At 45.1% G+C, this 109,905-nt stretch overlaps 3 protein-coding genes across 7 annotated transcripts; 1 reads left to right on the top strand and 2 right to left on the bottom strand.

Moving 5' to 3' along the window:
- Positions 1–6,864: 6,864 nt before the first annotated feature.
- Positions 6,865–21,456, top strand: RAB17 (RAB17, member RAS oncogene family). 2 transcript variants are annotated; one of them, XM_083475084.1, is made up of 6 exons: positions 6,865–7,018; positions 13,568–13,745; positions 16,653–16,804; positions 18,076–18,201; positions 18,959–19,052; positions 21,254–21,456. In XM_083475084.1, exons 2-6 carry the CDS (start codon positions 13,571–13,573, stop codon positions 21,376–21,378), a joined length of 672 nt encoding a protein of 223 aa, XP_083331210.1. In that variant the 5' UTR covers positions 6,865–7,018; positions 13,568–13,570; the 3' UTR covers positions 21,379–21,456. The 2 variants fall into 2 exon arrangements, with proteins under 2 accessions (XP_083331210.1, XP_083331211.1); XM_083475085.1 differs by lacking the exon at positions 6,865–7,018 and having other exon boundaries at positions 13,549–13,745.
- Positions 21,457–24,780: 3,324 nt separating this feature from the next.
- Positions 24,781–29,203, bottom strand: PRLH (prolactin releasing hormone). Its single transcript, XM_083475614.1, has 3 exons — positions 28,791–29,203; positions 25,843–26,012; positions 24,781–25,029 (listed from the first exon to the last, which is right to left on the bottom strand). The coding sequence occupies exons 2-3, from the start codon at positions 25,940–25,942 to the stop codon at positions 24,866–24,868; spliced, it is 264 nt and encodes an 87-aa protein (XP_083331740.1). The 5' UTR covers positions 25,943–26,012; positions 28,791–29,203; the 3' UTR covers positions 24,781–24,865.
- A 4,609-nt stretch (positions 29,204–33,812) lies between these two features.
- On the bottom strand, positions 33,813–109,611 carry MLPH (melanophilin). Of its 4 annotated transcripts, none has more exons than XM_083473352.1 (17): positions 109,346–109,611; positions 96,451–96,581; positions 86,756–86,977; positions 84,668–84,804; positions 80,626–80,664; positions 79,027–79,118; positions 77,971–78,090; positions 76,624–76,825; positions 72,803–72,966; positions 61,825–61,908; positions 59,807–60,010; positions 46,707–46,862; positions 46,092–46,184; positions 44,297–44,389; positions 42,980–43,037; positions 37,599–37,696; positions 33,813–36,374 (listed from the first exon to the last, which is right to left on the bottom strand). In XM_083473352.1, the coding sequence occupies exons 2-17, from the start codon at positions 96,561–96,563 to the stop codon at positions 36,348–36,350; spliced, it is 1,902 nt and encodes a 633-aa protein (XP_083329478.1). In that variant the 5' UTR covers positions 96,564–96,581; positions 109,346–109,611; the 3' UTR covers positions 33,813–36,347. The 4 variants fall into 4 exon arrangements, with proteins under 4 accessions (XP_083329478.1, XP_083329476.1, XP_083329479.1 ...); XM_083473350.1 differs by lacking the exon at positions 109,346–109,611 and adding an exon at positions 108,756–108,884; XM_083473353.1 differs by lacking the exon at positions 44,297–44,389.
- Positions 109,612–109,905: the final 294 nt, after the last annotated feature.

The following is a 109,905-nucleotide window of genomic DNA, read 5'->3' as shown; positions in this document are numbered from 1 at the left end:
AACGTATTTATCATTCCTGCAACCAATTTTGATGCTTGACAGTGTGTCTGTGTTGTGGTCTCTGCTCTAATTCTGTATTCTTTAGTCGCAGCTTGGCTGTGAAACACTATTTATGCATCAAGAAGATACTGGCCAGCAATTGAAATCCTATGTGCAATGAGGCTTTGAACTTTTGTTTCTTAAGCCCCACTGTTGTGCCTTGTGGCCAGTGAAAGCAAGGGCGGGCTGGTGTTGAAGGAAAAGGACTCCAAACCCCACTGGGCTTGCACCAGCCCTTGGGTGTTCCTAAAGGAACTCTTTGGATCCTTGTCACTGAATCCCCAAATACAAATAGTCCAATTTTGCCATAGTCTTTTAGCTCACTAGAAGGGGTGACATTGGAAGAGGCGGCACGCCGAGCTCTCTGTGTGACTTCCTATACCACAAAAGGAGGGCAAACAATCCTTTTCTGACCTGTGTTCCCATCCCTCTCCTTGCTGTGTATTTCACACAGACAGAGGCAATGATTTTAATGTCCCAGTGAACAAGCCATCAGAACACATCAGCCTCAAAGACCAGACTTCAATAATGTCACATCCCCTCCTAGGCACAGCTGAGGCAAGAAAAACCAATTCAACTGCTATGCGCTCATGTCATGAATGCATATTATTTGTTGTTTTTGTTTTTTTTTTAAAAAAAAGCATTCTTGGAGAACTAAGTAAATCTCTATACACAGCAAGCGAAAAACAAAAACAAAATACCCCTTTTATGTAGACATACCTACGGGAAGGCACAAAGAAAGGGTGCTCTCATTCTGAAAAGCAAAGAAGACATAATAGGAAATGAGAGAGCTGAAGTCATCACAGTCTCTGCAGAAATGAGCTGAGAAAAGCTCCGTGCCCACATGAGCAGATCTGACATCCCCCCTGGCAGGGAACCTAATAAACGGAGACACTGTCCACTTGGCAAAATGAGCTCAAGTTAAAAGACTTCCAAGCTGACAACTTTGGGTATCTAATAGTATGTTTGTTAAATTAATTATTTTTTATGCTGATGATTATTCCTGCCTCAGTTCTCCCTCTAGATCGTTCCACATGGAAATTAAGAAGATTGCTGGTTCACAATCATCCCGAGGACCAAACTAGATGTGACCCAGAAGACCCAGCAGAGGGGTCTCAGTTGTTGTTGTTTTTAAGAAAAAAACTGTAGTAGAAACGTGATTTGAATCAGGACTATGAAGCAGGGGAAGGAGTGTTTAACTCATTCTCATTTTCCTTGTTGAATTCACCCCAGGTTGCGATTTACCTAATGATGAAATTCTGAATCTGTAAGATTTCTTTGGTGAGGCAAATAATAGCTTTGGGGTTCAGTAAGTTTAATGGGGGAAATGGCATTTAGTGTGGCAGCATCTGCCCCTTGGAACTCCCTGCCTATTGAGATCAAGCAGGCAGCTACACAGTACTGTTTCTGGTGTCTGCCCCAAACACTCCTGTTTAGAGAAGTCTACCCAGATGCTTGGGGATGTGGGTGGTGCTGTGGTCTAAACGACAGAGCCTAGGGCTTGCCAATCAGAAGGTTGGCGGTTCGAATCCCCGCAACGGGGTGAGCTCCCATTGCTCGGTCCCTGCTCCTGCCAACCTAGCAGTTCGAAAGCACGTCAAAGTGCAAGTAGGTAAATAGGTAAATGGCGTTTCTGTTCGCTGCTCTGGTTCGCCAGAAGCGGCTGAGTCCTGCTGGCCACATGACCCGGAAGCTGTACGCCGGCTCCCTCGGCCAATAAAGTGAGATGAGTGCCGCAACCCCAGAGTCATTCACGACTGGACCTAACAGTCAGGGGTCCCTTTACCTTTACCTTTACCCAGGGGCGCCGACTTATAAAAAACATTGGGGGAGCCCGCGAAACCTCATGAATAATAAATAAGCTCATGAATATGCAGATAAAGTGGCGCCGCCTCCTCGTGAGCAAATAGGGGAGAGCGTGCTGCGCCTATTAATCAGCTCCGAAGGAAATTGGGTGGAGCTTTGGCTCGGGAGGGAGGGCAGGAGGCATGCAGCCCGACCCTGTGCATTTTGGGCTGGGGGAGGGGCGGCGGCGGCGCTCTGCTGGAGGGGCGCCCGAGATTATTGGGGGGGCAGAGCCCCCCCAAACGAATTTTTGAGGGGGCTCGGGCCCCCTCAGGCCCCATGGAGTCGGCGCCTATGCCTTTACCTTTACCCAGATGCTTAGAAAGTTGAAATAACTTTAATCTGTTTGAGTATTGTAACTTTGGTATGCTTTAAATTAGGTTTGGGTTGTGATTTTTTCTTGATTTTACAGCTTTAGCTTTGTAAACTGCTATGAGGTTTTAGAATCAAGCGATGTATATGTTTTTATGAAATAAAATAAATAATATGCCATTTCCATGAAACAGATTCACTGGAAAAACACCCAGATATATAAATGAACAAGTTTGTTATCTAACTGGCTGGTCTAAGCTCCACTTATATGTAGGGCTACATCTTCCAAAAATCACTCTGAGGACTCATCCAGGTTTCCTTTCATGCTTTTCCTTTCACAGGTTCAGGCTTTACAGCTCCATGTCTGAGTGCGGGTGGGCTTTTGCTTGGTTTGGTTTTTGCCCTGGTGCTTTCCTGCAAAAACCCTTTCTTCATTGCTGAAAACCTGGGTTGCCACGTGCCCCATTTCAGCATCAAAGAGCAGGTTTTCCTGGGGAAAGCAGCGAGGCAAAAAAAGAGAAAACAGTGCTTGGACAGGGACTGGAATTTCGCATGGAGCCCATGCCTAGAAAGCTGTGCCTCTGACAACCCACTGATGGGCAAGGCTGCACCTACTGATTTTCTGTGCCTGTTAAAGATACAGGAGATCATTTATTGAGAGAGAGAGAGAGAGAGAGAGAGAGAGAGAGAGAGAGAGAGAGAGAGAATCTCCCCCTTGCAGCTTGTTTTTTTTTAAATGATATTTATTGAAAAAAAGATTTTTTTTTAAATTACGAAGAAAAAAGACAAAAACAGAAAACAGAAAAAGAAAAAGAAAAGATAAAACCATCATTTTCAAATTCTCCACTTTCATTACCTTCTTTCCATGACCTCCTCCTCCTCCTCCCATCTCTTGTACAGTGGTGCCCCGCAAGACGAAATTAATTCGTTCCGCAAGTTTTGTCGTCTAGCGAATTTTTCGTCTTGCGAATCACGAAATCCCATAGGAATGCATTGAAAATCAATTAATGCGTTCCTATGGTCAAAAAAAGTCCAAACAAAGCCAAATTTGGTACAACAACAGTTTATTAACTGCTCTTTAAAGTCACACATACTGTAAAGAGCAGTTCAAAAATTGAAGGGAAAATAAATTAACTTTATAAACAAAACATGTCTTTGTTTTTAGACAAAGGAAACAAAGTCGCGAGACGTTTTCGTCTTGCGAAACAAGCCCATAGGGAAATTCGTCTTGCGAGGCAAATCGAAAACAGAAAAACCTTTCGTCTAGCGAGTTTTTTGTCTTACGAGGCATTCGTCTTGCGAGGTACCACTGTATCTTGATTAATAATTGTCACAGCAAATCCTTTCCACTCCCCCTTGCAGTTTGTCAGGTCTGAACATTTTTTTGAACTTTGAGAACAATGTGCTGACAGCCTTTAGAAACATCTGGGCCTGCTCTTTAGCCAGTTCTTCTTTTGTTTACTGGTGAACTCTTGTGTCTGGGAGTGCGTCACTCACTGTGCCAGGGCTCAGTGAACCTTTTGCCCTCCAGATGTTGCTGGCTGGGGCTGGTGGCATTGTTGAGTCTAACAACATCTGGAAGGCCAACAGTTCCCCAGATCTGCACTACATTGTAAAAAAATTAACCTCCAGCATAACTAGCTCCATATTCCAGGTGCAGGACCCAGGGGAGAGGGTTATCAGTCGAAATGAGCCAGAAGCAGATTTTCAGTCAAAGCCAGGCTGGGCCCGAGATCCAAAGAACCCACCAGGGAAAGGCCGGAGGCACTGAGTCAATGTCACCATCCAAGAGAGCACTTGTTAGATGGCAGAGCAACCACGGAGGCTAGGACTTTCTAGGGCCTAGTGGGTCAGGATTCGCCCGTGGGGTCCTTGATACTACAGCCTTGATAAAGCCCTTGAAATCCAGAGCTCAGTTTACCAGGCTTGCAGTAAAAACCAACTGGGTGGTCAAGAGGTGAGAATAATAATAATAATAATAATAATAATAATAATAATAATAATAATAATAATAATTTATTATTTATACCCCGTCCATCTGGCTGAGTTTCCCCAGCCACTCTGGGCGGCTCCCAGTCAGTTTTAAAAACAGTACAGCGTTACATATTAAAAACTTCCCTGAACAGGGCTGCCTTAAGATGTCTTCTGAATGTCAGGTAATTATTTATCTCTTTGACATCTGATGGGAGGGCGTTCCACAGGGCGGGCGCCACTACCGAGAAGGCCCTCTGCCTGGTTCCCTGTAGCCTCACTTCTCGCAATGAGGGAACCAGAACCTGACTGCTGGGAGCACAGTTGCCATGTGACTTGAATTGGCTTCCAGCTAATTTATAATCTGAGCATGGCCATTTCTGAAATTCATCATGCTTCACACTGTCGGCACAAAAGAAAGTACCCAGCGGACGAATGGTAGACACCCCATGCAAGATCTGCTGTAGCATTAAAAACAAACACGAGAAGCAGCTTCTGTAGATCTTCCCCTCATGGCATTGGTCATTTTGAAATGGGTAACAGTGGGGCACATGTTGCAACATCACAGCATGCCAGGATTGTGTGCATTGTGTCATTTCTCCAAGCTCTCCGTTGAAAGGAGAAGGAAATGCCACTTTTCTGCGATTCTTCCTTCTGCTCAGGCTGCAGTTGGCCCCAGAAGAGGACAAAAATTCAAAGCACCAAATATAGGTCATTCCTTCAGGGGAGGAGGGAGTGCAGCTGTGGTGTAGCTGGGAAAGGCAACTGCAGCTTGGCACAGACAGGCCGGGCTGCCTCCTAGCACCGCTCAATGTCATTTGTGTGACATCATGGGAATTAGTATTCAGCACAGAGGGAAGAAATTAAAATGCACACCACAGATTTCATTCCATAGACAAATCGCCCTCTCCCAACACTCAGCCGTGGGATGAGACATATGGCTTCTGATAAACAGAGGAATGGCACAAAAGGACAGGATCATAAGACACCACAAAAGAAAGCCACAGTGAAACTACACAAAACAAGATCCGGAGAATCCTTGCCTCTAACTTCAGGTGCTTTTTTTACCCAAGGCTGCAAATTGCATGCTCACAACAGAAAAGATTCTGGAGAAGGAGGCTGGGAAAACCACACATTCAGTGAGAAAGAAACAAGATTAGTGATAAGCCAAGTGTGGCTGGGCTGAGGAGATGGACCTGGGGCTTTTCTTTGCAATCCGAAAACAATCTGCCAGAGCTTTTGCTATTTGGCATTTTCTGTCGCTGTTTTTAAAAGATAGCAGCTTTTTCAAGCTAGCTTTCGAGCTTGTATTTGATTGGAAATGACCATTGTAGACAGGGGGGCCAACTTGACTAAAATATCGGGGGGGGGGCAGGTAAGGCCTGCCCCACATAATTGATGCACACACCTCAGTTGAATGACAATGCCCATCAACTTGGGGGGAGTGGCCCCCTCAAATATTTTATCGGGGAGAGGCTCTAGGAGTTGGTTCCTAGGATTGTAGAAATGCTTGCTACATTTTCCTTCCTGTTCTTCATGCAACAAGCGGCTAATGCAGAATGAGAGTGCAATACATGAGACTGTTGACCATTGGATGTTCACTGTCTTTCACTGAGACATAGAACTGGGGAGTTGGAAGGGACCCCCAAGGGTCATCTAGTCCCACCCCTGCAATGCAGGGATCACAGCTGAAACATCCATGACAGATGGACAGCCAACCTTTTTTTATATAAAAAACACCCAATGAAGAAGGTTTGCTGCTTTCCAAGGTAGTTTGTTCCACTGTTATCGTCAGAAAGCTCTTCCTAATGTTTAGTCGGAATGTTGTTTCTTGCATTTTTTTTTCTATCTGATGTGCATTATCAAAAGTTTTCTTGAAGACTTTTAGAACAAACTAGGTGGGTAAAAGTTTCGGCAAAACTTGGTTCCTAATCAATGAAGGGTCTCGTGCAGTCTTACAGTGGCCCTATCACAACTTGCACCATCACATTTGTTATTTCTGAAGATGCCGCAAGACTCTTTGTCACTCAGTGGACTGACACTGCTGCAGAAAGTGGCTCCTAACATAACGCTTTCAGCAGACGGCAAGAATGACTCATTCCTTGCAGGGAAGGGCGAGGAGGAGGAGGCCGTGGGGTGAATGGCTGGCTGTAGCCCAGGTAAGATCAGACAGCGAGGAGCTAGATAAAAGGCGCTCTGGTCTTGAATGGTACACAAAGTTAGGCTTAATCAAAAACACATGGAAGCCTTTTTGTGTGCTTATTCAGGGTCTGGGATCAACTCCCTTACAACGTCAGTGCAAAGACCCATAACACCACGTTGTGATATGATAATATGATGAGGGTACTCTCTTTGTTTTTAAAATAAATTAACAAATAAATAAGTAGTTCTGGTTTATCCCCTGGATTTCTAGTGTTTGCAGTTTTTTTTTTTAAAGGAAAACCTAAACAGGAGGTGGTCTATAAATCAGTTGTGGGAAATGGCTGGGAACAGGTATCAGGCAGAGGTTTTGCCTTGAGCTTCACTGAGTTGCGCAGGGCTCCACCCTGTGAGAAACACCCCCTGCCAACTGCAACTCACCTGGATCATCAGGTTTTATGGCTCTGCATTCTTTACAGCGCAATTCTGAAGGTGACTGTCCAAGAGGGAAATCAGTGGACCTTAAACTCTGGGTCAGCTTGCTGATAAAAGCAGCAGGCGGCTGGGAAAGTTGCAAGAGCCCTTCCCTGACTGGAGAAGTCTTGCTTTTGTTGTGCCACTGCCGGGGCTGCCCATTCTCCCACCTCAGCACCCCCAAGTAAATGAGCAGAAATCTTGAAAAGGAGAGAACACGGCAGGAACATTTGGAAAGGTAAGATCTTCAGAGAGAAGCACCCAGATGCTTAGTAGAAGAAACTCAGCAAAACGGTTACTCAGTGACCCATGAGAGGAACGGGACTTGCTAATATATAACTTGTGACATGCAGCTACCAGAAAGGTTGGTTTGCTTTGATATGGACAGCCTGGATGAGAGGTGGGTGAATGTTCAGCTAAAAGAGAAACTGGTTAGATTAGTCCTCACATAAAATGGGTCTCGTATCATTTAGAAAACTAGCAGGAATATACAAGGGATAATCAGGCTCCATACGGACTTGCACGGTGAATTTGCGAGAGGAACTATTTTGCTTTCAGTGTGGATAATTTGTGTCAGGCATTAGGACAGCATTTCCACAACCAAAGCTGTTCCAAACTACAAATCTCAACTAGGCTATTAGTATCTGGGGTAGCACTCCTAAGGACTGCCGTTCCACTGAATTCAATAACATTTCCTTTTGGGCAAATAAAAAGCCATAGGATCAAACAGCTAAAGACTGAGGGCCCTTCCTGGTAACCTGTTCACTGAGATTTGTTTGCAGGGAGATTAGATGATGTTGGCTGTGTACTGAGCATTCATTTGCATTTGTTGTGGGCAGGTTAGAGGACATGGCATCAAGGAAGTATCTTGCACTTTATTGTGCATTTTCCTGTCACTTTATCACAAAACTTTTTTGGGGGGGGCGGAGAGGGTCTGTTGTGCAAGGATCTCACTGGACAGCCCTCTCAGCTACAGTTCAGGAAGTTCTCACTTAAATCTCCCCGCTGACCTGAACTCAGTTAACCCAACTTCCTGTTTGCAATATGGGAGGCAATGCGACCACGGTTCTTTTTAAAGCTTGTAACAAGATATATGCTTCAAACATGTAATAAATGCTAAGCAGTATTGTTACTAAATAGGACAGTTTTACCACTTTGGGGATTGGCCCAGGGTTAGCCTGGGATAAATAATGCCTCTCACTCCCCTGTCATTGTTGCACGTTGGCAAGTTGTGTGGCTTGTGCAGGACTGCAATCCTGGCAGTGCAACAGGTTGTGCTCCTCCCAGGCTTCCCCAGCCGCCTCCTTGCAATGGGCCCAGAGCTACCTTTCCTTACTCTCTTGCTTTGCTTCTGGTGCTCTCTCCTCCAGTGCTGGGATGCCATTGAGGTGTCCCAGACTGCAGCTGTTTCTTGGGTCATGTTCTCCAGGCCTTCCCCTCCACCTTGCTTTCAGGCTAGCTCCTCTCTTCTCAGTTGTAGCTGAGGGGATTGCTGAAAGGGGAAGACCCAGCAGAAAAGTAGACTTGGTGGTCCTTCCTCTTGGGAGCTGGATGAGCAGAAGCAGGAGAAAGAGGACTCACGCTGGCACATCCAGCAAGGCTCTCCTTACCTTCTGACCGGGTGGATTTCCTCAGCCTCAGGAACTCTATTTCTTTTTTTTTTATAAAATTTTTATTGGTTTTTCACAATTTTTATAAACACAAACATTATGCCATACAAACAAACAAACACATAAACAAACATGTATAATTTCAAATCCTTTTTTCTTAAACCTTGCTTCACCGACTTCCCCATACCTCCCCTTTCTGCATCCCAATTTCCAAATTTGTTTCAGCAAATCCTACCCCTTGGTCTTATCAAATTTTCCCTTATTCTTTTCTTTTACTTAATCTTTTACAGCTGTAATCCCCCTTTTTTTCCCAAAACCTCAACATTTTAGCATTCCTTAATTTTACAATGTTTCTTAAGATAAACTTTAAATTTCTTCCAATCTTCTTCCGCCGTCTCTTTCCCCTGATCACGGATTCTGCCAGTCATTTCAGCCAATCCCATATAGTCTATCACCTTCATCTGCCATTCTTCCAAAGTGGGTAGATCTTGGGTCTTCCAATGCTTTGCGATAAGTACTCTTGCTGCTGTGGTAGCGTACATAAAAAAAATTCTGTCTTTCTTTGACACCAATTGGCCGACAATGCCCAGGAGAAAAGCCTCTGGTTTCTTAGGGAAGGTACATTTAAGCACCTTTTTCATTTCATTATATATCATTTCCCAGAAAGCCTTAATCTTCGGGCACGTCCACCAAAGGTGATAAAAAGTACCTTCAGTTTCTTTACATTTCCAACACTTGTTATCGGGCAAATGATAAATTTTTGCAAGCTTGACTGGGGTCATGTACCACCTATAAACCATTTTCATAATGTTTTCCTTTAAGGCATTACATGCCGTAAATTTCAAACCGGTGGTCCACAACCATTCCCAGTCAGCAAGCATAATATTATGACCAATGTCCTGTGCCCACTTAATCATAGCTGATTTCACTGTTTCATCTTGCGTATTCCATTTCAGCAACAAGTTATACATTCCCTTGCTTTGCTCTCCTCCTCCAGTGCTGGGATGCCACTGAGGTGTCCCAGACTGCAGCTGCTTCTTGGGTCATGTTCTCCAGGCCTTCCCCTCCATCTTGCTTTCAGGCTAGCTCCTCTCTTCTTAGTTTGTAGCTGAGGGGATTGCTGGAAGTGGAAGACCCAGCAGAAAAGTAGACTTGGTGGTCCTTCCTCTTGGGAGCTGGATGAGCAGAAGCAGGAGAAAGAGGACTCACGCTGGCACATCCAGCAAGGCTCTCCTTACCTTCTGAACGGGTGGATTTCCTGAGCCCCAAGACCTCTATTTCACTACCAGTCTCTTCACCTCAGACCTGCAGCAATAGCCTCAACTTTTTTGGCTCAACCTCTGCTGAGGTCCACTGCTGAGTTGTGTGGACTACGCAAAGTTCCCAGGAATTATATTTGCAGAATGTTTCTAAGAAATGTTTGAATATGTGGGCAGGAAGAGAAGGAACGGTTGCTTCATTTCGATGGAAAGAGAATGATGAGCTCACTATGATGTTTGTAAAAGATATTTATTGAAAGTTTTTAAAATATAGCAAAAGATGAAAAATAAACATACAAAATGAAAAACAATTAAAAACACACATTAGTTTTCAATCACATAACTTCCGTACACTTATTTCCTCAGACCTCCTCACACCTCCCCTCCCTGTATTCCAATTCAGTTTGTTAGTTCAGCAAATCCTTACCATTAAACTTTTACCCATTTGTAAATCTTTTTTTTTCATGTCTCCTAAAGCATTACAGCTGGAAACCACTTAGTTTCTATCCAACATCCTTCTAACATTCATTAATTTTACAATATTTCTTTAAATAGTCTTTAAATTTCTTCCAGTCTTCTTTCACCGACTCTTCTCCCTGGTCTCGGAGATGAGCTCACTATGATGTGCACATCCTAGCAGGATGGAAGTTGTTCATTCTCTGAGGGACCCCCTCCTTATATTGATGGGCCCCCTCAGTCACTTGGCAGTGACAACAGCACACCAGTCATATCAGGGAACTGCTATTTTAATTTCCCACAGCATAGTGCCACTCTGAGCATTGAGGAAATTAAAATAGCAGCTTGGAGGCACCGTGGGGGGTGGGGGTGGGCCCTCCTGGATCCCTGGGGTGCCAAGTGCTGGTGCTGGACCTGCTACTCCTCAGACTCAAATTTCAGCAAGATTACATCCTATTAAGTATGTGCTGTGTTAGAAACTTGGAGGCTAGCTTAAGCTCCAGGAGAGGTGACCCTCTGAAACATTCGGAATGAAGATTGAACAATTCCTAAAAAAAAAAAAAAAAAGTACTTTGTATGATAAAATTGACCTGTTATTTCTTCTGCATTATCCTGTAAAGGCATGTGTCCAACTGCTGAAGTGGAGTGGAGGTGGCCAAGTTCAGGTGCATTAAAAAGGGACGCAGGTAGCGCTGTGGTCTCATCTACTGAGCCTCTTGGGCTTGCTGATTGGAAAGTCGGTGATTTGAATCCCCGCGATGGGGTGAGCTCCCGTTGCTCTGTCCCAGCTCCTGCCAACCAAGCAGTTCGAAAGCACACCAGCGCGAGTAGATAAATAGGTACTGCTGTGGCAGGAAGGTAAACGGCTTCATGCTGAAGGTTTGATTACTTTCAGGTGTGGAATTAACATTATGTGGCTCTTGAAAAGAGACTATTTCTGCAGTCTGAAGCAGTGAGTGGGCATATGTGAGAAAAGTGATCCTTCAGGTGAACTTGTTGAAGCTGAAGAAAGAGACCCTTATTGTCACCTTCACTCAGCCACTCACAAAAGCGGGGGGGGGGGGGCACTGAGCAGTGTCCGGGCACAAGTGAAAAGAAGAACCTGTGCTGTTATCTGCAGCATTTGGGAATAAGTGTGATATCCCAAAAAAACATGATTCCCTTCAGTAGCAGCTGCCACCATCTGCCTCTCCATTGCAGCCCCTGAGATTTAGCAGCTTTTCAGAGCCATGTCAGTTTTTTGCTTCTTCTATTCTTGCCCCGTGATCTGTGGACATTCGCCCTCCCCAACCCATTCTCTAGTCCCTGGGTCCCCACTCAAGTCTCTCAGCTTCCGCAAGAGATGCTTCTCTCTGTCCAGGTCAGAGGTATTTTCTTCCACAAGGACAGCAAGGCAAGCGGTTGAGATAGTGGCACTGATGCTCTGGGCTCACCTGAGGTCATAGACCGTTGGCAGTGGAGGTACAAGGACACTAGCACCCCCTCAACTTGATGATGATGATGATGATGATGATGATGATAATAATAATAATAATAATAATAATAATAATAATAATAATAATAATTTATTATTTATACCCCGCCCATCTGGCTGGGCCTCCCCAGCCACTCTGGGCGGCTTCCATAAAAACCAAAAATACAGTAAAATATCACACGTTAAAAACTTCCCTGAACAGGGCTGCCTTAAGATGTCTTCTGGATGTCAGGTAGTTGTTTATCGCTTTGACATCTGCTGGAAGGGCGTTCCACAAGGCGTGCGCCACTACCGAGAAGGCCCTCTGCCTGGTTCCCTGTAGCTTTGCTTCTCACAATGAGGGAACCGCCAGAAGGCCCTCGGCGCTGGACCTCAGTGTCCGGGCAGAATGATGGGGGTGGAGACGCTCCTTCAGGTATACTGGACCGAGGCCGTTTAGGGTTTTAAAGGTCAGCACCAACACTTTGAATTCTGCTCGGAAACATACTGGGAGCCAATGTAGGTCTTTCAAGACCGGTGTTATATGGTCTCAGCGGCCGCCCCCAGTCACCAGTCTAGCTGCCGCATTCTGGATTAGCTGTAGTTTCCGAGTCACCTTCAAAGGCAGCCCCACGTAGAGTGCATTGCAGTAGTCCAAGCAGGAGATAACCAGAGCATGCACCACTCTGGCGAGGCAGTCCGCAGGCAGATAGGGTCTCTTACTTTAACACTTACTTTAGCAGCTGTCACTATCTAAGTGCTTTGAACAGGCAAGTAAATAGACACTCAATGAAAGAGTCCCCAAACCAAGCCGGAACATAACTGGTGTGTGTGTGTGTGTGTGTGTGTGTGTGTGTACTTTATTCAGCCAAGTAGGTATGAGAGGCAAGGAAGCTGTGCATGAACTCCAGGAAGAAAATCATATTGATCAAAAAGTAAGATAAAAATGTATGTAAGGAAATCATAGTTTACATGGCATTTTAAAAGTAACACCATACTTTGGATCATTATGTTATTTGATCAGGAGATACTTAATGTCATCGGTTGCATGAATAGGCCTTTTCTTTACTCCATCCTCATAGTGCCTCTCAGTGTTGGGATATTCCATTCCACCTTAAGAACAGACGTGTGGATTGTTGTGTCACATGTCTGTTTACACTCCAGCACAGCTTGCTGGGAATTTCCGTTTGTGTATAGCTTTTGCTTTTGCTGTCTTGCTTTGGACATGAAGGAGATCAGACATGTTCCCTTTTGTCCTGATGTATGCTGAATAAACTGCTTGTAAATATGCTCACACAGCCACTTCTGTTGCGTAGCATTTACTCTGCAGAGTAGCCACTTCTGTTGCGTAGCGTTTACTCTGCAGAGTAGCGTGCCCTAGGTTCTGAAGCTCAGGTTGCAGATGCTGGACCAAGGACTCGAGATTGCCCGGCACACCGTCCGGTGGGCTGAAGCCAGCTGGGGGTCTGCCAGTTGCCCCCATTTCCTTGGTTGCATGCCAACACTCAGAACAAAGAGGTGTGATGTGTGCCCACATGTGGAAAACTTAATTGTGGAATATAAAAAACTCCATGCATTTTGATAATGCATTCTTCAGAGGCAAAAAATACACCTGAAAGGAACTACAGCGGTACCTCAGGTTACAGACGCTTCAGGTTACAGATGCTTCAGGTTACAGACTCCGATAACCCAGAAATAGTTCCTCGGGTTAAGAACTTTGCTTCAGGATGAGAACAGAAATCGCACTGCGGCAGCGGGAGGCCCCATTAGCTAAAGTGGTACCTCAGGTTAAGAACAGTTTGAGGTTAAGAACAGACCTCCAGAACGAATTAAGTTCTTAACCCGGGGTACCACTGTACTTGGTGCAAAGGTTGAGAAATGTCATTATCCAACAGCAAAGTCTTCCATTTACTGCAGCCTAGTTGTGAGGCTTCGTCTCCTCTTTCTCTCAGTTCCAGAGCCTCTATTGCTGTCAAATCATTCCCTTTCCTTTCCCTTTTTCTCTCCAGGACATGGCTCAGAGAAGGGTGCAGAACAAGGAGGCCACACCCTACCTTTACGTCCCCTCCCTAAAAGATTCTTACATTTTCAAAGTGGTTCTTCTGGGAAGCACAGCTGTAGGAAAGTCAAGCCTAGCCTATCGTTATGTGAAGAAGGACTTCCGGGATTCTCTGCCTACGGTGGGCTGTAAGTGAATGGTGCTGAGTAGGACCCTAACGCTGGCTGAAGGGGCCCTGCCTTTTGCATCAACCGACATTACTCAGAATAAGGCCAAGGATGCAAGTCATGAACATTTGGCTGAGGAACTGCTTTGGCACAGCCTCAGCTATTTTTATTATGAAATATTGTCTCCATGGCAACCATGCACAGAACACCCTAGAGGGATGGAGCACTATCTCTTTCCTTGCAACTGTAGTGACAGAGTGACACCCAGTGATAAAAGCAACGCAGTGCACAACTTGAACATCATCATGTGATGGGGGGACATGGCTAATTGGCATCTATCCACCCCACACCCCAGCTGCTGAAGTGCAGCGGATGAGGAGGTGAAGAACGAGGCCAGAAGACACGGAAGAACCTCTTGGTGTGTCTGTGTATTTGTAGATGCTGTGGCGATCACACGGGGTCCCTGGACGTTTCACCGTCTATTGATCCCTGTGCCACCACTTTATTTCTCGCTGCCAGCACCCAGGCCCTACCTGGTACAATACTGAGTCCAGTCAGGGTTAAATTGGAACATAAACTTCTGTTTATTTATTGCAGTTTAAGAAGCGTGTGGTTTCATAAATGGTATCGGCCAATTACAATCATGGGGTGCCTATCCAGACCTATAACTTCTGCTACCTGCTCTCACTCACTAAACCACCTCTCAGATATTTATTTGTCTTCCTAGCTCCTAACTGTTCCTGAGTTGGCTTATTTGGCTACACTAACTCAACCTACCCACAGACCCTATCCCAATTCACTCCCACTCCAACCAGCCACCCAACTCCTAACGAACTCTCCCCTTCGCCCCTCCCAGAGCTGGTTTTATAGTCCCTCTGACTCCACCCCCTGGGTTCTGATTGGGTAACCTGTTTAACTATTTCACCTCCAGCACTCTCATATGTTAATGTCACATACACAAGCTATTTTGAAAGTGGGACCACGTGGGCCCCCTCCCTGCAAAGCGTCATGAGGACATTGAGAGCGGCCCAGAGTTGCCCTTCCCAGTATTTATCAGCCAATTGCTAGGAAATGAAGTGGACGTGGAAGTGATTGTGGCAGAGTTCCCATGCTTTCAAAATAGTCCAGGGTTAAAGAAGCAATAGACAGAGGCTGAGGGAAGCATTGCAGGAGGTTGAACTAGATGATACTCATGGTCACTTCCAACTTCACAACTCTGGCATTCTATGTGCAAGGAAGCAACAAACTAGGTAGGGCTGTTGAGGAAGGAGACTTGGGAAAGTGGCTTACGTGCAGGAATGGGAAACAGCAGTGCCAGAAGCATTGAACAGACTCATTCATTGAGAAGGGCAACATTAGAGTGACTTTGGTTCTCAGCTATATGATGGCTTGATATAGTGATAAAACAATTGATTTCTGCACTCTTGTGCACCTTGGGAATGCAGGCGACAGGTGGCCTGTTGTACAATTAAAGTCACCTGTAATCTGAATGGATGCATAGTCTATTACCACTTCATTTTTAACAGGGATGGCTTCCCCAACCTGTTGCCTTCCAGATGGACTACATGCAATTCCCATCATCCCTGGCGATTGGCCAGTGGACAGGGTCTTCTGCATCTGGCCGGCACCAGGAAGGCTCCCCAAGAAGCATGGCACACCTTGTTATTTTAAAAGAAAGCAATGCCTGGGCAGGTGCAGAACCTTACATGTCTGAACTTGCACATCAAAGTTCCATATTTTGACTTTTGAGTAGAAAAAGATGAATATAGAACATTACTGAAGCTGCTTTGTGAGTCTGGAAGTTGATAGAAGTGCAAATCAGTTGATCACATTTATTTGGATATGAGAAAAAATCCAATAGACCTGAGCATTGTTTTCCATTGATGTACACATGGCTGAAGCAGTTCTCATCCTGAAAGAGGCAATCCCTGCACTCTCTCTCACACTGATAGCGTTATGACTTTATTTATAGCTTTATTTATTAATTGGCTAAGCGGTTGACTCATAAAAATTCATATCTATATAGCCTGACCAAATGTTCCAAGAGGCTTGGTTAGCAAGCTGCCCTGAGCCAAGCCTTGGTCTAGGGCACTCGTGCCAGTGGGCAGGGTCCTGGCCCTTGCTGCCCTCCTCCCTCCTGCTGTGCTGCCACCATTAAGCCATGTTTTGGCTTAGCATGTCATTCAACCCTGGGCTTGCAGCTTGTCTCACTCCAGCCAAACAATAACTTGTCTAAATAAAAAAAAATCCTTCCAGTAGCACCTTAAAGACCAACTAAGTTAGTTCTTGGTATGAGCTTTCGTGTGCATGCACACTTCTTCAGATACACTGAAACAGAAGTTGCCAGATCCTTCTATATAATGAGAAGGTGGGGAGGGGTATTACTCAGAAGGGTGGTGGGAATGGGAGATTGGCAGATAGCTGAGTAATACCCCTCCCCACCTTCTCACTATATAGAAGGATCTGGCAACTTCTGTTTCAGTGTATCTGAAGAAGTGTGCATGCACACGAAAGCTCATACCAAGAACTAACTTAGTTGGTCTTTAAGGTGCTACTGGAAGGAATTTTTTTATTTTGACTATGGCAGACCAACACGGCTACCTATCTGTAACAATAACTTGTCTAGTAACTGAGGGTTGTTCTTAGGTTTACTCTGCACAGTTTGTCTGGAGCAAAACAAGCCAAGAGTCTGGGCTCAGACAACATCTCAAGCCAAGCAAGACTTTGCTCATGGCAGTTCAGCAACGGGAGGACCCGGGGAGGAACACAGGAGCTGTGTTCTCCTTTCTTAGAGCCCTCACACTTGTGCATTTGTGCAAAGCCATGGTTTGGTTTACGGCCAGTAAGGCCATCTAGTTAACTAAAATCTAATCCCCATTGTGTCTGCAGCTTCTACTGGAAAGCGATTCATTTCTCTTCTGCTTTTAGGTTCCTTCTTCACGCAGGTTCTAAGTTTGGATAACACCACAATTAAGCTTGAGATCTGGGACACTGCAGGCCAAGAGAAGTACCATAGTGTCTGCCATCTCTATTACAGAGCTGCGAATGCTGCTGTTCTGGTTTATGATATAACGAGGAAGGTAAGGCAGGAATGCTCTGCATAGGCCTTCCCTTCCCTTTTCCCATTTCACCATTTCCGAATGTGTAATTTGGCATAATTTCCAAATGGTGCTTTATTTTCCAAGGAGAAGTTGTCATATTTTTCTATATTTGTATGAAAAGGTTACTCTGGTGCATTTTTGTACCTTCAAGTCCTGGAAAACCTTTTAAAAAGTGGCTTAAACCAGGACAATTTGGGAGCATGTTGGAACAATCACAATATCAAAAGAGTAAATCAAAATCTAGAAAAGTTAACCAGGCTGATGTTGTCACACACAATAACGTAGGAATCAGACACGAAAGTGTTACTGACAAAGAAAACATCTTAAAATGAAAGATGCCAAACTTGCTGAATATGATGACATTGTGGAGAATTGTGAATTTTTATGCAAAGTAAGGCTGTGACCTCTGGTGGTCTTTGCCCTTCAGTTCTGTTCCAGGAGCCCTCTCTAAAGGAACAGCTTTCATTACCAATAATTTGTCTCAAGTAGCCCGTTAACTTGTGGAGATGTATGGAAGAGGCTGCTAGCAGTATGGAACTGTTCATAGAATCATAGCCTGGGGAGAGCATTCCACAAATGGGGAGCCACTGCAAAGAAGGCCCATTCCTGTGTTGCCATCTTCTGGACCTCTTATGGGGGAGGCACACGACGAAAGGCCCCAGATGATGATTGCAAAGTCCAGGTCAGTTTATATGGGGAGAGACTGCCCTTGAGGAATTGCAGCTGTGAGCTGCTTAAGGCTTTATAGGTCAAACCCAGCACTTTGAATTGGGCCCAGAAGCTAACTGGCAGCCAGTGCAGTTGAGCCAAACCTTCTTGCCCTGGTGAGCAACTTGGCCGTTGAATTCTGCACTTGCTGGAGTTTCTGAACAGTCTTCAAGGGCAGCCCTCCACATGATGCAGTAATCTAACCTTGAGGTTACCAGTGCATAGACAATAGTAGTTAGGCTATCCCTGTCCAGATAGGGGCATAGCTGGACCACCAGCTGAAGCTGATGGAAGGCACTCAGTGCCACCGAGGCCACCTGAGCCTCAAGCGACAGCAAAGGATCCAGGAGGACCCCCAAGCTACATAGCTGCTCCTTCAGAGGGAGTATAACCCCATCCTTCATTATTAAGCACATTTTTTAATGTTGTTTGGTTGCACATGACACATTTCGCACACTAATACAGAACCTAATTTCTCTTAAGAAATTATAGCTCCATTATTGCTTGTATATCTGTTATTTACATATAAGTTGTCTTTTCAGGAAAGTTTGGAGAAAGCAAAAGTGTGGCTGGCAGAACTGGAGAAGGAATTCCTTCCTGATGAAATAATTATAGCTTTGGTTGGCAATAAACTGGACCTTTCTGCTGAACGGGAGGTCACATTACAGGTAGATGTTATTCTTGTTATTTAGGCCAATGACTTTTACAAATGTAGGCCTTCTCCCCATCTCCCTCTCATACATATACAGTGGTACCTCGGGCTAAGAACTTAATTCATTCTGGAGGTCCATTCTTAACCTGAAACTGTTCTTAACCTGAAGCACCACTTTAGCTAATGAGGCCTCCTGCTGCCGCTGTGCTGCCACTGCACGATTTCTGTTCTCATCCTGAAGCAAAGTTCTTAACCTGAGGTAATATTTCTGGGTTAGCGGAGTCTGTAACCTGAAGCGTATGTAACCTGAAGCATATGTAACCCGAGGTACGACTGTATTCACATTCCTCTTCCGAAACACTCAATCTCATGCATGTGGCAGCCCATCACAGAATCGTAGAATTGCAAAGTTGGAAGGGTCACGAGGGTCATCTCATCCAACCTGCTGCAGTGCAGGAATCATAGATGGTTGGTGGGATTCATTTGGCTCTCCAGGTCAAATTTGTGCTTTTTAATAATAAACACATAAACCACCACTCTCACTTAACTCAAGAAGGCAAATAAATAAATAAATAAATAAATAAATAAATAAATAAATAAATAAATAAATAAATAAATAAATAAATGAAACCCACCTTGAGTTGCATAGAGGGTGTGTTATAGGATTATGTATGAATCTATATATCTGTACACACACACACACACACACACACACACACACACACAGAGAGAGAGTCTACTTCCTTGAAATCATAGATACGTTGTTTCTCCAGGAGGCAAAGGATTTTGCACAAACAAAGAACCTGCAGTACATGGAAACATCTGCAAAATCTAATTACCAAGTGACAGAACTCTTCGTGTCTCTGGGTAAGTTAATCTACACAGTTAACATTTAACAAAAGGTGCTCTCTTGTCTCTCAAAATTTTGCCTGCCTTCTGATTTATGCTCTTATGCTTCTCTCAAGATTGAATACTCAATGTAAAATCTACCGTATTTTTCACACTATAGGACGCACTTTCCCCCCTCCAAAAATGAAGGGGAAATGTGTGTGCGTCCTATGGGGCGAATGCAGGCTTTCGCTGAAGCCTGGAGAGCGAGAGGGGTCGGTGCGCACCGACCCCTCTCGCTCTCCAGGCTTCAGGAAGCTCTGTGCAACCCTTGGGAGACCGGCTCCGAGGGTTGCGCAGAGCTGCCTGCAGTCCCGGGATCAGCGCACTTCTCCCCATCACCAGCCCCACAAGCTCTGGGGACAGCGGGGAGGCAGAGCGCGCCTTCCCGCTGTTCCCCGACCTGGTTCTTCCAGCCCCGCACCTGGGGGGGAAATAATTTTTTTCCCTTTATTTCCCCCCAAAAAAACTAGGTGCATCCTATGGGCCGGAGCGTCCTATGGGGTGCAAAATACGGTATTTCATTTTCATGTACTAATCTTGTTTCGTTGTTGGCATCCATACGTCTCAAGAGACAATGGAATGCATCCTGGGGGGTGTTGTCAAAACTGCTGTGTTAGCAGCACTGAAGTGACCTCCTGGGGCACAAGTTTGGGCCGTGTGCCTAGAGGTCCTGGGCTGCCCAGATGACAAGACCCCCATCTTGGCCTCGCTGATGGGGTCCAAAGGAAAGCAGAGCAAGATGTTCGGGAGCAACTTGGCTGCAGGAGTTGCCAGAAGGAGGAGTACAAGGCACCATCCAACCATCTTAGTGACTCCAATCTGGATTTGTGTAGGGTTTCCTCTTTAGCCTTTTCTTCTCCTGAAGATATCCCACAAGGCAGCAGAGGTCTAAGGTTGGAGTTTTCCTTCTCCTAGATGGGCTACCTTCCCAGGTTGACAGGTCCCATCTACCCCTCACTTCCCTCTACAGATTGTGCAGAAACTACCCTCTTGACCATTAGACCCTCTCTTGGTCTCGTCCTCTCAATCCACCAGAGCCTGTCTTCGCATGCAGGGGATAGACAAGTCCCTAACTCAATAAGGGTTTGAGACCTATTGGCTGCCCTCACCTGGTTTAGCTGTCCTGTTGGAGCCATTTCCTGGGGTGTGGTCACTGTTGCCTGCTGACAGCTTCTAGGAGCCACAGGTGAGAACTGAGTGCAGGGTGTCAACGTAATAAAATGTCAGACATAAAAAAAACTTCCTGATACTGGGCTGCCTTCAGATGTCTTCTGAAAGTTGTGTAGTTGAGAATGGCGTTCAGCCTTGACTCTTCCATCCTTGGTTCCTGTTGCTGCTGCCCGCTAGATGAGGGAAAGACTAAAGGCCTTGAGCCCGTGCTCCGTTTGCTTGCATGCAAGACAGATTGCTTCTGAAGGTGATCTGAGAGCACAACTGTAGAAACTGTTCCACGTTCTCATTTTATCTTATGTCTGCTTCAGCCATCAAAGCAAATCACCTGCTTTCTCTTCAACATACAAGAGTGGTAAGAAACAATTGTAGCAGGTGGAGCTGGAGGCTGTAAAATGACTCTTGCATAGATGAGAAAAGCCACTTTCTATGTCCACACCATTTAACATCATTGCTCCAGAATAATAGCCGCGTTTGCAAAACAATCACCCAGTTCGTTTTAGGTGGTTGAGCAGCACGCTGATGCGCAGGGCTGAAACTGCAGTCACTCCCATCCTCTCAGGTCCTGCTGCTGCTGCCGCCTTGTTGGGAAATGCAATAGTCTGGCCTCTCATGCCATCCCCCGGGTTTGTTTCTCTCCCAAAAGGCCACCTATGGAAGCCAAGTTTTGTTCTTAACTATGGTTCACTGTGTCTTGCAAACTGGGCCAATGATCTATTATTTGGCCATCAACTCCATGACCATTCTAGCTGCCTCTTCCAGCCTTTAAAGGGCAGGGGGCATCTGAAGGCCACTGTTTGACCTTCAAGGGTCAGAGACGTCACATTACTCTTTCTGAAACCCAGAAACAGGTTCAGGCTCACCAACTGGTGATGTGGTGGAGGAAACAGCTGCACATAGACAATTGTTATTCCATGTAAGCAGATAAGTAAAAACTTGCACTTTTAATTAAGGCTGTAAATCTTATATTTCACAGAAAAATAACCATTTCTCCCTTCCTCCTAAAGCTCATGAATTGTTAAAACAAGAACAACAGAGAGAGAAGACATTTCAATCAACACAATGGAAGAAATCACGTGTTGATCTGCGAGAAACAAGTTTTCCCCAAACAAAATGCTGCCAAGCAATCTGAGATTAGTTGTTCCGTGTGGCTGGGGTTGCTGCTGCAGTAAAAAATGGAAGCCTCCTCCTCCTTCAAGCCGGAGGGTTTGCTCTGCTTTATGTGCCTACCTCATTCCTTTTCACTGTGAGAAGACATTAAAAAGTTTTAATAATAATAATACAGTGGTACCTCGTGTTAAGAACTTAATTTGTTCTGGAGGTCCGTTCTTAACCTGAAACTGTTCTTAACCTGAGGTACCACTTTAGTTAATTTCTGTTCTCATCCTGAAGCAAAGTTCTTAACCCGAGGTACTATTTCTGGGTTAGCGGAGTCTGCAACCTGAAGTGTCTGTAACCTGAGGTACCACTGTAATAAAATTTTATTTATATCCCGCCCTCCCTGGCCGAGGCCGGGCTCTGAGCAGCTAACATCATAAAAGCAACACACACTTCCAAATTATTTGTAAAAGCTTTCAATAGTATAGTTTTTCTTTGGTATCCAAATGTAATAAAGAGAATAAACAGAAGAGTAAAAAATAGCATTGTGTCATTTCATAAGAATATGAGAAGATCCCTGCCAGATCAGACCAAAGTAGCGGTCTATCCCGTCTAGCCACCTGCTTCCCACGGTGGCACAAGTGAAGTGGGCCAGAGTCACATTCCTGGTCAGCCACTGCCAGTTCACATCCCTTGAGCATATATGTCAAATTAGGATGGTTTGCCCCGATGCATATCACTCTAAACTTGATTACATCTCAAAGGGTTACTGCTTGGATCTAAGCTACTGGAGAGTTGGTGTTGGCGTGATCAGAGGGGCAACACGATGAGCTGGCAGGCATGAACAAGGCAAGGAAGGAAGGAAGGAAGGAAGGAAGGAAGGAAGGAAGGAAGGAAGGAAGAAAGAAAGAGAATTGAGCCATAAAACACAAGGTGCTGCTGCTGGGCAGCTGGGTGATTCGGTGCCCTGGTATCGCTTTCAACTGAGAGGCCTTATTCCAGCAGGATGGGTGCACATGTCTGGAGTGTGAAATGACTTACGGGTGGGAGGCTTAAGATCTTGGCTTCAGATGTGAGTGGTTTGGCAGTGAGCATTTGCTTGAGTGGTGGTTTAGGCATTGGATAGGCATACTCTTGGTTGGAGGAGAGGTTGTTGACTCTGCCTTCCCCTACAGAAAATGGCATATCCGGTTAAAGGGATCCAGGGCAGATGCTTCTGTCCAGATGCCCAGGGGGGGGCTAGGTCACAGCACTCCCCAGGTCCTACCAGCAGATGGGCTAGAAGGGGTGGGGTTCTACCCAGTGCCAGTGCCAAACCTCTTACATCTGTAGTCAGTAAAGGTGTGGCCTGATTTCACCCAAATACAACAGGTCTCATTATTTATGGGGGATGCCTGGGCACGCAAGAGATAAGATAGTTATTTTCCAATATCTAAAGGGCTGCCACATGGAAGATGGATCAAGCTTTTTTTCTCCTTCTCTGGACCTGAACCAGTGGCTTCATTATAAGAAAGGAGAGTCTGACTAAACATCAGGAAGAACATTATGACAGTAAGAGCTGCTCAGCAGTCGAACAGACTTTCATAAGAGGTGGTGGGCTCTCCTTTCTTGGAGGCTTTTAAGCAAAGGTTGGATGGCCACCTGTCACCCTTGGAGTCCCTTCAAATTCTACAATTCTATGGTTCTACAGTGGTACCTCTAGATGCGAACGGGATCCCTTCCGGAGCCCCGTTCTCATCCTGAGTAGAACATAACATGTGTCTGCACGTGACATCATTTTGAGCATCTGCACATGCATGAGCGGTGAAACCCAGAAGTAATGTGCTCCGTTACTTCCGGGTTGCTGCAGAGCGCAACCCGAAAATGCTTAACCTGAAGCTACTTCAACCCGAGTATGACTGTATTATTCTAATTTGTCATGTTTGTGAATAATTCTCTTCAGTGTTGGTGAAAAGTAAAACCATTGCCTTCTGCCACTTAATCCCAGATGAGGATGTCAGTTGGACTTGCATGACAGAGATGTGGCTTTGGGGGTGGGATTATCTTCTCTCAGCTTTGTTGATAGGCTTTCTCAGTGCAGCATCAACTTGATGGGTGGGAAGAATGGGTGCTGCCATGATTGGTCAAGATTAAACCTCCATGATCGGGGTCCCTGTCCAACAGTCCACTAAACTTGAGTGTTTGCCTGTAGTGTTGGGTTCTTGAGTTAGGAGAGGATTCTGCTAGGGGACCACCCACCCCAATGCTCGACAGTCTACCTTTCTGATTTTAGAGGTAGTGTTGAAGACTCCATGAAATTTGAAAGTGGGGAGCCTTGCAGCAGTGGAGGAAGCCTCTTGGGCACCTGGAGCGGTGCACCCAGGGGCGGGACAAGCCACACCCATAGGGATGGGGCACGCAGTGCCCATAGGGACGGGATGTGCCGCATGGGCCGGGGCCTCAGCTGCCCTACAGCTGGGGGGAGGCAGTGAGCGGACATTGTGGAGCCTGCAGGAGCCTGAGACACGTGGTTCGGGCGTGCTGTAGGCCCTGTGGTGAGTGCCACCAACCATTTTGTCACTCCCCTCACCTGGGGCAGTTACGCATTGAACATCCATACACAGACCTTCTTTCTATGAGCAAATTTGAGCTTTGTGGAAACTGTTTCTAATGATGCCCGGTTCAATGCTCAGTTTGGAATATATTAGATTTGGTGTCCTGTTAAGGTCAGGATGGTGTTGATATTGACTGGGTCTTAACTGGTCAAAGTCTGTATGTATTTAAAAGAAATTCATATTAATTCCTTATTTACAACTGACTCTCCTTCCCCATCCCTTACTCTGTTAACTCTGTTGTATTAAAGTTTGGGCTATAAGAGCCTGGGAAGAAGAAGAAGAAGAAGAGTTTGGATTTGATATCCCGCCTTTCACTCCCTTTAAGGAGTCTCAAAGCGGCTAACATTCTCCTTTCCCTTCCTCCCCCACAACAAACACTCTGTGAGGTGAGTGGGGCTGAGAGACTTCAAAGAAGTGTGACTGGCCCAAGGTCACCCAGCAGCTGCATGTGGAGGAGCGGAGACACGAACCCGGTTCCCCAGATTACGAGACTACCGCTCTTAACCACTACACCACACTGGAGCAGGGAACTGTTCTCTTACAGTTTTTAAGTCCCAAGAATGTACACCTCTGGTACTATAAAAGCAAATAAATGAAACAAAAACTTGTATCATCAACAAATGGGTGCTTTGGAGTGGAGTTTAAGGATAGTTGTTCTGCAACACATTAAAGTCGTTCACAAAAGGGACAGCCTTTACTGGTGCAAGAAATCTGAAAATGAATTTGACAGTAAAAGGAATACAATGTGAGGGCGTAGAGAGATATAGTCTAAGGAAATTCTTCAGCCAAACCCTGCTCTTGAACTCTACTCCTCTGGCATGAGACATAAAAGAGACAGGGCAAAAAGTCCAACATTTTTTATTTGGCCTCTGGAGAGATTGCGATGTTCTTTCTTGTCGGGATGGGAGATCGTTCACTTCCGAGGCATCATTCATCTTGCAGCTGCTCATCGCTGTCTCCTATGGGGAAACAGGCTTGCTGGGGCCGGTGGTCACTTTTCTGGGCATTCTCTCCAGCTGCTCTCCTTCTGCCAAACCGTCCCACAGGTCGGATCCCTCGCCCCGTGTACCAGGAAGGATCAATGTCTGGATCTGGAAGGCAAAGCCCAGGTGGTATTGAGAGGCTAGGAAAAAGATAAGTCCTTCCCACTCCTGCACCGGAATACCTGGCATTGCTCTGCCATATTCTAAAGCACTGGCACACTTGTTTGTGGGGAGGCAATGTGAGCTTTTCAGCACTAGCAAAGCTTTTTTGCAAGACTACCCTTGTTGAGCTGATGGCATTTTTTCTATCTGTCTAATTTTACACCTGCCTAATACGCCTGCGGGTTGTGTGCTAGGAGTGGCAGTGGCAGGAATAATGGAGTGAAAGAGAAGCACACAAAGAAGGACACCATGTAGCAAAGTGACTTTCTATGCATATGGAATGCTATCAGAAAAACCAACCAATAATTTCCACTTTTCCGGGGGGGGGGGGGACAGGACACAGGAAGGGGGAATGTTTTTCTTCCCTGGCTTCAAAACTTCCAAAAATGTTCCACCTCTAGTTGGAGGTCCAAAGGTTCCCTCCACCTTCTGTAGGCGCTCCCTCCTCTTGTCTCCCAAAGTCCCTCAAGACTCATCACAAGTGCATGTTACAGATCAGCAAACCCTATCCTGAGCTGAACTCCTTTATGAAAGTTCACATTCCACTTCATCTAGTTTGATGATTGTGCTGCACACCCATCACTCGGGTCTAGCTGCTCATCCAGTTATCAGTGGTTGTCATGTCCCTTAACTCACTGCAGGGGACACTGGCCATTTCCCAGTGCTACAGTGATAAACAGCTTCCTCAGAAAGGGTCTCTTCAGCACAGCTGCTTTTAAAAGTTTTGTCTTCTACCCCGTACAGTCCCCAAGAACTTACTTCTGACTTCCATGGATCGCTCAAGGATTCGGCATTCGGCGTCAGGCAGCAGCAGGCAGTCCATCAGCAAGCACAAGAGGCAGATGATGAAGAGCCTCATGTCTGTTTCCTTTTCCTTCTTCAAAGGTTCTGTGACTTGTAAGGGGAACCTGGTGAAGCTCAGGCCCCAACTGCAGTCACAAGGGAAAGGTCTATCAGTTTCAGGCAAGGGAAGTGCCCTTCAAAAGTGCGCTTCAGGATGAGGGACAGCAGTAACACAAAACTCTACAACATGCACAACAGGTTTGCAACTTTCATTTCAAGAACTATTAGTGGGGGATGTGAAAAGGGAAGGGAAGGGAAGGGAAGGGAAGGGAAGGGAAGGGAAGGGAAGGGAAGGGAAAGGTATTCAGCTGTATTCAGGTATTTGCCTGAACATGCAAAGGCTTAAAGTGAGCACATGCAAGTCCCGTCCTCAAGTCTTCATGAGCAGGTTGTCCTCAGTCCCTCACCATCCCTGAGCTTGAATCTGAGTAGCATTCCTCATGCAGTCTGGGTCTCTGACAATGCAGTTGCACACTGCTCATACAGAGTATTTTTTTAAAAGAAATTTTCTACTTTTTCCATGATTTGGTGCTTTTTATGCCTAAATCCTCTCTGTCTGAGGTTGGGGAGTGAGAATGTGAATGAAAATGAATATCCTTATCTATCCATACATATCTGATTGAGACAATACCTGATCGAGACATCCAGGAAGAATATGGGCTCGCTCTCTCTTTTAAAAAAGGCATCACCCAGAAGTCTGTCAATTCTCCAGCAGAAGCTGAAATCGACTCTACACATCCCAGCCCATCACATGTTTAAAGTGGGAAGCCCTATCCTACGTTCAAATCCCTCTCAGGCAAAGCTTTATCTTGAGCCAGTCCCTGGCTCTGCCTGGAGCTCTTTGGAGAGTAAGTACGATAAAATGAAAATAAGTAAATGATTTACTTGGTCCTATAAGGATCAGAAGCTCTCAAGTTGTTAGGTGGGAAGCCTCAGCAGAAGAAGAGAGTTACACACACACACACACACACACACACACACACACACACACAAAACATGGAGACAAATGCCTCCGCAAAGGACCTCAGCTTTCCAGAACATCTGGAGGGTGGGGAAGTAGTAGTTGAGGGGAGAAGACAACAACATACAGCACAAGCAAATCCCACCAAGCATCACCTTCTGGTGCCGACAGGTAACTTTGAGGAAGATTCGGGAGGCGTAACCATGAAAGGTCTCCTGTGTGAACGAAGTCCTCATGTACACATGTAACATCATAGTTGTGACGCAGGCAAAGGAGAGGGGCAGCTGCAGTGTGCACACGCCCATATTTGGATCGGGGTGCCCCTTGTTTACTTTCAATATTTCCTATTTAGTATTTCAAAATGTGGACATTTTAACCTTCACTCTACATTAGCCTGTTAGCTAATAAAAGTTGTTTTTCACCTATGGAAGAACAACTGCCATCATTCTCTTGCAGTCTTTAAGTAAAAGAACTTAAGGTAAATATGTGTTTCGAAAAGGAAGCAGAATTGTTTTAACTCTCAGGGTGTCTGCAATTTTTCTTGCTATGTCTCTCCCTGAATCCTTTGTTGGTGAGAGAAAGAAAACAGACGTGCCCTGGCTCATAGCTAGAGCTGCTGTCCCACAGCATGGCATGAAAGTGCCAGGGGAGAACTCTGTGCAGAGCTGGAGATGCTTCTGAAACTTCTACTGCAATGGCTCCAGCATCTCAATGTTTCAGTTTAAAGTTTGCTTGCCTGTTCAGCTGTGCAAAAAGCTGAGGCAGAAAGTTCAAAGGCACTTCCGGCTGGGGGTGTGAAGCTGTTCTCCCACATATACACATGTATATGCATTTGTTTTGCAGGACTGTAGTCAGGATAACTGTAGCCAAATTTTAAAAAAATGCCCAGCATTTATCATGCAAATTAAACTGGTAAGACATTTCAGCTAACATTTGATTGGAATTGTGAGCCACTGTGCAGATTTCAGTTGCAGGGAAGCACAGTGAGTTGGGTCTGTGACAACTGATCTGTGTGCAGCCTTGACCCAACAGAAAGCACAACGCTTTCTACCAGTTCTAAGCATCACACTTGTTGCGCAGGGGACCTCTCCTGGGTCTGGAAACTTCTTTCCTATGTGCTGACCACACCTGCTGAACTAGGGGCATCTCTCCCCAAGTCCTGATGCATTTTGGCACATTTCCTGTTCATCCTCACATAATAGCCTGACCTTTAAAGGCTTCTCGCCAAAAGCAACCATGTTGTTGTATTTATTGGCTGCAAAATACATTGCAAACTGTTCGTTCTGAAAACCAGCAAGCCTAAATGGAAATAAGGTTGAATCAAACCACAGCTTAGACATGGAACTCACACACGGGCTTTGGGTCACTTGTTGCTTCCCAGCCTCAGTTTCCCAACTGGAAAGCTGGCATAATAATTGCCTCCCAGGGGATTGTCATTTATGTCAATATCTTAGGCTATATACCTAAAATAATTGCAGTGACAATTTTATTCTTGAAAATCTTAAAAATCCTAAATTATTGAACAGCATCATCTACTGTTTCTTTTGTTTTACTGGGAGCAGCACTAGTTTATCTCAAAAAGGGGATCCCTGAGCTTTGGTTTCAGAAAATAAAAGTAAGTTGTTAGAAGATCTAGCTAGAAACCCCTTTGGTTTTTATTACCCTAGCAAGCCATTATCACTTTAAAATGAAATTACAAGCCCACATACACACAACAAAGCAGCAAAGTTAGAAAATGCTCACGGTGGGCATGGGATGGAAAGCCATTTTACTCAGACCGCTCCCCAAATTTATTTGATGAGGCTACAGGTGCCACACAAAGCATGCCTTCTATTTAGTCTCACTCATCCCGACTTTTTTCTGAAACAGGCAATGAAAAGCAGAACTGAAGAGGAATACTTACTTTTTTCCTAGAGTGACGGAGAGTGGCTCTGCTCTGCTCTCTTTTCAGTGAGTGACGCGGTGAGAGCCGGTGGTCGCTCTATTCCTTTTTATGCTGTCCCTTTGTCTATGTATGACTGCCTGTGACATCATCAAGACGGGAACAAGGCATCTCAGCATAATCCTCCCATCATCCCATAACAACTTATGTTATGGGCTGCAAAAGATGGGTCCTTCTTCATATTATATTGCACCTGAGAATTCAGCTTTTGTATAGTACTCTAATAACCCAAAATGCATATTTGGTTATTAACAAGGCAATCCTAAGCATGCCTACTCTGGTGTAAATCCCACCACGTTCAAGCAGACTTTCTCCCAGGTGAGAATGTGTATGTGCACTGCACTACATTACATTTTATATGGCTGCAGCCTAAAAACCAGTACTCCAAGATTATACTGCAGTGGCGTAGCGTGGGTTGTCAGCACCCGGGGCAAGGCAAGTAATTTGCGCCCCCTAACCCGTGGATTTGTGCCCCCTAACCCTAACCCCCAGATGTTGCGCCCGGTGCGGCCGCCCCCCCCTGCACCCCCACGCTACGCCACTGACTGCAAATGTTCAAAGCTCCCCCCCGTTCCTTCCTTCTGTCCACATGGAGACCATTGCCAATGAATTGCCTTTGTGTACTATGTCATCTTCCATATATTGTGTGACCACTTAGTTTGCATTGATTAACTAGAATAAGTTGGGCAAAATTGCATGAATACATTTGTACATCTTGTTTGTTTTCATGGAATCATAGACTTGTAGAGCTGGAAGGGACCGCAAGGATTATTCAGTCCAACGCCTTGCAAGGCAGGAATCAAATGTGTAATTATTTTGTTCCAGTTTGTCTTGATGTTGATGATGGTGATGATGAAATTTCTATCTCAGCCTTCATTCCAAAGGAGCCAAGGATGGCAAACAGCAAAGCAGCAAAAGTAAAGAAATTAACCATAAAGCAAAACATTTCAACAGTGATTAAAAACACCCACATCTAAAATGGTTTAAAATTGTTTTGTACTCCACTGAGAAACAGGCAATAGGAGTGTATTGGCAGATGGGATATGGGAGGTATAGCCAGAGACCCTCATTCTCAGGAACTCGGAATACATGACTGTGGCCTGCAGAACTCCCTACATTGAACTGTGAGGATTCCTATCAAGAGGGGAGAGGAATTATACAACAAAATCTATCGTGGCGTTTCTGGGCTCCTCTCTGCATGGTAGGGTTCGCTTCCCATGTCACTGTAAATACAATGGAAACCATGAGCATGATCCATTACATTTCAATGCATGCACTGAAAGAGATCAGAAGAGGGGAAGGCCATCTTTTCTCCATTCTTCTTCTGGGCTGATCTTCAGCCATGGGGTGCACAGCACAGCAAACCACACACTGCTTGCATCCTGCCTGTCTTTGCCTCTTATATAAAGATGCAAGCAGCCATTCGTCTCTGGCCTGGCAGTTGCTTGTGCACCTACAGGGTGTGTGTGTGTGTGTGTGTGTGTGTGTGTTCACTATGGAATCATGGGTTTCCAGAGTTTTGGTGCCACACAATGGATTTATTCCTGGTTCTGCAAAAACTTACTGGAGTGGAAGCACAAATTTACCCTATCCCTGTTTAATTCTGGCCCAGAGGGGAAAACATTCTTGGGAGTGGATAATTCTCCACCTCAGGCTGTACGTTTTTGTGCTGTAAGAGTGAAAAGTGTATTTATATTGCATCTTTTATTCTGATGGCTGACAGATGATGAGAACAACACGTAGTTTAAATGGTTAAGGAACACTAGTCTGTAATATAAACCTGCGGCTGCTATGATACCTAGGACAGGAGGAGAGCTGGGATGGCCTGATCTCTGGTACCAGAATTGTCTCAGTGAAAACTGAGAGACCTGAGGGGGTCTCCAAATCCAAGTTTTGCACAGGGATGTCTGGGAGCTTGCTTCAGAGCCATAAATTATACTTCAGTGGCATTTTTGTTATAGTTGCATGATTGGGATTTATTTGGACAAACTCTCCACTATTTGCAAAGTTGTGTTTTGTGGTTTCAGGATACTTTAGATTTTGATTGCCAAGGTCTGCCATGTTTAGTTTTTAGTACTACATAAGACATGAAAGTTAGGTTTTTAGGATTTGTGGTGTTTGTGTTTTGTATTAGCTGTGTTGCAGTGGGGGCCTCTTTGGGCACAGAGAATTGCAGGGATGTTTACCATAACCATATGCTAATGCTTAGGTTGTTGTCTTGAGCAAACAGTACATCAAGCTATTCTCTCTCTAGCGGGTTGCAGCTGCAACTAGGAAACATAATATTCCCTGCCCAGTAATGAAGGCCTTCTTCTGGACTTCAAGCAAATAGCGAGTTTCCCACATGGGACTTTTAGATAAAAGGCTAATGTGTCAAGGATTGGACAGGCAATGTATGTGTCAACATACCAGAATTAACTAACCAAGGCATTTCAAAATATACTATTTTATCCAAAAGCAGCACCTGATTTTCCAAAAATTGGTTTGAAAGGCACTAAAGGTACTTTTATTTATCCCTAACCAGAGCAGCTAGGAGCAAGACTGAGTTGGCGTGGAAAGCAATGGTATTGGGGGTCAGGCAAAGCAGCCACAAGAGCTGTCTATAGGGGTGGAGGAGAAATTGGATTCAGTTTGCACTTAAAAGTGAACCTGCCAGCTTTGGGGGGGGGGGTGAGGAAGTAAACCAAAAAACAGTTACCCTTCTCCAGATTTTGCAGTAGAATTCTCTAGCCAAGTTATGAGGGTAAAAATGTATATGCTGTGCACAAAAATCAGAGGCAGTTTTAGGGTAGTGCAGTTTTAGGGTAGTGTAACCAGCCACTTTGCAGAGGGAGCCCCTACAATGCTGTAGAATGGAGCCCAAGAGGCAGGGAAGCTGAATTCTACCATTGCACACGGCGGCGCCATTGAATTCCGGGAGCCCAGAGTCCACCACTGTAAAAATGCATATATCAGTGGAGGCAATATACAAAAATATGCTTGTGTGAGGAAACTGCTTTACAAAATGTGCACAATAGGGGAAATTGCATAAGAAAAATACAAAGCAATGTGCTGGAGGATAAATTTGTACAGAAATCCTGGTGAATTTTCTCAAGGTCTTTTTTTTAAAAAGAGGAAAAATCATGAATTGCTGTGGAAATGCGGAGAACTGAACTTAAGATTGCCAGCTCTAGCTGTCAATGACTCCAGGGGTGTCATCTTGGCGGAAATGACTGGCAGAATCCGAGACCAGGGAGAAGAGTCGGTGGAAGAAGATTGGAGGAAATTTAAAGACTATTTACAGAAATATTGCAAAATTAAGGAATGTTGGAATGATGTTGGATTGAAGTTAAGTGGTTTCTAGCTGTAATGGTTTAAAAGAATATGGAAAAATTGGATTTTTAATAGGTAAAAAATTAATGTTATAATATATTAAGATTAAAGATCAGGATAATAAGGAGGGAAAGAAATTGCTGAACTAAATAAATTGAACTGGAATACAAAAAAGGGAGGTATGAGGAGGTCCGGGAAACAAGTAAATGAAAGATAAGTGATGTAAAGATGGAATTATTTTTAACTGTTTTTTATTTCCTATTTTTTCTTTTTTCTTTTTCATTATGTAATATTGTGAAAACTTTAATAAATATTTATAAAAAAGGGGTGTCAACTTGAATAATATATTGGGGGGGTGCAGGTAAGCCCTTTCCCACATAATGGATCACAAGATACGGCACATGCACACCATCTTAATGGCAATGCCCAGTGCTTTTTTAAAAAAAGAAGATAAAAAGGATTCTTGGGAGGATTTTCTAGTGGCATTCCAGCAAATAAAACTTTTGTGCAGAAACTTAGACAAGTCCTGAAATGACTGGATATGATTCACTTCCAGGAGATAAGGCCGAATCTCAATTTTATCCCACTGCACCAATCTTCTCTGAGACATCCTTGGAATGTCAGATCATCCAAACACAAGCAAAGATTGTAATGAAGCAGCAACTCTTTTAAAGGCACAGCCCTTGCAGCCTTGGTTTTTCAGGAAGTCCCTAGCCTCTTCCACTATTAGGTTTACACCATCCCATTTTGAAATGCTAGGAATTACATAGCATTGTAGGCTGGCCTGAAAACCTATGACAAAATGCCTCTTTTGTTTTGTGCAATGATAAACTATCAAGCCTTTCCATTCAAGAACATAAAGTATATTACCTTGCTTAAAAGACCTGTGTTTGACAACAAACCTTCTGTGGTTCACAATCTCACAAATCAGATTTGGACAGTATTCGGTCTGCTACCTGAAATAATTTCCTCCCGTGTGGTAAGCAAGATGGAAATATAAAGGGATGGTGTGCTATATTTCTCACTACCTGATTTCTTCATTTTCCACTTTGGCGTCAAAACTTTGTTTCATATATATATATATGTCAGGGAACTGACATCAGAGCGAGAGGCGAAGGGGAGGCTCCCAGATTCTGCAGGCGAAGGACCCAGGACCAGGGGGAGAAGCAGCTCGGTAGAGGAGGAAGGAAATCAGTGCAACACCAGGGATAAAGGGGGGCAAATGGGGGAAGTGGAGGGAGAGCTCCGGGATTCTTCTCTGGACATCAGTGAGGAGAGCACAGGTCCTCCACTACCCACGCCCTCCCTGCGCAGAAGACTCCCGCGCTGTGAGAGGAGGAGGCGACTGGGAGTCAGACAGCTTCTATGCTGGAAAAGGTTTAAGAAACGCCCACAGACAGATTCTGCTAGCGACTGAGGCAGCCACGCTGAGATGGGCTGTGCAGTCAGAACGGTTTAACCAAGGCAATTAAGCCTAGAAAGGCGGCAGTTTACGCACGAGTAACTCATACTCATTACAATACACACACACACACACACACACACACACTAATAAGACATTATTAGCACTAGCTGGTTAAGGCGTAAGTGTGAGCTGGTAGGCATGAAGTGCCCTCCCCTCCCCATCTCCCTCCAGAAATCAGGAAGGAAAAAAAGATACTGCAGGAAACATTTCTTAATAGGAACACAATGCCAGTGTTTATTGTATGATTTAGCATATACATATGATAGATACATGGACAGAGGCCAATGGCTTAGATGAGCAGAATGACTATGTTTTATCTTAGGCCAAAAGGAGACATGAGGCGATGTTCTTTACATCTTCTGTCCCGAGGGCTTCTCTTTAAATGGGTAAAGCAGCTGTGAGGAGCCTTTGGTTGGGGGTGGTCATTGCTGCCCCCGCCTTCCACTGGTCCTTTGCGCAACAGCTACGTTATCTGATAAAAATAGCCCTGGGATAAAGAACCGTGGAACTGAAGGCAGCACGCACTTCTGCCTTTGATTGCATCATGAAACTAATGGACATCACTGGAGGGGATGTGGGACACTTAAAAGGCTGATGGCAAATGAGACACGTTTCAGGGTGCTGCTGCAAGGGGGAAATGCTTCCTAGCATAAGAGGGTTCCTGCCAGCGATGCAGTGAGCTGTCTTAGCAGGAGCCTTTGGCACTTTCTGTGCTTTGTTCGTAGGGCAAAGCTTTACAAGCAAAGGAGGCAGGAGCACACATTTTAAGGGTCCTTTGTATACCCCTCAGTGTGGTAAAAATTGCATTCCTGTATCTCCATGTGTCTGAGTGCCAGTCATATAGGAGTGGTGCCATATGAATCCTGGACATTCAGGATGACACTGTATGGTTGTGTAAAAAAAAAAAAGGGTTTGGATTTTAGTAAAAGAAAAGAAATAAAAATGGAAATGAATCGAATGTGGAATTTGATGCCCTTTAACAGAAACTCCAGATGGACTACGTGAGGGCGAAATGTAATTGTGTCATTTGGCTCACGGTACCAATTTCTTTGGGGATAAATTTGCAAGTTTGTCATAACATTTGATTCATCCTGAGGAGGATTCAAAGGATACCTGAAGAAGACAGTACAATTCTATACAACGCAGAAGTAAGTTGAAATCAGGCTTGAAAGCTAACTATCCTATCACTTATTTATCATGACAACTTGCAGAGGGAAGAAGTCAGGTCTGCAACTGTGAGCGTATCTGCCTATTGTAATGTTTGGCCTTCAACAGCAATTCAGATGTGCTTCCTTGAGCCTCTACTTAATGTCCTTATCAGAAACAGGAGAAAGAATTTTGCATTCCTCTGCTAGAGCCTATGGAATAGGGGATTCTTTTCATATCTCATTTAAGCTCTGTTACTCATAAGCCTGCTCTTCATCCACCTAAAGCTCTGCAAAGACACATGCTACTATAACATGGAAGGAATGGCATGATCATACAAGCATCTCTGCCTCTGGTCTGCCCAGTATTGTCTACGAGGTACCAGGGACCAGACCTTGAAAAGTCCTGACCTTCCACTCTGCCATGGTTGCTCCACTGTTTCTGCCATTTTACTTCCTGCCATTTTAGTTTCTCATCTCTCTCTCCCCCACCCCATAACTTTTTTAAAATGCACAGACCATTTCTGCAACTCTGAAGAGGCAGATGCCTTGCATGGAGAAATTTGAGCAGAAAGCCTCTCTGATTAATGCCTGTGCAACCACGGCCTGCACTCCTGGCTAAGCACCAGAGCCCTAATATATTCCAGAACGAGGCAGAGCAGCAAGACGTTGGCATGCCAAAACCAACAGAGAGTTCTGTGAACCTTGAAGGCTGACAAAAACCTATGTATTTGTGGTGTAAGTCACTGGGGAGGAAGAGCGTCAGAGGACTGTGCTGCTCCTGCTCTCTTTGGTGGACTTTCCATGAGCATCTAGTTGGCCACTGTGGGAAATGGTCTGGTCTAGCAAGGCTCTCCTTGTGCCCTGCGTTGCCATGGGGCTCCAAAATGGGCTCTAGTTCATTTATGATGCCACAGTAAATTTGTTAGTCTTCAAGGAACCACAGGACACTTGGGGAAGAATCCCACGTTGCACTAAGGTGATCAAACGTTCCATCAGAGCAAGCACTTTGGCTTGCCAGACAGAATGTTCCCCCTCTCCTCTGCGTGCTGTTCTGGGGGTTCTGTATCATCTGATACTGAAAGGCAGCTAAGGTTGCAAGCCCAGCATTCTGCCTTCTGGTTCCATATTCCAGACCCTTGAAAAAACCCTCCTGATTACTGCAGGGCACTGTGAAGTGCTGAGCACTGAAACCTGCATGACATGACTTTAATTCACCAGCCCAAATGATCAGAATATGGACGCATACTTTAGCAGTGCATGAAGAAAAAACATTTTAGCTACATGTCCTGTTCAGTAGATGTGGGCAGGTAATTAAGTCAATCCTAGAACAGAAATTCCTTTTACTAAGTTGGGCTCTTAAGTATGAATGTAGGAACCAAATTTCAAAGGGATGTTGCCCAGAGAATTCTTTTCCAATCTGCTTCTTTCCTGTTTCCTGACTCAGGCAAAGGGTGGGAGCAGTGCAGGCTTTTGACCCCTGAAGGAAAATGTGTAGATCTAGCACTGCAGGTGAACAGATGGAAAGAAGAAAAGAAAGAAAATAGAATGAAGGGATGAAATCTTGAGTTGAGGTCTTAGAAGACTTCATTCTGTTCAAGAGCGATGGGTCATCACAGGCTTCTGTAAAGGATCAAAACATTGATGAGAACCCTTCTGGTATCCATGAGGATGGGCCAAAATTGCTCACCCACATTCCCCATTTCACTGTTTGCAGGGTGTGAAGGTGGTCGTTTCAGAGATACTCAGTGAGCAGGGACGAAACAGGGTGGTAAGCTGTTCTGGTTAGCTGTGCAGGCCCTGCTGTCCCTTTGGCTCACGTGAGTCCAGAGGGACAGAGGGGCTTGCACAGCTGACATGAGGGGAAACTTCCTCCCTGTGCGACTGCTGAGCTGATACAGGCGATTCCCCATTTTATGCAATTTCACTGATGTGCACAGGGATTTGAATGTAACCCCACCTAAATGGAGAGTCGCCTGTAGTGTACTCTTTTCACCGAACAGGGTTCTACCACTAATAAAGTTATAGCAAAAAAGATATCCACAATGCTATCTTTCTTGTCTTGGAATCACCCCAGGGCAAAGTAAGGAACCATACTAAGGCAGTTAAAGGGTTAAAGCAGAACCCAAAAATGCACAGATGTCGAGGACAAAATGTTTGGGCAATATGGCTGTCACCAAAAGGCATGGTACTTTCATTTTGTGAAATTTCTAATCAGCTGCTTTTCATTCTGTCTAATGTCTGATAAGGAAAAAGGTAAAGGTTCCCCTGCCCGTACGGGCCAGTCGTGTCCGACTCTAGGGTTGTGCGCCCATCTCACTTAAGAGGCCGGGGGCCAGCGCTGTCCGGAGACACTTCCGGGTCACGTGGCCAGCGTGACGAAGCTGCTCTGGCGAGCCAGCACCAGCGCAGCACACGGAAACGCCGTTTAGCTTCCCGCTATAAAGCGGTACCTATTTATCTACTTGCACTTAGGGGTGCTTTCGAACTGCTAGGTGGGCAGGAGCTGGGACCGAAAGACGGAAGCTCACCCTGCCACGGGGATTCGAACCGCCGACCATGCCATCGGCAAGTCCTAGGCGCTGAGGTTTTATGTCTGATAAGGAGTTTTGCATAATTCAAGGATATGCATGTTCTCGTATTAACAGGAGTTGGACTCATGAAAGATTGTACCTCTCCCATTTTGAATTGCCTACATACTTATAACCTCTGATCAAGAAACAAAACTCCGTTTTCCTTCTGCATCTCGATTTGGGGTGGCCTGCACTAACTCCTCTCTGCTGTCCCTGGCTAGTCTACTACCTTTCAGCTTACAGAAGGGCAATGAGCTGGATTCTGAATACTTGCCGCAAAGATGTGATCTGCTTTCCTGCTTCTTCCATTTGGATTTCGCTGTGTCAAAGATCCTCTGTAATTGGAGTTCCGGGCAAATGATTCAGCATTGTCTTGAAAAATGGAAGGCAGAGGCGTTTGTTAGGACATTGTGACTGACTGTTTTGCTTTAGAGAGCTTTTCTAGAACTATCTGCTTGGAGAGGAAGCCTTTGAGGTGTGTGAAAACAGGAGGCCTATCTGGGAGCCCATTTATCCATACAGGTCAGATGGCTTTCTCCACATCTCCATCATTCAGAAGATTTGCTGACTGAGTGATTCATAGTCTATTCAGTCACAGGGAGTTGGGGGGGGGGAGGGAGAAGTCCGATTCAGTCCACATTTAAAAGGGAAAGTACCAAATTTGCACTTTCCCCAAAACCAAGTGAATGGAATGGAATGGAACGGAAGCACAGCCATCTTCTGAAGTTTGCCCTTCTCTGAATCTTGCAGTTCTCCAGCCAAGTAATGTGAAAAAAAAGGTACCTACTGGGACATGGTGGTGTGTAATCATGCATATTTTAGAAAATAACATGCAAAATATTAGGGAAATTGCTTTGCAAAAAGTGTGTATGCTAGGTAAAGTGGCACACAAAAATATGTAATAGAAGGAGAAATCTGAAAATTAAAATACTGATGAATTTTCACGAGGTCTTAAAAATAAATAAACTGCAAACTGGTGTGGAAATGAGGAGAACTGAACTTAAGCCTGGAAAAACGAAAAACAGGAGGAAAGCGAGATGGGTAGATTTCCCCATCCCTAGTCACAGGACACTAAGCTGAACTAGTCTGTGACTTCCTACTCGTTTTCAGAAGCTTGCTCTTATCAACACTGGAATTCTTTTTGTAGCCCACCATTGCTGATACATACAAATATTTTAACATGGAGCCTGTGCACAGTGCTGCCAAGCGCTTCATAAGCATTATCTTGCTGTCATCTTTGGAACAGTTCTGTGATGTGAGAATGGGGGGGGGGGGAGCTGAGTGAGAGGAAGGTCTCTTTCCTGAGGCCACCTTGGTTCATGGCAGAGGTAAGATGTGAAGCAAGGACTCCCCAATTCGTAGCTCAATGCATCAGCTCTTAGTATTTTTTTGAGCACAGTGAGTTCAGGCACCAGCTAGAGAGGGACACAGATGACTTGGTTTCTGTAGCTTGGAGCTGGCTGGCATTTCAGGGTGTGGGGAATGACACGACATGGGCACAAAATGTATCTTGCTGGCAGCATTTCAGGACACATTTATATAGCAATTTATACCGCATGAAGTTATTTATACCAGGCCAAAGTACCACTCAATGTGGTTAACATTTTACATTCTCTTATGACCGGGTGTAAATGACTATGGATCAAATCTAATTGTCTGTGAAACCTAATGAAGGAAACAGCTGAACCCGTTTATAAGTGGCTGTTTCTAAGATTCAGAGGACATAGCAACACTTCAAACCTCAGACTAGTCCAGTGAGAAAAGACTTCATTCCCCTTTCATGGACAATGATGCTGAGACTTACCCATCCCCCACTTTGAGGGAGGTCTGGCTGAGAGAAGGTCTGTCATCTATTGGTGGCTTCATGGCTAAAGGTAAAGGTAAAGGGACCCCTGACCATTAAGTCCAGTCGTGGCCGACTCTGGGGTTGCAGCGCTCATCTCGCTTTATTGGCCAAGGGAGCTGGCGTACAGCTTCCAGGTCATGTGGCCAGCAGGACTAAGCCGCTTCTGGAGAACCAGAGCAGCGCATGGAAACGCCATTTACCTTCCCGCAGGAGCGGTACCTATTTATCTACTTGCACTTTGTGCTTTCGAACTGCAAGGTTGGCAGGAGCAGAGACCGAGCAACGGGAGCTCACCCCGTCGCGGGGATTCGAACCGCCAACCTTCTGATTGGCAAGTCCTAGGCTCTGTGGTTTACCCACAGCGCCACCCGCGTCCCTTCATGGCTAAGTGGGGATTTAATCCCAGATCGACTTGTTTTAAGCCCAACACTCTAGTTAACTACACTGAACCCACACTTTTCAAGACACTGCCCAGTAATAAATCCACTAGTCTGCGCTACACATGGGCAAAGATAGGACTTCAAAAACTGCACTGGCCAAATTTGCAAAGCCCCATCTTTTTTTAAAAAAAGTATGCCTATTTCTGCTGTAGGGTGAATCTGGCACATGTAAATAAAACAGCAGGACAATATTTCAGTGTACTATGGATGACTCAGAGTGAGTGGCCTAACATTTTTGCTTGCTAGCCCAGACTGGGCCTATGACATTATGTTATTACCATAAGAATCATTCAGGCAAAGACTATGCTTGCAAGAACACAACCCCACTTCTGAGCTCTAGTTGCAAACTCCTGAACCTTCATGGAACTACAAAGGTGAGAGAACATATGTTGTGTGATGATCAGGCAGTTTTCTGGTGAAATGGAACCACCTGCAGCCAAGTCCAGGCATTCCTTGAGGAGGACACTCCAAACTGCTCACAATGGAAAATGGGACTATGTTGGTAGACCAGTACAAGAACTGACAAACTGCACTCTTGTTGCAGATGTTGGGGGACTCTACCTGCTCGTCTGTCTATCTGCAGAAGTATTCCAAGTGACTTACAACATAAAACCACAAAAGTACAATTGAAACCCACATCAACATGTTAAACCATGAAACTCCTTAATACAGCCAATTATCCACCACTAAAAAAAAAATCACATACGGTACAATTCATAGCATAAAAGAGTACTGTAACGATGACCAAAACAAGAAACACCCAGTCATTTTAAAATGAGCTTTGACACACAAAAAAGTTTCCCCTTGTTCTGAAAGAGTTATACAGTGGTACCACAGGTTACAGACGCTTCAGGTTACAGACACTTCAGGGGCAGCGGGAGCGGCGGCAGCAGCAGGCCCCATTAGCTGAAGTGTTACCTCAGATTAAGAACAGTTTCAAGTACAGAGCGGACCTCCAGAATGAATTAAGTTCTTACCCCGAGGTACCACTGTACTTGGTTTTTAGCAAGTTGCAAAAGCCTAGCTGGCCAAAAACTAGCTGTGAGGTCACCCCTTCTGGTGGCACACGTCCACAGGGATCTACCATGCAGTCATGAACAAAAGCAACTCTGCCATAGAAGAACTCAAGTGGTCTGGGGATATATTCTGACAACACTTCTTGACCTTGGGCACATATGCCTCACCTTGGGCATCAATGGTGCCCAGATATAGAACTTGTGCCAGCATATTTGCACGGACAATGATTGGGACCTCGCTTCCATGGATTCTGCATGTATATTAAGAAGTAAACACCTGAACATGAAGTAGTTTGAAGTCATTGGGTCTGAAGTATTGAAACAGTTGAACTATTCTGCAAATGGAGGGGGAAAGATTTTGCTGCAGCTGTTTAAATCAGCAACTTGAAACGTGGTTCCAGAGGGCTGGTGCAAGTGCTCATTATTTAGCTACTTGGATTTCTACATTTATTCTTGCTGTGGCAGCAAATAAATGCTTTGGGTGACACTTAACTGGATCTGTCTAGGAGTGGAACAAACTTCCCCTCATGCTGTGGGATTTCCCCTTCCTCTGGAGCAGATTTGCACAACCTGGAAGGTTGAAAGAGGAGGAGAAAGAGGAGGTCCTGTTGCTGGAGGAGGAGTCAATTTTAACTATGCTGGAGATCAGCCTTCGGATGGAACTATTCTGCCAGAAACCTTTGCACAAAGTCATGAAGTCTGATTTCTAATCAGAAAAGTATTGCCAGCAAGACAAAATCAGGGGGGTGGGATGGGCCAAAGGGGAAAGCAGAGTCCTGCAACACACACACACACACACACACACACACACACACACACACACACACACTTTTCTGTCTGCGATTCAGTGTGGTTCCTTAGAAGCTTACGCATTTTTTCCAATAGGCCTCCCCGAAATAGGGGGTAAAGCAGCAACACCATCATATTGTGTTTGCAGATTCATGTCATGCAAAGGTAATAAATAGTGTTCACATTGGGGTGTTCTGTTGCTTTTAAAATCCCATCAGGACTCCCTCTGGGATGGGACTGTAGCACCATTAAAGACAAATGCATGAAGTCAGACATTTGAATCTCTTCCAAAATAATCTTCCAGTTTACTACTGTCTGTTTCCAATTTCTCCTGTCTGCATATTTCCCTCAGCTACTTGGTACATCATCGACCCCCGAGAGAGAGTGGCAGGAAGATATGGCTCCTCTCCCCTTCCAGTCTGAAAACTGTGAGTGATTAGGCTACTCTCCTTTGACTTTCCTTTAATTGTATTTTCACTCTATCTGCATAAGCAGAGTGAAAAGTCAGCCAGTTTATCTTTCTGCCCTTTAAGGGTGAGACTGGGTGACTCCTTCCAGAACAACACAGACGACATTGCACAGCCCAAATCAAGAAATATACTCCTTCACCATTCAAGTTTAATGGTAAGGATTTGGGACTCTGTGGGAGCATGACTGCTTTTTCCCATTCCCCACCAGCCTTTCTACAAAAGGGGTTTATCATTAGCATTTAATAATACTAAACACATGTACAGTGTGTTTCAAGTGTTCAACACACTGGCCTATGAAAACCACAGACAAAACATCTCTGCCCAATTCAGTGCTGTGACTGAGATGAGCTGAGAATAAGGAAGCAAGAGGCAACTTACCCAGCAACTGCCACAGGAAATTACTTTTGGAAAATTTGCAGCATTTTACCATTATGGAAAAAACATGGGGCAGCCAGGGGGGCAGGGGGGCAGCTGAACACAGTGGTCTGAACTTGGTTAGAATTTTTAAGAAGTCACTGTTGCCAAAAAAAATGGGGGGGGGAGTCACAGAAAACCTGGAGAAGAAATGGCTCATGGCATGGATAGACGTATCAACGTTTCATTCCTAGCCTACTCAAGACTTTAAATTTTACTTGGCTACAAGTCAGTATAAGCCCATTTTAGAATGAAATCTGAAAGGTAGAATGTTTGAAGTCAGGCCAAGGATTTTGTAAATCTGTCAATTTTATGTTTTTCTTTTTTTTCCTTAGTTCATTGTGAGCAATTCAAAATTTCTCAAGGAAATTGATTAATTTTTGAAAGTTATAATACTTTTAAAGCTGTCTTGTGTTTTATATTATCAGACAATCCTGTAAAAAGACTAACTTTCAGAGAGAGGTTTTGTGGTTTTCTTAGGTGCTCCAAACATTTCTTTGTATGCGGACAGATCAGGGTCCACAACTTCAGAGACCCCCAACAGACAATAACTGAACTCTAGCTATACTTTGGACAGCCGTTCCTAAGCAGCGGATTTCCAGGCTTACTGCAAAAACTCTCCCTCTCCAAACCACCAAGCATTTCCCTCTACTTCGTACATAAATAAGCACAAGTCTTACTTGCAGTTTCAAGTGAAGTGTTGAATTTTCTCCTCAACACATGCGGCATAGACATTACCTATAAGGAGTACAAACTTAATTAGAGTGCAAACAAGCCAAGGTGTGGATCAGCATTCGTCGCGGCTCTTCTACCTCAGCTTAAGCACAGCTTTTCTGAAACTTCATTCACACCTGATGGACTGCCTTGCCCATCCCACCTAACATTTATATTATGGTGTGTAAGCACAGTTAGAGACGTTAGTAATGTTAAGCAACCTATTCTTCTCCCCTCCCCACCCCCTCACCTCTATGGGATGGTGGGTCCCAACTACGTTCAGCCTAGTTCTGTTTGTAGTTTTATAATGTTGGGTGTCAAGAGACCAACAGAAGTACTGCTAAGACCTTGGGACTCACATTCCATAGTTAAGGAAAGGGCCGGTTTCTGCTTTGAGGTTCCTGGGGTACAGTTGGAGTGGTAGGAATGTCCAGCTCTTCTTTCATGGGGGGGGTATACACAAATACCCCCGCCCCATGCATAAGCACACCCACCCTTATATATAAGGCACTCCAAGGAGAAAGGGTCCAGTCCTGCCCCCTTTTAAGGCATTCGGCAGTCCTACATATTGTGTAGTTATACTATTATCTTGGTTCCGTATTTTTATCCTGTTTAATATTTATGTAAAGGATGTTGGGGACGGATGGGATGCTCTTAATATAGCCCCTTGCATATCCATTCCAGCAAACATCCATTGTGATATTTTAGGCAAGATGTGTTTTTTAAAAAAATAAATTCTAAAAAATATTTAAAAAATTAAATCTACACCCTTTTTTAAAAAATTCAAAAATTTGAAAGCGCTTATGATCTGAGGACTGTCCTGGCTCCTTTTTACTTTAAAAAAAATTCTGGCTGCTTGGGTCACAGCCACCTTTCCCTCCTTACAAGGCCATTGTAAGGGACACTCTACTGGGGGCAGCCATCTTTTTCGCCACACACAAACCCAGGAATGGGTGGCAGGCTGAAAGGCATGGCTGGTTCCAGGACTACATAGTCAAAGGATTTCAGTGACCAACAGCAAGCAGCTAGACATTGTTGCTGTTGTTTTTAAGAGAGCCAGGGAAGCCCTTGAACCACCCTACAAAAACACAAACAGAGAGAGGTTCAAAGCCACATGCCAATGTTCCGTTCCGAGCATAATCCCGTTTTGTCTCTTTTTCAGCTTTATTCAGTTTGCATTGTTTAATCCCCATGGGGGCCCCTAACACAGTTTTATCTCTTGGCCAGAAAATTGCTAACGGATTCTGGTCTTGCTTGCCTCTCCGCAAGGCACGTGCACTCACTTTGAAGTCACCGGCTGATGCTGCGACAGGAGTCTCTGGACTCTGACCTTCTAGAGAACTATAAGAGCTCCTGGGAGGCTGAAGGATAAACACCTTGGGGATGGAAGAAATGAAACATATTGCTCTGCTTTGCTGTAGAGCAGAAAACAGACCAGCAAGCACACCTCAACTAGAAACTGGCAGGTTACGTCAAGATGGCTCACCCCTCCCTTTTCTACTCCCTCAGCCCCACCCCCTGGCTGGTGTTCAGAGAGTACCTGGCTTCTGGCTTGTGCACCTGAACCTGCTATGTGCAAAGCCAAACTAAAATGAGACATCTATATAATGTTGCTTTTGAATTATGGTGCTGGAGGAGACTCTTGAGAGTCCCATGGACTGCAAGAAGATCAAATCTCTCCATTCTGAAGGAAATCAGCCCTGAGTGCTCACTGGAAGGACAGATCCTGAAGCTGAGGCTCCAATACTTTGGCCACCTCATGAGAAGAGAAGACTCCCTGGAAAAGACCCTGATGTTGGGAAAGATGGAGGGCACAAGGAGAAGGGGACGACAGAGGACGAGATGGTGGGACAGTGTTCTTGAAGCTAGCAACATGAGTTTGACCAAACTGCGGGAGGCAGTGGAAGACAGGAGTGCCTGGCGTGCTATGGTCCATGGAGTCATCAAGACTCAGACATGACTAGACGACCATACAACAACAATATAATGTCGCAGGAGTGAGTGAGACTGTTCCAAGAGTATGCCCTGGTGTGTGGCACTTGCAAGGAGAGTCTGGGGCTACTCTTGTAACCAAGGGGCTACTGGCCATGGTGGCTCTGCTCTGTCTCCAGTGTCAGAGGCAGCCTGCACTTGAATTCAGGGCTTGCAAGCAGGGAGAGGGGCTGGTGTCCGTCTTGCAAGCTTCCCATGGATATCTGGCTGGTCACTGTGAGAACAGGAGGCTGGACTACGTCCTTCGGTGATTAAACTTAGGCAAATCCTGATTCCTACATAATATTCACAGTACTGTGGATAAGAGCTGTAACCACCAAACAGTAGTACGTATTAGTATTATTAGTATTGTTGTTAATATTTGTTAATGTTTACTTCATAGCAATTGCTTTTACTTTTGTCCACAAACCTGCTTTCTCCACCCATTCTCTTTTGCTGCCTCTTATGCCTATAGCTTCCTCCCAGAACATCTCTCAGACGTTGCCTTTCTGCCTTCAAGCACCAATGCAAAATGCATCTTAACTAAGATATCCTTGACTTAACTCCTTGGTCCTTATCCCCAACGGAAACAAAGCCTAAGTCCACGTAATGGCATATGCTTCTCCTACTCTGCTCTTGCCTTCCTTCCCAAACCTCTCGAAAGCTGAAGTGTGAACTTCTCAGGGCAGGGATCCATTTTTTGCTTATGTTGCCCTATAAAGAGCCATATAAATGAAATGATTAAGTACTCAGGTGTGAAGCATAATACTGAACGTGCCTACTCTGAAACCCCACCAAGTGCAATCGGACCTACTGCCAGGAAGTATGCTTAGAATCACAACCCTAGAAAGCAACGAAGTGTTGTCCACAGGCAAAGTGTCTTCTTCACTGAAACCCAATTATGGAAAGCTCAGTCCCTGACCACTTCCACATTTAGCCGTGGGGAAATGCTAGTGTACCATTCCATTATTGCAGCTGAATTTTATTTATTACTGCAATACTAATGGCCTCCAACCTGTTTTAAACTGAGCTACATTTACCAAAAGGTCTCCTTCCAGAGTTCATGAATAAGTATTCCCATTCTTTGCAAAACTCTAGTTTACTCACCTGGGTGCTTGATTTCTTCTTAGACTTTTCCACTGGTTTAACAGTCAGGCCAGCAGCACTGAGAGCAGCTATTCGAGATTCTATATCGGATACCTTGAGAGCAAAGAGCCCATGTCATTTCCCAATGAAGGTAATTATGGTCCAGGTAAGCAGGACATAAAACACCAGACATTCTCAAAAGTATGCTTCAATCAATGCGTTTTATGGGTTTCACTCTGATTTCACATCAGTAACATGTGCTGGCAGTGGTAAGACATGACAGGAAGAGACTACATTTTTATTAGAACCAATTATTACTTTTCCACCACCCCTGTATCCTCATGAATCATCCCGTAAGGGGGTTTCAAGTGTCAAAGGGACTAGTTAAGTCTGATTTGGGCTAGGAACATATCACCGCTTGGAGACCCACTACAACAAAAGTAGGCTGACTGCCAACATTTTGGGGTCTATTGCTTCATATATTGTAACTTCTCACTGAATTGCGGATGTTTTATCAGTTTTTTTTAATGTTGTACGCAACTCTGAGCTCCTTCAGGAAGGAGGGTGATCTATATTTACAAATAATAATGATTAATTTTCTGCTTTTGTTTTTGACTTCCCAAAGCCAAGGATTACCTCGCTCTCTGTGTGCTGCACTTGCGCCACTGCAAAGGCCACTTTGTCTTCAAGTTCAGAGAGCTCCGAGTCGGTGGTTGTGCTGTGATAGGCACCATGGCCTCGGTCTCTTGGCCTCTTCTCTAGCCCAGATGCTTTCCCCGCAGAAACAAACACCTGGAGCCAACAATATTAAGTCACCTTCCAAATACAGATTTTTAAAATATTATCTCCCACATTTGGACTAATGTCTACACTCCCGTAAGCCCTATCTAGGCAAGGCTATAACGGAGCTGGAAACAGAGAAGCCCAAATGATCAAGGGGTCAACGTATCTTCCTTGTGACAAAAGGCTTAAGAATTTGGGGCTTTGGGGTTAGAAAAAGAAGATGACATGGGGAGGGAGAGGATAGAGGTTTATCAAAGTAGGCAGAATGTGGAAAAAGTGGACGGACAAATTATTTTCTTCCTCTCATACTGGAACTTAAAAAGGTAAAGGTAAAGGGACCCCTGACCGTTAAGTCCAGTCGCAAACGACTCTGGGGTTGTGGTGCTCATCTCACTTTATTGGCTGAGGGAGCGAGCGCACAGCTTCTGGGTCATGTGGCCAGCATGACTAAGCTGCTTCTGGTGAACCAGAGCAGCGCACGGAAACGCCGTTTATCTTCCCGCCGGAGTGGTACCTAGTTATCTACTTGCACTTTGACGTGCTTTCGAACTGCTAGGTTGGCAGGAGCAGGGACTAAGCAACCGGAGCTCACCCTGTCACGGGGATTCAAACCGCCAACCTTCTGATCAGCAAGTCCTAGGCTCTGTGGTTTAACCCACAGCGTTAGGATCGTCTAATTAATTTGATTAGGAGCAAATTCCGGCGAGACAAAATAAAGAGTCATTTCACGTAAGGCAGTGTCAATCCATGAAATTCATGGTTACAAGACACGGTCACTAGCTCAGAGAACTGGAGAAGGGAACTGAATAATAGGGAGGTTTATCAGTGGCTCTGGGCCATGGCAGTGACACTGAGCCTCCAAGCAGAGGGGCAGCCGGTGCCGGGGCAGCCACAGAAGGTGGCAACTGTGCCACATAGGCCCCTGTTTGCTTTGCAACTTCTGCTCTGGCATTTCAGACACCTGATGGGTCCCTTACCTGGAAGACCAACAATTTACTATATAAGGTTTTTTTCTCTTTTTGGTAGCTGCAAAGTCTTTAGCCTTGGCAGAGAGGGTGATAAAACAGTGGATAGTTTGAAGGTTTTCTTCTTAGCGAGATGGCAGTGTGACTGGGTGTGTGTGTGTGTGTGTGTGTGTGTGCCTTCATGCCAACTATTTTAAATGCTGTATTTTATTACACCCCATAATATTCTATTTACATGTCCTTATAGCTTTTTATCTACCGTATCTATTTATTTATTCCATGGGATTTATTTGTTGCTATCTACTTACTGCTTAAGATTTAAGTTGTATTTCTTTCTTTCCCCCTCAGTTTCAAGTCAATATCCTTACTGCTTGCAGCTCAAATTTATTGCTGGTTCTGGTCTATTGATCATAATAAAAATGAATGAATGGCACAGTCAAAGGTGTACTTTACAACCCACCAAATCCCTGGATTAGCTGTGCCTGACCAGTGAGCCCTGCTAATGACATGAAGATCCTTTGTTTCTGCTTCTCACAAAGATCCCATGGAAGATAGTTTCATATATAGTCGTACCTTGGTTCTTGAATTTAATCTGTTTCAGGAGTCCATTTGACTCCCAAAATGGTTCAAAAACCAAGACATGGCTTCCAATTGGCTGCAGGAGTTTCCTGCACTCTATCAGAAGCCATGTTGAACGTTCGGATTCTGAAAAACGTTCGCAAACTGGAACACCCACTTCCAGGTTTGTGGCGTGCGGGAGCCAAGGTATGACTGTACATGGTTTCCAATACCTTATGGGCCAGCAAACAGGTGCACTTTGGCCTCTCACTCGCTGGATCATCACCTTGTCGTGGTGAGTGGGCTTGCACGTTCCTATAACCCTTGTGAGTGAAGCCATCGGGAATCTCATACTCCCAGCAGGGTCACCCAAGGCAGTAAGGTCAGTAAGGGAGGAGCTAGACAAAGAATGATCCAAGAAGTCCTCAATGGCAGAGCAGGCAGATGATAACAAGCAGTATGTTACAATGGCTATGAAGGCGGAAGAAGGCTGCAGCAGATAAGAAACTACTGGTTGTTGTGATTTACTCAGGCCATCGGAATAGAGCCTTACTGCAAAGACTGTGCGTTGGTCAGTGTGCACTGATCTACACACACAAAACAAATTAACGCACAGGCGTCTTCTAAAAACCCATCCCAATCCCAAACCCAAAAAAGTCCCATGGTAATAGGCAAATGGTAATGGGGGCAGGACTGTGAAATCTGGAAGCCCATAGCCATGAACCAGCACATGGGTGGTGGATACAGATTCAGTCGCTCTGACTCAAGGAGCAAGGTAGTTGAGCAGTTTGGCAGCTGTATCCATGACTGAGCAGCCCTTTTTAGGATCCACTCTGCTCACCCCGAAAAGGTGCCCTAAACATAGTCCGCCTCCCTTTTTCCATGACTGGATTACCACACCCAGCGGGGTATCCACCTAGCGGTCATAAAACACAATTAAACTGGGAAACACTGGCCTGCGAGCGCTCCAATTGGAGAACAGTCATGGACTTTGAAGATGCTCAAACTCAAGACGAAAGAGAGGAAGGCACACTTGGCAAACCCTCACCGTGATCAACTCCCACACGGAAACCTATGTCCCCCTTGTGGAAGGACACGTGGATCCAGAACTGGCCTCCACAGTCACTTACGGACTCACTGTTAAGACCGTGTTCATGGAAGACAATCTTACTCGGCTGTGAGGGATCGCCAAAGCAGCAGCAACACTTTGGCCTGGTTGCTTTTAACTCAGTAGGATTTGTGTGTTTGTGGTGGGGAGGATTGTATGTGTGTTTTCTTTTTAACACAACAGCTGGGAGGGAGGCATTTAATACTGTTCTCTGCAGCTTGGTCCCAATGACCCCCTGCCCTTAAGCTTTGACAAGGAAGACGACATTGGTTAAATTGTAGCTACAAGACTGGTGATTTTTGGTGTGACCATGGTGTGTGTGTGTCAAACCCATCTCCCCAAAGCTGTTGTTTTGAAAGAAAAAAAAATCCAGTAGCCAAGCACCCATTTTCACATAATGTGCACTACAGCCCTAAATGTAGCCGTTTGCTTTTTGCAAGACTTGGCTGGCTTGATCATGGTGAGTGAGCAGTCAGGGAGCTGGCAAAACTTCTTAGTGTTTATTAGCGATCCTAGAAGATCTCTGACTGGGAAATTCATTTGCAGGAGTGGGGTCTGAGCAGATGACTCTGCAGGTTGTGTATGTGAAAAACAGCAGCCTGGGACTTTGAAAGGGCAGAGACAAAAAGAAAGTGAAAGATTGCTGAGTTTCTTGATGGAGCTGCTGGAAAGTGCAGAAGGGAGAGTGTGGGGAGCTGGGCTGCACAAGGAGTTCCCTGGGGACCTGCTGCCTGCTGAGCAAGTGGCTTCACTTGCCTCTACTTATACTCAGCTTTCCTATGTGTGAACGAACACAAATGCTACAGGCACCAGAGGCTTCAGAAGAAGCCCAGCCTCCGAGCCCAAAGCAGGCTGCTTTGGAAGTATTTGGACCTTCATCAAAGTAATGCAGGAAGAGCCGTTCAACAGCAGACAGTGGGAGCTTGTGGACCCTCCTTCCTTAGAGGCTTTTAAGCAGAGGTTAGATGGTCAGGGATGCTTTGGCTGAGATCTCTTCCAACTCTAAGATTCAATGATTCTATGAAAGCAGCCTTATCTGACGTGACCCTTCAGGCTACCTCTGAAGCTCCAGAACACGATGAGCTTTGAAAGCTCTTTTTATCTCCCCGCCAGGCCAACTTAGACATTCATTGCAAGCCCCCTATGGAAGGAAAATGTCACCGTGCAGGGTGAAGGTCGGGGAGAGTGAGGTGGCATATCTTTGTGACTGACAGGCTCTGTGTGGTTTCGGGTGGATTTAGCAGGGCTCTCCCTTCGCAAGGACACTGAAGCAACCCATCAGAAGTTGTTTCCAGCACTCTTCTGCATGTAGAGTCTCTTAGGGAAGCCAAAGGGTCAGCCCAAGCCATTTTGCTCCTAGAGGACCCAGGGCAGCCCAGGTGGCATGGCTTGTGAGCATGTGCAACTTTACATTTTGCACTCATCAGCATCATCCTGATTACATTTCTGTAAATCACTTAGAGAACCATAGAATTGTAGGGTCATCCAGTCCAACTCCCTGCAATGTTCTGCATGGACTCAGAACATCAGCCTTCTGATTAACAGCAGCTGCCTCACTCGCCTATGCAGGGCCACAGAAGTTGACCAGGCTGGGAGCTGAATCTTATTCCGGGACTGGTGATGGGCCAGGCATCTTCCACTGCACCTGGAGGCTAGCATAGAGGGGGGCCCGGCAGGAAGAATGGCTGGGGGAACTCTGAACGCTCCTCTCCCCTCAGTATCTGCCACACAAGAGGCCCCTTCACTCTGCTCAATAGTAGGTCTGGTGCTCGTCACACAGAAAATTCCTGGCTGAGGTGAGATTGAAATTTGGGGTGCAAAATATGGCACTACACTAGACAGCCACCTTTTCTGCTTGCATTACTCTATGGATAAGAATTCCCCACCAGTTTCATATTGCCACCAGTTTCAGCAGATATTAGTAGCCAGCAAACTGGTATGGCTATAACTCCTGGCACCTTCATGTGATCCTTTCCTAGTTTATAATCCCCATTTACATATTTATAAGGTGAAAGACAAAACTGTTGTCCATTATTTGTGCACAGACTAAACAGCCTTATTTCATTTATCCGCCTAAGACACACATCCGACTCACAGGTTTCTTTCAAGTCCTTGATAGGTTAGAGGCAACTCCTCCTACCTCTTTCTCAAGATCCAAGAACAGAGCCCTCTTCCTAATGCCTTTATCCCTCCAATGAATCATGCAGGGCTCTTTCTTGGGCGTTAATGGCTCTTAAGCGCTTGGGCTGTGATGCCACACAAAGCCTTAGCCAGTGACCTCTGCAACCTCTATGCTCAGCCAAAGAGAGGCATTTTAACCCCTGTGCTGTGCAGTGTGAATGGGGGAATGAGAGGCAAGAGCAGACAGGCAAGGAGAGGGAACGTACAGTATGTCGATCTTTAATTAAAGGGTCCTCATTGTCTCCGCAGGGCTCTTAGCTGCAAGAGGAACTGTCCACGTAATGCTTTGATTGGGATAATGCTTCACTCAAGGCAGCTGCGACAAAGGCAGCACCTCAGTATGCAAGTGAAGAGCTCCCATTAGAGACACGAGAACCTCTTCATGCTGGGGAGCATCTGTGCCCAATGGGAAGAATTTTTATGAGGGGCAACTTCTCTTTTCTGCTCAAGACAATGCCAGGTGGGCTGAGAGGAAACCAGATCATTATGGAGATGGAGGACTGCAGAGGGGTGGGGAAACAGGATTTATACCATGTGAATTCACACATTTGAAATACATATTCAGCATGTCGCCACAGCGTTCAAATCTTGACTTTCTACATGCGCCATCATCACCATCTGCATATTAAATGAACATTTCAGTGATTGCATTGCAAGCTTCATGCTGAACTGATTTTAGAACTGAGGAATATGAGCACCCCACCCCCAGTCAAAAAATATTCAAATTAAGATGATTTCAGATTTAGGAAGCCCAGGGCAAGGTAGTCATCTCTGCTGCCTTGAATTCAGTACTGAAGCCACCATCATATTCATGTTCAGAATGTCACTTCTGAATTTCAAGCAGCATTGTGAAGGATTACTTACTCATTGGAGGTCTCCACTGTGCTGTCCCCACCCCACCCCCAGGTAAAAAGTGGTCTCTTTCATTAAACAATGTTTCTGTAGCCATCTTGAGTTCCACAGGTCATTAGGCCATGAGACTCTGCCTATCTAATAAGGCTCATGTTTCCAGGGCCGGCTGGCCCATGAGGCAGATGGAAGCAGCCACCTTGGGCGGTGGAATCCCTTGGGGGAGCCACTCCACACGTGTCCCCCCCCCCCCGCTCCTGCTGCTACCAGCATTGCATGGTGGCAGCTTCGGGGAACAGCCACTGCCGGCTGTGTGACCCCAGGAAATGAAGCAGCAATAGTGGCACCTTCTCATGTCACCTCAGGTGGCGAAATAGAATGGGCTGCCCCTACTATTCCCCAAAGGTGGATGGCAGAGCTGTCACGGGGTGCTGCTCTCTCAGAAGAAAGGAACACAGGGACCTGCCCTGTGTCAGCCCATTGCTCTATCCACCTCAACACTGACTGCACCGACCAGCTGCAGCAGGGCTCTTCCCAGTCTTAGCTGAGCTGGAGCAGGCAGTGGAAGTGAAGGAGGCAGCACCCCACCCACTTGTCCCGATGTCAGAAAGCCTTGTGCCAGAATACCTCTGTCCTTGCTGACTTCAGCAACGGGGCATGGGAATGATGGGGCGAGGGGCAACACATTTCCGTTTTGCATCAGGCAGTAAAACGTGATTTTGCCTGACTTGGAGATACCGAAGATGGAACCCGGGACCTTCTGCCTGCAAAGCTTTTGCTCTGCCACTGAGAGACAGCTCTTCCGGCAGGGAAGGCACCTGGAGGGGCAGACATGCCCAGGGAGCGGGGCTCTTGCCCAGCCGCATGGCTCATGGCGGACAGTGCCTCCCCAAGTGAAGCCTATTTTATCAGTCCCTTTCCTTTCAAGCCCCTTTCCTCCCCAACCTCACCAACTTGGGCAGACACCAAGAGGAACACCAGAAAGTAGAGTTGCCACTTTTTAATCCGGCAGATTATAAACAATGCAGCCACCAAGCGTATCAGTTCAGCAAAATGACTATATCACAGAGCTCATCAAGTACAGTCAGATGCATCATATATGGCAGTGCTTAAGGATGAAGCTGGATGACGCGTTACTACTGCCCAGGGATCCTTGTCATTGTGCATAATGCAATTTTCACTGTCAGGGTAGCAAAACAATATAGATACCGTACATTGGACATGTCTCCTTAATTGTGTACTTTTGAAATTGACACATCACACAGTTCAGCCACACACAGAACATAGTCCAAATGTATCCATAAGCTTTCTGCTTGTCCTGGAGTGCTCCCAAGAGAAGACTGCAACCATTATGAAGGGGTGACTCTCTCACAGAGAGGGGGGTTGCCAAAGAGAAAGCTGGGCTGGCCGTGCAGATGCACCCGTACATTGCCTAGCACGGCAGGTGTTGGCATTTGCCCTCCTTGCAGTGGGGCTGCAGAGGGTTCAGGGCTGAGTGATGGGGGTGAAGGCCTGCAGGCACCCTGTGTGCAGTGGTAATGATGGGGCTCTGAAAGCAAACCCTTCGTCTACATTTCCCCCATCCTTTAGCATGGAGGCCACTGTGGGAAACGGAATGCCGGACCGGCCAGGCTCTTATTATCTTCACCCTTGGGAGGCAGACTGTCAATAATGTTACTCCCAAAACTTACCTTGGGTCAGGGAACAGGGAGTTGCTCCCCAGGCAGAGCATCATTTCCTGACAGGAATGGGGTTGGGGTTACCAGTCCAAGTATCCATTAACAGAAAACTTGACTCTGTGCAGAGGATTCTGGGACTGGCAGTCCTAGTCCCAAGCCCAGCGGGGAAAATGAGCCCAGTGGGAGTACCCACTCGCTGCCCAGATAAGTGACGGGGCCCTGGGGGATCCAGGTAAGCAGGAGTTTGCTTGCCTCAACCCTGCTCATAAGTATTTGAAGAGGAGTGTTCACTTTTATAAATGAAATGGAAAATCCCATCTCAGAGGCACTCTTAATTGCCTGGCACAAAGGGAAACAGAAGTTTATAACCTCAGTTTCAGGTTTAGGGAGATGTGATATGAAGATGAAACTTGAATCAGGGGTTGATTCCTTTTGCCTCTGTTTTCTGTTTGAGATACCTGTTGCTCCACAGGTGTCTTAGAAACCTGTGCCATTTACGGTACTACAAGGACTGTACATGCAGCTTCTGCTCTCGGATATTGCTGGGATCCCTAACACAGTTCGTGGCTGCTCTATTCACAAGTGCTCTTCATTCAGCTGGCTGGTGTTCAGACTCTGAGAAGGATTCTGAGAAGGATTCTGTCCACAAATGAGCAATTTGCTGGCTGAATTGAGTAGATGCTAATGTTTTAATTTAGACACATCTCTTCATGTGGTTTGGATGATGGGGATGTAAATGTTGTCAGGATTGTATGTGCATTATCACATGGCCCTGTACAAAGGATGTGCAACCTCAATTGTGCATGATTACATTGGCCCAAAGCCTCCCTAATTTAGGTCTGCACAGGGCTGCCATACATCCAGAACTTCCTGGACATAGCCAGGATTTGGCAGTGTCCAGGCAGAAATAGCTGATATGTCCAGGAAGTGTAGATTTAGGTGAGTTTTCTTTAAAATAGCTCAAAAACGTCTTCTTCATTGAGATATTCAAAAAAAAGCTCAATGAGTTTGGTGTCCGGATTTTCACTTTCTGAAATATGGCAATCCTAGGTCTGCATCATCTCTAAATGGGATGGTTGAAAAAAGGCCAAGTTGGGAGATGAGATTTCCCAAGGAACAACCCTGCTGATGCTTGTACATGGCAATTAGTGGGCACAAACTACATGGACCTGCCCCCATTTCTGAGGTCAACCTCAGGGTTGGGACCAAGGGCAAAAAGAGAAAGAGCATCTCAGCAGGCATGTCTGCGCTACATGATAAGTGCTAATTTGATATACAATTGCTGAACAACTAATGTATGCACAGAAAGCAATTAAAATTAGTGTAGGCAACACTGAATATTAGGACTTTTAATTGGTGTCCATTAAAAAATGATGAAGGTGGAAAGCAAGAGAACCCCCAAATAGATTACGGTGGGTTTGCCAAAATATGCTATCTTCGTTTTTCTGCTGGTTTGCAGATTTAAAAAATAATCTTATTTTTTAGATCTGATGCGTTCAACAGTGTATCGATGTGGCGTTTGCCTATGAAGTTTGCATGTATTCATTTGTAGTTTGTCAACAGTGATTCATGAGCACATTTCTTATTTGTACAACTGTTTTTATGTACTTTGCTTGACTAACGTTTCCTAAGCAGCTTTGCAATATTTCCACTTCGTAAGTCTGGATGAATATAAAAAGACTAGAGTGATCCGTCTTTAGAGCCATCTCAGTGAAACCCAGCTTTGAATGACAATGCTTCACATGGCATGCGCATTTCAGGATTGTGGCTGCTGCACATTCAAAAAAAGATGCCTTTGATGGTAATGAAGTCTGGAATGAATGCAATGAAACACTGATCCAGATCTTGAAGTCCAGCTTGTTACTGCAGTGTGCAGGGTCTCTGTAGGAGACGAATGGTCATGTATAACAATGGCTATATACATGTGAAACTCAGTGAAATCTGTACCTGATATTACAATGGCTGAGAAATTGTAAAGAGCAGGTTAATTGCTGCCAGCAAAGTCACTGCTTGCATTTGTCATTCACTATTGCAAAAATGTTGTCTTTTCACTTTCATTTGTGAAAGTGCAACAGAAACAAAACATGCAATGTAAGTAAACTAGTAGAAGTATAAATAAATTAAGAAAGCCTTCCAAGCTGATGATTTTTCAGAATTTATTTTGTATGCTACCCTGCTCAGCTCTCTGCAAGAATCTTCAGAGATCTCAATATGATGCTGCTGGGCCCTCTAGCAAGACGAAACTGCCTGGTACAGACTTCAGCATCATCCTGAACACTACCAAGGAAGCAGAGCATGAATGCTGCACCCACCTTGGCATGTTTAAGAAGGGGCACTCTAGGAACTACGTCCGCCATCTTCTGGAGGGGATTCTATGATTCCAACTAAAGATGTGCAAATTCGAGGTTGGTTGTACCTTGCGATTTTTTATGTTGAATTAATATTGAATAGAGTCACTGTCAAATGACAGAATATATTGGAATCTGCTGGCAGGTTTGGAATTATGGCTCCTGGGGATTCATCTGGATCAGATTTCCATTCCCCAGAGTCTTTTTTCTGGCCAGATTTGATCTGGGCTTGTTGGCAATGCTAGACCTGGGCAGAGACTTTGGAACTGGATGCCCAGGTCAGCTCAACTCCTGCTCCAGGTGTCTTTGAAATGCAGCAATGTGTGCCTGGGAGGGGGGATAATGAGGGATATTTCAGATGTTCAAAACACTAATTTTAATTTAAGTTCAGATACGAAGAAAAATTACTTCTGTTCATCTGAGCAATTTCTGAATTGGATGTTTGTGTGTTTGTAGGAGGCACTACCCTATCTAAAATATCTACTAATCACCCCTCTCATTAGCATCTCACCATTTTCTCTTCCGAGTATCTACATTTTTGAAGATCTTTTAGCCCAACCCCACAAGCTGCTGATGAACAACATGAAAGATCTCATGAGAGAAAAGCTCCTGCTCTTAGATGAAGATGAAAGTCGCCTTTCACAGAGTGATATAGGGAGTCTGGCTCAAGATCAGTGCTATGACTGTTCATTCAGAGGGGCAGAATGAGACTCGGAAACAATCAAACAGGGCAGGATTGACAAAGAAGCCATTAGGAACCCAAAGGAATGCAACTTTTTGCATTTTGTGTTAATGTAGCCCCTCAAAAGGAAAAGTGCTCACAAAGATGCCAGACACGCACTCCTCCATTTTAAAATTACACTTGAATCTTTCCTTGTCCTTCATGTGTTACAACCAGACACATATTGGCCAAAACTATCAATACGGGTCCATAGACTCTTGGAATCAGAGACGGAAATGCCTCATTAATCACTGCATGGAGATAGTAATGGCTTAGAGCAGTGTTTTAGCAATGGCAAAAACCATTTGTTTGGCAAAGGCTTTTCAGTTTAAGAAGAATAACATTCCTGCCTAGGCTAATGGATCTGGCAAAGCTGAAAATTTATAGAGTACATTTACTCAGAAGGAAGTCCTACAGAGTTTGATAGATTTATTAGATGTGTTTAAGATTAGATTCTTAGTTGTTTTACTCATATGTAGTCATGGGAAGTTGGAGAACCCTTGAGCTCCGACATGCAAATGCCTGAAAATAACAGGCTGACATTAAGTTTAACGGTTTGCTTGAAACACGATATATGTAACATGCATGGAGTGAGGCTCTGCATGAACCATTTTGTAAACATACTAAACAGCCAGTCACTCTTCAAAAGTCAGTCCTGCAGGTTTCAAATGGGGCTTCGCTCACAGTAAGTATTGTTAGGATTCCAGCTTTTAGGGTGCAACTAGATGCGGTATCAAGAGGCCAGCGATCAGAGATTCCACTTGGTATTTCAAAGTGGAGTAGCAGTTCTGGGGAGGCCCTGGATCCAAGTGGGGCTGCAACACAGGACAATGGATGTGATTCCGGAGTGCCAGGAACCACCAGCATGGTTTCTTTGCACTTAAGCCAGCCTCTTGGGTGAGAAAGGAAGTTTGAGGGATAGTGACCTGGCGAGAGCAGACTGAAGCAGCCGCCTCAGGTGGCCGAATCCCATGGTGCCCCACCAGCCCCTGCCACGGCCACCAGAGGATTGGTGGCAGCTAATGGCAAGATCTCATGGAACTGAGGCAGTGAAAATGGACACCCCTGGAGCATGGAACCCATTCATGGATACATCTGCCGGATGCTTGGTGGATGGTAATGCATTTTTGAGCTCTCTTGTTGCAGGACTGAGCAGGGGTCCTGGGGGAGAGAGGGGAACCAGTAACAGCACCATCTGCCTGGGTCAGAGGGAGTTCAGGGGACTGCTGTTATTAGGGTCTTCGGGACGGTGAGGTATAGAATGGGGGGTAGGCAATATTGCCATAGAAGAGTGGAGCCACTTGACACTTGCTGCCCCTGCTCAGCCCCCAACAGAGACTGGAGTAGCCATGTTGGTCTGCTCTCCCATCTGGTGGTACTGTTACTTAATGCCAGCTCAGTCTGCAATAGAACAGATCTGATCGTGGATGAAGTGGCTGATCTGGTGTGCATGACAGAGACCTAGCTGGGTGAGCTCAGGGTGGGTGGGTGACCTTACCCAGCTTTGCCCACCTGGATATTCAGTGCAGCACCAGTCAATTTTGGAGGAGCAAGGGGGGAGCATGGCAGTGATCCATAAAAACCCCACCATTGTCACCAGGAGACCAGTCCATCTGGGAGCTTGACATGAGGGTTTGTATTTGGATGTTGGGAAGCAGAGACAGAACAGGGATCTTGGTGTTCTGTCCACCCACCAGGCTGAGCTGGCAGAGGCAGTCTTCAGTGCAGTGTTGGAGAACCCCAGGGCATTTGTTCTGAGGGACATCCATGCTGATGCCTCGTCTGGGCCAACTCAAGACTTCATGGCCACCAGGACAACCATGGAGTTGTCTCAATGCATCACACACCCAAAACATACTGTGGGTCATACCCTAGATCTGTCTTTTTCCTACAGAGGGCATTGTACAGGATCCAGTGATCAGAGGAGTACCCCAAGGAGGAAGGGTGGGATATAAATTCAATGAATACATAAATAAAATTAAACAAACCCTCTTCCTTCATTCTGTTCTAATCATGAAACTAGGGCCCTCCCTCAAAGCTGCTGCCTCTGCCCCACATGGTACCTGCCTGGCTTGCCCCAATGGGACAAAAACTGGGGAAATTCAGTGGAGGGAAAGATTAAATGCAAATACCCCAGGGCCATAGACCCCCATGACTGCTATCCAAACACTATGAGATATGTTCATAAATCTCCCAGTGCCACATCTGGTGTGACCCTAAGTGTTATTTGTTAGTAGGACTTAAGGGTGGATTTGCAAAACCTTATTGCCCACATGGTGATTATGAATATCATCCACCACCCCCCTTGCAGAATCATCATCTCCATTCAATCATATGGACAATTTCAGCGGAGATTGCAATCATCACCTGCAAGATGCACAATGAGGCGGTTCGAATCCACCCCAAGACTTGCATTATAGCAACTAGTTAGATGAGTTAGGCTGATCATACCAGAAGGCAGGTTAGCTTAGATGCATGAAGACTACTTTCCATAAAATATAACAAGCAGAAGGAAAAGAAAGCCAAATACAAGGAAGACCATACCTTCTTGGCATCAGTAGGCGGGTCATCGCTAGACGAGCTTATTTCTGGTATGGACCCTTCCTGCTTCATTCTGCCCTCCTTCTCCTCCTCTTCTTCGTCAGAAGAAACAGCTTTGTCACTGATGTTTCTTGCCAGCTCTTCTAGTTTCTTCCTCAGTTCCTTCTCTTCTATGCTAGGATCAGTAGGGGACTCCGGAGCTGGAGGCTAGCAACAGACAGACAGACAGACAGACAGACAGACAGACAGACAGACCAGCAATACTCAGTTTACTTCAGCCATCCAGTTCATGCTTTAATGTGCCTCAGGACCAACCCAAGAGATTTTCCCACTTGAGCAGAACAAGAACATGGTGCCCTGCCTAGTGTTCAGAGGTAGACTGTTCCTGAACCTGGGGGTTCTATTGCTTTCCCTGCTGAGGCTATCTAGGCAGGCAAGTGAGCAGCTTGGCTGCCCAGCTGAGGGGGCCCCTAGGTGTCAGGCTGGCGCTTGCTCGCTTGTCCACCTGTCCACCTCCATGCATCCCTCCCCCAGCCAGTCTGCCTTGGAGAGCTTTCGCCCCTGTCCAAGCCCCATGCCTGATTTCCCATGGCAACCCACCTGATTTCCCATGGCAAGTTCTGAACTTACATTTCTTTGTTCTCACCCACCCTGCCACGGAGTCAGTGGCAGCCTCTTTAGTAAGCATCACAAGGTGAAAATGATGAGCTCTAAAGCCTGGAAACAAGGACTAAGCCACACTCATCATTTCAAACAGCATTCTCCCCCCCCCCCATATTTACAAGCTCCTATCTATGGAAAGTTTTGCAACCTGAGCCACGTTGGGAGAAAGTTTTCCTTTGTTGATAAATTATAATCTGCAGAGACCAAGGTCTTTTTCTGGCCTTCATAAATACATGACTATGTGGCATAGCCACCACAGAGTGAGCTCTCTTGTTACGTGAATGCAATGACAGCCAGTCTGAGCGTGCTCATTGGGCTCACACATTTCCCTTTTGCAGAAAAGAAAGAAAGAAAGAAAGAAAGAAAGAAAGAAAGAAAGAAAGAAAGAAAGTCCAGTTTTTTGCCATCACTGAACATTTAACTCGGTGGTGTGGAAATGAAGAACCACCACACCATGTCACCTCCCCATTAAGTAGTTTCAACGTGGAGACATAAAATAGGAGTTGTCTTCCACTTATGCATTAAATGGGCAGCATAGCTGCTGTTGAAAAAAATCACTAACAAAAAGCAGTGTCAAACACCTATTAAAAGCACAGAGAAAAGTTAAACTTGCAGCAGCTGCAGCCTTCTTGGGTGCTGGCTCTGTCACGCACAACATCTCCAAGGCAGTTCTCACTCCACATGACATGGCCAATGCATGCCTTTAATTGCTCACCTGTTCTAAAGGTTTGGAGCACCCAGCGCATGAGATTAGTGTTTGGCAGCAACCAACCTGTCTGTGTACCATACGCAGCAGGCCTAAGTGGGTGAGGAAATCTGTTACACCCAGGGCTTTTTTCCTAGCCACAACTCACTGGAACTGAGTTCCAGGCCCTTTGCCATTCTAAAAGAATAAGGGAGGTGTTCACGGTGAGTTCCAGCACCTCTTTTTCTAGAAAAATAGCACTGTTTGCAACAATATTCACATAGTTAGTGTTTTCAGCAGAATGCATTATTAGGTCAGTGCTGGTATTTGTTGTGTCAGGGCAGGTTCTTGGAAAGGAGAGTACTCCATGATGAATTCTGAACGAGGTGATCAGCTTCCAACAAGGTGCTTTCTCAGGATGGGAAACTAATGTTTTATGGGTTTTCTGATCTTCTTATTTTTCCATTTTGCCAATGGATGGTTGACATGGACCACATTGAGGTGTGTGAGGACCAGACAAGTGGAGGAAGAAGGAGATGAACTATTCACCCATTCTTTCCCAAAAGGAAGTGAATGCTAGTCTTCTCTGATGGCCACAATATCCAAAACACTCCCTTTATGATATAATAGGATGGACAACCTCTGGGGGGGGAGTCCTCTTTCCTGAGTTTACCTCATCTGGGTGAACTAGGATCTTCTCCTCAAGACGGTTCAGCATGCGCTCGACAGCTGACATGCGTTTGTTCAGGTCAAGAATCTAAGGGAAAGGAAAGACGACAGCATAGGATAGAGCCCACCACCACAGTTTTCTTAGCAGCTAAAGAGAAAGTGCAGAATAGCTTCCGCCACCTTTGCCCCTAGATGGAGAAATCAGGAGATCTGCAGTCCCAGCCACTGCAATAAAACAAAAGCAAAAACAGCAGCACAGCTAATTTTAATCTGTTAAAAAACAGCAAGACAAGCCTTGTAATATCACCAGAAAAACCCAAATGAGTTTGTTTTTTAAGATGATAAATGTTAGTTGTTTTTTCCTGTTTTTTTGCACTTGCAGACTGTCCGTGTGAACTGATACACCATGTACCGAGACTGGGAGGCCGTGATTTAAGTTCCAGATCAGTTATAAACTTGTATACTTTAACTTGCTACCCTTTTGGGAGCTAAATGGGAAAAAGGTTTTTGCGAAGATAAATGAAGTGAGTAATATAAATTTCTTCACACCGTAAATGTGCAGTGGAAATTACTGGACTCGACAACGCCAGATTATTTATAGGTAGTCTTTTTCAGGCTTTTCACACAAGGGTTCGACACTCAAGTTCCCAAAAACTACAAATCTGTTACCCCAATCAAGGCACATGTGGTAAAGGAGAAAACTGTTCTATGGTTTGTGGCTTCCATATGTTTTAGTTCATTTCTCAAAGTCCTCCCCACCCCCCTTTCCTTTCCCTAACACCCCTGCTACAGAGGAGCAATGTGGTGGATCAGGACATTAGTATTTTATTTAACAACAAAATTCTGGGACGGTGGCTTTAAGAGCAGGAGAGTAGTAGCATTTTTGGTGAAAATATACATTGCAGTTTGCTATATCAGATTACGACCATTTTGTGCTAACATATTCTTCCCAGGATCACCATGAAAACAATGCTTACGTAGCGCAAGTCCAGCTGTGGAAGAACTGCATCTTTCATTACTACAGACTTTCATGCATAATACCTAAAAGGGGGGCTTAAGGGGAGAATGAAGGAATAACAAGGACTTGGACTTGTTCCATTGGAAGGTGAACAATAAAGTTTTTTATTTGTTAAGTAGGAAGGGAGGAATGTCCAGATTGTGCAAGTTTAACTGTCTTTCCCAAGAACTTCCAAACTTTGAGTTTTATATGAAGTTTGAATGCAGGTCTCTCCTTCTCCAGATGGGGGGACAGGAGACAAAAGAGGGAACTGCCCCCTGTGAGGGCAATGTCCTCTGTTGGCCTGGGGCTCAAGCATACGGCAAATAACACCACGTTATTTCTTTCTGTGTTTTTATATTGTAAGCCGCTCTGGGATACTTGTATGAAGGGTGCTGTCAGGGAACTGACATCCGAGCGAGAGGCGAAGGGGAGGCTCTCTGATGATGCTGGCGAAGGACCCAGCAGCAGGGGGAGAAACAGCCCAGTAGAGGGGGAAGCAATTCAGCGCAACACCAGGGATAGAGGGGGGCTGGTGGGGGAATTGGAGAGAGGGCTCCAGGACTCTTCACTGGACATCAGTGAGGAGAGCCCAGGTCCTCCGCTACCCACGCCTTCCCTGCGCAGAAGACTCCCGCGCAGTGAGAGAAGGCGGAGACTGGGCGTCAAACAACTTGTATGTTGGAAGAGGTTCAAGAAACGCCCACTGACGGATTCTGCCAGCGACTGAGGCAGCCACTATGAGAAGGGGCTGCGCAGTCAGAAAGGTTTAACAAGGCAAATTAGCCTAGAGAGGCACCAGTTTACGCACGAGTAACTCATACCTACTACAGGTGCTTATTATTATTATTATTATTGGTGTCATCAATGTAATTGATAATTCATACTTATGTGCCAATGCCTTGTCTAACTTGTGAGGAAACATAATTCTCCTTCTCTTTCATTCTGTTTCTGTTGCTTTGCTTTTTTAAAATGAAATGAGGAAGGGGTGGCTTATTGTGGTTGCAGCCCAACTGTGAGCCTTCCTCCACCAAATCTGTTTGCCCAGGTGCCTCACTGCTCTCTTCGGCATCCGGCGTAGTAGTAGTAGTAGTAGTAGTAGTAATAATAATAATAATAATAATTTATTATTTATACCCCGCCCATCTGGCTGGGTTTCCCCAGCCACTCTGGGCGGCTTTCAACAGAATATTAAAATACAATAGTCTATTAAACATTAAAAGCTTCCCTAAACAGGGCTGCCTTCAGATGCCTTCTAAAAGTCTGCTAGTTGTTTTTCTCTTTGACATCTGGTGGGAGGGCGTTCCACAGGGCGGGAGCCACCACCAAGAAGGCCCTCTGCCTGGTTCCCTGTAACCTCACTTCTTGCCATGAGGGAGCCGCCAGAAGGCCCTCGGCGCTGGACCTCAGTGTCTGGACAGAATGATGGGGGTGGAGATGCTCCTTCAGGTATACTGGGCAGAGGCCGTTTCCCCTCTTTGCCCACACTTTGTGAAGTGATTCATTTGCATTGGTTAAAAATGCTTGAAGGGCACATTTACTGCTGCCTATGTATTTCTTGATTCTTTTTATTTATAACTAAAATAATGTTGTGGGTTGTAGGGCGGTATATAAATTTTAACAACAACAATAGGACAATAGACCCCCTGAGTGCTTTTACAGTAGGGCCTCTTATGCTTCTTATGCTTTTGTGATTAATTGCCTCATTTTTTATTAATTCCCTCATGGATAATTTTTACCATATGGGTCTGCATAGCAGATTAAAGCACACTGGGAAAGATGATTGTAAAATTGGCTAGGGTCAAAGTAATGCTGTAATCCATATCCTTAATTGAAAATATTTTCTAATGGATCTTAATATGCAGCCTGGCAATGTTTCATGAAGTGAGTTTTCAGCAACTGAGTCCAGCTAGAAGCAAGCACAACATTGATCAAATCTTTTGACAAATTAACCAGGTGAAGCTGGCAATCTCTCAGATGGAAAACCAGAGAAACAAATACTTTGTAAAGTCTAGCACAAGTGACTTTGTGGCAGATTAAAGGGCATCAGAAATATGAGTTCTCTCTGCCATGGTTCCAGTTTAGGATTTGCTGGCTCTAATTTCTCTAAGCCCTTTCCAGAGCTGAATGAAGACCAGAAACATCTCCCCTTGTGGGTTGGGAGAGGAGATGAGGGGAGGCAGAGGGAATGGGTGGTCCATGCTGGTGGGGATCTTTTGGGGTGGGCCGGTTCCTCCTCCATCTGCTGTGGGAAATGACAGTCATGGGGCTGAAACTCCTCTGTAGTTCAGCTTGTGTCAGAATATTCTATTCACCTAAGTTTAGCCACTAATTTTTAAAAGCTCTTTTTCAGTTTTCAATTAAAGCAAATGAGCTTATGAGAAGTGCTTCCCATCCTTCATTCCTATCCCAGCTTTCCTCCAAATACACGGTCCTTTTTCCGGTTCATATAAGGGTCATTCACACAGCCCTCCTCATGCGCACCGAGGCCGCATCCCCTGAGGTTCACGTGGTGCAAGAGGGAGCGTTGCGGGTTTGTGAGGGGTGTTGGCACACCCAGCTCCATCTCCCTGAATGCTGAATTGCTGAGAGGAAGGAAAATGGGAAACCAGTTGGGAGAGGAAAAGGAATGGCGTATCCTGGGAAAGGACAGAGGAAGAGACGCACAGGGATGCGAAGGAGAGATGAGACAAATGATGCGTTGTCTGGATAGGTCATTTCCTGACACATTACGCTAGTGGACTCCTGCTCCAAGAGCCCATTCTTAGGTAGCCGAAAGGGCCGCACCCACAAACAAGTGGCAGGTATAGGTAGTTTGGGGAAAACCCAAGGTTTGCGTAAGTTTAAAAATTTTCAGAAAGAAAGCTTGGGGGGGGGGACCCATCAAATAACTGAGGACAGAATGCTGTTTGACTGCTGGGGGGTGGGGGGTGGGGGGTGGGGGGGGGGTAAGGAACCAGGGAGAGCAGAAATGACACTGAGTATATCTGAAAAACAAATGACTGGTCAGCTGGACCGAAGCACCTGAGAACTCCATGCGGCAACATTTTGTCGGAAGCTCCTCATGCAGTTCTGAAGTGCAGAAGCCAACTTCTAGGGGCCAAGGTCCCTTTGCCCCCCAGTAAAATAGTTGAGAGGGACATGCACCATGTCTTGTGATCAATTATGTGGAGCGGGGCTTACCTGCCCCCCCATTTTAATCAAGTTGGCACCCCTGTAAGCATCTCCTAGCATCTTAATGACTAACAGATACCTAAACCTGCTTCCCTGTGCATTGAGATCCAGAGGAGAGGTGCCTCTTGTGGTTTGCTGTGATTACACAAGAGATAGCTGGCATCATCACTGCTTAGCTTTCATTACCAGCTACTCCTTCAAAGGATGGATGTGGCTGCTAAATGTTTTTTGCACGAATGTGTTGTGATTCAGGTAATGGCTGTTTGCATTATTAGATTGCATTGCAGTTTATTGTTTGCAAGTTGTTGCAAACCACTTCAAGGGCTATGCCAGGGAGCTGCGTAATAAGCGGGATAAAACTGTCAAATTCCAGAGTCTGCCATGTGAGTCTGTCGCAGCAAATATAGCAAAAGGTCTTCTGTTGCAAAGGCTAAGGTTGGTATCTGGTGGGTGTCCCTTCACAGAATCCTAGAATCTTTGAGTTGGAAGGGACCCTGAGGGTCCTGTAGTTGAACCCCTGCCAATGCAAGAATCTCAGCTAAAGCATCCAGGACAGGTGGCCAGCCAAGCTCTGCTTAAAAGCCTCCAGGGACAGAGAGCCCAGGTGGAAGGGGGGAGGCCATTTTGGGGGACTGTCCCTCCACCTGCACCCCAGTTTCCCATGAAATCTGCTGGGTTGGAGGGGCCCCCCCAGAGTAGACTGGGAGGAAGAGGCTGCAGGGGATTCAGTGTCATGTGGAGGTGGCTGTAACCACCCTAACAAATTTATTTAAAATTTCCTATTTTTAAGGACCTACCTGAGGGTTGTTTAAGCATTACCCGAGAAGGTTGGTTAGTTAAAATGTAAGTTTGGCAAATATTTGTTGAGGCAATCTAAAGTAAGGCTGTTTCTCCTATTGTTTAAATTTTAAAGTACATCAAAATTTTGCCAGGCAACAAAACAAAATGTACACCCCCTGTGAGCAATGACAGAAAATCAGATGAATTTTTGTTGTCTACACTGAAACACTTCAGAACTTTGAGTCTGATATTCTATTTTTCCCTTGGAGCAGAAACAAAATTTTAAACACGGTGGAATTTCCTGTAGGAATGAAATTCTATTCTGGAGTTGGCTCTAATTGAAACCATGCTTAGCCCCGCTCTTGTGCTCTGCTTCCACTTAAATCCTCCCATAGGTCAAAAGGACTGCACAACTCTCCAGAGCGCAGAATTTGCCCCCGACTGTGAACATGGCAGGAATAATAGGGTTACACTCACCTTATCTGTTCTATCATGGCCAATTCTAAGCCATTTAGGTAGCTAGGATAATTGGATTACCCCCTTAGCTCAGCACAATTCATTAGACCTCGGTATTTGAATCTCTGCAGCTAAAGAAAGCTTGGCTCTTTCCTAATAAATCCCAATTGTGAGGCTTAACGAGTTCATGACGAAAGCAGACTACAAACATTTGGAACTAAAGCACGGCACTTCTGACACATGTGCTATATCTGTATAAACGATGCCATATCCTCTCTGCTAAAACAATCTCAATGCTAAGAATCTTAATATCTCAGGGCAATGCTAATGCCAAAAACATTCCTCTTAAGATGTGTCCTGTCTAAAGGCTAACAATATATAGGACAAAAATAACACCAAGTTAAGTTCAGCCTGGATAGCTCAGTTGGTTAGAGGGTGGTGCTGATAACACCAAGGTTGCAGGTTCGATCCCTGCATGGGACCGCTGCTTATTCCTGCATTCCAATTCTATGATTCTGTGAAAATGAAATTTGTTTATGTGCCTTGCATTTGTTCATTGTGAATTCCTGCTGTAGTTCCTTGAAGAATTGTGTGTGTTTCTGTTGTGAAACCCAAACTAATAACAGCTTTGGTTATAATGCCAGTAATTCAGACCCAAATACCTCTTTTTAGGCACATCCAAGCACTGGGGCAAGCCTGGCTCAGGGCACAAGTCCCTTTCAAATGTTTCATCCTTTCCAAAAGGAGTTTTCCACATGGCATGGTGTGTGTGGCTTGAACAGGAAGAAATAACTGCCCGCTTTTCTGGGTCATGGCCAGAATTTGTATTTGAGGTGGTGCTGGTGGCGAGTATTCAAGAGAATACAAGAACCCTTTCCAGAATTCAAATCCAGGTCAACTGTGGGAGTCTAATCTAAAGCAGACAAGAAGCTGGCTAGCATCTGCTCTGGATTGAAAAATGTTTCGAGTTGTCATTGCTGGAAAGTGAAGTTGCGAGAAGGTACAGACATGAATCCTGGTATATGGGGAATGTCCGTTGTGAAAGACTATTTGCTCTTTTCATAGCTGTCACGGGAATTGGGGTTGCTTGTGTGTAAACCTCTAGCTGTTCCAAACTGCTTAGGGGTTGGTTGTGTCTTTCCCTGACTGAGCAGCCTGGGTGCTGCTGCTGCTCAGTCGCTCGACGAATCTGTGAGTGGGCGTCTCCTAAATTTCCTCCAGCATAAAAGCTCCTTGACGGACAACCTTCGCCTTGCCTCTCTGCGCGTAACCCTTCTGCGCAGAGTGGGCGTGCCCAGTGGTGCCCCTCCACTCTCCTCACTGCCTTCAGTGCCAGAGTCTCGGAGCCTATCCTCCGAGATGCTTTCTCCCTCTTCCTTCTTCCTGGTGTCACCTGGACATTCTTCCCCAGATGCCGTTCTCTCTCTACCCTTACTCGTTCCTTCTTCTGCAGAATCGGGAAGCACAGCCTCTCCCCTCTGCTCCGATGTCAGTTCCCTGACAATAGCGAAACATTCTAATTGAGATATACAAAAGTACAAAATGAGCTTTTCAGTAAATGAGATTACTGATTATAGAGGACCACCATATAGTAGCTACTTTGATAAAACAAATTCAGACAAGAGAAGATCAAAGAGTTAAGGAATAGAAGTAGCTTTAATCTGCTCATTTTCTTTGTTACAAACACTAAATGCTTACTGTATCTGACTTTAATTAACTTTTTGCAGAATCAACATGTGTTTCCCCAAGTAGCTCAAGGGTCTTGGGTAAAGAGATAATAAATCTCATTTTACAGAGAAAAATAACAACTCAGTTGCATCAGTCAGACTAGCAAGTGACAAGTCACTGTGACCGAGCTCTGCTGGGATTTGGACACTTGGAGGAAGCACTGAAGAGAGTTCTTGATGTTTAGATGCCCCACTCCAAGATTTGTCCCTGAGCCAAGAGCCCTGTTGAGATCAGTTTCAAGATGCCTGGTGTGGGGGAAGCCATTGGCAGCCAACAGAAAACCATAAAAGGTTGTGAAATTGATGGCTTTCAAAAGGTGGGAATGTCTGTAAAAATCAATGACACCAAAAGAAAAGAAGAGCCGAATTGTTAGAGGAAAGATAAAATGCAGTGTGTTTCTCAGTAAGAAATGTAACAAAGATGGAAGGGCCTGTTCCTCAGTATTAGTTACTTAGCATTCAGTGGTAGACTATGAGAACTAGTTCTGGTACAACATGTTGCTGCTTCAATTCGAGGAACGTAGAAGCAAAAGTGGGCCATAATATCTCTGCTTCACAGATGAAAATATAGCTGAACAGGGCAAAACACAGCCCCAACTTCTGTGAATCTCCCCATCCCAATACACTCTAAATCTGAGGTGGCTAAACCTGAGCCAAGGGTCTGGCCCAGCCAAGGACCTCACTGATTTTGCTGGAGGTGGCAAAAATGAAAAAAATAAAGTAGACGTGTCAGTATGGCGGGCAGAGAAAGCCCAGAGGCCAGATGGGGAACATCTCCCTCATCAGTTGAGTAGGGAGAGGGGATTGCTGCCAGAGCAGCTGAAGGTGGAGGGCTGGGCGGGGGGGGGGGGCGGAGAGAGTTGTGAGTAGGTGTAAGTATAATGATTTAATTGACTCTGAAATTGAGAATGTCTGAATGTATCTTGCTAATAGTGGCTGCATCTCTGAGCTCTAACTAGTTGATAATGAACTGAGGTTTAACTTTGATGAAGGCATTCAATTGCAAATTCGCCATCTTGGAAGAGTTTTTCTTTGTTTCCAAGCTCCTTGGGAGAAGGAAGTGTAACAGGAGCTCAGGCTAATGGAACCTATGTGTGTGAGAGAGAGCTATGTTTGTCAGCTCTGGTTATAAGTTATTTTATTTCTAAGAAGATGAACCTATGCCTTGGAAGGGCATATGTCTTATGGTATTATGTAGATGTATCTTCCATGTTTTTTGTACCTGTTTTGAAGAAGTTCTGGTTAGTAAAGCTTTGAACAATATTTGTGGGTCTGGACAATGTTTTGTTCCAAAAGGAGTCAGGTTTTTATGCACCCAGTTGCTTCAAGCTGTGCAATATTAATATCTGCAATAAGGTGACCACACCAAATGTCGCCCCTGAACCACCAGAGGGCTGTCCAATGATGAATGTGGCACTCAGGCCAAAAAAGGTAACCCACCAGCTCTAAATAGCAAAGGGAATCAGGATTGGGACCATGGCATATTGGCAGTGGATTAATCCCACCATAGTAAAGACAACTCCCACTGATATAATGTTAACTGTTGGAGATGTGAGGTACTTTCCCTCGTCCTTGGCCCCAGAATTCAGTTCACACTGGGCTTAAAGCCTCAGGTGTCTTCATGGCTTTTCTGAACTCCAGATTCCAGTTCAGAACTTGGAAGCAATTGTGGATAAGCATTAAGATGTACACATTTAATATGCAATCAAACAAATGAATAAGACGCTATGCTGGAACTGGTCTCAGGTTTCACAGTGTGAAACAGAACTGAGTCTTAAGTAAAACTTTATTGAGATTTGAATGTCTGAATGAATTGAATTGCTTGGTTGTAAACTTGAAAAACCAGTAGTGATGTATGGAAGTGAGAGCTGGACCATAAAGAAGACTGATCGCTGAAGAATTGATGCTTTTGAATTATGGTGCTGGAGGAGACTCTTGAGAGTCCCATGGACTGCAAGAAGATCAAACCTATCCATTCTGAAGGAAATCAGCCCTGAGTGCTCACTGGAAGGACAGATCCTGAAGCTGAGGCTCCAATACTTTGGCCACCTCATGAGAAGAGAAGACTCCCTGGAAAAGACCCTGATGTTGGGAAAGATGGAGGGCAGAAGGAGAAGGGGACGGCAGAGGACGAGATGGTTGGATAGTGTTCTCGAAGCTACTAATATGAGTTTGACCAAACTGCGGGAGGCAGTGGAAGACAGGAGTGCCTGGCGTGCTCTGGTCCATGGGGTCACGAAGAGTCGGACATAACTAAACGACTAAACAACAACAACAAAACTGGAAAAATAATTAACAATTTACGGCCTCCAAAAACTTCAGCTATAAACAGTTGGATTCAAGGGGAAATGTTCTTGGAGGAGAGAATCTGGCTTCTCATGTCACTTGCAGAGAAATAATTAAAGGACCTGGGTAGGCACTTTCAACGCTCTCAGTTGCAGGAGTGTAAATGAATTGGGGTTCTGCAGTTCACCCCATCCATCCAATAGGCCAGATCCTTACCATGAACTGCTTCGTGGGCCAAATTTGATAAATGGGAAGGGCCACTCACCTGTCAAAATCCCTGTTACTCAAAACTTAAAGGGGAACAGGTAGGAGGCTTGTAATTTTTTATTTTTATTTTTACAAAAGACCAATGAATCTACTGGTCTGGAAAACCAGTGAAAGTAATTCCTTTTTAATCTTACCAAGCTATTTTCGGATAGATGGGGTAAAAACCTATTTCGCCCAAATTGTATAGCCATAGTTTTGGTTGTTGTTGTTTTTTAATCAATGTATTTTTCTTAAACTATTTCTCCTTCCAGTTGTTCTGGAATGAGATAGAAAAGCTTTAAAAAGCCAATAAAAATAAGGAGAAAGAGAACTAATACAATGGGGTGGAAGAACTGGGAAGCTTCAGATCAGTATGGTCTACAGGAAGAAAAAAAGTCCATAAGATTCTTGGTCTTGTTGCAGAAACTTAGAACAACTCTAGAAAGAGATCAGTTAGATCATAAATGCTTTCTCTAAATTGTACTTCTCATCTCCAGTTTGGGTGACAATCAGAACCAAGGTGGGTAACCTCCTGCAGTTTCATTAAAAGTGGTACTACATTTCTGCTTGCAACTTTTCAGAGATGGATAAAGCAGCATTGATCCTGCAGGTAAGATTTCAAGCAGTTTACAACTCATCAACAGAGGTTGTTCTGTTTTGTGCTCCAAAAGAAATCCATTGAATCCTATGCATTTAAAACATATGCCTTGGAACCAATATCCAACCAATTAATGAACATAAAATGCAACAAGATTAACAGTGGGTGAATGGGATAGCTCTACAGCCTATAACTTCATGTCCATTTATGAATGTTTGAACACGGATAAGATGCTCTGTGAAAACCTTTTTAGACTCATCAAAGAGGAAGGGAAGTAAGTTTCCTTGTTTTGCAGCATGCTTTCTCTGAAACCTTGAACAGGAAAAATATAAAAACATTTTGTTGGGCAGGCATTTGACTCTTGCAATCTTGTGTTCTTCCTGCGTCAGTCAACCTGAGTCTCTAGTTTGCTCCTGGACACAGATTCTTACTCTGAGCCAAGAGTCACCCCTAAACCCCAGCTCTTGCCTTACTTCATAGAATCATAGAATCATAGAGTTGGAAGAGACCACAAGGGCCATCGAGTCCAACCCCCTGCCAAGCAGGAAACACCATCAGAGCACTCCTGACATATGGTTGTCAAGCCTCTGCTTAAAGACCTCCAAAGAAGGAGACTCCACCACACTCCTTGGCAGCAAATTCCACTTGGCAGCAGTAATTCCAAGGGATTGCTTCAGTGGCAGACGCTTCAAAGGAAGGTGTCCAATTCTTTATTTACCTGATTTCCAGATGGATTTATATTCTCCTGGGATGAGGCTCGGCTCCTGCGTTTTGTGTGGTGAGGCTGATAGACAAGAGTCTTCTGCGCTCCCTCCATGTCTTCCTCAGAAGTGTCCAGATCAGCTGAGTACTGGGATGGGTGCTGCTCATCCCAGGGACGGCCTTTGGGAACAGAACAAGGCTGGGATTCAGAGCAATAGACTCAAAACTCAAATCTTGTGTTTCAGGGCAATCTGAGCGAGATTACTAATTTCTGAAACTTTCTGGAAGAAGTTTCAATTTATTCACTTTGGCCTCAGATATGTTTACAAAAACAGGGGAAATAATAATAATAATAATAATAATAATTAATAATAATAATAATAATAATAATAATAATAATAATAATAATAATAATTTCTTTATACCCCGCCCATCTGGCTGGGTTTTCCCAGCCTCTCTGGGCAGCTCCCAACAGAATTAAAAGCACAATAAAACATCAAACATTAAAAACTTCCCTAAACAAATCAAAAGCTGGAAGCAAATTAATTGCAAGGAATAGAATATTTCTATAGCCAGGTGTTTGTTGCTTGCCAGTTTTCAACCCAGAAAAATCAAAATATGTGAAAAGTGTGGCCATTATTTCAGGGGCAAACTAGATGAAAGAGATATGTGATCAGATTATCTATTTCTTTAAAAGTTTGCAAGAGTGAGGGGAGGCTTAAAAACCCTGTCCCTGTGCTTTCCCACTTTCTTTGGCAATTTGTCCTATTAAGAGAAAGTTACATGTACTCCAAAGTTTTCTCTCGTGGAGCAAAATGCCACTTTGGGGATTGGGAGAGAGGGTAATGTTTATAGGGGAAACAGTGCTTAGATAAACCCTGCTATGCTGCAAAGCACACAGTCCATCCACTGGGCAATGACTCCTCTCCATTTATTGCTCCCCAACGCCCCATGCTAGGAGGCAGGAGACCAGGCTCACAGAAATTCCCGCTGCCCTCAGTGGCCTATGCAAAACTCTCCAAACACATCACACTCTAGGGGACCCTTCTCAAGTTTGCTTAGATCCTCTGCAACTACAAGGAGAAGGCTCTTGTCACCAGTTCTGGAGTTTTGTCCCCGTATTTTCCACAGTAGCTCAGCCCTGGTTTGTTGCCGGCCTTTGAACTCTGAGCAGCATTACCTAACCAACAAATGAGGAACACACTGAGCAGCATTTGAGAGGCTGCAGGTGTCTAATCTCTGCTCCATGCACTTTTCCGTTTCGTTACCTTGTTAAGAGAAACCACATTAGGGATAATTTAGTTTCCAATAATCACATTTTCCAGATATTTATAGTAACTGTAAAGCACTGAACCCTGTGGCACAACAAAACCTTCTGAGAGTAACTGGACTGGGATCCATTTCCATAGACAATTTTACAATAAGTTCACTTAAAATGCAAACCTCTGATGGGCAATGTCTGCGTCCTGCTGCATGGCATCTGCACCTTGCCAAAAGGCGTAAATCAACGTGCCATCCCCAAGTGCCAAGAAAGAAGGTCTTCCATCTGCCAGAACTGTAGGCTGTTGGCGATGGCTTGGGCTTATGCTTTTGGAGTGTCTGTGTGATGAATTCATTCCAATTGCCCTTCTATGCACTCCAGATCAAGAGCTTATTGTGTGGGCCAACTTGTCTTGTCTGTACCATTTATGACTGGAAGACTGAATTGCATGCACTGCCACATGAGGGAGGGGGTGTACAGTTTATAGACCTGCAACAATTGCTGGTGTGGCAGCCTCAAAGTTCTAGCCAGCCTTGAACCATGAGAGAGAGGGAAAGGGGGCTTTCAGGAGGGGCGGGGAGGACTTGGGGTCTCTTCCAACTGGGTTTGCGGTCAGGCTTGGAGCTGGTTTGCTAGCATTTCAGCCGGGGGGGGGGGAGTTCCAGAGAGTGGGAAAGGGAAATGCAGGAACTGGAGTTCTTTCACCTCACAGCTACCATCCCCACAATCCTAACCCCCCTCTAGGATACAGTCATACCTCTTGCTACGTTTGCTTCAGGTTAAATTTTTTCAGGTTGCGTCCTGCAGCGACCCGGAAGTAATGGAACACGTTACTTCTGGGTTTCGCCGCTCACCCATGCGCAGATGCTCAAAATGACATCACGCGCATGCGCAGAAGCGGCGAATCACGGCCCGTGCTGCTGCGTGTTGCGTTCCGCTCAGGTTGCGAATGGGCCTCCGGAACGGATCCCGTTCACAACCAGAGGTACCACTGTACTTAGTGTATAAACTATCAGGGGCCTACCAATTCCCCTACAATTTATACTCCAAGTATCACTCCATCTGTCATTGCTTCCTCTCCCCTCTGCAAAACAAAATACTATTCAACATTACATACATGCCAGGAAACTCGAAGAAGGAGAAGGAGGAGGAGAGTTTGGATTTGATATCCCGCTTTATCACTACCCAAAGGAGTCTCAAAGTGGCTAACATTCTCCTTTCTCTTCCTCCCCCACAACAAACACTCTGTGAGGTGAGTGGGGCTGAGAGACTTCAGAGAAGTGTGACTAGCCCAAGGTCACCCAGCAGCTGCATGTGGAGGAGCGAAGACGCGAACCCGGTTCCCCAGATTACGAGACTACCGCTCTTAACCACTACACCACAGTGGCTCATAGATCCTTCTTAGGATGGACTTGGTAGTTTGCTTCTTCTTCTTCTTACATTATTTTAAATTTATTATTAACATTTTAATTTAGGGAGAAGTGCTCCCCCAAGTGTTTGGGTACCACACCCTTATTTTTGGGAGGTCCCATTTCACTTGCAGACTGACAGACCCTTAACCAGCCACTTTTGCTATTAGGAGGAATGATGTGAATTAAACAGCTCCTGTGCATAGGAAACATGATGCACTCTAACCGAAAGGAAGCTGCTCTTGTCCTATCAGTTTAGGAATTTCTTTTCATGAAGGGGATATTTCATCATGCAGTTCCCCACAGTCTGAAGTATGGACAGCACAGGGGCAGTTTTGGCCTGGGATGTGTGGTTTGTCCTTTATCCTGGGGGACACCAACTTATCCCAGGCCTTGCAGCCCTGACACCTCCCTCTTCTTCGGCAAGCTCAGTGGCTGATAGCACAGCGGAGGAATGGTTCACAGTAACAGTATAACCATTTCAAAATGCAATTTTAAAAAGATTTTAAATTTTTATTTTTTAAAAAATCAGAAAACGAAGACCCCCCTCCCCAGTGTAAACACACAAATAATACAAATTTGTTTCTCTCACTCTGATAATTTCAAGTAATATCTGAAGTGTCTTCAGAAAGAGGCTTTAGTGAAACGTCTTTCCTTTTTATTTTAATATATTGATTATATATAATATTGGCTGGGTGGGGGTTATTTTGTTTTTTCCACTATTTTGGCAGGGTGGCACTGAGGGTTTGCTGTTGCTAAGCATCATTACAGAAATCATGTTTGATTCTTGGAGAACTATGTTCTTCCTGGTCTTTATGTAAATGAGAATAAATCATAACTACAGCAATGATCTGAAAATTCAAAAGAAGTTCACAGAGTCCATTGCAAGAGGGCTCATTTTTAATAACGTCTTAGTGTGGTATTTGTTACACTTTGGCAGGAAGGATTCGGCAAGAAAGATCCATGTTGTTCTGCAACCATTTCCTAGGGATGAGATTCCTGGTCATCCTCTGTATCCTCTGAGATACGTGATTTTTGCATGTAAATTAGATTCACACTAAAAGACAGAAATCTACAAAAGGCTGTACATTTAATATTTTAGCTCTTCTTAAAAGAAACAGTGCTGAGAAGGCATTTTCTCAGGTGTTTGGCCACAGGAGAACCTACCAGCCTTGGGAGTTCTCTCGAGGCTTTTAGGCTGTGAGTTGACGGTCAGCCGAACTTCGGTGCTGAACTCCTGTTCGGGGGCCGGCAGGTGCTGCCCCTGCTCCTGCAGGAGGTGGTGGAACGTGGCCGCCACGTCGGCTTCGGCAATCATCGATTCCCTCTGGGAGGGGTCTTCCTTGGCACCAGGAAATCCTGCAAAGCTCTAAGAAGAACAGTGCCCATCAGCGTCAACAAGGAGGCAGTTTGATCTCTCATTGACAGGTAAGTGTCTGGAGGAGGGGCACTTCCTCAGTGTTGGTTATATATGTGGTGAATTGATACCACACCTGATCGAAATGATCTTTTTTTGCATGCACTGCCCCCCAAATCACGATGGTGAGTGGGAAACTCTGAGAGGGCTTGCACAGGAGGAGGAGGAGGTTTCCAATGTGCAGCCACAGTCAGTCTGGTAGCTGCCAAGAGGAAAAATAGTAATTCCCACTTCATGTCTCAAAGTTAAAGGTAAAGGTAAAGGGACCCCTGACCATTAGGTCAAGTCATGGACAACTCTGGGGTTGCGGTGCTCATCTCGCTTTATTGGCCAAGGGAGCCGGCGTACAGTCATATGGCCAGCATGACTAAGCCGCTTCTGGCGAACCAGAGCAGCGCACAGAAATGCTGTTTACCGTCCCACCGGAGTGGTACCTATTTATCTACTTGCACTTTGACGTGCTTTCAAACTGCTAGGTTGGCAGGAGCAATGGGAGCTCACCCCGTTGCGGGGATTTGAACCGCTGACCTTCTGATCAGCAAGTCCTAGGCTCTGTGGTTTAACCCACAGCGTCACCCGCATCCCACTCAAAGTTGGGTGGCTGTTAAATGCGTGAACAGTCTACAATGAAGTGTTGTGCTTGAGTTAACATAAGGAGATCCTAAACACTTACCAAAAGCAGGAATAGGACTGTATGAAGCTTTCTATGTGATACCTGATGTTTTACTGTCATTGTGTTTCAAATAATTCCCCATGGGAAAAAATTAAACTCATATATATGTTTGTGTGAGGGAAGTGATAATCTGTGGTGCTCCATCACTGAAGGCTGAGTCACATTTGCAACTCACTGCTTGATGCTACAGTCAGAAAGTGACAACAAACAAAAGCCTCCTGACATCTGAATCTGCTCTCTCACTTTCTAGCCTATTTCCAACTTGTAGCTTTCACTAATACATTTCACAGGGCAGGCGAAAATGCTTATACGACAAGCTGGGCTAGCAAAGGTCAAGAAAATGAGAAGAATGAGGGAGGGGAGCAATTCTGAGGTGCCAAGGATGATGTAAGCGAGCAGGAAGGCATGAACACCACCGTAATACCTGAAGACCTTCATTCCCAGGAGAGAGTTGCTCAGACTGCCGGCGAGATTGAGAAGAATATTCCGAGTCCATTTCAAAATCAAAGGGATGGACAGACAGCAGGCGCTTGGTCTTGCGCATCTTAGAAAGCACAGAGAGTTTAAGAAACCAGATTCCATTGTAAATACAGTTGATAGTGAAATATTTTCACAGGTCTCTTGGAAAGGTTAGTAACCATATTGCTACTTTCCACGCAGTGCTCTGCAGGGGATTTTCTTCGCAGTTCCCTAGTTCTATGCCAGAGTTCAAGTCCAGCCCTGATGTCTCTCCTTTGGGATGTTTTTCAGGTCAATAAGGAACAGGGGCAGCTGAGGGCTATTCCATATAGATTTATATAGAAAACATGCAAACACTCCTTTGAAAACAATTTACTTCCCCCAAAAGGGCAGAAATAAGTCCAAACAAAAACATTCAGATCCAGGATTCTGCACTCTGAATTTGGAATTTATTCAAATGTTGATTTCCTTATACATATACTGAAATGCCAAAGCTGAAGTTAAAGATCTGAATGTGAGGATTTAACATTTCAGTGAGAATTTTTTCCTAACCTAAATAACAATTATTGCTAAAATAAATCATTTATATGGGTGAGGCTATCCTAGTGGGCTCATGCCTAGGTCCATAACTCAAGATAATTCAACTTTTATTGGCTAACAGTCGGTCAGTCATTAATATACTTCAAGAGCTTTTGCACACTCCATACAAATGGTTATAGAAGGGCAAAATGGTGGGTTTCCTTTTTTTACATTTTCTGTGGATGCAGAGGTATCATTTAGATTCTTCCTAGAGACTGTGAGCACAGAAATGAGAGAACATCACCCAGAAGCCAGCTTGAGGCACGAGGCCTCCAATAAATGACTCCACAGGAAATGAGATTTATATCAGAAATCAAAAGCAGAAAGATCACCTTTTCCCAGAGAAAAAGGAGTAATATCTTCATTCAAGAAGGCCCAGCATGATATACAAATGAGTTCTCAGTGCTAACATGGAAGAAAGTCCATTCCCGGGTACCCTTACCCTCGCATAGCACTCTGCTTCTCCACCATCGATAGCATCTTCTGCCTCTCCCTCCTCACTGTCCTCATTCCCGCTGTAGAAGTGGCAGTCACCTGGGCAGCAAAGAGATGGGTCAGTCAAATCAGGCATGTGAGGTGCACTCAGGAAGTGGCTGGAGCTTAGCAGGATAATGCATGCTTTACATTCAGAATGTGTCAGCCATCTCCACTAGAAAGGGTATTAGCAGGAAAGACACAGGAATAAAGGAAATTGCCTTATACAGAGTCAGGCCATTGGTCCAGCCATGGCAGAAGCTCAACATTTGAGAAGGCCTCTCTGCCAGTCCAGGAGCTGCTTGGCCCTGAACCTGGGATTGTCTGCATGCAAAGCAGATGCGCTTACAACTGAGCTATGGCTCTCCTCCAAAGACGAGGAAAAGCTTCTGAGATTTGGGGAAAGGGTTGCATATTGAAGGAGGCACCAGTGGTCTGACTCAGCATAAGACCACCTCATCCTCATTTCTGATCATTGCTATTATAGATTTTTTTAATGCACAGCATTTGTTTCAATCCTAGGCATTTCACTCAGATGTAAGTTCAATGGAGCTCACTTTCAAGTACCGTATTTCTCGCTCCATAAGACGCACTTTTTTCTTCCTAAAAAGTAAAGGGAAATGTCTGTGCATCTTATGGAGCGAATGCATGGTCCCTGGAGCCAAATTGCCCAGGGGCGAAAAGCAGATCATGTGCTTTTTAAAAAAAGAAAGAAAGAGGGAAGTGGGGGTTGAAACAAAGCTGCTGATCGTTTGCCGATCGGGGAGAGAGATAAGGCAGGCTAGAGATAAAGGAGGCTGCCTGGGAGGGGGAAGGTAAAGACAGCAAACTTGCAAAGGGGGAAAACAGGAAGACTAAAGCAATAAGGAGAGAAATTAGAAGAAAAGGAGGAGCAAAAAACTGCTCCAGCTAAGGAGAAGATACTAAGGCAAACAAGAGGGAAGGGAGTGTTGAAAGGAAACAGCTGATCGGTGGGAACGGAAGAGAGATAAGGGATGCTAGCGGAGGCTGCCTGGGAGGGGGGAGGTAAAAGCCCATGGATCCTCAGGATTTTTACATTGGGTCACCCCAAATTCACCATCAGATCACATAGCATGTCCATGGCTACAGCCTGCACCAAAAAATATCACGCACCCACTGTTTCCTGGGGCTGCAATGGTGCAAAAATATGGTTACAAAGCACGGATCCACATGGATCCTCAGGATTTTTGCATTGGGTCACCCCGAATTCACCATCAGATCACATGTCTGTGGCCACAGCATGAACCACAAAAATCATACATCCACTGTTTCGTTCAGAATATTTTTTTCTTGTTTTCCTCTTCTAAAAACTAGGTGCGTCTTATGGAGTGAAAAATACGGTAAGTGGCTCAGATTGTGGCCTGAATGTTTGCTGTTCCCATGTTATGGGGATGCCAAAGCCAGTTTAGTCCCCTTCCTCTGTCCTTGACAGACCATAGCTCTGTGGTAGAGCATCTGTTTGCATGCAGTAGGTTCCAGGTTCAATCCTGATATCTCTTGGTGGGGCAGGGTGTATAGGTTTGTTTGTTTGTTTTAAGCCACTTACTGTTGATGTCTGGCAAGCTGTAAACTCTGTCATGAAGACCTAGAATAAGAGGAAAATGCAACATAAATACTTTTAAAACATATTTTGCAGTAAGTCTGATGTAGGACTGAATAATTATCCCTTTGAGCATGTATGTACAATTGGTAAAGACAATTAAAAATAGCATTTATTATCAGCCTGGAGACCCAGTTTAGACTGAAAACCAACAAGCTTGTGGTCACATGCAAGTTAGTTCCTGAGAAAATGCTGTATTGGCTTTGAGACAAGCAAGCTTTTGTAGGGATAATTCAGGTTTAGGTCGGCAATTCCTGTTAGGAAACTTGTGCCTGATTTCCACTTAAATCAACATCCTCTGACACATTTAATATGTATACAGGATATATATATATTTATATCTCTGTAGGCTTTTCCTATAACCCGGTCTGCTAGCAAACACGTACAAAGATGTGGTGGAATAATAACTGGGGTCACCAGAGTGCCAAAATGTGGAACATGAGAAAGGCATCTGCCCATCCTGCAAGGGCATAGGGTTCCCCTGGTCCTGGGTTGATGCTATGGCACCAGGACATCAGCATCAGGCTAGAAATGCAGCCCATGCCAAAACAAGCATGGAGAACTGAGGGTGGTAATTTCAGCCCTGCATGAAGCCATTTGTATGAGTACAATATAATGCACCTGATAAGTTATAACCAACTTTTGCAACAGACCCATAACCAAGGGGCAACAGAGCAGCGTGGATTTCCCTGGTTTGCTTTGCGGAGGATTCAGCTGTCACTTTGTCAGCATGCCAGAATCAGAGGGTGCTCTGTTAACCATCTTGATCTCTGCTTATTAAGATCCCAAACCCCAGATATCATCAGTCAAATGAAGGAGGATCTAATGTAAACGTCCCCATCCTTGACATGATTTTGTATAAAACTAATGTGCTGTCATTTTAAAAGTGAACAGGGATACAAATTTCCCCAAAGATCCCATGCTGAAAACAAGGAAGACCCATAGAAACACCTTCTTCCTTAATGAACTCACTGAGCCAGAGGTTTCCAAATGTCACTTCTCATGGAGTGTGTTGTAAATGGCAGCTTGCCTTCACACAACAAACCTGCAAGACTGCCCAAGACTGCCATCTATTGGCCAGGTACAATTCAGCAAGTATGAGCAATAGAAACAAAATGCATTATGCACACACATGCACACACTTTCGGGCCTGATAATGTGCATGAATTCCAAAGTTAAGTCCCAGTGGTTAAGATGTGCTCCAAAGTTAAGAGTGCCTTCAGTTTCAGACATTAAACTCTTGCAGGTCTAAAGAGGGTGGGGGAATTAACAAGCATGAGAGAAAGAATCTGAGATTCTCCTAAACATATCATTATTGTTAAGTTTGTAGGTTTCCAGAATTATTGTTTTTTATATTACTTTCAATAATGCTGTTCATTATATAGTCCATATTTTATTCTAATTTGCTTTAGAGTTCTTGGATAAGCAAGGAGTCTTCGTAAGTACATAGACAATAAACTTCCAGTGATGCATCTGGCAACACAAACTGTGAGGTCTTCATTAAACAGTGGCTCCCAATGGGCTAGCCAACTGCCTCAGTATTTGACAGATAGAAAAGGAAGATAGAGAGACAAATAGACAAAACAAGGCTTCATAGCCGGAAGCAAATGTTTCAGCCGTTAGAAAGCTTTGGCCATATTAGAGAATGCTTCACTGGAATGAACCCTGGAGGTCAATGTGTCCCAGCAAAGCCAGCAGCAAGTCATTATGTTCCAGCTGCAGAGCAGATCTATTGGACTTGGTTCAAAGAATTCTAAGCAGAAGGAAAATAACCATTAGCAGTCTTCCACAAGGCTAAAAAGGTAGGACCTATAGCGATTCTGCTTAAGCAAGAGGCTGCACAAACTTCCACATGAGCAGAATAACGTATCGGGGTCAGGTTTCACTTTTCTTGCACAAGACTTAAGGATGAAATGTCCAGCCTTAAAGATGCAACACTGGCTCACTGGCTATTTCTTAAGAAGGCAGGCCTGGGGGACAGTCAGGCAAAGAAAGCTTGTCCACACTTCTGCTTGTCCCACCGCTAAATCAGAACCAAAGTCAATTGGTTTTTTTGCAGATTGATGTTCTGATTCAACAGTGAGCTTTTCCTGGGGAAAGTAGTAGGACAAACCAAAAAACCACTCAGACCTGTGCCTAGAAAGGAAGGGACAAGCAAAAGTGTGGATGAGCCCAGAGAGGCCTCTTTAGTCTGCATTTCTTCCATTGTCTCCCGAGACAGACGGATGCCAACAATAAGTGTGTTCTGAAGTATCTCCCTCACAGCTGAGGGCCAAATGAGGCAAGGTGGCAAATATCTGTGGTCTGACCTCCCATTTCTTTAAATTTTGGCAAATTGCAGTTTCATCCAGGGTTGGGGCAATCTGGATCTGCATCACAGCAATGGGAATTGGTGGATCTCAACCCTTTGTCCAGTCCATTCCCCCAAGTAATTCAGTCCCTAAATTGCCATTTGCTCTGTGAGGAAAAACATGCATGTAATGGTTGCTGTGCCATTTACGTTTCCCAAAAAATGGTGAACAGCAGCTTCATGGGAGGTCATTTTATACTACACTCGCTGGCAGGTGATGGTACACATTCATTTCTTTGGTCCAATTGTTCCCACCCATTGTGACTTTTAGAAGCACTACAAAAACATGGTGAGCCAGTGAGGTGTAGTGGTTAAGAGCGGTAGTCTCGTAATCTGGGGAACCGGGTTCGCGTCTCCGCTCCTCCACATGCAGCTGCTGGGCGACCTTGGGCTAGTCACACTTCTCTGAAGTCTCTCAGCCCCACTCACCTCACAGAGTGTTTGTTGTGGGGGAGGAAGGGAAAGGAGAATGTTAGCCGCTTTGAGACTCCTTAAAGGGAGTGAAAGGCGGGATATCAAAATCCAAACATGCAAAGACTGTTCACTTGAAAACTGCAGAGAGATGAGTGTATACACAACCTGACAACAATTGCTTGAAATAGTAGTAAAAGTAGAAGTAGTTGTTGTTACTACCATTATTTTGTTCATCTCCAGCCTTTCTGTTTCTATAATGTCTTATTTGGACATTTTGTTTTACTTGGCCTGCAAAATTAAAACAGATCTGGGCAATCACCAATTTTTGTGTTTTCACAGATGGCAGCTCAGCCAGTCTTACGCATCTTGTTCCCTGTGGGGAACCTGATACCTGCATAGCTCCTAAAGAGCCTCATTTGACTTTCTTCAACAGAGACCACCTTCAGATGCTCCAGGAAGATTTGCCATTGATCTCTCAATAGTTAATGTTAACAGCACCCCTAAACACTAGATTGGTTGCTACCAGGAACTGTAACCAATGGTTCTGCCTTCAAAAAATGTTGCTGGATAAACTTTAAATCAACTGCAGTTAACTTCCAAGTGTGTGCCCCTAATTTTAGCATTAAGTGAAAGGGCAAACAGCTCATTGCAATTCACTTTTTCCAAACCGCTCACCAGTGGTGATTAATTTCTAAAAGCAAAGGTGCTGGGATTCAAGCCAGCTGAGAAACCACACTCTCTAACTTTGGAGCCACGTCACTCACTCCAAATGTGTGGGAACAGACTGTGGCTACTCAGATGTAATTATTGTGATTTGTGGTGACAGTTAATTTGGTACCCAGTCTAAACCACAGAGCCTCTTGGGCTTGCCGATCAGAAGGTTTGGTGGTTCGAATCTCCGCGATGGGGTGAGCTCCCATTGCTTGGTCCCTCCTCCTGCCAACCTATCAGTTCGAAAGCACATCAAAGTGCAAGGTACCGCTCCGGCGGGAAGGTAAATGGTGTTTCCGTGCGCTGCTCTGGTTCGCCAGAAGCGGCTTAGTCCTGCTGGCCACATGACCCGGAAGCTGTACGCCAGCTCCCTCGGCCAATAAAGCAAGATGAGCACCGCAACCCCAGAGTCATTTGTGACTGGACCTTTACCTTTACTACTCTGTGGAACCTTTCAGAGTGCTGTATAGAAAGATACTGAGAGGACACCCCCCCCCAGACCCCAGCCCATACCAAGCAAGGTAGGATTCATTTTCTGTCCATGCGTCATCCTTCCGTAGAGCGACCGCATCACCTTAGCACTTCCAAACCGCTTAAAACGAGATTTCACATGCTCATAATACCATTCCACAGATCCAGTCTTCACAATCCTGTCCAGTAGGAGAGAAAAAACAGGATTATGTACACAGGTACGATCCCAAACCTTCAATCAATTAAAACACACCTGTTGACTTTAGTGCCGTTTTGACTTCACCACACAAAGACAAATCACACAAAAGGGTAACATTTCCATTAGGATTAGGGAGCAATTGCCTGTGCGCAGGCCCTCACACAGGAAAGGAGTCAGACCATGCCATGGAGCCAGATTAGCCCTGGCCTCTCCATCCCCATATTGACTGCTCCCTGGCAGGAGCAGCTGTTCATGTCCAGGGGCTCCTCTTCAGTTGTCTGTGCTCAATGAGTGGCTGTTGGGGAACATGGCCGGCCCAGCCATGGATGCAGCCCAGCTCCTTATTCTAGGCACAAGTAGTGTCCTGCATAGGTAACACAAGCCTGGGGATAAAACATTCTGAGGGAATTCAGCAACCAGGTTTGTGGAATGAGAGACAGAAAAGTTTGGTGCTCGGCAACAACAGATTCTTCTACAGCACTAGTTGGCTGCAAGTGCTCCACCTCCTTCCATGAACTTTTTCACTTGGGCAGCCTCCTTGTGCAACACGGCACGCTGGTCTTACAAGCACCAAAGGCTCCCTACTATAGGGGTTCATGCTATAGGGTGATGTGAGGGACTGGGTGGGATCAGCAGGTGTTCTTCTGTGCTTCCCTTCACACCACTGTAATGGGGGAAAATACCCGAATATAAAGGCCTGTTATGAAAACTAAAGAAAGCATCCTCAAGTCACATTGCTGGCAGATGAGTGCCTGAAGCTTGAGGGAATTGATGATGGGGATTGAGAAAAAGCAGAAGTGAAATGAATTGCTAAGAGAGCATCTTACGTGCTGGACTTTAACCTTGGAGCAATCCCTGTCTCTAGGCCTAACTTATCCCGCAGGACTAGGGGAAGAAGCCAGGTGTGCGCAGCTACCCTGAGCTGTCTAGGTAAAGGATGGGATAAAAATGAAACAATGACCATTTCATTTCGCCCGTTTTTGGAAACAGAAAAGTCAAACGGCAACGCAGCACCTCCCTATTGCAACCACTCACCTGCCCAACCCTCCATCACCATAGAATCCTAGAATCATAGAATCCTAGAGTTGGAAGAGACCACAAGGGCCATCCAGTCCAACCCCCTGCCAGGCAGGAAACACCATCAGAGCACTCCTGACATATGGTTGTCAAGCCTCTGCTTAAAGACCTCCAAAGTAGGAGACTCCACCACACTCCTTGGCAGCAAATTCCACTGTCAAACAGCTCTTACTGTCAGGAAGTTCTTCCTAATGTTTAGGTGGAATCTTCTTTCTTGTAGTTTGGATCCATTGCTCCGTGTCCGCTTCTCTGGAGCAGCAGAAAACAACCTTTCTCCCTCCTCTATGTGACATCCTTTTATATATTTGAACATGGCTATCATATCACCCCTTAACCTCCTCTTCTCCAGGCTAAACATGCCCAGCTCCCTTAGCCGTTCCTCATAAGGCATCGTTTCCAGGCCTTTGACCATTTTGGTTGCCCTCCTCTGGACACGTTCCAGTTTGTCAGTATCCTTCTTGAATTGTGGTGCCCAGAACTGGACACAGTACTCCAGGTGAGGTCTGACCAGAGCAGAATACAGTGGCACTATTACTTCCCTTGATCTAGATGCTATACTCCTATTGATGCAGCCCAGAATTGCATTGTCTTTTTTAGCTGCCACGTCACACTGTTGGCTCATGTCAAGTTCAATCCTGTTCTGGATATACTGGAGTATTAAGTGGAACTTGAAGAAGGTTCACGCAAAGGAATAAAAAATGAAAATAAAATCATTTCGGGTGTTCTTTGTAGGGCTAGGTGGATAAACACTGAAACCTGTGAGAAATTCTAGTACCAGACAGAACCCAATCTCACATCTACTTTGGCCCACTACTATACAAACTGCAGCAACAGCAAGAATCTGTCCTACTTACCTGGATAAACGGCAAGGATCACACACCCAACCTTCCTCCTTTTTATTGTAGCTGCTACAATTTTTGCAGGTGTGTAAGTGGCAGTCTAAGCATTTGCGTTTGTTGTTCACCAGGAACTTGAAGGGCTGCAGGCAGTGAATGCAATGGGTTTCATTGAGGTGGGATTGACCGGACAGCAGCTCACGCTTTGTGCTTTCTTTTTCAATCTTGCCTTTCAGTTCCCTTTGAAAAAATGATAATAGGAGTATTTAGCACCTGAATACAGGAAGTAAACGTTGAGCAAAAAACAAAGGCTTCAAGATCTAGCCAGAAGGCTCAGAAGAGAAGTTGGATGATTCTGCCCTAAAAGTTGGTTCAGAACTCAACAGGAGAAAATGGTTTGTTCAGGCTCCAACAAATGTTTTTATTCAGTTAATACTTAGCACATTTCAGGGGTTCAGAACATTTCACATACTGTTTGAGTAATTCTTAACAACCAAACCCTCAGCAAGTCGATGGGTAAAGGACTAGTGAATTTGTGTCAGGGGTGGGATCTGAACTGGAAATCTCCTGGCTCTTACCTTCTACAATCCTCCAATTCTCACCAGTAACAAACATCAAGGCTGGGACAACCTAGTATTTCCCTCTGGCCACTGAATGTATCTATCTCACTGGTTCAGGGTGAGTGGTGAGCCGATGGCTTGGACTTTAAGAGAGCACTACATAGAATCATAGAGTTGGAATAGACCACAAGGGCCATCGAGTCCACCCCCCTGCCAAGCAGGAAACGAGTTCTGGGAAGTTCTGAATCTGGGTGGTAAAACTCATGAAGAAAACCTCCCAATCTGCCTCTGCCTGATTTCATATATTGGCTCCAGTGATGATTGTTTAGGAACAGAGAGTCCAGATTAGTGGCAAACCATTATGGAACTCTGTTGAAACCCACACCCATCGTTCAGCTTCATGACTCAGAAAAACGTTATGGATTTTCATTAAATAAATATAGTACAACACCATCACTGTCTACAGTATATTATCAAAGCACTCAAAGTACAAGCAGGCATATGTCCTCTGAAGAAGGCTTGGGAATCTGTCCTGCATGACTGCTTTGGCTGCAATAATAGCAATAATAATTGTATGATTCAGAGTACAGTACTCAAAGTACGTCTCATATATTTCCTTGCTGTAATTGTAGCCCTGCAAAGGTGACCAGTATTATTATCCTGATATTAAAGAGGGATCCAAACAAACCCCCACCCTTTCTGCCCCACCCCCACAGCTCTTGGGGGGCATTTCCACCATCCCTTGGAGAAGGAATCCAAGGGCAGACCTCTCATTCCAGTGGCTCCTGGGACATCCTCCAAGGGACCATTAAGATGGTACCTTAAAGCTGCTCACAACAAGAAGATAATCTACAGTGGTACCTCGAGTTACAGACGCTTCAGGTTACAGACGCTTCATGTTACAGACTCCGCTAACCCAGAAATAGTACCTCAGGTTAAGAACTTTGCTTCAGGATGAGAACAGAAATCGTGCCCTGGCTGCGCGGTGGCAGCGGGATGCCCCATTAGCTAAAGTGGTGCTTCAGGTTAAGAACAGTTTCAGGTTAAGAATGGAGCTCCGGAATGAATTAAGTTCTTAACCCAAGGTACTAATGTATAAAGAAGTTGTCTTGCAGTTTTGACACCCTTTCACTTTCCATAATTCTTTAGAAACCAAAGCTGTTAGTGACAATCCTATGGATGTCCGTCTCTTGCACGGTACTTCAACAGATTTTTTTCTTTCTTAGCTGAAAACAGAAATGCTCCAACCTGTGAGAAAGTGGCTGCACTGGGGCATCATGATAAACCAGGGTACAATCACAGGGGTGGGGGACCTTGCTCCACCCAAGGGCCACATTCTCTTGTGGGTGACCTTCTGGGGGCCACATGCCAGTCAAAAGTGGATGTGGCCAGAGCCAAAAAGTAGCTGAGCAATGGATGCGCTCTTACCTTTGCATGGTTTGATTCATTCCAACCATGCAAAAGTCGGGGTTTACAGACACTTGCACACCAGGGCAAACAAGAGGAATGGTCACAGTCCGAGGTCCCCTTAAGGATAAACAAAAGCACTTGAGTGGGAGGAGCAGGCTCTAGGTGGGGGGGGGGGTCCCAAGGGCTGGGCAGAGAGTCCTGGAGGGAGGCTGGATTCACCTGCAAGGCCAGAGTTCCCCCAATTCTGAGAAGGAGCTTTTTGGAGCCTCTGGTTGACGAACCTTCTCGCTCCCTTCCCCTCTGCTAGTGTAGCAATGTTTGGAAGCTTTCACTTTCACTTCTCATTATGGCAGGGATGGGAAACTGGATCTCACCTGACACCACATATGATACCAGGTGTAGGTCGTGGGCATAGTTTGGGGTTTGGAGAAGACAGCCTTGCAAGCCAAACTGGGATCTATGGCTTGCTATGTCAGCATAACATGTGGTAAATCTCAACTACGGTTTGTTTCATAGAACTGTAGAGTTGGAAGGGACCCTGAGGGTCATCTAGTCCAGCCCCCTGCAATGCAGGGATCTCAGCTCAAGCATCCATGACAGATGGCTGTCCAATCTCTGCTTTAAAACCTCCAAGGAAGGAGAGTCCACCACTTCCTGAGGGAGACACTTTCACTGTCAAACAGCTCTTACTATCAGAAAGGTTGAGAGTGGAACAGAACAACCCTACTGCAAACTATGGGTTGTGACGCTGGCTTGTTTCAACAAGCCATAGTTAAGCTCTGAATCCCGTTGTTAATCTTAGCTAAAACTGCAGTTAATTTAAAATGGAAACTAAAGCTTTTGAACTTCTTCTCGCAGCCGTGCTAGAAGAGGAGATGGGATGGAGACAGCAACAAGCCCAAGACTTGCGCAGGCCGGTACCTGACACACTAAACTATGATTTGTTTATCATGGCATCCACATGCAGCCAATGTGAAAGCAAAACCACTCTAGAAACTCTACACCGAGCAGAACACCCTTGTGCGGTGTCTAAAAACCCCTTCTGGTGAGGTTCGAACCAAAGTGAATGCCTTTGTGCTGGATTATAGCAGGACAGGATCTGCCAGGCTGTGCGATAGGTTTCTGTTTGCTTACTAGAAATAGACACGGCCCTCTGTTTGCCTTTGGGGCTACAAGTAAGAAGTGCCATGTTTGGTTAGTAGGATGGGCCCCTGGAGGCATGTAGGCAGGGCTGGAAATTTTTCACCTAGAGAGTAATTAGCAATGCTCTTGTGGTACATTAACCGACACACACCTTTTTGAAATGTTTTCTATTCCTATTTAAGGCTGTGTCTGGGAGTGTGACCAGCTACAGAAACCTCCAAAGAAACAGACAAAAAGATACTGATCTTAGCTAGGACTTGCAGAAAGCCAACTTTTCTGTATACATGAATGCTTAAGTGACGCATTAAGAAGACCTGACAGTTTGGGGTTCTGGTTTGGTCCATGAGATTAGCCCAGCCATTGAGCCTATGCCAGCACTGGCCATTTGCCTAGATGAGAAGAATCCAGGACAGGACAGGGGAGATGTGCAAGAGCTGTGACTCAAACCCAGGGTGCCACCCTCCTCGCCTCTTCAGCTGGCAAAAGCAAGTGAGGCAGGGCCCAAGGATGCCCAGGCCAAAAGGGATGGAGGGCTTGAGGGCACCACCAGAGTACCCAAAGGCAGGCCAAGTTGTGTGGCAACAGCAGGTGGCATAAGACAGGGCAGAGGAGTGCTAACGGGACAGCAGTTTTCTCTCTTGTCATAATAGCAAAATGTCTGCTAAGCATTTGAGAAGCGGGGGAAAGCCAGCCATGAAGAGCAGACAGAGCAAAGTATGCAAAGAACCTTCTCAACACAAAAATCTGCCTTTGCCAATGTGGTGCCCTTCAGATGTGCTGGCTGGAGCCGATGGGAGTGACAGTCCCAAGCATCTGGAGAACATGAGGCTAGCGGATACTGACCCACACCACTGCGAAGCCAAACAGAACCACTTTTACAACCCATTGCATTGAATGGGAAACTTTGTTTTTATTCTGCCCTTCCCCTTAGCTGAGAGTGGTGTGCACAGTCCTCCCCCTCCATTTATTTATGTCTTCATGGATTTATGTGTTTATTGCACTTAAATCCGGCCCCTTTTCTTCCAAGGAGCTCCAGGTGGGATCCATAGTTCTCTTCCTCATTTAATCCCCGCCACAACCCTGTGCCCCAACCCTGTGCTGGGAGATGGTGCCTGGTCCAAAAACACCCCGCCAGCAAAAGGGCTAAGTGGGGACTTGAGCCTTGCTCACTCTGTTCCTAGTCCCACACATGATTCCCTACCCCACACCCACTCTCAGTTAAGCAGAAGATGTGATGAAGATGGGAGTGGCACTTGCTTTAGTGCTTAAGGGGCAGCCCTGTTGGTACTACTCAACACATCAAAGAGGGACGGCAAGGATGTGACAAGCTCCCCGTCTTGGAAATTCCTATCCAGCCTTTCAATGAAGCAGGCCTTTTGTCGTCAGGGATACAAGAAGTGATGCTTATGTGTTGTGTATTTATAAACTTGGATTCTCCAAAAATGTAACAGATTTCCTTCCAAAAGTGTACTATTCATTCATTCATTTCTTTGGCCAAATTCATTTGGACCTACGCAGAACAGCAAGGTGTTGGGGGCAGACAGCTGGGTGTTGAGGCAATGAAGGGAACATTTTCTCCTACAAGAGTCAGTGGGTGGAAAAGCTACCACTGCTCATATCTGCTTATTCATAAACTCCAAGTAAATTTAACCTAGTGGTTTTAAATGAATCCATCATTTTTGTCATCGGAAAATGCCTTGTGCACGTTACGCAGTCCCGAAAGCCAAGCTGAGTGGGATGAGAGCAGACACTTCTCATTCAAGCATGAAGCTGAGATGGGACTCTACTTTGTACACCAAAATGAGAGCAGGTGAGAAGATCTGGGCCCCCACCTCACTCCCATCCATACTCTGTTCTCCATCGTTTCAGGTACTTTTCTTCCTATACCAGAAGTGAACTGAGCTGGGGGTGAAGAGTAAGTACTTGGGCAAAGCATGGGGAGCTAGCAGCCGGGTTCAGCTCTCCTCACCTTCACATCCCTGGTGATGTAAAAAAAATCACTCCTACCTCTTTAAACCTAACATGTGGTAGACCCATGAAAAATCAGGCACAGCTGCTCCCTTCATATCATATTTTTACATGAAGGTTTGGAACTGGTTTGCTGCCTCAAAAATGTATACGTACCTCAACGTCATTAGGACTCTGGAAACTGAGCAACAATGCCAAACAACCACGGTAAATAAATTCATCTTTGTTTTTGCAAGGCAGAATATCAGCTATCTTATCAGCACTTCATTAATACAAGTGCTTTAAAAGCATTCATGGACCTGCTATAAATGTTTTATCCCAACCATGTGTTCCAAGTCTGCTCCTGGAGTCAGATTTGCAATCTGAATATCTTTGCTCTCAGTTCTTGAACTTGTTAAGGAACAACTTTTACTAGACATACTTAGAGGCAAGCCAATTCACAGATTCCCATCCATGCAACCAGGCGTAGCCTTCTAATCACAGGGAGGCTGTAAAGCTTTGCAGCAGTTTTCCCAGTTCCCCAAACTACAAGAAGAGCAGTGGTGTATCTGCACAAGTGATGGCTCATGCAAACTTATCCCCGTGCAATTGCAGGAGCCATTGGCTGCTCACATGCAGGAGAACCCTTGTGAGCTAAGTGGTTCATGCAACAATTTTAACCTCCTAACTATCCACAGGCAACCATAGGCTCAGCCACTCTGCAGCCATTTTTGGGTTCTGTGGCAATAGCAGAAATCCCCATGCAGTGATAATACACATTTCAATCCCCATAGAACCTTTCTCTGGCTGGAGAATATTAAACTGAGAATGAATGCGTGAAATGTCCCTGAGTCTTTGCAGAATTAGGGTCAGAAAACTCTTAGCACCAGAGCTTAGCTGGACCATAAAGTTAGCACCAGCAAATTAGAACACAATTGGTAGGCTAAGTTCCAAAGCATCGGGACCGTGAGTAGCATAGCAAAGTAGAGGCTGCTATAGGGATCAGATACAAACAACAGTGGAAGGCGAAAGAGACAAGAGACAAGTCATACATCACAGTAAACTATAGTTACAAAGTATGACTTCATTTCCACCCCGTTGTAGCACTACAGGGGAACACGCATCACATTTGTTTCTCTCCAGACAAACCACAGGAGGAAGCCAATAACAAACCTTTACCTCCTCTCATGGCTTGTTTGGAGACAATCAAACCACAAACACTCGTCCGCATGCAATGCCAAGCTGGTGCTGTGAGGTTTCTTTCCGATCCTGTCAGCGAAGAGGGGAGTCGGGTTGGTGTGAGTTTAGCAACATGCACCAACATGGTGCTCTTTCATGCTGAGCCTTTGCTCACTTGTATGTCCCTATGGCTTCCTGCAAGGTGCAAAACAATTAGCCACTAAAACCCTGAAAGTGATTACACAGTATTTGGAACCTCACTACAAGCGTAAGCCTGATCACCACTGAAATGATCAACCCCCAAAAGCAGCGATAGGGCGCTAAAAAATCTACAGAACCTGCTAGAAGGCATCCCAAACCATGGAGGCCACCTGACAACAAGGGGTCCAAGAGTACCTACAAACTATTAACATGAGCTGTAAGCAGAGAGCAACCCCATCCAGGACTGGGTAAACACTACTTATCTGGGAACAGCAGTCACCTGCTAACAGTGTCTCTGCCATGACGTCTGGATTCAATTTTAGTTTCTTGGCCTTTATCCTGTCTTTTAGAGCAGCCAGACACCAATGTATCACTACTCCCATAGAAAAAGGGTTGCATGTCATCTGTATTGACCACCCCAACTTAGACAGTCACTCCAGGTGGATACCATGATTTAGGGTATCCAAAGCTATTGAGAGATCAAGCATCAACAGTGTTACACTCTCCTCGTCTCTATCCTGACAAGCATAATCATACAGGCCAACCAAGACAATTGCAGTGCCTAAACTGGGCCTCAACCCACATTGAACTGGACCCAGAAAATCACTCATCCTGGAGCGCCTGGGCCTGGCTGCAGATTGCCTGCATAAGAAGCTCACCCAAGAGGGAACATTTGCAAGTGGTCTGTCATGATCTGGATCTTCAAGATCCATGGAAAGTTCTTTTCAGGAACGGCCACGCCCAGTGGCCTGTTAGGTGGCCTGCAACCACCCCCTCTTGTAACAAGGCAATAGTCATTTCCTTGCCCCACCCCCGTCACCTCCTTGCTGGGTAGCATAAGCCATGAAGCACACAAGCAGCCACACAATCTTGGCCAAGCACCTTTTCCACATCCTTGAGCAACACCAACTGAAACTCATACAAAGAGTTCTTCCAGGCAAGGTCCAGACACTCCAAACTGTATAACTGATTTATTTTTAATCACAGCAGGTCACTGAGTGGCTCCCCCCTCCCCCCCTTAGGGCTAGTGTATAATTAGCTTCAAACCACTCAAAAGATCTCGTCTTGGGAGTACGAAGAAGATGCAATGGAGGCAGCAAGGGGGGAAAGGAGGATTGCCCTAAACACTGGATGTAAGATTTACAAAGACAGTTGAAGTAAAGGAGGTCGTGTAATTTTATTGGGATCAAAAACTCTCCAGATTGCAGGAACAGATCTCTTGCTTTTTGAATATAATTTGTACTGCTTCCCTGGGAAATCTAGGTTGAGAGAATGAATCTGGAATGAATATAATGAATTCTCCTCAGGGAAAGGGTTATAGCAGATTGACAAAAGCCCAGAAGGGTTATAATGGTCTAAAAATGCATTTCCTCCTGGACCACTCATAGTACATGGACATAGGAAAGTTTTTCTTTTTCTTTTTCTCGTTATGGATACTGTAAAACCATGAATGTCAGTGCACACATTAAAGAAGCCATCCATCTGATGACTCACTTCCTGCCTCTTCCCTCAAAGTAAATAATTCCTTTAAGAGGAGTGAATTAATTTTTCCTTCTCTTCCCAAGAAACATGGCAACTGCATGCTTCTCTTTCACATCCTCACCTCTGTTCTTCAAGGCAGGGTACAGGCACTCCCAACTGTATAACTGATTTATTTTTAATTTTGCAGTATGGCAGCTGGTCCTCTCTGGTAAAAACACCATCAAACTAAATTATTCTAAAGAGGACTAAAAACCCTGACGAAGCCGCTCCAATTCTCCTGCAGCTCCCCCTTCTGCCCTGACTCCTGTTGTAAGGATTAAGAAAGAAAGAAAAATAACTATTCTAACTCTTCATTTCCTTCTAGCATTCAAAAGTTGCTGTTTGAGAATTTTATGCAGAGCTAAGCTGTTCTCCCCACTGCCAGAATACCGTTTCTGCAGTGCTGTGGATATACTCCTTAAAGGTTCCATTTTATATCTATGCATTCACAATTCTTCTGTGCCTAGAAAAATACTATACATTTCTGTACTTCAAATTATACTGCAAAACAATACCATGGAAATGTTCCTTCCATCCATCCCAGGGCAGTCTTGAACACTTGAGGAAAAACTACTAGCAGTTACTGTATTTTTTGCTCTATAAGACTCACTTTTTCCCTCCTAAAAAGTAAGGGGGAATGTATGTGCGTCTTATGGAGCGAATGCAGGCTACGCAGCTATCCCAGAAGCCAGAACAGCAAGAGGGATTGCTGCTTTCACTGTGCAGTGATCCCTCTTGCTATTCTGGCTTGTGAGATTCAGAATATTCTTTTTCTTGTTTTCCTCCTCCAAAAACTAGGTGCGTCTTGTGGTCTGGTGCGTCTTATAGAGCGAAAAATATGGTAGGTGTCTCTCAGCCTAACCGACCTCACAGGGTTGTTCTGAAGAGAAAGGGAAAGCGCCACGTACTGTGAGCATCCTGTGCTCTTCCGGGGAATGATTAAAAAAGCAATTGATGATCATAATTTAACAGCACCATGGATATATGAGAAATGGGACATGATTCACTGCCACGCAGAAAGGACTCTTCCTAAACTTGTTCCTGATGCTTTATCAAGCACTCGCTGCCTGGCTCTTAAATAGATCTCCAAAACAACAAGGGCTGGAAACACAGATATTTCTTTTTAAAAATTTAAATTGGCATTCTGGGAGCTGTGAGGGTAGCTCTGACCTTGCTGTGCCAAAGTGACATCACAGCCGCATGTGGTCAAGGCTGACATTGAAACTGAGAGAGCCAGAGATGCGTAAAAATTGTAACATGTACTGTCAGAAGCACATAACTGAGACTTTTGAGAAGATGGAAAGAGTGTTTTTGTATAAGCTGCATTTTCCAACCAACCAACTCATAGAGAAGTCTAAAAGATAAATCTATGGACCAAGCAAAATACAAAAGTACAGTACATATTTTTCCAGCCATTCACTAAATGCCTGTCTTTTCCTGAATCTCATGCATTTAAGTCTGCTTTTTCTGTTCCACAAGATTTAGCATGCAACAGCTAGTAAGCGGCAAAAGAATTTTCCTATTTAAATTTAAGAAGTTTTAAATTTAAATTAAACTGTATCCTTACAAATATTAACAAATTCTGTGATGACGTTATCTATATTATCCCACAGCCATTTTTGTAGCCCCCTCGCCATGTGCCTAGCATTAGTGATTCAAGCTAGCTGGAAAACAGCTTGAAAATGACAAATACTAAAGGCCTCTCTTTTGAAGAATCATCAAAGTTCCTATTCTCATGTTTTAGCCACTTACTCTAAACGCTCTTCCTCTTTTTTCCGCAGATCGAAGTCCCGCTGAACAACTTCCCAAACATGCTCAGCCTCTTCATCTGTCAGTTTGGAAAGATCCAGTTTCCGCCTTCCCATCTTTAGAAAACAGAGCACCTAAAAATCAAGGACAAAAGTCTGTGTCAAACTGTGTCAAACAGATTAGAACTCATTCTCCAATAATATTTGTTTAATTAAAATAAATCGTGTCCTCCCTAAAAGAGGGCACGTGTTGTGGTGAGACCTGGAGACTAACCTCCTGGTAGTGGGTCTATTGGATAGGCACAACACCCGATTGGTAGGTCCCTCATTGCTGGGTTTAATGGGGGTGCAGTCTAAACGGATTGAGGGACCTATATAATCCCTTGCACGTGTCCCAGAGCTTCCTCTTTCGGCTCGTGCATCGGAACACCTGCCCACCTCTCCCTAATTTTAGGGGCATTTTTGCGATTGACCTTGCTATGCCGTCGTGTGTTGTCTGTCGTTGGGACAGGGGCATGGCAGGAATTTTCCCCACTTGACTGATTTGCTGTTGCCATTTGGTTTTCGCCTGCCGCGTAGCAATTCGTCACAACTTGTAAGGTTGCAGATAGGCACTGGTTCAGGTGATAGGGATGGGAGAATGGTCTTGCCATCCCTATGTGAAGGGTATTCTGTTAAAGGAATCCAGGGACTCAACTTGGTTTGGTCAACCCCCAAAAGGCAGTTGTGCCTGTGCCTGAGTCCAGGGGAGTGAACAGAGTCTGTTTCCAGGCTTTCCGCCTACCCAGGTGTTCACTCTTAGTTTACCTATGATAGAGCTCTGGGTCAGCGCTACCTGCAAGGGTGTAGGGAGCTAATCAAACCAGAGCCTATGCAACCACTCACTTTTCTGTAATCAATAAAGTTGTGGCCTAAATTCTGCCAAAAACCAAAACTAAAATTTGAGTCAAATGTGTCTTTATTTAAGGGGGAGGTCTCTGGGTCTAAACACGCAAATAAATTAAATGAGGCTACCAGCACCACCTTCTTAAATTGTGGCGCCCAGAACTGGACACAGGACTCCAGGTGTGGTCGGATCAAGACAGAATAGAGTGGGACTATGACTTCCCTTGATCTGGACACTAGACTTCTCTTGATGCAGCCTAAAATAACATTCACTTTTTTTTGCTGCTGCATCACACAGTTGACTCATGTTAAGGATGTGGTCCACCAAGGCCTGAATTCTGATTCTGTCTTCTGCAGCATTAGCTACCCCTCCCAGTTTGGTGTCATCTGCAAATTGGATATGAGCATCCCCTCAATTCCTTCATCCAAAACATTTGATAAAGACTTTGAACAACAACAGGCCCAGGACAGAGCCCTGCGGCACCCTACTTGTCACTTTTCCCCAGGAGGACGAGGAACCATTAATGAGTACTCTTTGGGTTTGGTCAGTCAACCAGCTACAAAGCCACCTAACAGTTACCTCATCCAACCCACATTTTACCAGCTTCTCTGCAAGAAGTTCATGGTGGATTTTGTCAAAAGACAGTTTGCAGCCATCATGAGAAATGAAAGGAGAAATGTATTCCCGTCGCCCTGAAATGCACGTCAGGCAGCCAGCAATCCCCTACCTTTGCACAGTTGTCAAACAAGCAACGCACACTGGATAAGGCTAATGACACTGTAGTGTGAAGGGCTTTCTACAGAGCCACAGAGTTGAAGGAACTGGCAATGATACACAGGACAGACTTAACATTGGGTAGATTTATTTCCAGAAGGAAAAAAACTAGTTCAGCTGCTTCTTCTCCAGGAAGTTATCCGGTAAACTGAACTTGTGGAGGATGCCAGTGAAGAGACAGAAAGGTCTGCCAAGAAAGTCTGCTGATCTCACACACGCAGGCCAACTTTGCTTAGCATGGATTCAGGCAGAGGCACTCCTTATGAGCTGCTATCATTTCCAAGGGCAAAATAAACAACAGGGCCTTTATCTGACCATACATGTCAGGTCATTTCAGTTTACGGAAATAGAAGATTGCTTCATTATGAGTCTGAATTAAATTTATAACTGCATCTACATAACAAACCAGAGAAAAGGCCCATTTAAACTGGGGAAGCAGATAAAGTGACCCAAGTCAAATGCAAACAATTCCAACAAGAAAGAAAAATGTAGAGAAACCGGTGTGGCTGCATAAGGGGCTTCCAAGTCAGCAGAGTTATAAAAAGTGGAAGAAGGGGAAAATCACAAAGGAGGAGTATAGACCAACAGTTGCAGCAGGAAAGTCAGGCTGGCTAAAGCCCAGAATGAGCTCAGGCTTGCACAAGAGGTTAATAATAATAATACAGTGGTACCTCGGGTTAAGAACTTAATTTGTTCTGGAGGTTTGTTCTTAACCTGAAACTGTTCTTAACCTGAAGCACCAATTTAGCTAATGGGGCCTCCCACTGCCGCTGCGCCACCACCACGTGATTTCTGTTCTCATCCTGGAGCAAAGTTCTTAACCTGAGGTACTATTTCTGGGTTAGCAGAGTCTGTAACCTGAAGCGTATGTAACCTGAAGCGTATGTAACCCGAGGTACCACTGTAATAAAGGTTTCTTCCACCATGTTCCAAGCAAGAGGAAGAACAAGTAGATGGTAGGTACTCTGTGTGGAGAAGATGGAGAAATGCTACTGGTTGACAGACCGAAGGCGGAATTGCTCAACACCTACTTTGCTTCTGTCTTCACCCAAAAGGAAAGTGATGCCCAACCTGGTGATAACAGAATAAATGCTGTAAGGAGGGAGCTGCAGCCTAAGACTGGAAAAGAGGTAGTAAGGGAACACCTAGCTACTTTAAATGAATTCAAATCACCAGGGCCTGATGAGCTGCATCCAAGGGTACTACTGGAACTTGCAGATGTACCGTATTTTCTGTGTATAAGACTAGGTTTTTCCCTAAAAAATAATGTCAAAAATTTGGGGGTGTTTTATACTCTGGGCCATCTCCCCGCACTGTCTTAAATCTGAGTCCCCCCAAATAGGAAGCGTCTTATACATGGGGGTGTCTTATAGATGGAAAAATTTGGTAATTTCAGAGCCTATTACCTTTGAAAAATCTTGGAGAACAGGTGACACGTCCCTGCAGACTGGAGGCAGGCAAATGTTGTCTCCATCGGAGGAAAGAAAGACCCAGCCAACTACTGACCAGTCAGCTTGACATCAATACCAGGAAAGGCCCAGGACAGATAATTTAACAGTCTGTCTGTGAGCACTTAGAAAAGAATGCGGTGAGACCCAGCATGGGTTTCTCAAAAACAAGTCATGTGAGACAAATCTCATGTCTTCTTTTTTTATGGAGTCACAAGCTTGGTGGATCAGGGGAATGCTGTGGACCTAGTGTATCTTGATTTCAGTCAGGCTTTTGACTAAGTCCCCCATGGTATTCTTACGAGGAAGTTGGTAAAATGTGGGTTGAATGAGGTAACTGTTAGGTGGATTTGCAGCTGGTTAACTGACCACACCCAAAGAGTACTCATTAATTGTTCCTCATTGTCCTGGAAAAAAGTGACAAGTGGGGTGCCACAGGATACTACCACAGGGTTCTGTCTTGGGACCATTGTTCAGCATCTTTATAAATGTCTTGGGTGAAGGAATTGAGGGGATGCTCATCTCCAATTTGCAGATGGCACCAAACTGGGAGGGGCAGCTAATGCCGCAGAAGACAGAATCAGGATCAAGGTGGCCTTAGCTGACTGGATACCTGGCTCCAAGCTTACAAAATGAAATTCAATAGGGACAAATGTAAGGTTCTGCACTTAAGGCAGGAAGAACCAGCTTCAAAAAAAAAAAAAAAATAAGATGGGGGACATCTGGCTTACTAGCAGAACATGTGGAAAGAATCTAGGAGTCTTGTTGGATCACAACCTTGACATGAGTCAACAGTTTGATGATGCAGCAGCAGCAGCAAAAAAAAAGGGGGGGTGAATGCTATTCTAGGCTGCATCAACAGAAATTGAGTGTCCTGATCAAGGGAAGTCATAGTACTGATCTAGTCTGCCTTGGTCAGAGCACACCTGGAAGAGTGTGTCCAATTCTAGGCACCCCCAATTTAAGAAGGCTGTTGACAAGTTGTAACATGCGCAAAGGAGGGCAATCAAGATGATTAAGGGTCTGGAAACCAAGCATTATGAGGAAAGCTTGAAGGAGCTTGAAGGAGCTGGAAAAGAGGAGATGGAGAGGAGGTATGATAGCCATCTTCAAATACCTGAAGGGCTGTCACATGGAAGGTGGAGCAAGCTTGTTTTCTCCTGCTCTGGAAAGAAGGACCTTAACCAATGGTTTCAAGTTACAAGAAAGCAGATTCTGACTAAACATCTCACAGTAAGGGCTGTTTGACAGTGGAAAAGACTGGGAGGTGGTGGATTCTTCTTCACTGGAGGTTTTGATGCAGAAGGTGGCCATCTGCTATGGATGCTTTGGTTGAAATTCCTGTAGTGTAGAGGGTTGGACTAGATGATCCACAGAGTACCAGCACAGCCTGTGTTTATGGTCAGTTGGTAGACCTGACTGACGTAGCAGTCAGACCCACCCTTGTGAAACTGCCTGCTTGCTTTGCCCTGATGAGCAGTTTAAACTCAAAATTTGTGGGGGGACACAAGCACCCTAGCGGCTGTTGGAGGAGCTGACGTCATCCATTGGTGATGCAGGAGGCCAAAAGCCTCCCAGACCACTGGGCTGCAATCCCTGCTCCCAGTTGATACTGGTAAGTGGTCTATTGCTTTACTTGCCAGTGAATGTTATTTGTGCAAGTCATACTTAGACGATGCATTTATCACACAACACTGGGCATCTGAAGTATTTAAACATGGACACTGTATATTTTTACAAAGACAAGATGACCTGGTTATAAGATTTAGAGTCCATTAGTGGGATCTTACAGAGCCGCACAACTGGATCACTCAGCCAACACCCAAGTAAGTATAAGACTGTTCCCTTTTGTGAGAGGGAAAATGAATTCAGCATGACTGTCAGCTGATTTTCTGCCATTTTTTTTCCAGTGAACAAGCCAGCACACAACTTATTTGCAGAAGTAATGCAATCAAGATCAGATTATATTTATGTTAACCTAGCAAAATGACTACTGTTATGATGGTTGTTAAGCAAAGGGAAGGCCTGTGCTTTCTGCTTAAAGAGAGGCTGTGCAACATACACCCTGTTAAGTCACCCTGTAAGAGAGGTGGTGGCTGCTCAGTCACCTTATATTCAGTTTACTGTATAAATATCCAAGAACGCTACCCATAGTGAACTTTCCCTCTCTCCTTATCCCACCCCAGTTTGGTCTGCTTAATGCATTTTGGATGAACCAAAGTTTCCAAGTCATCTTCAAGAGCAACACCACGTAGAGCACCTTCTAATACTGTAATCTCATCTGGGAGTTACCAGAGCAGGGAGTACAGTGGCCAAGTAATCTCTGTTGAAAAGGGGCTATAACTAGCAAACCAGCTAGAGCCCAAAGAAGGCACTCCAAGCCATCAAGGCTACCTGAACCTCCTTCCAGGAGAGTGCTAACCTATCCAGGATAGGCCGCCTCCACACCTCACAGACATAAGGAGCTGGGATACCTCTGTCTCTCCAGGATTCAGCCTCAGTTTACTGGCCCACATCCAGCCCCTCACCACCTCTGAGCACTGGTCTAAAACCTCAGTTGCCTCTCCTGGTTCAGTCTGAACAGAGAGATGAAGCTGGTTGTCACCAGCATTTTAACAACACATCACTCCAAATCTCCTAATAACAGTTCCCAGAGGCTTCCTTTGGATGTTACATAGCATGGGGGCCAAGATGGAGCCCTGTGGGACACCCCAGGATAATTCCCAGGAGCCTCCCAGGAGCCCTTTAGGACAGTGCCCCCCCATCCACACCTTCCTGAGGCACCACTGAAGTATCCTTCAGTGGCCAACAGTTTCAAAAGCTGCAGAGATATTCTAGGAGAACGAGCAGGGCTGCACTCCCCTTAACGTTCTCCTGTCAAATGTCCTCAGTCAGGGTGACCAAGGCAATTTCAGTGGTGTAACTAGGCCTGAAACCAGACTGGAACAGAGTGGATCCAAATAATCAGTTTTCCTCAGACATGCCTGAAGCTGGGGCGCCACCACCTTCTCAAGCACCTTGCCCAGAAAGGGGATATTTGCCACTGGGTTTAACCCCTCTGAGTCCAAGGGAAGTCTTCTTAAGGATAACATTACAGATCTCTGCCATAGATATTACAATGCCACTACACCACCTATAGGAACATAGAACTGAGTCAGACCTTTGTTCTACCTAGCTTAGTACTGTCTACACTGACTGGCAGTGGCTCTCCGCTGCCGGGGATTGAACCTGGGACCTTCTGCATGCAAGGCAGGTGCTCTACTGCTGATCTGCGAACCTTCCCTCATGCATGCCACCTATGTGTGAAGAATGCTTGCAATGTGAATTCATATCAAAATAGCATGATTTGCCTCCTCTGTTTTGCTTCCCATTGACATTTCTGTGCTTTGTGATGCGGGAAGAGCCTTGCCAAGCGCTTAGCCATACAGTCACAGATATTGGCAATGTTTGTCTGTGTTCAACGGCTTGTCTCCAGAAAAGCTCCTGCAGCTTCTTGTGACACAACAGATGGTGCTCTGGGGGCCCCTGATCTTTGGGGTGCTCTTCTGTATCAACAATGATAGGGAGAAGCTAAGAAGCTTCCAGGCAGGAGCAGGAGCAGCCTGGCACTTCTCTGGAGGCATCGTATGAATATGAGGCGAACACACGTGTCTGTTGGGCTGACGTTGCTTCTGGCTGTCCATTCCCCTCGAGTCAAGGGAGAGACTCATTCCCTCAGGGTGCTGCTGCCAGCTGGCAGAGTCAGAGCGGAGAGCGTTCTGGATTAACTCGTCCAGAATAAAGAAGAAGAAGAGGAAGAGTTTGGATTTGATATCCCGCCTTTCACTCCCCTTCAGGAGTCTCAAAGCGGCCAACAGTCTCCTTTCCCTTCCTCCCCCACAACAAACACTCTGTGAGGTGAGTGGGGCTGAGAGACTTCAGAGAAATGTGACTGGCCCAAGGTCACCCAGCAGCTGCATGTGGAGGAGCGGAGACACGAACCCGGTTTCCCAGATTACGAGACTACCGCTCTTAACCACTACACCACACTGGCTCTCGAGAATGTTCTGCCTCAATTTTCACCACGGCTTCAACTCTAGTTAGAATGCTCAAATCTATGTAGGTCTACTCAGAAGTAAGTCTTGCTGAATATGATGGATTTTAAGACTTGGGGTTGTTGTTTTTGTTTTTTTAGTATAGCAGACAGATGCAGTGTCTGTTCTGGAAAGCACCACATATATGGTAGATACCTATCAGTCTGTTCTCATGTGGCCACAGGTGAAAGAGATGGATCTAAAGGCTGAGGAGCCTTCAGTGCTCCATTCCTTCATCCATCTGCTTATGGCCGATAATTTCAGTGTGCTGTGAAACAAGCGCCACAAATGGAAATGTCAAAAGATTTTGATTCAATTCAATTCAATTCAATTGAACAAACATAAATGTGCATCTGAAATTACATGTATAAAATTATCTACATCCACTTTTGGATGATTGTTTTCCCCACCCACAAACTAACATTACCTCCAGGTTTTGAGCATTAGGAGTTAAAGGGGTTAAATATGAGCCTCCTGCTTCAGCAAGCATAATAATTAATCCGGTTAGGACTTACATGGCCCTTGAGACACTTTAAAAGTGGCTCTTATACCTCCTCTCTGTCTCCTCCTTCCCAGGCTAAACAAACCAAACTCCCTCAACCGTTCCTCATAAGGCTTGGTTTCCAGAACCTTGCTTGCCCTGCTTTTGCTATGTGTACTTCTTTATTACAATTAAAGCACACCTTTCATAGATATGGCTTTGCCCTTCATTTGACACTTAGACACATAACTAGAATCATTGGCTTTTGCACTCCTGACTGGAGACTCTTCTCTCCTTTGTACACATTCCTCTCTTAAACAGGCAATTAATCTTTCGAAAGTCAAGTCAAGTCCTCTTTCCCATCCATTAGAGTTGCAAAAGTCCCAAATTTGGGTTCTAGTGACCCTAGGAAATCGCAGATATTTTGCTCTTCTTGCATTGGGTACTCTGACAGTTCTAGTTTCTCAAGAAGTGTTAAAATCTCAGTCACATATTTGGGACAATCTGCCTTAGAATTCAACCTGAGCCTTAGCAAATCTTGCATCCATTTTCTATGGAAACTTTTGCTTGCAAATCCATATGAAAGTTCCAGGGCCTCAAGTATCTGGGCTGCAGTATCAGTCTCCTTAATATGCACAACCTGGGCATCTGAAATGCTGCTTAAAGTTGTGGCTCTTGCTTGCTTATTCTGCCGTTCTCATACATTGATTGGAGCTCTAGATTCTTTGTTGTTGCCTTTAGGCCTTTTACTTTTAATGCCACCTAGTATTTCTTTGCTATTAACAACAGATACTTTCCCCATTGAGTAAGGATGGTAATCTGGGTGTCTTGAGGCTTGCATCACTGAAGTAAACCTCACTGGCCATCTCAAAAACGGAGGAAATGTCCAAAACTCAAAAGTTGGCGGAAAATGTGCTAAATCCAAAACCAGAACAAAGTCTCCAAAGGAAAATTTAAGACCAAACATCTTCACTACCTAGGTACTGTACTGCTCTGTGAGGGAAGTGGGGACTAATCTCTCTTCACAGTGGAGACAATGGAGTCACCATATGCTCACCAAGAAACAAAAAAGAAAGAGTTCTGCTTCAGACCTCTCTTCTTTCTTAAGAGAATTCAGCTGCATTCACCAAAATACTTCAAAAATAATCTAATCTTGGCCCATAACCTATGTTGGGATGTGAATTAGATGCTAGGAGAGGGTATATTTATTAGCTATTATCCTTCCTTCCTCACGTGAGCAGAGTGTCATCCCTTTGCAACTTAAAGAGAAGCTTAGATAGACTAGTTTTAGCCTTTCAGTTTAAATAATCCAGGATGGGTTCTCCTGGTATTGCCTCCTTTCTCTGAAAACTTTCCAGCTTGTCAATATCCTCCTTCAATTGTGGTGCCCAGAGCTGGACACAGGACTCCAGGCGGAGTCTGACAAAGGCAAAATAGAGTGAACACCCCATGGTTAACCGCCCCACCCCACCCTTGGTGATCTCACACATAAGAGAAAGTATTGCTTCCTACATTCTGCGGACTTGGCCTAATATTTATGCCTTGTTGCTTACTGACTTAACACAATTCTAAAGAACAATTATCCTAGTCAAAAGAAACTGCAAGGGACAAATGGATCCTGAAACATGATATAAAGTGATGAACTTTAAAAGGGAAGGGAGGTGGAGAGAGAAGGGTCTCAAAAGTGGCTTCAGAAAATGTGTCTTTTCTCCTTCTGGGTGTTGCGCTGATGGGAGAAGATGGTTCTACTTTAAGTCCCCCGTCCCACTATTAACACAGAGGAACGAGCCCAGCGAGGGTCAGAGTGGGGACACTCAAGCGGCCTACAGGTGGAAGGGCAGCTGTGCAAGGCATTCCCAGCACACCCAAGTCACCTGACCCTGCCAGAAAGGCCTCCGCCCTGCAACAGAACTGCAAAGGTGGAACAAGGTCAACCTAGAGGAGACTGGAGACTCCAGATCACTGCTGCCAATGCGACCCATCAATCTAAGCTCTCTCTCTCTCCTGTGATTCAAATTAATAATCATGCCACTCTCAGCAGCTCAAGGTATTGGAAGCAAAATAATGATAAAAGTTGGAGGTCACCAGAAGGAAAGCAGGGAGTCGCAATTTCTCCCTACCACTACTGTATAAGCTCCACAAGTTAATATTTGGAAACCTGGTCAAGTCAATCATTTTGTTACTTGCTTAAGAATGGAAGATAGCGAATAATACTACTTCACTTTTATACAGTGCTTTAGAGCATTCAAAGTACTTCATTCTTACACCTATCCTGTAAGGCTGGTCTGTATCACCCCCATGTTATAGGCCCTGGGGCTTAGAAAAGGTGGCAAAGCTGATATCTGAACAGGAACCTTCTGATTTGTCGCTCTGTCTCTTAGGCCTTCTCCAGGCAATCTGTTTATTGCTTGTGTGGAGATTATACCACTTTTCCATTATCCCTCACTGTCTAGAACATCACTTTCCTTATAATAAAAATAATGATTTTTAAAAAGTTAGTTTGCTGCCCAACAGTGCTTTAAATCCACGCTAACTGGGCAAACCTAAACATGCTGGTGTGAGACCAAAGCCCTCCAACAGAACAGTGATCATCCAAAGGGGACCTCATCCTTTATGCCATGCCTCCTTAAAGAACAAAAGTAAGACTTAGTGGGAAATTCTGTTGAAATTCCAGAATACTTGAATGTTGCTAGGATCGGACATGGGAAAACCAAAGACAGAGTCCAGAAATTGTTGGGAGTCCAACTCCCAGCATGCTGTGCAGGCCAGGAATGATGGGAGTTGGGAGCCAAACAACCTCTGGAAGGTAACAGACTAGCTCCACACTCACCTACCCCCGGGCTAAACCATAACTACAGCCCAAAAGCCTCTTCCTAAAGATATGGGTGCTGACTGTAGACCGGCTACTAGAGGGTGGGTCTGCGGAGTTATTTTGAAAGAGGCCAGACGTGCTTCTGTCAAATATGACTCCGTCCACCTGCACAGTGACATTGGTTATGCTGGCTCCTTGTCTAACCCCCCTGCAGAGGGGAGAAATAACATGGTGCATTAGGCACACAGAAGTTGTGAGAAATTGCAACCCACCTCCCACTTTTTGCTGCTATCCTGAAGTCACACCCAAAAGGGTGGGGGGATGACAAGGAGGAGATAAACAACAGTAGTTTGGACTTGTTGGGTATTTTTGAGCATCAGCAACAGACAGCGAAGGACACTTTTTCTAATGGGGTTGTGGAATCCTAGCAAACTACAATCCCCACAGACGTGAGATGCAATTTTCATTTACACTGGTACCCCGGGTTAAGAACTTAATTTGTTCTGGAGGTCTGTTCTTAACCTTAAAAAATTCCTTCCAGTAGCACCTTAAAGACCAACTAAGTTAGTTCTTGGTATGAGCTTTCGTGTGCATGCACACTTCTTCAGATGCACACTTCTTCAGATACACACGAAAGCTCATACCAAGAACTAACTTAGTTGGTCTTTAAGGTGCTACTGGAAGGAATTTTTTTATTTTGACTATGGCAGACCAACACGGCTACCTATCTGTAACTGTTCTTAACCTGAAACTGTTCTTAACCTGAGGTACCACTTTAGCTAATGGGGCCTCCTGCTGCTGCCGCACGATTTCTGTTCTTATCCTGAAGCAAAGTTCTTAACCCAAGGTACTATTTCTGGGTTAGCGGAGTCTGTAACCTGAAGCGTATGTAACTGAAGCGTCTGTAACCCGAGGTACCACTGTAATGCCACACTTCTGAGGAGTTCAAAGCAGTGCTTTAGCGCCTCAACAACCTGATAGGTACATCAGGTCAAGCTCCCCAATTCATATCAATGAACTTTCTAGGAAAGTAGTTCTATGATCCCGGATTTCTGACACCCAGTCCCACCATTCTAGCCATGGCATATTACAGTTCTTTACACAATTTCAGAGTACCCTCAGTTACCACTGAATATGATTGTAATTGCAGGTGGTAAATTCTGCATAAACTTTCGCCGTGTCTTAAGCTTGGCCTTCTAGTTAATATAATTTGAAATCTAAAATAAATGCTAAAGATAATCAATTTAACAAAAGGCCACAGATGATGATGGTGGTGGTGATTAAAGGTAAAAAGGTAAATATTATTATTATTATTAATGACAAATGACTAGATTTATTGAGAACAAGTAACAAATATGCAAATCAGCCCCAACTCCAGTCAGCCTGCCACATACCAGTTTCCAGACACTGAGTTCTGGGCATCATCTGATCTGCAGGTCTGGAAAACAATCTGCAGCCCCTCGACTGGAGTTGAGAGTGATCTGCATATTCGAGTTGTTTGCCATTAACAACTTCTGGGGCTTTGGGTCTATTTGTCAGACTGGCCTCCTATAGCTTTCCATAAACAGAAGGAGTTGTCCAAATACTGCTGCAACTTCCATGGAGCTGAAACCTGACTCCTGATCAAAAACGAGATAGATCCGCTGTTGGACAAAACTATTTCAAGCACTTTCATAACTATTTCAATAAAGTGTTATTGAAAGGGGAGTTTCCATGGAGGGGAACCCTTTTATAGATTTGCATTGGCTTTATTTCGATAGTTTACATTTAACAAATCAGTAAGAAATTAGAAATGTGTCTTTCCAGAAATGTGTCAACAGTAAAAATGAACCCACATTTAAATCTCCGGAAGGAAAGAAGAAGTCAAGGAAGTCGCTCTTTTTACCCCAGTCGGCAGCCTTGCCAGAAAGGGCGCATGTGGAGTCATCTGCAGCCATGTGCAGCCATGGCGCTTCTTGCTTCCCAAATTAACCTTCAACCGGCCTCGGGGCGCCTCTGGCGAAGAGGCGTCCCCATGAGCAGGAAGTCACAAGCTCTTTGCGCGCCAGAGAGCATTCAGTGTCACAGGACAGCAACAGACTCTCCCATCCCTCCTCTAGGTTGGTTTCACTGTGGCAGAACTATTGCTGCCAGTTCGCGTATCCCTGGTGCGCGGAGCGCGGGCAGAGAGGCGCGCGGAGATGCCCCCGTCCTTTCCAGCTCAGCCCTTCTCCTCCTGCCCCTCGCTCCCGGTCCTTCCTCTGCCCCCGACCTGGCAGCCAGGCCGGCAGGTGCCAGCCCTGCAAACACCCGCCAGGTCCTCGCTCGGCTGCCGCTCACTGCCTTTGCCCCTGGCAAACAAGCCCCCTGGAGCCTGCCCAGGCAAGCAGCAGGTTGCAATTGCGCTTCTCCCCCTGGGGATCGCCCTTTGCGCAGCTGCGGTTACCTTGCAATGCTCGCTGCTGTTGCTGCTGCTGCTTCTGCTGCTGCTTCCTGGGTGCTGCTCAGCCCTCTCTCTGGTCTCTTTCTCGGTGGAAATCCTGCCCTAGAAGGTGGTGCAAAACTATGTGGCTGTCACATGCTTCCAGTGCTGGGTTCCCATCCTCCTCTCCCCTCGCCCAGGGCTCACCAGATCCAACCACCTAATCGGTGCGCAGCGATCACATGGCCCCACGAGCGCTGGCCTCCCAGTCAACTTCCTGGGCAGCAGCAGCAGCAGCAGCTAAAGCGATAAGGAGAAGAGGAGCAGCAGCAGAAGAAGAAGAAGAAAGGCGAAGGGAGAGCTGCAGCCGCTGGCAGCTTTTTAAAGAACTACGGGGAAGATTGCTTGGGCTACCTGTGGGGCACATGTGGGGCACTTGGTCAGGGCGCGGGAATAAATGGCCCAGTCACTCGGTGTTTAAATCTGAGTGGGAAGCAAAGTTTTTTAAATTGCATCAATAAAAAGCAGGTTAGCGGGTTAAGCAAATCCACTGCGAGATCGGGTTGCGCAAGGCTAGGATGGCT

The sequence above is a fragment of the Podarcis liolepis genome (assembly GCF_965112155.1).
Source record: "Podarcis liolepis genome assembly, chromosome: 1".
In the NCBI taxonomy this organism is placed as follows: Eukaryota; Metazoa; Chordata; class Lepidosauria; order Squamata; family Lacertidae; genus Podarcis; species Podarcis liolepis.
This window is presented reverse-complemented; position numbering and strand designations above follow the sequence as displayed.

Bases quoted from the DNA above. Each gene is read 5' to 3' on its own strand.
- MLPH (XM_083473350.1), bottom strand. From the start codon at position 108,857: ATGGCTGCAGATGACTCCACATGCGCCCTTTCTGGCAAGGCTGCCGAC. The intron at 86,978-96,450 runs GTAAGTGGCTAA...ATTTTTTCAAAG, and splicing joins AAAGAGGAAGAGCGTTTAGA to GGAACTGAAAGGCAAGATTG. The intron at 72,967-76,623 runs GTAGGTTCTCCT...CTGTTCCCAAAG, and splicing joins CGAGAGAACTCCCAAGGCTG to GCCGTCCCTGGGATGAGCAG.
- RAB17 (XM_083475084.1), top strand. From the start codon at position 13,571: ATGGCTCAGAGAAGGGTGCAGAACAAGGAGGCCACACCCTACCTTTAC. The intron at 16,805-18,075 runs GTAAGGCAGGAA...TTGTCTTTTCAG, and splicing joins TTTATGATATAACGAGGAAG to GAAAGTTTGGAGAAAGCAAA. The intron at 19,053-21,253 runs GTAAGTTAATCT...TTCCTCCTAAAG, and splicing joins AGAACTCTTCGTGTCTCTGG to CTCATGAATTGTTAAAACAA.
- PRLH (XM_083475614.1), bottom strand. From the start codon at position 25,942: ATGAGGCTCTTCATCATCTGCCTCTTGTGCTTGCTGATGGACTGCCTG. The intron at 25,030-25,842 runs GTAAGTTCTTGG...TTTGCCTTCCAG, and splicing joins GCGATCCATGGAAGTCAGAA to ATCCAGACATTGATCCTTCC.